The sequence below is a fragment of the Psammomys obesus genome, unplaced genomic scaffold (genome assembly GCF_907164565.1).
Source record: "Psammomys obesus unplaced genomic scaffold, mPsaObe1.curated_primary_1811, whole genome shotgun sequence".
Lineage (NCBI taxonomy): Eukaryota > Metazoa > Chordata > Mammalia > Rodentia > Muridae > Psammomys > Psammomys obesus.
The window spans coordinates 5834043-5978221 of NW_026591711.1; the positions used below are offsets into that span (position 1 = coordinate 5834043).

The 144179-nt window shown below is 43.8% G+C and overlaps 3 protein-coding genes and 1 pseudogene across 5 annotated transcripts in view; 2 read left to right on the forward strand and 2 right to left on the reverse strand.

Moving 5' to 3' along the window:
• Positions 1-27109, forward strand: part of Znrf2 (zinc and ring finger 2) — a 72432-nt gene extending 45323 nt beyond the window's left edge. The window contains exons 4-6 of the mRNA XM_055611820.1: positions 11303-11408; positions 17734-17815; positions 21560-27109. Of these exons, the coding sequence (XP_055467795.1) occupies positions 11303-11408; positions 17734-17791 (164 nt within the window). The 3' untranslated portion in view covers positions 17792-17815; positions 21560-27109. The remainder of the gene's footprint in view (positions 1-11302; positions 11409-17733; positions 17816-21559) is intronic.
• Positions 27110-52640: 25531 nt separating this feature from the next.
• Nod1 (nucleotide binding oligomerization domain containing 1) lies at positions 52641-103493 on the reverse strand. Of its 2 annotated transcripts, XM_055611871.1 has the most exons (13): positions 103128-103493; positions 89369-89439; positions 80424-80743; positions 79158-79332; positions 74356-76180; positions 69889-69972; positions 68741-68824; positions 67943-68026; positions 64979-65062; positions 63574-63657; positions 60664-60747; positions 56325-56408; positions 52641-53741 (listed from the first exon to the last, which is right to left on the reverse strand). In XM_055611871.1, exons 3-13 carry the CDS (start codon positions 80622-80624, stop codon positions 53669-53671), a joined length of 2862 nt encoding a protein of 953 aa, XP_055467846.1. In that variant the 5' UTR covers positions 80625-80743; positions 89369-89439; positions 103128-103493; the 3' UTR covers positions 52641-53668. The 2 variants fall into 2 exon arrangements, with proteins under 2 accessions (XP_055467846.1, XP_055467847.1); XM_055611872.1 differs by lacking the exon at positions 89369-89439.
• Positions 103494-105544: 2051 nt separating this feature from the next.
• On the forward strand, positions 105545-105660 carry LOC129680299 (small nucleolar RNA SNORA17; annotated as a pseudogene).
• Positions 105661-113678: 8018 nt separating this feature from the next.
• Ggct (gamma-glutamylcyclotransferase) lies at positions 113679-119707 on the reverse strand. Of its 2 annotated transcripts, XM_055611860.1 has the most exons (4): positions 119473-119707; positions 116260-116405; positions 114751-114886; positions 113679-114041 (listed from the first exon to the last, which is right to left on the reverse strand). In XM_055611860.1, the coding sequence occupies exons 1-4, from the start codon at positions 119611-119613 to the stop codon at positions 113892-113894; spliced, it is 573 nt and encodes a 190-aa protein (XP_055467835.1). In that variant the 5' UTR covers positions 119614-119707; the 3' UTR covers positions 113679-113891. The 2 variants fall into 2 exon arrangements, with proteins under 2 accessions (XP_055467835.1, XP_055467836.1); XM_055611861.1 differs by lacking the exon at positions 114751-114886 and having other exon boundaries at positions 113912-114041.
• Between the last annotated feature and the right edge of the window lie 24472 nt (positions 119708-144179).

A 144179-nucleotide genomic window follows, 5' to 3' on the forward strand; every position in this document is an offset into this window, starting at 1 on the left:
CTACTGAGGTTACACACAGGCAAATGTTATGATTTGGAAACTCTTCCTTTGCTTTAAAGTCATCTGTATAATTTAGAAAGTTCTGCTCTCTTTGTCAGCTACAACATGGCTATGAATCCATCTACTCTTTTAAGGCAGACTAGCAGCAGTTTAATCAGTGCAGTCCTTTTCATTTCCTCAATGTATTCTGGGAATTTTGTTTGAAAGTAATTCTTTTCTATACCTGAGTGTGGTGGAGCAGTTACGTAATGATGGCACCCAGGAGGTAGAGGCCGGAGAAGCAGGATTTCAGGCCAATCTGGGCTACATGAAAGCCTATTTTAACCACTCAAAATAATAAGAAATAATATCTTCCTCTAAATTTTATATTTAATCAGTGTAACCTTTCACATGGTATTTTCTCACATTTTTTTTTACTCTTTACAATATCTTTGGGTTTTTTTTTTTATTATCATCTGTGCTTTAGTCAAGCTAAAATATTTAATTGATATATTCAAAGAAGATAATAGTTTTAAATGAGTCGAAAAATTTATTAATGCCAAGTATCAAATAGCCTATTTTTTTACTCTATATTTTAATAAAACATACATTTTCAATAGCCCTTACCAATTTAATATGCATTATTCCTTTTTCTAATTTCAAAGGTAATTTTGGTAGGGAGATATATTAGAAAGTCATTTGGATTATGATGTTACAGAGTATTGGCCATCTGTTTTTGAAATTCATTGGTTTATTTTTGATTTAAGTGTATTTTTGATTTTTGTAAATAATGATTATAAGCTGTCATAGTTTTAGCTGTCAACATGACACACACCTAGAGCCACTTGGGAAGAATGACCCTCAGCTAAAGAATTACTTTGATCAGTGTGATCCTGATCGGGGCTTTGTCTCTGGGGGTATCTTCGCAATTGCTAATCGATAACACTAAGCCCTGTGAGTAGTGCTATTTTTTTAATTCTTTATTAATTATACTTTATTCACTTTGTATCCCCCCCTGTGGTTCCCTTCTTTCCTCCAACCTCTGCATGCATGCCCCTCCCCAAGTCCACTAATAGAGGAGGTCTTCTTTTCCTTCTGATCCTAGTCAATTAGATCTCATCAGAGGAGTGGCTGCATTGTCTACTTCTGTGGCCTGGTAATGCTGCTTCCCCCTCAGGGGGAGGTAATTAAAGAGCAGGCCAATCAGTTCATGTCAGAGACAGTCCCTGTTCCTATTACAATGGAACCCACTTGGATACTGAACTGCCATGGGCTACTTCTGTGCAGGGGTCTTAGGTTATCTCCATGCATGGTCCTTGGTTGGAGTATGAGTCTCAGGAAAGACCCCTGTGTTCAGATTTTTTGGTTCTGTTGCTCTCCTTGTAGAGTTCCTGTCCTCTCCAGATCTTACTGTTTCTCACTTTTTTCCTAAGATTCCCTGCACTCTGCCCAAAGGTTGCCCATAAGTCTCCGCGTCTGTATTGATAGTCTGCAGGGCAGAGCCTTTCAGAGGTCTTCTATGTCAGGCTCCTACTTGTTCCCTCTTTTCTCCTTCTTGTGATGTCCATCCTCTTTGCCTTTTTGGATAGGAATTGAACATTTTAGCAAGAATCCTCCCTCTTGATTAGTTTATTTAGGTGTACAGATTTTAGTAGGTTTATCCTATATTATATATCTATATGAGTGAGTATATACCATGTGCGTCTTTCTGCTTCTGGGATAGCTCACTCAGGATGATCTTTTCCAGATCCCACCATTTACCTGAAAATTTCATGATTTCCTTGTTTTTTATTGCTGAGTAATATTCCATTGTGTAGATACACCACAATTTGTGCATCCATTCCTCCACTGATGGGCATCTGGGCTGTAAAGTACCTTGGTGTGAACCTAACCAAGCAAGTCAAAGACTTGTATGAAAAAAATTTCCAGTCTCTGAAGAAAGAATTAGAGGAAGATATCAAAAGATGGAAAGATCTCCCATGCTCATGGCTTGGCAGGATTAGTATAGTAAAAATGGCCATCTTACCAAAAGCAATCTACAGATTCAATGCAATTCCCATCAGATTACCAACACAATTCTTTACAGACCTTGAAAGAAAATTCTCACCTTCATATGGAACAACAAGAAACCCAGAATTGCCAAAACAATTTTCTACAGTAAAAGAGTAGTGCTATTATTGCTATGCAGCCTAAGGTAGCTCAGGGATTAGAGAGACAATGAGCAATTAAGAGCACTTAACTGCTCTTGCAGAGAACCCAGCTTTGTTTCTCAGCACCCACTTGACAGCTTACAGCCCTTTGTAACTCCAGTTCCTTGGACACTAGGCACACACATGACACAGACACACATGCAGGCAAAACACTCACCCATAAAACAAAATTCTCAAAAAGTAATTGAGCATGAGCCTGTGAACAAGCCAGTAAGCACCCTCCATGGCTGGACTTTGGTTCCTGCTTGATTTTTGAACTCCTTCCTTGACATGCCTCAGTGACGGTTTATGACTTACACGTATAATTCAAATAAACACTTTTATCCCAAGTTCCTCTTGGTCAAAGTCTTGATCATAGCAACAGAAGCAAACTAGAACATAAGTGAAGTATGTTTTCTACAAAGTGAAAAAAATCTTCAGTTTTGTTTATTGTTTGTTTGTTTGTTTGTTTGAGATAGGTTCTCTCTGTATAGCGATATCCAAAACCGGTTTGGTGCTCCCTATGCAGACCCTGTGGGGCTCAGACTCAGATCTGCCTGTCTCTTCTCAGCAGAGGTTAAAGACATGTGCTATCACACCTGGCTACGTCAACAGCTTATTAATACGTAAATCAAGTTAGTTGTATCATGGAAGTAGTCAATATATTTGCTAAGAGGGAGTCTTAGCAAACCAAACATGGTCTACATAAGTCTGACAGATTGAGAAATTTTAATAAAATCCCCCACTGTAACTGGTTTTACAAATTTTCCTCAGGTTTAAAGTTTAAGTTGAATTGGTGACATTAGCTTTAAAGAAAATTTTCTGGCTTTATGTATTTTTATGTGTGTACATGTCTGTGCAAGTGTTTGTGTGTGTATGTATGTATATATATATATATATATATATGCAAGTGTATGTATGTGCATATATATATGCACATGTATAGAGACCAAAGATTGATGTAATCTTCTATTACTCACTGTCCATCTTGGTTTTTGGAGACAGGATCTTACTGAACCTGTAACTTATCAATTCTGCTGGACTAGCTGACCAGAGAGCTCCAGGGAGTTCAGGGATCTGTCCCCATCTGCCCCCCACCTCACCAACTGTGGAGTTACAGAAGCATGCCAGCAGGCTCTGCTTTTTCATGGGTGCTAGGACTCCAAACTCAGGGCCTAACGCTTACGCTTGAAGTACTTTACCCGCTGAGCCACCTCATAGTGTTTGGCTTTAAATATTTCATAGCTATGTTATTTGCACTTTTTAAGGACAGGTCTTCAGTAGCCGAAGCTATACTTGCATTCACTGTGTAGCCAGACCTGTACTTGAATGCCAGTTTCCCCTGCATCCACCTCCTGAACTGGTCAGATTGCCAGTTAGCCACAGTTGTGTTTGGCTCTTTCATGTTACATTTCTGGTTTATTGTGTGTAAATGTCTTACCTGCATATTTATGTGTTCCACATTGCACGCCTGGTGCTTGTGGAGTCAGAAGATGGCATTGTATTCTCTGGGATGGAATTGCCGATGGTTGTGAGTCACCGTGTGGGCACTGGGGGCTGAGTCCAGGTTGTCTGCAAGAAGAAATGCTCTCAACTGCTGAGCTATCTCTCCGGTCCCTAATGTTATATTTTTACTCTGTCTCGTATAAGGTGTTAGCCTGTTTAATGTCATCATTTGATGGTGAGGATGACTTTGCAGTACAGGGATCACAACCCAGTTTGTGCATCACAAACCCAATTGTTTGGTGCATACCAAACAATTGCTCTACCCTAGTCATTTGATACTATTTTAATTTTCATTTGTTGACCTGTAAGTGCTTTGTTTACCTTGCCAATAACCAGTTACCTGCCATAGTTTTGTGAACTCTCGTAAAACATGAAAACCTCTGCTTTGGGGTCTGAATCAGAGGATTTATTATTTGTGAAATAACAGCCAGAAAAGTCATTTGTTGGTCCAGAAGCCCTGGTTCCCAAATCAGAGAGCAGCTGCCATGAAGAGGAGCCCAAGGAACCTGTGCTTTTTGCTTGGGACACATCTTCCTGTAGCTCTGAAACTGACATTGTACAAAATGTCCTTGAAAAGATCCCCAGAGGCGCAGAAACATGACCAGGGGAGAATGGCCTTCCAAATATGGTTTCTTTGAGTGTTCTGCCTGCCATCTTTGCTCTAACTCCATTTTCAAATTAACTCTTCTTTTTGACTAGGTATGTTTGCATGGTTACAATGCAGAGGCAGAAATACCCAGTGAACAGTCCCCACTCACCTTAGGTAGCTTGAATCTCTTGTGATCTTAACAATAGAAAAAGAGTGTGTGTGTGTGTGTGTGTGTGTGTGTGTGTGTGTGTGTGTGTTGCTTTTGCAGTGTTGAGTGTGAAATTCAGGGTCTCATGAGTACTTTCTACTGTTATTCTATGTCCCTGTTCATGTTTATGCAAACATGTAGTATACATTCATTCTACATATAAATGATCATTTTGTATATAATTTGAACCTTGAGCTTCTAAAAATATGTGTTATTCTAAATGAATCGTTCTTTTTTACTATTGTTTTATATTTTGCAGATGGATTTACCATAGTTTATTAACTAGTTTTTTTATACATGAATTTTTACGTTGCTCTTGGTGTTTTGAACAACTGAGTATGTCCTTGAGACATGTATCTAAAGTCATGCTCAGCCAAGGTTATATGTATACTTTGTGTTCCTGATAATGATCATACATTGTACTCTAGTGATATTAGAGTTCATTTCTGGATTTGGTTTCTCTTCCATTGTTGCTTTTGCTAGTAATGGTGTAGACCACTAATCACCTCAGCATGACCTGCCCATATAGATAGTAAGGTATTAGCCATCTCTCCACTGCTTTGTGAGGTAGCTGCCACTCCCAAGTGTTCCTAAGTAACATGCAAGTTTAGCATCAAGCCCGAAGCTGTCTAAGCTATTAACAGGCGGTAGGTTTTGTTTTGTTTTTTAATGGGCTTGGAGTTGGGTTTTTTGTTTGTTTGTTTCTGCATTCAAATTGTTGGCTCTTTTATTGCTGTTGTGAATCTTGCCTGCATTCTAATTTTAAAAGTACATAGTAATGAATTAAGCTTGAAAATTATGTAGAAATAATAGCTTTTGGGGGTTTTTAGTAACTGATTTTCCCCCTCTGTAGAGATCAAAACAAAGAGCCTGAATCTTGTTTACAAGCTTGTTATATTTTTTTAAAGTATTTGACAGTTTAAGGGCTTGGTAGCGGATAGAGTGCCATTTAGGGCAGTATTTCATTAGGTATAACACATAATTGTGATTTTTGTTTGTTTTCTTTTTGTGAGTGTGAGAGAAAGGGGTCATAAATTGGAAGATTAGAAAGGATTCTATAGTATACTCATTTCTCAGGTGGCTTATATGGCTATTTGCTGCCTATAAGGAACTCAACTCTTTTTGGTACAGGCTTTGAGTCTGCTTTTAGGTCACCTTGGGAATGAAAATGTGATTTGAAAGACGTCTTTTCATCCCTTCTGTTCCAGTTTTCCCAATCCAGGTTCTAGTCCATTTCACTTTGGTCACATTTTCTTCGAGGAGATGCTACGTGAATTTCCAAAATAGTTCCAGGCACATCATTTTTTAATGATTAAAAACATTAAAAACTCTTCCTAAATAATATTTTTGTTTGCTTTTGAAACATATGGACTCCATTACTGTGTAGTCCAAGCTGGCTTCCAACTTAGCAATCCTTCTACATGCTTGGGATTTTAGACATGAGCCATCCCTCACGGCTAAAGCGGTCATCGTATTTTTATATTGCTTGTGACAGTACAGGTGTAGTGTAGTTGTGTGGTTACTATAGTAAGTTCTTAGTTGCATTTACACAGAAAGCGTATGCAGAGGCAGAGAAGCCAGTAACTCTAAGGTGAGCCAGAACATGATTCTGAAAGAGATAAAAACCAACAAAAATCAGCGTCATTCTATTAAACATCATTTATAAGCTGTGTTATAGTATTTGAGTAAAATAATAGCTCATGGATCTGAAATGACAAATATTAGCATTAACTCCTTTTAAACCAGTTGGGATAATATCTAACATTAGTAAGAGAGACCCCACTTTTCATTATTTGAGTAATTGCTTTTTACTAATATTGTGATTTTTTTTTTTTTTTTTTAATTCTTGATTTTTCTAGGGATTATTTCACATTTCAACTGCTTTTGTTTTCTTCTGCTATCATTGAGGGTTCAAGAGAAAGTAAATCTTCAGGTAAAACGCCTGATCTGTGATAGTGCTTGGCATCGGATTGGCTGGGAAGATGAACCCACTGTTTGGATGCTTGTCTGAAAGTGACTGTGGTGATTTAGACTTGTGCATGGAGTCCTGGCTGCCTCTGACACTTGGCCTTTGTTTTGTTTTGGCTTTTGGAGACTTGGCTGTCTGCTTTTCTTCATGTTGTCTTGATCCACAATAACTCTATGGGTATGTGCTTGGACCTGCTAAATCTTTTAATTTTGCATAGTTGGCTGCTTGAATTGTAAGTAATCTCTTTGGACAATGCAAACTTTAAAGAGCTTGAGAAGCTGTAAGTGAAATATCAATTTACAGAAGTTTATAATTAGCTCATAATTGTGTTTGTTAGCTACTGTCTATTCTGAGGTTTGATAATTTACCTCTGCTAATATTGAAAATTCAAGAGCTGATTCCAGTTGGTATGTGGCCGCTGTAGATAGCACAGATGATACTGTTTCTTTTTGGACAGAACATGTTGTTGGCCAAGATTGCTTAAAGCTGGTCAAGCAGTGGAGGGTGAGCTGATTTCTACTCTCAACTTTGTAACATATTATTAACTCCTATCCATCAGCTGTGACCAGTCTGAAGACTTTGCCCAAGGGCTGGAGAGAGACGGTTCAGTAAGACTGCACTGCTCTTACAGAAGACGGCAGTTAATGTCTAGCACCCATACCGGGCAGTTCACACTGCCTGTGGCTACAGGCAAGTCACAAGGCCCAGCACCTCTGCCTGAGGGCCCTAGCATCCACAGAGTTTTAAAGAACTAAAGTTATAAAAAAAAAATACTTTCTCTAATATATTCTCTAGCTTGAGAGTTTCACACACTTAAGGTTGTCTAAAACTGTTCATTTGCATCAGTATTTACGCTATTTTAATTTTAAAAAGTTTTAAAATGGAGTGAAATTACAAATAGCAAAATTCATGAAGTAAGCAAAATGCTACTTAATTAATCAACCTAAATCCAAGTTGCGGTCCCAAAACACAACTAATTTAAGTGCTTCTGATAAGTTACTTAACTTCCTCAAGCCTTTTTCCTCACATGTAAATGTAGATAAGTTGTTATTGTGTAAGACTAACATAAAATACAAGTGTGTGCAAAAGAAAGTAATAAAGTACCTGTTTGTGTTGCCTTTGTGGATGAAGCCACAGTGTATACAGTGTTAGGCGCAGTTACCTGCATGTTACTGTTCTAGAGACCATAGTCATGGGTATATATATATATATGTATGTGTGTGTGTGTGTGTGTAATATATATATATATATATATATATTACACACACACACATGTCAGAAGTATTTCAGCAGTTCCAGTCAACATGAGTTTCTTTGAACACTGGAATATCAAGGGCAGGAGAAAAAGAAATAGGGTGGTAACTGACTTTTATTTTTTTAAAAAAGTCCTTAAAATACTTCCTAATAACAAAGCAAAGTTCATGTAGTATTTTTTTAACTTAAAAAAATATTTTATATAAGTCTTTAAAATCTTATATTTTGAGTATATTCCCTATGTTAATATTGAAGACAAGTAGTAGGATGTTTCAAAAGTTGACTCACTTAGTCAAACTACTAGCAAAATGGAAATCTGTATTAACTTTTCAATTTTCTACTTTTTAATTTAGTTTTATGGGGTTCTTGTTTGTTTTTTGAGAGGACCACCCTATGTAGCCTAGGCTGTCCTTACTGTGTAACCAGGTTGGCCTTGAACTCACAGAGGGATACTCCTGCCTCTGCCTCCCAAATGCTGAGAATAGAGGTGTGTGCCACATGCCTAGCGCATAAATTTTTACATTTTTTATGGGTGGTCTTTCCACCCCGACCTATTTCTCACTGTGTACCCTAGCTTCCTTGAATAGCTTTCCCCTGTTTCAGTCTTCTGGGTATGGTTATAGGGCTATGCCACTATGCTCAGCTCAACTAGAAATCTCATGCACTTTGTAATCTTCATCTGCTGTTTCTGCCCCCCCCCCCCCCTTTCTGAGGCAACTGTATATGGTAGGATGCCGAGAAACTCAGGTACCTGTTTCTGTGTTGAGCTAGAATGCATCCCCAAAGTGATTCTGGCATCCACCTGTTGTTAAAAGTCATTGTTTTAACTTTACCCCTTTTCCATATCAGTATGTCAGAATTAATACATAGATAATAAGGCACCAGAGAGGTAGGGTGATATATGGTATACCAATTTTACTCCAACTACTCCCTAATGAACACTTTGAAAAAACACAGTTGAGTTTTCACATTACATAATGATTTTTTTTTTTTAACTGTAAAAACATTTTCAGGTAGATCGTATTGGAAAGACTTTAAATTTTGAAAAACTGAGTATTTTTATTTGAAAGTTTATTTTAAGAACAAACTGCATTCTAACTTGGTTGCTTCCCAGATAGCATTTGAGCATGGAGTACTTCTAATTGTCTGATCAGATAGGGTTTTACAGGAAGCTGTTACCAGCAGAACTTGAGCTCTGGTTTAAGCTGCTGTTTGGGTTGTTGGTGTGTGAGAGCTTGCCTTGATGCTGAAAATACAGGTGTCGTTGTCCTGGAGCTGAAAGGAATTAAAAATCAAAGTAACTGCTTTTAACACAACATTCTGAATTGAGGTAGTACATCCAAAGTATCTTAGGCTCATACTTGCTGTGTCAAGTTTAAAGCAGCATTATGTAGAATTCTTAAAATACAATGTTACAGATTGGATTTGCCTTTGGTGTATGAATTTTATGGGTAGGATAAAATTTAGAAATACTACATTCAATACAAATTTTAACTAAATATTTTAGTTTTAATGATTATTTAAATTGTCATTGCAAAGTCTAAAAAGACTTTTGTAAAAAGAAATGAGACCTGACTACAGGTCAACATAGATGTGTTAGAAGTCATGTATTTTTCTTACAACAATATATCCAGAGTGTGTTAAAGTTCTTCATACTTGTAGTTCATGTTGAATCTGTGATATGGACCTTATGAGAAAATGGTAATGGCATTTGTATTCAAATGCTCATTTCATTTATCTTTTTATTTGCAATGAGTGAGATTTGAGAGTTGATGTCTACTGAAACCTGAGGCATTATCAGTCAGATAAAAGAAACCAATGTGTTTTAAGATTGGTATGTGCTGCAGTTTTGTTTGCTTTTGCTTCTTTTGAGACAGAGTCTCTCTTTATGACCCAGGGCAACCTTGAGCGTGGTCCTCCTACCTTAAGCTTTCCCTGTGCTGGGATTATGAGTCATAACTAATGGAGGTGGGTTTTTTTTGTTTTTTTTTTTCCCCCCTCACAGCCGTGTATGGGCTGCAAAAAGTAGAGCTTCATTCTTGAAGTTATTAGAAAACTCATTCATAGCTTTATTAGGTTTTATGGTGTGGTTTTTTTTGTTTGTTTGTTTGTTTTGGGTTTTTTTTTTGCGGGTTACATGGCGGGAATATACTGTATGTTTTAGAATTACAAACTTTTACAAAGCGTTTTTTTCCTCTGTTTGATAGTGCTGGGATGAAACCCATTATCTTTTGCTCTCTCTTTGCTATCTGTCTATTTAGTGCTTTAACTGTTAACTGGTCCTTAAGTGATAGGCTTCAGTGGAGTTAAAGAAGAGGGGAGGAGGGAGATAGAAGAGGACTCTAACAGAAAAAGCAAAGGCTTGTATCTAGTAATGACAATGACAGCAGCGCTCCAGGGTCCACAGAAAACAGTAAAGTATGGGAACTTGAGGGAAAGGGTGTAACACTTTGCTCTTATCTCTGTCTTAGTTGCTGATTGTGATACATTGGGGTATGAGTGCTGATAGCTTTTTATTCATGGAAGTTGTTCATTACCAGGCTTCTCTGTGAACCAAGAATAGGCTGTTTTCTCTCAATCTGTTGTCTCTGAATGAATCATTGAGAGGAGCCACACTATTCTCGGAAAGTGTTTTATTCATACTCTGTAGTAATAGCATGCTTTAGTTTTCTGAGCTAACACACTAATTCAGGCAGGATCTCTTTAAACATTAATATAGAACACTAGGCAGGGTGTAGTGGTGTGTACCTTTGTTTGCTGCACTCAGGGCAGAAGCAGAGGCAGATGAGGATCTCTGTAAATTTGAGGCCAGTCTTTTGTACATAGTGAATCTGGGCCACCCAGGACTGCATAATAAGACCCTGTTTCAAAATAAATTAAAATAACATTAAAACCATTTAAATTACAATTTTAGAATTTTTTAAAGGAATATCTGCTTTGTATAAGGGGTTTTCCCTTGTGTTTTCAGACATCACAGAGTGTTTATAGTACTTTCAGTGCTGTCTGGAAGCCTTAAATCACTGTCTGGGGTTGGTATGGCATTGCTGATGGGAAAAGTTATGAAGAATGTCTCCCTGTACCAGGTCTTCAAAACTCCGAACTTTCTGAAGTCACTTTGAGAATGTAAACAAGAGCATTGATACCCTTCTGCATCTTTTTTTAGATAAGCAGCTTTTTACCCTGTTGGGTGATTTTTTTGTTTGTTTCCTTTAGTTAAAAAAAAAAACTTAAAATGGTGTTTTATATTCGTGTCCTTTCAACCACACAATTAAACTGTCTTGGACACTAAATTAATATTGATACACGGGAAAGAATATGAGTTACAAATTACAAATAAGTTAAGTTGTTAGCTTATTGTGGATCAGGATCTCGTGCAAGCTGAGAACCATGGTAGTGTGACCTTGCTTACTCTCATGCCTCAGTGAAATGGGAATGCCAGACACTGTCTAGAAGCAGGTGTGAGGGGCAGTTCACTCCTTGTGCATAGTACTTCAAGTATCTGTGCTGAGTTTTCTGTAATTGTATAAGAAGGCTAAGTCATTGGTTGGTGGTTTTTGTGTTTTAGTTTGGTGGCTAGTTTCACTGTACTGAATTGTTTTTCTTCACAGAGGATGTGCTGAGTAAAGACGCAGGTGAATGTGCAATATGCCTTGAAGAACTGCAGCAGGGAGACACCATAGCACGGCTACCTTGCCTGTGTATATATCATAAAGGGTAAGTTTAGTGTTACTTTAAGTTGATATTAAAGCAAAGTGATTATTCTTTTAGTCAAACATTGCAGTTAGGGCTTAAAAGGCTTCTTCTTCATTCAAACTCTTCTGCTCAACTTAGGATCTTAATAACACCCCATCTCCCTTTCTCCCACTTGCTCAGAGAAAATGTGAACAGGCATCTGTTGTATCTTGAAGGCTGCCATTTTTAAAGCGCTCAGTGCTGTGCAGGTGTTTTCAGCTTGGCCAGTAGGTGTCTGTTTAAGCATAGCAACCACTTCACTTTACAGCTGACAAAGAAGACAGTAGGACTGTTCCCAGGCATTTATTTCTAGCAGATGGCAAGCCGAGATTCCAACAGATTGGGAATTCGAGCAGATTGACCTCAAAGCCCACTTGTTTTTTTTTTTTTTTTTTGTGCATTCTTTTTGCTTTTAGAATAACACAGGACCATTTTTAGTTTAAAAAACAAAGCTAGGCATGGTAGGAAACTGTTGGTTTCTGAATTCTAGGCTGGCCTGGTCTACATAGTGAGTTCCAGGCCTGGTAGAGAGACCCTGTTGCCAAATAAAACAAAACAAAACACTGTTGAAGGTAAACACAAAAAGAATAGGGATTGGAGAGTTGGCTCAGGAGTTAAAAGCACATACTGGCCAGTTTAATTCCCAGCACCCATGTCAAGCAGCTCACAACTACCTTCAACTCTAGCTTTGGGGGAGGGTATAGGCAGAGGGTTCCAACACCTCTGGCCTCAGAGGGCACTGGCACTTGCATGCACATACCTACATATATACACACAATTAAAAGAAATAACAAAGTATATTTTAATTTTAAAAAAGAATAGAAAGTTACAGCTTTTGAACAAAGGAAAGGAATAAGGTGGAATTTTACTTAATGGGAGCTGTAGGAACAGCATGGAGAAAGCACAGTAAACAATGCAAAATGAGGACACAAAAATAAATCCAAACATATCAGTAATTGTATCTATAAGAATAAATCGAAAGTAGGTGAAATGTTGGAATACGATGTTGTTAAGCAACATGCTTTAAAGGTAGACAAATACAGAATTAAAAGGATATTAACTAAACTAACAGTGTATACCAATGTCACACAAATAGACATCACAGGTAGCATTACTTAGAACAGAGTTAGTATGTAAAGGTAAATACAGAAAACTTCTTGATTATCTGTTTATCTTGATATAAACTATTTTGATTATTTAAAAAATTTCCTGACTAAAATAGTAAATAAGTCAAGAAAAGAAAATTGAACAGTTTTAGCTTGCCAAGTTTTGACTTTATTTTCACAGACAGAATCTTAACTATATTGCCCAGCATAGCTTCAAATTTTCCTTGTAGTTTAGGCTTCCCTCATACCTGTGTCCTCCCTCAGCCTCCTGAGAGCAAGTGACTTGGGGGGTGTGTCGCTGTGCCTGGCTTCCATTTTTCCACGTCTGTTTTCATTTTTTGGTACTGGAGATAGAACTTGGGATTCTGCATGTCTGAGCCTTTCTTACCATGGAGCTGAATCCCCAACCCTGGGTTCAGTGTAATGAGTACATATGTACGTATATGTACCTAATGGTTATAGAAACATAAGGTATCTAAGATTAATATGCATGTAAAGCATGGTGGGTATGAAAAAAAAGCAGTATTATAAAATAAGATTCATACCCAAATTAATCTATATAGTTAATGCTATCCCAATCAAATCTGGACATAATATTTCCAAATATATATATGGACTAATGAGAAGGGCTAAAGAGCAGCAACCACACTCTTGAAGAAGAATCCTGCTGGCACATGTCCTAAGAGATGCAGAAATGAAACAAGTTAGGACAGAACTGAGTCCATAAACATGTGAGCCTGCGAGGGAAGACCACAGCATGGGACCTAAGGACACAGAGGCTGCAATTAGGACTCTTAATCCTTCCACTAATTAATTCTTTATGTGATCTTAGGCTGGTTTTGATTTTCTTATCTTTGAATGCTAAAGGACAATAGTACAAGCTTCACTTAGTTGTGAGGATTTAAATGTGTAAATATTTGGAAAATGTTGGCATAAGAAATTTAAAAAAAAATGAAAAAAAAGTTTGACTAGAGGTGGTGTAGACAGAGTAAGCTGTTGGTAAATGGTGCTGGTATTGATTACTTACTGATACAGAAAGACAGTTGAGTCCCTTCTTTAAGTTTGAAAGAAAAATTCTAGGCTGTCTCTGCAATACTAGTGAAATTCAAAATCTAAGAAAGTAAGAAAAAATAAGGAATTGTTTTTGACCTTTTGGTAAGGAACTTTATTTCTTTTTGCTTAAGATATATGCCTCTTCTCTCTGTGTCCCCAAAATAAGCGTGAGGATGCTCAGAGCTAGCTCAGCAGCTAAGAGTGCTTTTCTGCTCTTGTGGAGAGGACCTGGGCTTTTTTTCAGCACTCAGATGGTGTCTCACAGCCTCCTGTAACTCCAGTTGCAGAGGCTGTGACATCTCCTGACATCCAAGAGCTCATGTGCACACACATGGTACACCTACATACATACACTCACACAGATACAGTTAGAAGACTGATAAAATTGACTGTTAAAAAATCATAGCATATTTACATGTGAGGCAGAAAATAGACTTTGTAGTGGAAATGGCTCTTAACCTGACGACAAAAGTTTTATGTTTGAAATAACACATTGTCCTTTGGTCAGTTGCTGTAGCAGATGACTTTTGTAGGCTGTAGCTTTTACTGTGTAAAAGCTGCAGATGAGAACACACTTAAATACAACAAGCCATGCAGTAATGCAGTGTTGAAGGGCTTTCATCCCCCATGACCCTGCTCAAGATTCCATCAGGCTGTGTTGTCACAGTTCTCAGTTCTATATGCATTGGCTTTTGTCTTCATGACCTACCAGTCTGATTTCTTTCTTAATTATATATGACACTAACCTCATTAACATTCCAAGCATACAATACTTTTAAAAATGAACATGTCTTCTGGTAAAAAAAAAAAAAAATATGTTGTGTGGTCTGCCTTTAATCTGATATTTACCGTCAAACCTTGCTACATTGAGTTTATAAATTTGTGGAAAAGTTTATTAAAAAGCATGCGTAGTTGTTGATGGTTAAAGTTTAGTATTGATTTATCTTTTAGTTAAGCAGAGGTTATTCCTAAACCAGCTGTATACCCAAATCACCACACAGAGACTAGGATTTTCTTAATTAACCTAGAGCACAATGCTGGGCAATAATTACTCCATCCTAAACCCCCAAGCCTGTATAGTTTCCTCCCATTCAGATTTCCCACATTATACTTACTTTTAGTCATATGTTCATCTCTCCTCATGGTTCCAAGTCCTCTCCTGCCAGCCTCTCCTCTCTACTCCTCCCACTCGCTTCCTTTCCCCTCCCCTCCAGACCAGGATGTCCCACCCTCTTCTCTCCATTGCTCAGGACTGGCTGGTTGTTTTATTGACAATACAGAGAACAAATGATGGCATGTTTATACAAACTTAAGACAGGCACTGCTTAGAATAAGCATAACAATGCAATGTCTGGATTGAAACCAGATACTGAGGTAGAGAAATAAGCATTTGAATGAACAAGGGTAAATTGTATACATTCCACAAGAACATTATACCAACACATAGTGCCAGGCATGGTAGTATTTTACTGTAAGTCTAGTATTTAGGAGGCTGAAGCAGAAAGATCTCCAGTTTATGATCAGCATAGAGTGTATAGCAAAGCCTTGTTTCAGAATCACTGACCCCACCCCAAATATATATATTTGTAACAGAGTACCTGAAAATAGTAATGAGATACTGGAATAATAGTAGGCTCTTGAAAATCTGTAAGAAAGACTATAGAACATTAAAAGGCAGAAAAAAAATTGCGGCCAATGAAATAGTTCATTGGGGAAAGGATTTAGCCCCAGGCCTGACAACCTGAGTTTGATCCCCAGGACCCTCAGGTGGAACTTGGTCTTGTAGGCTCTGACCACCACATGGTCACCAAAGCACACGAGCTGCCCCCATAAATAAATGAATTACAATAAAATATTTTTGAAAATGAAAATTTTTTAGCAATTCCATAAAAAGGAGTGATGCCGTTGCTAGGCAGCTATAATTGCAGAGTGTATGTTACAGGTCAGTTATTCCACTATTGAGTCTGTGCTGCAGAAAAATTCTAGAGAGTGCAGTGGTTCTTCCCAGAACTATGGGGAGTGGGTAGGGAAATAAGACATGTAAACCAGGATATGAACTAGCACTGAGAAAGCCTTACTATGACTTTAAGGAGCCAACTCAAACTGTAATTAGTGAAGACATTAATATATATATTGGTGTGACCTTTTAGAGACTGTTCATAGATAATTGAAAATGTCTATAGTAAAAAAAATAGATAAATCAATTGTGATATACTCTTTGTCATTATTTTGAAACAAGATCTCACCCAAGTCTTCTAGGCTGGCCTTAAACCTACCATCCTCCTGCCTCCAAGTAGCTGGGATTATGTGGTATCAAGTCCATGTGCTATACTTATATAATGGAATACAAATTGAAAAGCATTCATGAAGAAGGCAAATGAGGCATGATATTTATGGTAGCACTAACTAATTTAAGTTCTGAAACATGAGGTAATACTATGTTTTAAGAAAACATACCTTTAGAGTTATCAAGAAAATGCCTGAGAATAAAAACGTACAATTCAGAGTACTGATTTCCTGCTTGGGCATCTAGGAGAAAGGGGTATCCCTGTCTAAACAAACAGTGAGGTAGTTTACAATAGACACTGGGTTGATATTAGTTTACATGAAATGGGATCTGAAGTTACTTATTGACTTCTCATGGCGAGCACAGGTCACATGGCTGGCCAGGAAGAACCCGTTTTAGACCACATGAGTATATTCAGGTGCACAGTGGGTTGTAACCACAGCTGGAGCATTTTGCTTTCAGATATAGATGGAGGTTTTTAGGGTTGAGTGGTTTAGACCAGATTGAAAGTATGTCATAACCACATTGGGGTAGGATAATTAACGCAAAGGTTATAGTGGTCTGAGTTGCTGCTTTAGTCACTTGGAAGACATGAGTATTGGTTGAGGTACTTGAACTTTTTTTTCCATTATTTGCACTGGAGAGCCTTCCTGTTGGGGTATGAGCATGGTATTTCTTCATTTACCCCGTTAGCATAGTAGCTAACCTGGCTTTATGAGCATCCAGAAATTAACATATCCCACCAGTGAGAATGCTGAGCAGTTCTAATCCGCTTTAGTAACCTCCAAGCTGCTGACCAAATGACTTGTCCTTTGAGGACATTGATTTTCTCATTTGCCACAGTTTTGTGAATTTGAACTTTGTATATTGAAGGGAATGTGTTACACCTGTGCTGACTGGAGCAGCCACTGCACATAACACTACAGAGAGCGCTTGAAGTGGGACTGAGAAACTGGATTTTGGTGGTAATTACTCTAACGAATTTACTGCAAAGATAGCTCAGCAAAGTGCTTGTCTTGCAAGAATGAGGTCTTGGGTTCAAGCCTCGGAACCCACAAAAACAGCTGGTGTGGTGACAGGCGCTTACAGTCTCGGTGCTAGGCAGGTGGAAGTGGCTGGGTCCCTGGGACTCCCCGCCCAGCTAGCCTCACTAACCCACCTAGGAATTCCAAGCTAGTGAGAGGCCCTGCTGGGAGGGGGAGGGGCAGCACTTGAGGAATGACCTCCAAGGCTGTATCTGACTGGCTTCTACATGTGTGCATACATACATAAACATGCATGTACATACACAAACATGCATGTACATACACAAACATACACAAACCCAAAGAAAGAGGTTAATTGTATATACCCTATATATAATTTCCAGTAAGATCATGAATACTCAACAGATGATATCTTTTTCTGTGTATTATATGTATTACAGAGCAGGGTAGAATTAAAGGTTCCATTATTACATTTAAATGTGAAATTTTTAAATGTTATGCAATGTTGTTAAGAATTAAAAATTAATGCTACTTTTATTGATAGGTAACCTGAATAGGTCTGTATGTAACTCTTTTGTAAAGGAAATATTTTTCTAACCATTAATTGATTTTGAATATTAATGAAATGATAGTTGTTTAAGGGAAAAGTTACCCTTTTTAAAATGGAAAGTAATTCATAGCATAATAATAATATAGGATAATTGAAGTATAATTAATGTCTTTCTTTTACTGTATTTGTCAGGTGTGATCGTTAAAAATACTGATTTTTTTTTTTTTCCTCCAAAGACACTGAAGTCCAGTGTCTTTGGCTTTATGATTGTTCGGATATATAATTATACACAGGATTTACCTTTTCTAATTTTGCTCTTTTCTAGCTGCATAGATGAATGGTTTGAAGTAAATAGATCTTGTCCAGAGCACCCTTCAGATTAAGCGCATCAGATTCCTGTGTTATGGGTAATTGTCCCCCCTCCTTTTTAAATTGATTTGTAAACTGTTATTTTTGGATTACTATTTTCATCTTCAGCTTTTTCTACTTAACTACATTTCTGAGTGCATGCGTGTGTCTGTTTTCTAGGTATTTTGTAAGACTGCTATATAAAAACACACATTTAAAGATATACTAAGGAGGCTAAGAGTCTTGATCAGTGTTAGAATGCGCATTTAACCGTCACAGCCCTGGGCTTAATTCCCAGCACCAAAAACCACTCCCCGCAAAAAATACATTAGAAGTGACTGTTGTTGACTCTTGAATAGAGGTAGGTATTGAGTAACTAGAATACTCTTGGTACTTTAAAACACATTTGTTTGTTTAATTAAAGCTTAATACCGGGAGGAAACACACAAACAATGAAGTACACATTATGACCACATTTTCCAGGAAGAATCCTTTAAGGTTCAGAGTAGTTAGGGCCCATGGTTTCAAAAAGCACGTTGTACCACACTCATCAAAATACATGGCATATGCATAATCTGAATCAAGTGGTTAAGGAAGATAGGCTAAGGAGAGGCCATGGAAGGATGAAGACTTGAGTTCTGAACCCATGTAAAAAAGCACTGGGCAGGTAGCACACACTGAAGCCTAATGTTGGGAAGGCAGAGGTGGACAGGTACTGGAGCTTATTGCCAGGTAGTCTAGCGTAGTTGGCAACCGCCAGGTTTAATGAGAGACGCTGTATCAAAAATAAGGTGGAAAGTGACTGAAGATGATCCAGGATGTCAACTTCTGGCTTGCACACATTCTCTCACACACAAAGATAAAAAGAAGCAAGGCACTCTTCAAGTCCCAGGTTGCAAAGACAGTTTAATCTACACACTTGAGCTTTGCCCCATGTGTTTTCCTAGAGACTATAATTGTGGTCATTGAAAAGTATTATGTGCTCATGGTATGAGCATAATTTTCTGTCTGTTACTCGGCAGATGTGAAAGTAACACTGAGTACTGTTGGCCCTGTTACACAGCTCAGCAGTTGACTTGGTGAGGACACAGTCCCAGGTGTTCTGACACTGATGACTAGTTGAGCCATTTTGAGATGATTAACTAGGTAGCATTTCCTTCAGAAAGTTGCAGCCTGTGACTAGGCACTCTTCTTCCCATCCTTAATATATTGTGAAATGTTTGTATCTCTAATAAGCCAATATATTATAGTACCAAACGGAGAACAGTTTTGTTCTGCTGACTTAGTTTATTTGAAAAGTGCTTAGTGAATTAAAGATGAACCCATGAGTATCATTGTTCGTTCCCGTAAGTTAAAGAAGGTATCATTTAGCTTTGAAAAATAAGGTTAATTTAACTGCTATTTTAAGTATGGAGCCTTTAGCTGATTTTGGAATGCTTCAGAAGACTGAGAAGACTCAGTGTAAGAGCGCTAGAGCCAACAGTAGAGTTGCCAAACAGCTGTGATTAGAGGTTGGAAATGTTCTGAGGTCTTGTTCTCTGCCATCCTCACACTTCCTGTTATTTTGATAATTTCGTGGTCTTTACGCTAGCAAGGTGCTCAGTGTGTGTACTGGCTAGTTTTTTTGTCAACTTGACACAAGCTAGAGAAGAGGGAACCTCAACTGAAAAAAAATGCTTTCAGAAGATCAGTCTGTACACAAGCCTGCAGGACATTCTCTTAATAGTGATTGATGTGAGAGGGTCCAGCTCACTATAGTGGTGCCAGCCCTCTGCTGGTAGTCCTGGGTCTATAGGAAGGCAGGCTGAGCAAGCCAGTAAGCTGCACCCCTCTGTGGCCTCTGCCATATCAGCTCCTCCTTCTAGGTTCCTGTCATGTTTGAGTTCTTGTTCTGAATTCCTTTGATGAACAGTGCTGTGGAAGGGTAAGCCAAATAAACTATTTCTTCCCCCAAATTGCTTTTGGTCATGGTGCTTTGTCACAGTAATGATAATCCAAACTAAGACGATGGTAAAAGTGCCAGTTGCCAAGCCTGATACCAGGGACCTGCATAGTAGGAGAGAACCACGTCCCCCATGTTCTCTGACCTCTACACCTGCCCTGCCTCCACAGACAATAGATAGACGTTATTGTTAGTAGCTCTTGCTCCTTAGCTTAGAAGTCTTAGGCTTTTGGAGGTGATGCATTCAGGAAATTTTGTTGCAGTATTGATGAGGATAATTTAAGGTTAACAGATTCAAAAGTGAGAACTACAGCTGGTTTACATGTGAAAGCAGAGGCACGGGGAGGCTGGGGCACTGAAAGACCACCATCTGGGAACTTGGTAGGACCCTATGTACAAATGATATAGTAAGATTTCTTTTGGTGCAGAGCAGTGGGATGTGATGTTGTATTGGGCCACATTTACGTCTGTGTTTTTATTTAACTATTAGAAAGGTGGAGGTTTTATTGTTTCTTGATGTTGGAAATCAAACCATGATCTTGTGCATGCCAGCAGTTATACTGAGGTACATCTGCAGCCCTGATAAGCCCTGTTGTTGTCTCAAAGCTTGAACCTAAAGTTTTATGTGTGCTGGCCAGGTGGCTTTAAGCTACTGAGATGAGTTCCCAACCTGAAAAATGCTTTCTGGATGAGGGGATGCTTTAAAGTGCTGGTAAGTGTTGCCCTGTGTCTGGATCAGCACAGTGATGAAAAAAAATCCTGAAGCATTTTAAGAGAAATGCCAAAAACCAGTGCTAATAAAATGAAAGTTTTACTGGGCATGGTAACAGAAATTCCAGGTCAACCTGAGCTACATTAAAATGGTGGTATTTTTAATTTATTGTTTAACATACCAAAGCATATCCCAAAATCTTTAACCTGTAGGTAAATATGCTTCTAGTATGTGCTAGTATCAGTCAGACTGATGATGAACAGAATCACAGCTCTGCACATTGCACAGTCCTAGACCAAAGTGCCAGAAGACGGGATCTTAGATGATCATTCCTCTGGCGTCCTTGGATGGCAGAAGAGTGGCCAATGTACCTGAAAGGCTCTGATATGCTCTGTTGAAGATGAGCAAACACTAAGACCAGAGCAGACCTAAGCTTTTTTTTCATGGTCTCATCTCTAGAGTTTTTTTCATTGATGTCACAGTGAGCTTATGGAATTTTGGAACACAGCCCATCTCAAGAGTTACCAGCATATCTCTGTTAACCTCGGACAACATCTATTTTTTTTTTTTAAACATCTTAGTGTTTCCTTCTTAGGGGTCTTTCTGTACATGTACCTGAGATTTGAAATGAACTTACATGAGATAAGTTGATCTTTATACTTAGCTGTCTGCAGAAATTCAAACCAATGGAGTCTGGTTCCAAAAACTTGAAGGATTTTTTTTTTTTTTTAATAGCAAGGCCCCACATTGTATCTACAGTATAAGAATTTAATTACCAACTCTATAAAAAAAGAGACATGAATATGTATCTTCTTGATTAAATATGAAGTTGCTTACTGTTTGTAATTTGGGGAGATGATTTTAAGTTTGAGAGGGTGTGTGTGCCTGTGTGTACTCAGTTCTCAGCATTTATTGTGGAAAAGGAATGACTTAAGTTTTGCTTTTTTTTTTTTAAGACTATGTTAAGCTTTAACTGATTATTTTGTTTCTTGATTTATTCTACAAAGGAATATATTTCTGAAGTGGTAAAAAGGGGAGGTATGAAAGGCTGCAGTAATAAAAGCGCACTGTTCATGAGGAAGTGGGTATTGAATTTCTATTTGCATTACTATTATTGACCATGACTTAGAATAATTTGTTTTTATGCAGGTTTTCTTGTCTTTTCAAGATGCTTGAGAAATCTAGAAGATTTGAAGATCGAACTCTGGAAAAAATGAGAACTGCAGGCTTATTCAGCCAGGATCTGAGTTCTGTGACACATGGTTGTCCAGAAAGGGACAAGAAGCACAGAACTCAGTGTACCAAACTTGCATATAAGGGACACACAGGGATTTTGAAAATGCTGCACATCCTGGACTAGTCACTGCATAGATGACACTGATAAACATTTTGTATTCAGACGCCAAAGTTAACTAATTGCAAAGTTGATTTACTTTTTATTAAGTTCTGTAGAGCTGCTGTTTTAATGTATTTGGGTTTTTTTGGTGTGTGTGTGTTTTTTTTTTAAGTTTGGGGAGTTTTCATTTTCCCCAACATAATGTTTCTACATTTACCTATTCTTACCTTGAAAACCACACAATTTAGTTCTTACAAACTCTTCAGTGTGAAACCAAGAAATGTAATCAAAGCAGTGTAATATTCTGTGAATGGAGAGTATAATCTCAAGTTCTTCCATTCCCCCCCCCCCCCCGGGCCATGTATGAAAAATAGGTTTCTGGGTAGGAGAGCTAAAATATGTTAGTAGTTTGAATTAAAGGTTTAATATTATAAAAATGCCATCCAAAGAGTAAATCAAGTTACATAATTACATTTGGTTAATTAAATGTCGAACAGTCTACTGAACTGCAGTTTCTGAAATACATTGTTTCTTCTGAAATAAAACTGTGCAATAGCTTGTTAGCAGTGACCATCTTGCAGCTATGCAACTTTGAAAAGTCCAGATTTGCAGGTCTCAGTGCTGGGGCCGAAGTGACTCTGTCCTAACAGGTATTTTGTTCCTTTCATGTAATTACTTCATTGTGCTTTGCATTTCCAGGCAGTTTTCCCATGTTTGGGTAAAATGTTTAGCAAGTTGTAAACTTAATACCTTATGAAAAGGGTGAAATAAACACTTCTGCAGTGGGACTTGGAGTAATTTGAGGGACATTTTATATACTTTTAAAAATCAGAATTTAATTGGGATGCCAGATTTCTAGCAACTTGTATCTTTAGTTTTCCAGATAATCTGGAAGTTAGCATTTGATAAATGATTTTTTAAGCAAATATAAAAATTTTGTTAATTTATAATTTATTAATGTGTTGTTACTGTAATTGAAAATGTTGTGGATACTTTTAAATTCAGTCTTTGTAGAAAGAACTGTAATAAGCAAAATTATGTGAATAAATACTCCCCCAAAATACATCTGATGGTTAAGAATACTGGAAGAGAACTGTCAGGGCTCCAACAGTGAATGTCTTCTTAAATAAGTATGAAAATACCAATAAGTAGATTTCACATTTGGTTTCCTAGGGAGGGTGTTGCTTCTCTGGTCTAGTCAGCTGCATAGTCCTGTGTCCTGAGCTGCTGCACTGAGGTGTTGAAGTGTGTGCTTCTCTGATGCTGCTACTCTCACACTCTGATTTGTTCCCTGGCCCTGTGGCCTCTGCTCCCTCCTGTACAGAAGGGCGGGTGCAGGAGCACTGCTGCTGTGGTGGGGTGGGCTGGGGGTTGTCCTGCGATGAAAAGAGCTTGCACTGCTTCCCTATGGTCGTAAGCTAGGTACTGCTTCCCTTCAGAGACTGCTGCGGATTACCTGTTCTGGTCCGTGGCCAGACAGCATGTAACAGTTTGCAGCACAGCTCTGTAGGGCTTCTTTTCAGCCAGTTGTAGGAAGTTCTCTTCCTTCAAGAGAAATATTTTTCCTTAATTTCTTTTCTGTTAATACACAATCTGAATCCACTTTTGTAAGCTTTTGTCTCCCCCCCCCCCTCAGTTTTTCTCCCAGGAAGAGCTCTTAGAATGTGAACAATCACTTTGCTTTCTACTGTTGGTGTGTTGCATGGTAAGAATTACTTCTGCTGTCTTCCCTTCTTGGAGAGCAGCTGTGGTAGCTAATGTGTAGACTCCACTGGACGGTGACCTGCTTTTTGCCAAGCTCAACTTCTTGGAGTCTCAGCCTAAGTTTGCCCTTTGCACACACTGTCCTCCAGCAGTCTTCACGGCCTCTGTGGGGATGGGCGCAGACTGTGCTTGTCTGGACAGGATTTACTGAAGCCTACTCAAACAGCTTGTTGGGGTTTTTGTTGTTGTTGTTTTGGTCAAATTTTATAAAGTTGGTGTTTTTACTTTAAATTCTGTCTGCAATAATTTCCTAAAAAGAATAATTAGAAGAAAAGAGAGGAGCGCAGATGTTCGATCAGTGATACTTTCTGTAGCACTGCTTATAATATTAGTCTGTATGCAGACATGAATAGCATCAGCCATAAAATGATAGACTATTCAGCTGAAACTACTGACAAATATTACGGAGGTGGACTAAAAATTGAAAGCCTCCGTTATCCAGCTGGTCATAACCTTCTAGAATCTTTGTAAATACTCTTCAAATAAGGTCACACATGTGTAGAGAATGAAATACATGCTTGGATTTCTCTAGTGCCACTCTGTCCATAGTAAATTTATTGCCAATTTTTAATTCTACTTTAATCTGTTTTTTTTAATTCCCTCTCTGCCAGTATATTTAAGAGAAGCACTATTCTCTTTATAAAATTATTCTCTTTCTTAGGCTCCTCTTTAGAGAAACAGATGTAATGTATTTCCAACCTAGTTATAAATCAGACTGTAAGATTCTTATATAAGCAGTGGTTTTACCTGACTTTTGTGTATGTGATAGCAGAAACCACAGTGGAAAAGTCCTATTGACTGTTGGAGAATATAGGTTTGGGCTTTCCAGTACAAGTCTTCTGTATCTTAAATGTTACATGATTATTTCAGTTTCCATTTAGATACTAGAATGCAGCCCAGAGCAACCAACGACCATCCTTAGCATATCTGCAGTGTGCACAGCAAAGTTTTTTTTTTTCCCCCACTTCAGTGAGTTGCCAGAAATGGTGGACTCCTTTCCAGAGCACATTCTTCTACACTGTGTTTTTAAGTCTGGGTATGGTGAGGTTTCAGAGTACTCATTTCCCACCGGACATGGTGACTCATACCAACGCTCAGGAAACTGAAGCAGGAGGATTGCCACAGGTCCAGGCTAGCCTAGGCTACAAAGTGAGTTCTAGGCTAGACTATCTTAAAAAAAAAAAAGAATACTTTTAATATGTTACAGCAAGACATAGGCATATTCCTTTTAGTGAAAATGATTATGGATTCAGTGTAAATAGTACCTGCTTTTCTGTATTGACTTGAGTGAAGTAAGGGGATTTTCCCAACAGTAAGCTAAAGGTGAACAAAGTGTGGAACTTAAAATTCAGGGATGGTTGCGTTCATTTGCCACTGACGACAGCCTCGCTGTGTGTTAACCATGTGATCCAGACAACCTTCCTCTTCACAGAGGAGGTTCCCCTCTAAACCAGATCATCAGGAACATAGAGTGACTTAGAGGCAAGTGGTGCTGTTGTCACAAGCGCCATTTGCTGGTTGTGGGGCTCTGGTGCATTCAGCCATTTTTCTGTGGGTTTGGGGTAAAGGAATATTGAGAAATAAAACATGAAATGCCCCTTTGTTACTCACTATACAGATATTTTAACTTGACTTTAGAAATTGTAGCATGTCAGTACTTTGAAGTCCATTCTCCTATTTTTTTCTAAAGTGTGTAACTTGTAATATTTTTGTAGCCATGTGATACAGCTTAATTACCTTACCTGTTTCACTCTCTGCTCTTTCTCCTTTCCACATCTCCTCTGAGTCTGAGTGGCTGCTTCTTGGTGTTCTGATAGTGATTCACATTCTGAAATCATCCACAAAACATTTCTGGTGATAATACTTTATAGTATTATCTGGTGCCCAACTAATACTTTATGCCGTGTTCTGTAAATGCTGTGCTTAAGCTAGGAAACAGACTTTTTTTTTTTAAAATCAGAGTTCTGTCTTGGATGGAAAATTCCTGATATTCTAAGTCTGTTGACTTTCTGTGGGAAAAAAAAAAACTACCTTGAACACCAGAAATCTTACTAGTAGTTTCAGTTTAACATGCACTGTCACCGTCCTCACAGGATATTCAAACTATTCACAAGTTTTGACCAGTGGCTGATAATAAGGAAGATTTTTTTTTCTGGTCTTTTTGTTTATAGAAAAGCAAAGAACAGTGTGGCATAATTAATTAAAAAATGTGATACTGTAGCATTTATTAATAATGTATGTGTTTCTTAGCTCTGCCCCTGGGCCATAAGGATCTCAAGATTGGACATGAGAAGTAACAGTTCTCTTAGGACTGATTGCCCATGCCTGCCATTTCTGATGTTGGAGTTGACATGTACTGACTGATTGCCCATGCCTGCCATTTCTGATGTTGGAGTTGACATGTACTGATGAAACTGAACAACTACACCTGTGTTTGTTAGCAGTAACTGTGGTACCAGAAATGTTTCCTCTGTTAGCCAAGCTTGTGCATATATGATATCCCAGCACCCGAGATGTTGAGGCAGAGCAGAAGATCACAAGTTTGAAGCCAGCCTGGGCTACACCGTGAGTTTGAGACCAGTCTGAACTACAAAGTGAGAGCTTGTCTCAAAGTTTGACTGAGGTCATGTTAGTGTTTGGGTATATATAGTATGGTTAAGACATTCTGGTCTAGGAAGAAACAACATGAACACTGGACTTGATAGCACTGATTAACAGTTTGTTGCATTTCTTTGCAGATGACTTGTTATGTGGATTTCTTTGCTTGAAAATCACAATATTTACCTCTTGATTTATTTGTGGTTTCCACAACTCTTCTATAATACCTCTCAGTTTCCTCTATTAGAAAGTATTTTGTTCTTGTTAAACAAGGCCCTGAAGGCATTGATCATAAGAAATAAGAGAAAATGTATTAGGAACAACCTGTATTAGTATGTTCTAAACAGAAACCGAACAATTCATTGCTATTTTAATAAATAAAATTTCCAAATGATCTCATTAAATTCTCCTGTTCTTTAGAAGTAGAAAATAAGAGTGCTCTCAAGGGAAGTTGTCATATCTCCTACCTTATGTCTTTTAGTGGACAGTGTATTACAATAAAACAAATATTTGGATAATGAAAAGTTGCCATGCTACAATTGATATTGACCTCTTTATTTTTTTATACCCATGATGACAAAGATAGATATAAAATTGTGAAAATTTCTTAATAGCTTATGGTAATGGACAACGGGGTTTTGTATTTCTTTGACTGTAAGTGAAGATATACTCTGAAATACCTGATGTAAACCTGCTAGTGTTATCATTGAAATATAGCTGGAGCACTAAGCGTTGGGAAGGATGTTGAACGGTTACGCACTCACACTTTCTGGCTTCATTTGTTTCACAACTTGCCTTTACTTTTGGAAGCAGTTTTCAAGATGTAAGCATGATTGGGTTCTGTAGTATGATTAAGAAGCTAGGCTTTTGGGATAGGTCTCCTCTCTCTGGCCCTGGGTTTTATTCTCTGTGCCTTGTCTTAGTCTTGTATTAAGCAAGAAGGTATGTATATGCAAAGCCAGATAATGTGGTATACATAAATGTTGATATGAAAAACAATATTTGTGCCCATTTATATGATTTTTATTAATATGTTTACCATAAAGTGTATTGATAACATCTGAGCTCTTAACTGATGTGTTTAAGGAACCCATGGAATAACAGAGCATCGTAGGTTCTGACTTCCATCCTTACATTTAGGGGAAGTGCTGTTTGAGCACTTTTACATTACGCAGCATTTGATTCCATGCTGTATTGGAACCAAGAACACCGTAATGAAAGACAGCTGTCTTCTGGGAACCTAATTTTTAATGAGCAAAGCTACTAAGCAACCGTTGCACACCCAGAGTAATCTGCTGTAGCAGGCATTCTATTCTACCTGGCGTAGACGCGGAAGAGATGAGAGCACAATCAGGTCTTTATGAGTAGGTGATTCATAGCTATAGAGAAAGTGGGCAAAGGGATTTGTACAGTAGACAAAGTGAGAAAGCTTCAGTGTCTAGAGAGGCAAGCAAGCAACAGATCCATGCAGTGTGTGTATGTCTGTGATTAGAGGACTTTAAGCAAGAGAGACAATCACGATGACATTTCCAAGTGGGGAGGATGAGATGAGGCAGAAAGGCCTATTAAGAAATCTATGCTAACTCAAGAGAAGGTGAGGGCAGGGGGACCTGGAAACATAGGAGGGAAAGTGGATTCATTTCAGCAGCCATCTTTATAGAAAGGGAAGGAGGGACCAGGACACCTGATTATACTTGTTATCTATCTTCAAAGGTTGGTTCTACCTGGGAAGGTCTGATTATACCTGGAGTATCCTAAAGAGCCAGAAATAAGGCACTTTGTTTGAAAGTGAGTTGAATGGGGTCAGGGGAGGTGCAGACAGGACAGAATAGAATGTTGAGAACAAAGCCAGACATGAATAAGGGGCAATATTGCTTCAGGGTCACAGTTCCTTAGGGCTGCAGACACTGTCAGCACTAACTGCTAGTTGGAGAGTGAGGGCCACGGAATTACTTTAACTCTCGAGCTTGGCTGAATTGGACCTCTCTTGAAGCCTCATTGTCTTAGCTCCTGTTGCTTTGGCCCTTGCTTAATAAGTGCCAACATGCACCCTGAAACCTTCTTCAGGGATTTGTCTTGGGTTCATTTCCCATACTCTTTCCATTGTGCCTGACTTCAAATCTTGACAACAAAAAATTAAAGGTACTACTGGACTTGGGTCCTCATACACATACTTGGGAGCCTGCTGTTCTGATGATGATTGCTTTTAAAGATGGGTTGGGTTCTGCTCTGTAGAAGGACCAGAAGGTTGCTGCTTCGTGATCTTTGCTGTTGAGCAAAGGGCATGAAGGACTGATGAAAGCATTTTTGGAGGAGCAGCAACCTCAGGGTAGTTGCATGAGTCAAGGAGGGGCCACTGATGATCTGGTGTACAATGTCTCCATGACAACACAACAGCAGGCTTCTCCAGAGTGACTTGGGTTCTTTTCACAGGACAGGAGGCATCGCATCGCAGACCTGTGAAAGCAGTAGAAATTTAACACAAGTCCCTAAGTTCATACAGTCCACATAAAATGCTTTAAAATTTTTTCTCAGTACATAATGTTACAATTAAAATTCTGTCAAATAGTGCTTCAGTAATGTCTGTGAGCTCCTAAATTCACTATTTTATGAGATTCAAATAGAATGCAGCCAAAAAAAATACCTTCCCAAGAAAGTAAATTTGAGTTTTTACTATTTCTGATTTATTTGGTCCTTTAGGAGCTGAGTCACCAGGATATTAACTGAACAATGGCTGTGTAGTGTTGGTCATAGTGTAAAACCACTTCAGGAAAATAGCAGAGAACTGCATATCGTGAGCCTTTGGTAATTCATTAATGCTGTGGCACACACTTTCAATCTCAGCACTCAGGGGCCAGAGGCAGATCTCTGAGTTTAAGACGAGCCTAGTCTACAAAGCCAGGGATACGTAGTGAAACTCGCCTGCCACCGCCCCCCTTCCACACCTAAAATAGTCTTAATGCTAAGGCTACTCAACACCCAGACCAAAGGTGGCAAATGGCATATGGTTCATCTGTTAGAACATAAAGGCTACAGACCATCCTAGACTGTTCAAATATGCAGATCCAGCTAATCAATTTGACCCAAAGCTTTTTCTCATCTTTGGAATCTCTTGGAAACTACCCCTGCTTTCAGTGCTCAGCAGTTGAATGACGAGCAGCTGCTGTCCTGAAAAGCACAGGTTCAGATAACTTTACCTCAGGGATCTTTTCTGTTTGATCCTTTTGTGCCTGGAGATTTCTGAAGGCTTACGAAGACTCCGAATTCATTTGGAGTGGTTTTGGGTCAACATCTGCACATGAGCAGCTCTTGCCCTGTGTTGGGACTAGATGGAAACTCAAGTTTTTCAGCAAAAGGAATTGGAAAAACCTTTGCAAAATTAGGGTCTTCGTGTGCGTTCTCTGGCCTTAATTGTGGCTGTAGCTTTTGGTGATGATATGCAGGCTTTGATTAGCTGGTCTCCTGCACAGGAGCTGAATGGTCTGTGAGGTCTGATCAACTGTAGTTGTTTGTGAGCCCCTTTTAGATACATCACCTGTCTCAAGTTCCACCTGGGTATTTTCCTGATCATCTAGCTGTAGTTGACTTTCAACCTTGTTCATGCTTGGTGTTGCTAAAGCTTATCCGCAAAAACACATGTAAATGCAAAGCAGACTTAAGGTCTTGCGTGGGAGCATTCCAGAGGTGATGAGGTGTAACCACTGTCCAGCTTGTCTGGGGGTCTTGTGCTCCAGTGTCATGATGAATGGAGCTGTGTCAAGTTGAATTCTTTCATATGATTTTTGATTGCTGTGAGTCAGTATTCTCAGTATTTGATAAAGCATTAGATTAACTCAAGAGGCATGGGAAATGCAGAGGAAGCTCTTTAAACCTGTCAAGGGCTCAACTAAGAGTCCTGATGGACTCTTAGCTAATCATAGCAGTGTGGTCTGTTGGGTATCGATCCATACTTGGGAATGGGTCCAAGAGACCTCAGACCTGTACAGCCAGGCTTTTCACATCTCCTCTGCTGCTCTTCCTGTTTGGACAAACTTCTCTCATTGAGTGAGGAGAAAACTGCTCTTGGTGATTTTACAAATTCTTACCATCTTTGAGGACTAAACTGTGATTCGCCAGGGCTCCAACCTTGTTTTTGCACAGCCAAGTTTAGTAGAATCCTCAGAGCCTTTGTCTCCTTCACATTTAATAAACTCAGCTTTGACCCTCAGGACTGAACAGTGGCATCTGTTCCTTTGTCATTCGGGACTCCAGTGGCTGTTCCCAAAAGCAACCAGAACACAACAGTTAACAGGAATGAGGACCAGGAGTCAAAACCAGTATCCATAGCTGACTCAATAGCACACACCTATAATCCCAGCACTTCAGAGTGGAGGCAGGAGGATCAGTAGTTTAATGTAATCAATCTTTTCTATAAACCCATAGGCCAGTTTGGGCTACACAAGACCCTTTGTCCCCAAAAGTTTCATTGCAGCATGACAGCATTGCTGCCCCAGTTTACCTCATTCACAGATAATCCTCCAGTGATCATCCTGCGGAGGAGTGTGTGAAGCTGTGTTGATAGGAGACAGATACTGTGTTAACAAAAAGATTGGGAATAATACAACAAGCATAAGAATAAACTGGGCATAGTGGCACATGCTTATAATTCCAACACTCAAATCTAAGACAGAGTGGTTACTGTGAGTTTGAGGTTAGCCTGGCCTCCATACTAAATGCCAGGCCAACTGAAGACATGACAGGACTGTCTCAGAAAGCAACAGAGGTCTGCAACACTTATTGAATAGCCATGTGCCCTCAGGTCTTGGAGAGGTTGAGGGAGGAGGATTGTTGCACAGGACAGTGGCCTCACATTCTACTGAACTGATAGGCTAGTGGAAACCAGTACAAGCACCGCGGATACAGGTGCAGGAAAGCCAAGCAGGCTTGTTGGTTCTGCTTCCTCAGCAAGAGCAATGGTGTGTCCTAATCAAGCTATTTCTTTTTCAGAACAGCGTTGCTGAGTTAACATTTGCGTATAACAGAAACACCCATGGCAAACAGCACCTAAGGAATTGGACAGAAATGGCACCTGTGTGGCTTATCTCCACAACCAAAACAGAAATTTCCATCATTCCTCCTAGTCATCTCAGGTCCCTTGAGTTGGTTTCCATCCATCCACCATTAGCCCTAAGCCACTGCTGTCTGCTTTTTTTTTTTGTTGTTGTATATTATATGAAATCAGTTAGGATAGCTTTTCTTTGTGTGTGATTTCACTCAGCATGATTCTATGGAAAATATCCATATTGCTTCTTGAGTCAGTTTTCTTCAGAGTAGTGTTCTGTTACATGAAGATGCTGTTATCCTATTGGTGTGAACCTCAGCTGTTTTTAGTTTGGGATAGTATTAATAAAATGATTGTGGACATTTATATATACAATGTGTGTGAATATATAACTTCATTTCAATAAATACTGGTGGTAAAAATTGCAGCGTTGTGTTGTCATGCTGCCAAATTAGAGCAAAGTGACTACTGTGTTTCATGTCCCACCAACACCACACCTCATTAATACACTCCGGCATTCAAGCTGTGGAGGCAGGAAGATCAGGAGTTCAGGGGCAGCCTCAGATACATACAAGATTTGAGGCCTGTACTTCATGAGATCTTTTCTCAAAACAAAACCAACCAAACAAAAGCTTTAATTATCAGTCATTCCCCATCCAGAGGACCCTCTCACCATCATGGTCTCTGTAGATCTGCCATTCTGATTAGCCCCTGTCAGTGGACTCCAATATGGTCTTATATTTGACATCTTACACCTTAACCATCGTGCGTATTTAGTGCATGCTAGTTATTTTAATGTTTGTTTATGCCACAGTTTATCTGTGCACTAGTTGGCAGGAATTTTTATTGTCTGCTTCCGTGGATGGTGTTTTTGAAGACTACTGCTTTGAACATCTGTGTGTGGACATTGAGGTTCCAGCAGGTACTGAAGAGAAGAGTTTATGGGTCAAGAGCACAGAGCAGCCTTCCTCTCTGTTGAGCTCGTCCCCCAGACCTCTAGATTCCTGGCTCCACTGTTCCCTCTTCCAACCAGTCAGTCTCTTGTCCTTGTGCTGATGACCGCATTAGTTTGTCCTGATTTTGTGTTCCCTGCATCAACCCTGTTTCCAGTACTTTACTCCCAGTTTATTGGGTCCTCCCTGCTGTATCCACCTTGGCAGAACTACTTTGCTCAGAACCTGCTCTGTTGTGTGCTTTTCATAAGTTTCCAGGACTCGTCATTGCTCTTGGAGGCGGGGGGGAATATCCTTGCTAAACCTTCTGTGTGGCCAGCAGCATGTTCAGTTTTAATTGGCTCGTCATTACTAAGTTGTGCAAGGGGGTGGGGTGCTCAAATCTTTAATTAGGTGATTTGTAAAATGGCTAGTCTGTGGCTAGTGTTGTGAGGAATTCACCACAGGAGACTTCTCAGACAATAGAAAGTCTTCATTAGCCCGGCCAGTGACTACACTGGATATTTGGGATCCCGGTGTAGCCCTGAGCCTTTCTCAGGTTGAGCTTTTAAGCACAGCAACCATGTTCTGGTTTGACATAGTTAACAAGAACAGTTAGAAGTACAGGTACTTTTAAAAAGCAAGGTTAGTACATTTTGAGACTTTCCCAGAACTGTATAGACTTTGATGGATTAGGTCTTTCTTTTCATTATGTTCTGTGGTGCTGTCTACGTGCTGAGTTTTACAGCCTAGATCAGCTGTGCTAAGGACTGGGGCCCTATTACAGCTAATATAAATGGAAATATATAGATATTGGCTTTGTTTTGTTTTTCTTTTTTGTTAATTGGTTTTATTTGGTTTTGTTTTGTTTTTTGAGACAGGGTTTCTCTGTATAATGCCTGGACTCTGTAGACCAGGCTGGCCTTGAACTCAGAGAACTGCCAGCCCCTGCCTCCCAAATGCTGGGATTAAAGGTTTATACCACTACACCCATCACCACATGGTTTTGATAACTATACATTTGTGGTATGAAACTCAACCCTGTTTTTAGCCGTGTATGAAAAGTTAGTTTGTTCTTGACCTATGTAATGGTCGTTTGTAGGTATTAATACACACTTTTTAGTTAGTAAAGGACAGTAGCAACACAGGTAGGAGAAATGTCATTTGAACATCATTCACCGTTACTGAATTGTTGACAGCTATCTTGGGTCTCTAACGTCTTAGATACTATACAGTCTTTTGGTTGTGTAAGTACCTTCACATACTAAACAAGTAGCCTACGGCTGAGCTCCATGCCGGAAGTGTACAGTTCTTCAAATCTGTTCCATGGATGCCCTTGTGAATGTTAATGCTGTGTTCTCAAGTTATTAACCCGTCTCAGTGGGAGTCACTCTGCCAGGCCAGGTCAGAAAGCTGCTTTTAATGTTTTTGGCCTTTGTGACTGTGTTTAAAAAATATTTTATCCTCAACTTAACAGAATTTTTCACTTTTGTTTTCTCCTAGTACTTCTATGTTTAGTTCATTTTTTAAAAGCCATCTAAATATTTAATCCACTGTTAACTTTCAAAAACTGCAGAGCTTTTTCTGGGCAATATATTTGAGAAATAAGTTTAATAAGTAGATTTTTGTCTTTGAGGAAATGAACCACTTAAGCTTTTTGATTACTATTGAGTCAAGAAACAACCCAAAATATCTGAAGTGATAAAATAAAAGGGTGATAGGAACTGGGTCTAGTTGGTAAAATACTTAGTTCAGTTCCCCAGCACCCACATAAAACGCCGGCCATGGCAACGTATGTCCACGGCCTCGGTCCTGTGGAGGTGGAGACAAGCAGATCCTGGGAGCTCTCGGCTGTCCGGACATCCTGGAAGAATTGATGAGCTCCGAGTTCAGTGAGCAGCTTCATCTCTAGGAGTAAGATGGAGTGTGGTTGAGTCACCTTCTGACCTCCATCCACCTGCACATAAATGCCTGTACACACGTGTGAGCGTGCAACATCACAGCACTCAGAGCCACTTCAGTAGAAGCAATTCAGTGTAAAACTTTGCAGTCATCTGATATCTGATACGTAGGTTGACCACAGAGTGATAAAAATAAGACCATGTGTGCATGCATGGGGGTGGGTTACATGTAAACAGTGCTGAAAGGGAATACTCCTCAGGCTGTAGTTCTTTTCGGAGCGGAAACAGGACCGGGTCCTAAGATGAGGACAAGGGTTAGAAAAGCTGAGCAAAATTGAAGTAGGACTCAGCCTTCTTTGATAGCAGTGTGTGTCTCCAAGCTCCTCCCCGCAGAAAGCTTCCCAGTTTTTGCTGTAAATGTGAAAGGCAATTCAGCAGGCAGAAAACCAGGAACTGTTCCCACAGAACAAAAGAGAGCCCGGGTGGGCTCCAGAGTTGTGGCTGCTGGTTGCCTCCCCTTGGCAGTTCAGATAGTGGGGGAGGGGAGGATGGCTCAGTGGTTGAGAGCACTTTCTGCTCTTACAGAGTACTTGAGTTCACCACATTGGGCAGCTCACAACTGCTTTTGTATCAGTTACTTTTAATAACTGATTTTGATAAGTGTTTCATTACTGTAATAAGACACCATGACCAAAAGCAACCTATGGAAGAAAGGGCTTCTGGCTTACAGACGCAGAGGGGCAAGAGTCCATTGTGGTGGACCTAATGACAGCAAACAGTGAGTCAGGAACAGGAAGCTGAGAGATCGTATCTCCACATGCAGAAGTGGAATGAAACCAGTCCCCAAAGACACCCTTCCTCCATCTTGCCTGAACCGCCTCCCCAAACTCCCACTAATTGGGGACTAGCCATCCTAATATCTGAGCTTGGAGAGGACATAGTCATTCAAACCGCTTCAGCCTGCACTCTCTACGTATGAAACAGCCCAGTCACAGCCCTTTGGATAGTGAAAACCTTTTCCAAGGAGCTGCCTCTATCCTTGAGGCCAAGGCACACAGCGGGCCAGTCCTGCAGCACTGGCCTGAGCCCGTAGGCATCAAATGGAGTTACCTCTGGGAGAGGTAACAGTGCTGTATGATGGAGGGCATGTAAGGGAGTGGGCTGTTGGCCCTGAATCACGTCCACAGACCCTTTGCATTTCCTCCATGCAGAGCCTCAGTTTTGATCCTTTTGACTATAGCCTGGTCCTGGCGCCTTGGACCTAACTCGTTAGAGTTAGTGTGCATGTGCTGCATAAGCCTTCAACACTAGTTTAGGAAAGCCTTTCACTTCTCTGTGGAATCTCCATGGTCCCCAGCTTCGTGCCTGAGAAAAGCTGGTCACTAGGTAAGTGATGGAGGAAGCTTCTGGATGACTCTCCCCATCTGCCATCATACTGCAGCCAACCAGATAAGAGCCTGAGGGAGGAGGCCTCGCTGGGTCCAGCCCATCTCAGAACTGGCTATCCCACTAGTGATAGGATGGTTGGACACACTAAAAGAAACTAGAGCAGCCCTGTTCTAGGAATGAGAGCACCTGCCAGAAGGCCCTACGGCACCTCAAGGTTTAGCCACTTGCTTCTCCACTCATGGCCACCAAGTAGGTTTCCTCGTATCCCCTATTCCTATCCACACAAAGTGTTTTCTTATCTTGAGATGTATGCGAATCCTAAAGAAAAGAGAAATGTCTAAACTCAGAGTGAGCCAGGTTACACCAGAGCCAGGGAGGCAGACAAGTGGATCCCCGGAGCTCACTCTACCAGCCCAGTCCAATAGAAAAGCCAGGCTGATGAAAGCCCCTGACTCTAAAAACAAAGTAGATTGCTTTTGAACAATGTCTTGTCCTCCACACACCCATGTGTACTCATATAGATGTCTAACACACATACACACACACACACACACACACACACACAGTGGGGAAAGGGAGGGAGAGAAGGAGGAAAGGCAAATGAGAGGCAGGGAGAGAATGTTGGTTGAAACGGTAGTTCAGAATAGTTAAACCTGCTCACTTTAACACTGTAGGACATTACTGGTGGCTCTTTCTAGGAAGGGGGCTACCTACACATTGTTCACTTAGTATTGGTTTGGTAATTATCACAGAAAGGAAATGGAGCACACAAGATAAAGCTTGTTTAGGCAAAGATATGGAGTTATTTTGGTGTATGGACATCTTAATTTGGGCTTCCATTACTGTGATAAAACACCATGACCAAAATCAACTTGTGGAATAAAGGGCTTATTTCATTTCATGCTTCCACAGCCAAGTGGAGGGTATTCAAGGGAAAAAACCAATGCAGAGGAATGGAGGAGTGCTGCTTACTGGATTGCTCCTCATCTCTTGCCCAGCCTGCCTCCTTATACATCCCAGAACCATCTGCTCAGGGGTGGCAACCACCCACAGAAAGCTGGCCCTCTCAGATTCATCATTAATCAAGAAAATGCCCCACAGACTTGCCTACAAGACACTCCGCTAGGGCTATTTTCTCAGTTGAGGTACCTCTTCCCAGATGACACCCACTTGTGTCAAGTTGATGAAAAACCAACCAGGACAAAGGCTTTAATAATTCATTCTTTGTTTCCAAATAAAATTTCCTACTGCAAACGTGGATATTTGTTATAGGGACTTTTGTAAATGCAAGGAAAGGTGGTATAGCTGGATCTTGAGGAAGCACTATTCCTACTTGTCTGAGAAAGCGCCAGATTGATTTCCAGAATGGTTGTACCAGTTTACAGTCCCACCAGCAGTGGAGGAGGGTTCCCCTTTCTCCACATCCTCTACAGCATGTGTTGTCACTTGAGTTTTTGATCTTGGCCATTCTGATGGGTGTAAGGTGAAATCTCAGTGTCACTTTGATTTGCATTTCCCTGATGACTAATGACATTGAGCATTTCTTTTAGTGTTTCTCTGCCATTCGATATTCCGCTATCAAGAATTCTCTGTTTAGCTTTGTTCCCCATTTTTTAATTGGATTACTTGATTTGTTGCTTTTCAACTTCTTTAATTCTTTATATATACTGGATATTATCCCGGCATATATCCAAAAGAGGCTCAAGTACACAATAAGGACATTTGCTCAACCATGTTTGTAGCTGCTTTATTTATAATAACCAGAAGCTGGAAACAGCCCAGATGCCCCTCAACTGAAGAATGAATACAGAAATTGTGGTACATGTACACAATGGAGTATTACTCAGCAATGAAAAACAAGGAAATCATGAAATTTGCAGGTAAATGGTGGGAACTGGAAAGGATCATCCTGAGTGAGCTATACCAGAAGCAGAAAGACACACACAGCATATACTCACTCATATAGACATATAATATAGGATAAACCTACTAAAATCTGTACACCTAAAGAAACTAATCAAGAGAGAGGAGCCTGACTAAAATGCTCAATCCCCATCCTGAAAGACAAAGAGAATGGACATCAGAAGAAGAAAACAGGAAACAACCTAGGAACCTGCCACAGAGGGCCTCTGAAAGCCTCTGCCCTGCAGACTATCAAAGCAGACACTGAGACTTATGGCCATCTGTTGGGCAGAGTGCATGGAATCTTATGTAAGAAGTGGGAAATAGTAAGAGCTAGAGAGGATGGGAACCCCACAAGGAGAGCAACAGAACCAGAAAACTTGAACACAGGGAACTTCCCAGAGACTCATACTCCAACCAAGGACTATTCATGGAGATAACCTAGAACCCCTGCACAGAAGTAGCACATGCAGTTCAGTGTCCAAGTGGGTTCTATAGTAATGGGAACAGGGACTGTCTCTGACATGAACTGATTGGCCTGCTCTTTAATTATGTCCCCCAGAGGGGGAAGCAGCCTAACCAGGCCACAGAGGAAGACAATGCAGCCACTCCTGATGAGACCTAACAGACTAGGATCAGAAGGAAGAAAAAGAAACCCTCCCCTATCAGTGGACTTGGGGAGGGGCATGCATGAAGAAGGGAAAGGAAGGGAGGGGTTGGGAGGGGAGGAGGGAGGAAACTAGAGGGGGGATACAAAGTAAATAAAATGTAATTAAAAATTAAATTTAATTTAATTTAAAAAAAAAGAAAAGGCAAGGAAGGCACAAAGAAAAGAATATCCATTATGTTTCCCCGTTTCTCATCTGGCCAGAAATTTGTTTCCTGTTAAATCCTGAGTAAATATTTTTTCAGGCTCTTTTCTGTGTATATGTATTCTTGGAACTATAGATAGTGTTTTATAATCATTTTATCTCATCATCTTTTGCAAAGTATTCCATTTCACAATTGTGCCATAATGTTAGATATTATTAATATTTTATACTATATTTAATAATAAATATTTAACAGTGCCATGGTTGAGTGACTCCTCCATAATTTGTAAATGTCTTATATAAGACTAAAGTGAACATTCTTATCTAAAGTTGATGAGTCAAGCTATCGAACACAACGTGCGATTATGTTATTTTTTTCACTGAGCCCAACCCTGTGTGAAAGAGGTGACTATGATGTAAGAGAAATCACTGTTTCTGATGCTGAATCAACTTTTCATATAGTTTTATTCAACTAAAATTTGATCCAGGGTTTTTTACACCATCCATATGGGACATGATCTTATCTGTAGTTTTCTATTGCAGTTTGTTTGTTTGTTTGTTTTGAGGACTCAGTAAGAGCGTGGGGAACTGCTTACCAGTTTATGTTAAAAGCTTGTACAGAATGCTAGAAATGTCATTTAATACTGCTTAGCCTATATGTCACAAATTGTGTCTTGGTTGAAAAGAGGCCATGCTGAGATGTGAAGCAGACAGTAATTCTAGAAGTATAGGCAAGATTTGCCCCAGCAGGTATAGGCCAAGTTCCTCTCCCAGGAAGCAGGGAGAGCACCTAGGGGAAGGTAGCTGGTATCTGCAAACAGGGGTGGAAAGTCTCAGAAGAAAGCCTATGGTACTCAAAGCAAGGGCAGCACTGTGTAGCAAGTTGTGGTAGTGATTTCAAAAGAAGGAGTTTGTGAATTTGAGGTGAGGCTCCGTTCTAGTTTCCTTCCCGTTGCTCTGATAAGATACTCACCGAAAGTGTCTTAGGAAAGAAGGGGTTTATTTCAACTTACTATGTCAGTTACAGCCAGCCACTGTGGGGAAGTCAAGACGAGAACTTCAAACAGCTGGTTACATTACAGCTGTGATCAAGAGCCACCCCATGCAGGGTTACAGGGATGAGCAGCTATGCCCTCATTTTGTGTGGGTGCTAGGGATCCCTTCTGATTGATTTATAGAGTTGATAGTTGATTAGATTTTATAAATATTTGAAAAACATGTAGGATTTTTAATGTTTATTATCTGTGTGTCATTCTTTATTTATTATGTTTTTAAAATTTATGTTTTTGTAATCTATCGACTTGTTTCATATAAATATCATTCATCACTTTTTGCTTTTTAAAACTGTTCCATTACATGCCAGTAATTCCAGCTTTGGAAGCTAAGGCAGGAAGACTGAGAGTATGGACCCTGTCTGGAAAAATCAAACAAACAAACAAATAAATAAATAAATAAATAAAAATTTAAAAAAATAAAAAACAAAAAAACTTACTACTTTTATTTATGTCCAATATATGTTGCTACCCTCTGTGTCAAGTCGATACCTTTACTAATGTAACAATATCTCATGGTCTTCTGATTATTTCTGCTGTGTAATGGAGCACCGCAAACCTAGTAGTTTCAATAACAGTGGTCCAGGACTGCTCACTCATTTTTGCTCCGGGCACTTTAACTGAAGCTGGTGGTGATTCACAGGTTGGAGTTGCCTGAACCTTCACTCTTGTCTGCTGGCTGTCAGTGTGGACCTCACCCAGCTGGAGATCTTGGCCAGAACACCCGCTGTGAAGATTAACGTTGTGAACTTGATAGACTCTAGAATCACCGCTGGGCAGATCTCTGGGGAAATATCTTGACTGTGTTGATTGATAGGGGAAGGCCCATCCACTGTGGGCAGCACTATTCCCTGGCTGGGATCTTGGACTCCACAGTGGAGAAAGGAAGCCGAGACGCAGCAAGCACTTAGTGCTCTCTGATCCTGACTCTGGCTTTGTGGTCAGCTGCTTAAGTCCTGCTGTCTTGATTTCTTAGTCATGAGGAACTGTAACCTAGATCTGTCAGCCAAAATAAACCCTTTCTCCCTTAATTTCTTTGTTAGAGCAAAGGGGGAAAAAAACGAAAAAACTAAGACGTTTTAGTAGCATCTCTGAGTGGCAGCGTGGCTTCCTAACTGCAGGGTCTGGGCTCTCAGTGTGGTTTTCCCAAGAGGACAAGGCAAAAGTGCTTGCATTTTATGATCTCAGCTCACAAGTCACACACAGTCACTTCCACTCTATCACATTAGTGGCAAGGACACAAAGGTCTTCCTAGGTTTGCAGGAAGAAGACAGCCTACTACACAGGAAGGAGAGTACAAAGTTAACCTGTTAACAAAGCATGTAAGGTGGGGTAGATCAGTGTCCCTCTTTAAAAAGTGAGGTAGAGTGAATCATTGCCCTTTTTTACACCTATAGGGTAGGTAGACCAGTAGACCCTCTTTGGGAAAGAGTTGCGCATGCCTAAACATTGAAAATGAGTTAGGTACAACAGCATGATTTATGTATTATGGTTGATTGGCAAGTATATAAAGAAGTCTATTTGAAATGGTTAAATTATAAACACGTGCAAATACACACACACACACACACACACACACACACACACACTAAGTCAAGTACTAAGTACTATGTCATGGCCAAGAAATGCTTACTTCTCACATCCCTGACCTGTTCTTTCTAAAGTTATCTGTCTTTCCCCTGGCCTTTACTTCCTTTGATGCTGCTCATTCATACAGCAGGTTACAAACCTGGCACACCTGGAGTGCCGAAGTGAAGCTTCGTCCCTAGAGGAAAGATTTCTTATGAGAAATAAATAATAACTGGTTCTCAGCCCCTGTGCCCTCATTCTGCACAGTGGGGCAGAGCTTAAGTGCTAGCCATCTGGTTAGGTACCTTTTATCCGTAATGACCATCCTGAAGGCTTCTTGTCTCCATCCTAAGCAAGTGAGCCCATTGTTTTTGCAGCTCTTTCTGGGGTCAGTTTTCTCTGGACTCTGCTGAATCTGTGGTGCTTAAAGAAAACACTGCTATGTAGCTCTGCCTTTTTTGGATGGTAGGCACAAGGAGAGACATGTTTCCCGGCAATCAGTACACAGGGAGCAGACGTAGCGGGCTCCTCAGCCCTGTCAAGGTCCTGAGGATTATGCCTCCAGCACGAAGCCTCCCTGGACTGCATGTATAAACAGAGGGAAGCTTCTGCTCTCTGTAAGTGTTTATCCCCGAGAGTCTGTTCCTTTCAGGGTTTATTCATCCTGAATGTGTGTGGACTGCTTCAGTTACACTTTCCAGGGGTAACAGAGTACTCTGAATTTTCAGTGCCTTCAAACCACAGTCTTAATTAACTCCTGATTACACAGGTCGCAAACCTGGGCTCTCACAAATGTCTGTTTGTGCAGCTAAAACCAGCAAGTGGGTCCCATGGAGTCTTGCTGGTCTGTAGCTCCTTGGCAGGTACTGGCTGTGAGCTGGACCATGTGCTTCCAGCTCGATTGCCTGAGCTCGTTCATGTGACAGTGGAAGCGTTCCCAGGAGCAAGAGAGGACAAGCCCCAGTCTGCAAACACCTTCTGTGCTGCTCTGGCTTAGTGCACGCCACTGCTCCAAAGTCCTGATACATTATGCAGGCTAGAAGGACACTGGATTTATGGGGCCATTTCTGGTGACAGTCAGTTGTATATGTGGCAGGTATGCAAACTAGGCACTTGGTTAATTTTTGTGTAGCAGTTTAAGTCCATATTTGATCATACAGTCCAGCTGTGAAGCTGTTTTCATAACTTCCGGAGTCAATTAAAACTGGGAGGGTGGGAGTGGGTAAGGAAGGAGCCTCACTGGGTAGCCCCGGTCTGGTTTTGATTTTATGATCTTGCTTCGGCCTCCTGAGTAGTTGGGGTTGTAGATGTATACCTCAGTATCTCATTTCTGAACCAACTGAATCAGTATTGGGCATAATAAAATTCCAATTACTTTTTAATCACTTTTCAGTTCTGGATATGAGATTAAGATATTCATCAATCATCATGGTTGGGTTGTGGCTTTTCTCCCAGGAGCTCATGTGTAGAAGATGGTGCTGTTGTCAGGTCATGTGGGAACATTAAGGGGTGAGGTCCATAGGAGAGCCATAGGTCATTGGGACACACCCTTGAAAGGAATCAGGATAGGCCTCATTGGGTGCCTCAGCTATTTCTCAAAAGAAGGTTATAAAATTGGGTGTGAAGGTGCATGCTTGAGATTCAAAAGTAGAGGCAGGAAAATCTGGAGTTCAAGGTCATTCTCAACTACAAAGTGAGCTTGAAGCTAGCCCGGGATACTTGAGAGCCAATTTCAAATAAGCTAGCAAGCAAAACTTGGCTAGGAAAGAAGTCTGGTGCCTCGAAGCCCCCCTGTGCCTCGTCCTTAGACATCCCTGCCTCTTCTTCTCATTCCTGTTCCCACAGCTGTGACACCATCTTCTACGAGCTTCCCTCAGGAGTCATGATCGCACCAGTGCTACCACTAAACCTCAGAAGGATTTACTGCATACATCTTTTTATAAAATTATCCAGGCTTAGGGTTTTGGGTGTTTTGTTTTGTTTTGCTTTGCTTTGCTTTTGTATGTTTGTTTTTGTATAACAGCGAAAACTGTGTATTCATTTTTCACTGCATAGCAATGGAAACTGATAATTTAAAAGTACCATTAGTCACAGGGGAGGTGACACATACATTTAATCCCAGCATTCTGGGAGGCAGAGCACAGGTGGGTCTCTCTGAGTTTGAGGCCAGCCTCATCTGCAGAGTTAGTACCAGGACAGCCAGGGCTACACAGAGAAATCCTGTCTCAAAACACCAAAAACAAACAGTGAAAACTGGGGTAAAACAAGGCTTCACTTTGGTCCATCATATGTGAATATGAGGAGTATCAAGTTTATTCTTGCATGTATGTTGACAAATACACCTGAGTCATGTTTTAGAAGGCTTTTGTCCCCTCAGGCTAGAGGGTGTTGAAGCGGTATGAGGGCCAGATGAGGGGGCTGGTCCTGATAATCACCCTTACCAAATACCATGCTTAAGTCAGCTTGAATTTTCTATCAGAAAATGGGCATCTGCTACACTGTGGTGGCTCAGAGCCCAGTGCCCTTTTCTTTCAGGAGGACCTCCAGAGTCTTCTGGGTGGAAGAGAAGAGGAAGTGTCATCCCTTTATCTCCTGGCAACTTGCACTGCCTTGACCTTCACTTGCCCTGGTGAAGGACTGTAGTACTGATGAGTGAAAGGTTTCACTAGAAATCATTCATAACTGAGAGAGTGGCCCTGGTCACACTGCCGCTGCATCTTCTTGCTTAGCCTTTCAGAACTGTCTTAGTTCCTGCCATATTAGGTACTAGTCATCTTCAGCCTCCTGTGGACTCATGTGATGCATCTTCCATTTGCTTAAGGTACCCAGAGAAGGATTGTTCTGATTGCCAACAGAGAAATGAAAAGCACTAAAGACATTGATGCTCGGGAAGGGTTTGTGGATTAAAGGTTCATGCACAGAACCCACAAAACAGCTCTGCAGCCATCCGTGGTCAGTGTCAGCCTCTGTGGGCCCAGTCCTGTGTCCATCCACTTCCTTCTCTGCCTCAACTTCTTTCTGACTACTATGAATAAAGCAGCAATGAACATGGTTGAGCAAGTTTCTCTGTGGTAGGATGAAGCACCCTTGGGGTATATGCCCAAAATTGGTACATAGAAGTAACTTTTATTCTCCTGTTTTAGTTGCTGTCTAGGAGGCTTACAGCCTCTGTCTGCTAAACTAGACCTAGTCCCGGAAGCTTCTGGCCTCCGTACAAGTACAATCTAATCTAGGCCTAGAATGTTTTCAGTCTCTGAGACTTACTGTTTAATAAGCTTACTCTTTCTTGTTCTTACTGAGCTCTGATCTGGCTGGTTGAACTCAGCAGTTCTGGCTCAAACTCCTCTCCCAGCTGACTTATTCAATCTGGCTTCTCTCAGTTTCTCACTGAATTGCTCTGCTTGACCTCAAACTAGCTCTAGCAATCTGTTCTAATCTTCTGGATTCTTCTCATTGTCTGGCTCGTTCTGTCTTCACCTGTGTCTAGTTTGTTGTCTCTTCAAACTTTCTCTGTAAAACACTCCGAGTAAAAACTGCCTCTGAATTCCACGAACTGAACTGCCATGAATTCATCTCCATTGCACTGCCTCTCAACTCACTGACTCAACTGAATTGACTGAGCAGAAGTGACTAGAAAACAGATCTGCTTGCCTCTACCTCCTGGGATTAAAGACGTGTCTGTATTCAGCCGGATCACACAGACCTAGAAGGTCTTTGGATGTGAGCTCTCTCCAGAGCAGCCATGTTCTGAATTAAAACTCCTCTACAGGATCCATTCATTTCCTCATTAAGGACCTCTGACATATTCATAAAGGCTATTTTGGAGCCATTGTCTCATGCTTTAGCTATGTTGCATTTTTCAGGGCTTATAGTATCCGGTTGCTGGACTCTAGTGGAAATATATTGTTCTGTTATTGATGGTGTTTTGGGGTTGGCATCCGGGCATCCGGGTGTGCAATGATTGTGATTCTAGGTTCTTGTCTTTGTTGGGGGGGCGGGGCATACTGCTCCTTGGTTTCTGTTGCCCTCCGTTGGTCTTAGAGTATGGTTGCTGTGGGTTGCCTGGTAGGAGACGTTTCTGGGATCCTTCTAAATGTGGCCACTTGGTGTTCTGGGCACAAAGAAGGTATTTATTTGTATTGGGAGCTGAAATTGACAGAAGAGTGTGTGAGGGGGTCCACAGACGGAGGAAAGCAAGTTGTGCCACCAGGATCTTTATAGGCCCTTAAGTGAGGGCAGAGGAGAAGCTATAGTTGGCAGTCTGCCAAGGAACTGAGGATGAGATTGGGATGTAGGACTTCAGGAGAGGAAGGAGAATGAAGACCTGAAGATCTCCTATCTGCTTCCCTGGCAGGCAAGTTCCCAGGGGATGCCTGCATGGAGTTGGTAGCTGAGACAAAAGGATGGGATGCCGAGGGAGTGGTAGGAGATCTGTGTGATCTTCTGTAGATGAGGGCAGAGAAGAAAGGCAGGCCACAGCAGGTGGCTTGCTACCCAGCTGGGGACGAGACTGGGGAATTGGATTGGAAAAGATGAGGGACAGTGAAGGTCTGAAGGTCACCCACCTGTTTCTCTGGCTAGTGTGGCCCTGTCCCAGGGAGCCGGTGGGAACTGGCAGCTGAGACAAAGGTGGTGAGGGAGGCTGTAGAAGGTCTGCATGTTCTGCTAGAGATGGGGGCCAGAGTAAACAGCACTTGTGTTTCGTTCTGAACCTCCATGTGAAGGCTTAATCCTTAGCCAGCTTAGTGGTATGGTGACATGGTATATGTGGGCATACTAATGTGGCAAGGAGGCTGACTTGGGTGCCCGCAGAGGAGGCCCCTAGTCTCTTAGTGGACAGGATGGTTGGAACCCAAGAAACAAGAGGAAGTACAACAGTAGATCCTCAGTAGATCTGCACTTGTGAGCAGCTCTGGCTTCTCACTCTGCCCATGGGCTGATTTCAGGAATCAGGGACTGTGATGGAAATGCTTGGGGGTGAAGTAGGGAGGAGAGGCTCATATGCTTTAGAAGGAAGCTGTTCCTATGGCAACCTTTTCCCCTTTCATAGGGGTGTCAAAAAACGACAAAGGAAAAGTGGTTGTATGGGTCAAAATGATCTTTGGGACAGGTGAGTGAAAAGAAAGCATACTGTTAGATATTCGACCATGCTTTGCTGAATTGAAAACTGAGAAGTGTACAGAAGGACCAGCGTTAGGTCAGAGGCGTTCTGGATGTGACAGGAAGGGAGCTACCCCGTGTGAGAAAACAGTACTCACTAGGTCAGCAGCACCAGGGAGACAAAGACAGGTACTACCAAAGAGGTGAAGAAGTAGAGTGGTAGGAAGCTTAGATCTTGAGTGTGATCCTTTGGAACGTAACCAGAAATGCAGCAGACTGAGTGACTAAAATGTGCCGACGGGAGCAATCAAAGAAAATGCACGGGAAGTCAGTGTTGGGGGTTATGAGGAAGATACGGGGAAACCCTGAACTATCCGGGGCCACTAGTGAGTCCTGCTGGGAAATTAGTTGCAGACAGGAATTCTCTTGGCTTGTTGTGTTGGCCCCTGCCTGCATCCCCAGCACTCAGGAGGCTAAGACTGGGTCATAAAATCGAGGCCAGCCTGAACTGTAGAGTGAGACCTTAGGCCCCCTTCCAAATGAAAAACCAAGCACATCTGAATAGCAGGAACCAGAGTCTTACCAGTCACCTAGTGACCACCTGATTGAACATCTAAACACTCCAGAAAGCAGCTGGCCACCCTGGGGGCTCAGCAGCTTGTGCACTTGCTAACTATATAACTTTTTTCCTGTGCCCAGGCTGCGGAGTGTCGACCTCACACATGAGGCCCGCCAGGCACCTGTGGAGTGGAAGAAAGTCAAGGTTCCAGGAATTAGCCCACCCAGTTCCTCCTGTTTGTTCCTGTCTCGTCTTCCTCCTGTGGCCTCTCCTTTCTTTGTGGTATAGGCAGGAGCCTGAGCTACAGTGTTAGTGAGTGGAAGAAAGGAGTGCTGGAAACAGAACCGCTCAATGATAAAACAGAAGCAAACTTCAGCCGTGGATTCTGATGTGGAAAAGCTCTTGTCTGTCCAACCCCTGCCCTGCTCACTTGGATGCAAGGCACCTTTAGAGAATGAAAAAGATTGTTGCAGACCTGGATGCTGATTGGTCTCCACCCCTCAGCATCCAGCATTTCACGTGGCCTCCTGTGTCTAGGCCTAAAAACCTCATCTTAGCTGGTCGTGTTGTCTTGGCTGCAGGCTTAAGGTTGGGAAGAGGAGCCCAGTACATCTCTGCTTCTGCCTACTCTAACTCCTGGTTCCACTGAGGTAGAGCCAGAGGGAAATAGATTGGCAAGGTAATGGGAGTCACTGTTTCTGGGGCCCTGGCTGTGTTAGGTAAGAGCTTTATATTAGTTTATGTATCTTGCTTGCTCAGATAACCCTGCAGGAGGAGCACTGTTTGCTCATCCCCGCTAATGGATGGGAAACTCAACAACAGAAAAGCTGAGTCACTTGTCCAAGGTCCCACAAATTGGAAGTAGCACTGGGATTTGAACCCAGACCCTCAGCACTACAGTGACTCACCAGGTACTCTTTCAATGTGTCCTTAGCCTGTTCTCTGCAGTCGCTGACCTGACGGATGAGTGGAACTAAGATATGTCTTTTATTTAGAACAGTATCCTTTGGTTTGTATTCCGTGACTCAGTAGGTAAAAGTGCTTACTGGCGAGTTTGATGCTGGGAACCCACGTACAAAGCCAGATACAGTTGTGCTCACCTGTAGTCCCAGCACCCTAAAATGAGATGCAAAGGGGAGGTAGGAGAATCATCTAGAAGCTTGTCAGCTGCCTGGCCTGAAGAGGGCAGCACAGCAGCAGAAACAAACGAAACACTGTCTCAACAAGGCGGCTGGAGACAGCTGAGTTTGACTGCCATATACAACCCACGGCATGTGCGCACCACACTCACACGGAAAAGTGCATGTGAGCGTGTGCACGCACATACGCACACCAACTAAATAAATCATTTAAATTTGTATTTAAAAAAAATGAGTGAGTGGTAGAGTATGCCAGTCACCAGGGTCCCTGTCCAGCTGTCTGTCTCTTTTGGGTCTCCTTGTGATGAAAGTCACCCACCCCCATGCCTGGAATGTACTGCATCCTGGCTGGAGGATGGAGGCTGCAGTTGTCGGCTGTCACGCTCTCCCTGCCATTCTCTCTGACGGCCCCTGGGCGCAAGCCTCAGCAATGCCCATCAGCCTTACTCCACAGGCCTTGGAATGCAAGCACCTTAATTGAAGGCGTAAACATGAGGCTTCCTGAAGTACCTTTGTACCAAACAGATGCCCTGAGCCCATGGGGAAGTCCCTTTCTGCTTAGCCTGGCTGTGTTTAGTAGGCATGCCTGACAGGCTAGTTGCGAAGTAAACTGGAGACTTTGAACTCCGCTAGAACAGAGAGAACATTAAAGAGGCCTGTGTTCCCGCCCCAGCTTCACCAGTGATAAATTGTGTGTCATTGGCTTGTCACTCATGCCATCGGATACCAGTTTACACTCTGGTGGAGGGAGGCGTTGAATCATGTGAGCCTGAAGCACCAAACAGGACAAGTGTGGTCTTCCCCATCTGCCCAGATCCTATCCTGACTCTTTGCTTTGCTCCATTGTAGGTCTGCCTTGGCAAACAAGACAATGCGAACAATTGCATCCCTAATTCTCGCTGCTCATGTCCACGAAAGCACTCCCACTTCAAAAGGCTGTGCAGGGAAGCAGTTCCCACAGGCCTCAGTGTTGGGCTTAGACTGGGTTTGTTCGGGTCGAGTGAACCTACCCAGAGATATGTTTCAATCAAGGAAGAGTCCAACCCCTGTTTCATATATCCACCCCCCCCCCTTACAACAGGAGCCACTCCTGGGCCTACTAACTCCTCTGTGGCAGTTGTTGCCACCACCAACGGTCTCCAGACATGGATATCTGGGGTATGGACACTGTTTGGACAGTGTCTAGGCTGAGGGGCAGAGGCACAGAGCTTTACTCTTTCATGAAAACACCACTGGCACTACATTATATTGCTCTCTGGCATCCTGTCCTTCCAAACCACTTTCACACCCCTAATATGGCTGACAAAGAAATGAAAATCTCAGAGCAAGAGGTCTGCCTTGACCATCCTGCTCCAAAGAAACATCTGTCAAGAAATTTCAATTCTACCAAAACATTGCCATAATCACCAGCACTACAGTCAGCCTGGAATCATGAGCAATCTAATTACTAGAATGTAATGAAGTAAATTCTCCAATTTGTGGAACACAAATAGTAGTGGTTAAGAGCATAAAAACTGGTGAGAAATGTTTTATTAAGAGGACTTCAGACATAGGATGTGATTATACAGGCCTTTAATACCAGTACCGGGAAGGCAGAGGCAGGCAGATTTCGGTGCGGTCAAGGCCAGCCTATTCTACATAATCAGGCCAGCCAGAGTTCCATAAAAGTATCTGTAGACATGCATCATGGTTACAATAGTAAAAAGGGTGTTTGGGGGTCAGTGAGACGGTTCAGTGGTAAAGACACCTGCCGACAAACCTGGTGACCTGAGTTCAGCTCTTGGGGCACACGTGGTGGAAGGGGAGAACTAACTTCTGAAGCTGTTTTCTGACCTCCAGATACAGGCTGTGACGTTCGTGTAGCCCACTTTCTGCCCCCCTCAGATAGATGAAATTTTAAAGTTTAAAACTGTTATGCAAAGTATAGAAGATCATTGCAAAAGTTAAAATAGCTGTGCTATTATTGCCTTGGTTTGGGTATGAAGTATAGTCCCGAAGGTTTATGTGTTGAAGATTTAGTTCCCAGCTGGTAGATCCATTCCCTGAGAGGTGATTAGGGTGATGAGGGTTGTAGAGGACTTGGGGCTCAATGGACTGTTGGAATGGTGAAAACTGTGGGACATGGGCCTATTAGGGGAAGAAGATCACTGAAACATGCCTTCAAAAGGTATGTTGATGCCTCATTTCCTACCTTCCGGCTCTTTCTGCTCCATGGCTATGAGGTAAACAACCTTCCTTCCCAATATGCCTGCCACCAGGACCCTATAAGGCACTGATCTAGTCTACCTTGGTCTGAAACCTCCAAAAGACCAAAAACCAAACCACAAGCTTATTTAGCATCCCCATTTCCTCAGTTACAGCCTCCTTCTGTGCTGTCTAAATTACCATAGGAAGCCGTTTGAGTGCTCTGTGCCTCTGGAAACGTTACACTGGTTAAGGATGAGGTTTCTTCCATCTCAGTTGATGAGCTCAGTGTTGGGATGCCCCCAACACAGCTTTGTTACAGGACATGTTTTCACCCATCTGTGTGAACGTGTCCTGGCCTCTAGAGCCAATCACGTGCAACTGGAATTCTCTGTGGAGATGAATGATTGGCGAGGCTTTACCTCTCAGCACCACAGCAACTTCTTGTTTGCTTCTGTGAACTAGGTAATTAGTTACCAGAAACAGGTATGTGCCATATCTGGGAATGAACTAAAAGTGTTGGTGAGCCCACTGCTCCTTCCCCGTTCAGTAGTGTCAGCTTCCCATCACTGTGACAAAATACTAGAGAGCAAGTAACGTAAAGAAGAAAAGTTTAACTTGCTTCACTGTTTCAGTTCATGGTCCCTTGGCTCAGTCTGTGGTCCTGGGTGAAGCAGGACATCATGGCAGAAGGGTGGGGTGGAGGAAGGTTGCTTTCTTCTGGCGGCCAGGAAGCAGTGAGAACAAGGAAGCAAGCAAGGGACCAGTTGAGGCTAGAAAACAACTCTCTCAAACATGTGTCTCCACTGACCTAATTTGTTGACCCCAACTAAGCTTTACACCCTCTTCCAATAACTCATCAATAGATTAACTCTTTGAGGAGGCCAGAATATCCAATATACAATCACTTTCCCAAAGCACCAGTTCGGGACTTTGCTATATTGAGGAACAAATCTTCACCACATGAACAACGAGGGGACTGTTTCAAGATGAGGCCACAGCAGAACCAGAATGGAAGTGGGTCTGCACCAGAGTGCTAGCCCCTGCCCCGCTCTTTCTCATGCAGTGGAGATGTGGTCCCACAGCTTGCTCAGCAAGTCCACACTTCCACTGGAGTGGAAGTGCCCTTCAGTAACACCATCGAGAACTAAGCACTGCTTTTCATCAACGGAGCTAGGAAGTGTGATGCCTGGTATTCTGGGGGAGGGGATGAGAACATCCACAATCCTGTTTGATGTTGCTGGGCCCTCTCAGCCTGAGGGCGAAGAGACAAGGGGAGAATCCACTGGGCTGGGAATGAGGAAGTCAGGTTTGAGGTCATTGGCACCTGTAGAGTGGGCTACAGCACGGCTCAGTGCCCTCCGTGACACCTCACTTCTTTCTCTCAATGGCCTTCTGAGTTAGAACTCTTCCAAAGTCTCACTTTTCAAGGAGGAAGTAAGATTCCAACAGTCTCACACACCTGGCCCGTAACCACCGGGTAGGCTGTGGGAGAGCCGGGGTGGGGGGGAGCTAAGTCTACTCAGGTACATAGTGACTTTATGTGGCTTTTGAAAGTAAGGCAGGGAGACAGCTCCATCAGTGAAAAACTTACGTTTAAGCTTAAGGACCTGAGTTTGATCCCTGAACTTACATTTAAAAAAAAAGAAAAGGCCAGGCATGGTGGCAGACAGTTGTAATATCGGCGATGAGGAGCCCTAGAGCTCCTTGGCTAACCTCCTAGTCTATTCAGTGAGTGAGATATGGCACACATGGACGTGCACATACATACAGTAGGTAAGAAAATACTTTTAAAAAGAGAACGCTTCAGCTTGGTTATGTCAGGTTTTTTTTTTTTTCTCCTAAATCAGCCAGAACCTCCTATGAAAATAAATTATATTTAAAGTTCATATAGAAATTTTCCATTGTCATTTAGGTTTGGGAGAGAAATGCTGGGGGTAGAACCCAGAGCTTTGCACTTCTTAGGCATGTAGCCCAGGTTGGCCTTGAACTTGTGGTCCTTCCTGCTTTAGCCTCTTCAGTGATAGCATGACAGGTGTGGGCCACCAGAAGACCCATTTTCTTTCCCTTGGGTATGTGGAGCTTCTACTCTGTCTGCCCAGAGCCCGTGCTGTAAAGCAGGAAGTCTACCTTTCATCACCAGGAGCACTGAACTTCGACAGATTTAAAACCCAAACCCGTCCTGATTCCCAGCCCCTTGAGGTCACAGTTCTGGTAGCTGCAAGGGCAATGATGAGCAGACTTTAACCTCTCGTGGGTTCCACTTGGGCTGTTAACAAATCTGTGCTTTGTCCCAGGGAACTCCGTGCAAGACGTGGTGAGTCTGAGGCCTGCTGCAAGCGTCACTGGCCTTCAGCATGCAGCTGTTTCACTTCTGGTAGATTGCCCTGAGGGTGATTATTAGGTGAATCTTGGGGTCTACAGGGGGGAGAGTGGGGATTCCCACAGTAGTGATTTTAAGGGAACTGCCCTGGTGGGGTTGTCAGCCCGTACACTTCCTCACCCGCACCCTTTCAAGCTGCCACACAAAACCATATGTGAACTCTGGGACCAAAAAGATGCAGTTGGAGGGTCCCCTGAACTGCCTCTTGCTCCCCGTGTTGTCTCAGTGCCTCTTGTCACAGGCTCACCTGGTCTTCCAGCCGGCAGTGAACAGCTGAGGACAGGAGCACTGGGCATCAGTGATGGAGCAAATGGGGCCTGCTCCAGCCCGATGTGCCCATGTGTCCTGACTCAGGAGCAGCCCGTTTGGATTCACAGGCCTGGCGGGCTGGCCTTGGATGCCACTCCTCCCTTCCTTGTCCCTTGGGGACGCCCCTGGCTTCTGTTTATCTAGCTTCCGTAGAGCGTGGCACCCCAGATGCCCTGTAGCAGTGAGGCAGGCTGAGGCTCAAAGTATGCTTTCCAGGCAGAGTCCCTTCTGAAAGCCCCAGACCTAGCCATTAGAAACAGTAAGCTTTTTCAATATTTTATTAACAAATGAGGTGGCAAAGGAACATGTTATCTGACAACGTCCCCAAACATCCCACACTGCTGGGCATTCCCGTATGCCCACCCTGGTGGCGGGTGTCTGCCACGCCTTGCTGGCTGAGCTACCAACGGGCTCCCGAATCATAGCTGTGTTCGGTCGCACTCCCACTGCTGAGGACACGAAGGCACTTCCTGCTCACAGGCAAGGGACAGCATTTTGCTCAGGACACTGAGGCGAGCCATGCTTGCTGCTGTGGGGGATGGGAACAGATTTTCCCTCCCGGGGGCAGGCATAGTAGAAATATCCATCCAAAATTTTGTGTGGGACCTTGGCACTCTTAAGGCATAGAGTTCCTCTAAGACCGACCTAGAGGCCTTCCTCTGACTTGTGCTTGCAGCCTGGGAGAAGCCAGAACTGAAACCAAAGTCTATGATGAGCCCTTGACAACCAGCTCGCTGTGGGCTTTTAGACAAGCCCTCTCCACAGTGGCCTACTTCAGCAGCCACGGCTGTGAGGAAGAAACAGGTCTGTACGGTGGGAGGTGCTGAGCAGAGAAAGGAGGTTGCAGGATAATCACGTGGCCTCGGTGTGCCTCCTTTCTGAGAAGTTGCCATTGGCTCTGCCTAAATTCCTTCCTGTAGGTGACATCAGTCCCATGGATCCTTCAGGCAGGCATCCGTGGGAGCTGGGGTTGGCCTCTTCTGCTGGTTCATTCCTTCAACTTCAGACTCGTGGATAGGCAGGACAATCTTATATAGGAAATACCTTGCTGGCTTTGAGTGATGATAATGACTCGGACGACACTCTGCTTCTGTGGAATCCCGGCCACGACTCGGGTGCCGCCGGTCCCAGCATCTGCAGGGGAGGTCGGTTTGCTCCGTGGAGGTGTGGGTTCCGGACAGGCCCCTTGCGGCAGGCCCTTCACAGCACACTGTGTCCCTGCTGACTGCACAGTGCTTTCTGTGGCTGAGGAGCAACCTGGGACAACGATCCCGCACAGGAATGTCCATCAGAAACAGATGATCCGCTTCTCGTTTTCAAAGGCTTTGGCCTCCTCAGGCTTAATTAGGTTTCCGTTGAGACTATTGAAAAAGAAAAGAAAGAAAATTTTACACAAAATGTCATGGAATGTTATCCATCTTTTCTGAATAAGTGACCCCACACACACTGAGTACGATACAACCCTGAAGTCAAGGAGCACACCCTATCCAAATTATGCTTTGATGTTAAAACCAGTATTTTCCAGTTGCCCTTGCTCTGTTTTCTGGGTCTCACTGTGTTCACTAGCCACCTCTATAAGCCAAGTTTAATGACATTTTCAGGTCTTATCTTTCTTTCAAGTGTTCATAGGCATTAGGCTATATATCATCTCTGAAGCACTATGTCGTCTCTCAGGAGGACATCTTGGCTCTAGGTTTTCTCCTGTCTCTGGGCATGTGTTCTTGGCCTGCCTTTTCATGCCCTCATCCTCAGTACTGGCTTCTTCTGAGGCTGGAGTCTGACTGGGCTCTTTGCTCTTGGCCTCTTGTCTTGCCACAGCCATGTCAGTTAGGCAAGCTTCCTGTTGCCATCTTCCTCCAGGTGTTTCCATACACTTTAAGGTTGCCACAAGCAGCCTGGAGTCCCCAGCTCAGGGAACAGTCCCTCCCTTCATCCAGCCATGTCAGCTGGAGTCCCCGAGGCCTGCTTCCATCCTGCTAGTTCTTCTATCTTGGAGTTTTGTATTCTTTCCTAAGCAGTCCTAGCCTGATACTCTGACCCTGTGTAGCCCCAGTCCCACCATACAACTCCAAGAGCCCCAGGGCCCTTTTTGGACACAGCAGGGCGTTTCTGGCTGTTCCATTAGATGTGCTCTGGCCTGACCACATCCCCTTTCAGCTTCACACTCTGCATTACCTCTCCCTGCTTTTAGTATAAGGTCAAAACGGCCTGACTGCGAGACCTTTCATGCCTGTCTCCTCCGCTCCCTCTTCCACACCACCTGAGTCTATGGACAACGACCTTCTGTGGATCTTTGAGACAAGGTATATTAGTTACTTCTCTTGTTGCTGTGACAAAGGCAACTTATGAAGGAAGTGTTTATTTTAATGTGCAGTTTGAGAGTAGAGTGACAGGACAGGCGTGGTGACAGGACCATGAGGCAACTTGTCACATTGTGCCCACAGTCAAGGAGCAGTGAGAGATGAATACTGATGTTTGTGTTCTCTCTCTTCTTTTTTTTTTTTTTCAGTCTGAGGCCCCAGCATGTGGGATGGGAGCACCCACATTTAGGGTTGATCTTTACAGATAAGTTCATTCAACTGAAACTTCCTCATAGACATGCCCGGTGATTTCACTCATAAGTGATTCTAGATCCTTGCAAATTGACAGTCAACATTAACCATCACACTGGACCCCATTATGTAGCCCAGGCTGGCCATGATGCTTCTGCCTCAGGGCTCCCTGTAGATCAGGCTCACCTCAAACTCCAAAAGAGTGCTAGAATTAAATGTGCATGCCACCATTCCTGGCTGCTTGCAGTTCTTGTTGGACATGCTATCTCAAACTCTGAGCCTCATCTGTGTCCTTCTCCAACACGTAGCACTTGCAGAACTCCTCCAGCCTTCTAACTCCCTTCATCCTTGGTGGCTTAGTCTAAAGTGTCTTCCTTAGGAGGCCTGCCCTGTGGTCAGACTTGACTATTTCCTCCACTGTGCTCCTCCCTCGCCCCAGGGAGAGCCCTTGAGGGCAGTTCACACGTGTTCACTGCTGGATTCTTAGCACCAGCCCAAGCCTGGCATTCAAGCCCATGTTACTCCATGACAGATGGCAACATAGCACCTGTGTCTGGCAGGAGGCAGGCCTAACTGACTCACAGTCAGGTCCTCCCCACAGAAGGCATGCCCTGAGCACAAGTGCCACGGTATCCTCTTATTGAAGCTGGACTTGGACTCTAGTCTCTGTGACAGCCTTTTTCACAAATGTCTTTGCTGTGATGGCAAGAACCCCAGATTCTACATGAGGGTCAGTTAGTCGTCAACCTGAAAGGATCTAGAATTATGTTTTAGAATCAGCATCTAAACATGCTCATCAGTATGCACACCTCAGGCAAGGTAGGTGTGACAGTCCTTACTCTGCTGGTGCCCTATCCTACTTGGCTTCACTTCAAAATAATGCTGGATGCAGCCCTTGGCCTACTGTGTGGCTAGTGACATTTCCAAGGCAAAGCCAGTGACACCTTGTGGGAACCAGGACTGGGTCTGTCTCAGTAGGCCCGGTCTTGTAATTCCTCTCCCCACTCACACAGGAGAAAGTGCTAACAGTATCCACTCTCTGAACCTGGGACTTGGGTTCCTGGTGAGGCTCCTCCATAAGGCTTAGAGAACCCATAGTTGACTCTGTGTCCTCAACAGTAATTGGCTCTGACCCCTGCCAATTTCTATGCATTGACACTGGGAGGAAACACCCCAGGCCCGGGTTCCAGGACACATTTCCAGAGCAGTCGTGAGTACTCGGGGCCACTGCTCTCAGACCAGACAAGAGTTTTAAAGAGCTGAGGTCCCTCCTGCCCTATAACTACCAGTCCTTTCCCACATTGTCTTCCCAGGCAAGAATGAAGTGGGATGGGATTCCATGACATCTAAAGTGGTCAGTGGCACCCAGTGAGAAACCAGGGAGGCCCTTACCAAATCTCTGTGATGGTGGTATTCTTCTGCAGTGCCCTGGCCAGCTGGGCTGTCCCCTTGGCTGTGATATGATTCTGGATAAGCCTGAAAGAAGGGTACACAAGAAGTGTGTCAACAGACAAGGCTGGGTCCAATCTGGCATCTGTGGTGTCAGGGCTAGGAGGTGACAGGAAACCCCCTAATTCATCGCTGGACTGACAGTGGCTCAGACACATGAGAACAATGGACAGCCCAGAAAACCTTCAGTTTTTTGTTTTTTTTTTTACACAATGTGATATATCCAGACTTGTATATAGCATAATTGTAAAGAGATCTTCCCCCTTCCCAACTTGAGTGTGTGTGTGTTCTTCATTACAGGGATCCCCAGCCCCAAAGAATTGGAGGCCATCAATCTAAACAAGAACAACATCAGTTTGTCTGCCATCTCCTCCCAGGTAGTTTAGGCAAAGGCGGGGCAGAATTTAAGGTTCTGGGTATTTGAATTCAGAATGTAAAGAGCTACCAACTAGTCTTCTTTGGGAACCAAAGGCTTGTAAGATGGTGCTGGGTCCTCCCAACCTAAGAGAGGGCAGGGAAAGGATTCTGCTGCCCTCACTCTTGGTACCAGCATTGATCAAAAGGGCTTCATAGAAGATGTGTACTGCATGAACCAAGTCAAGCAAAGTATAGCAACGGTGGGAAAGCAGGTAGTACCTGGGGCCCTAGCATGTAGCTGGGGGCCCTGGCCTGCAGCCTGGAGCCCTAGCCTTCAGGCTAGAACAAGCCTGGCCTTCAGGCTGGACTGGAACCTGAAACCCTGGCTCAGGCTGGAGCACTGGCCTACAGCTGGGAACCTTGACCTGCAGCCTGGAACCCTGGCCTGCAGCCTGGACTCTGTCCTCCGGCCTAGAACCTGTCTGTAGCAATGCTTTTGCCCAACCAGAACGTAAATTCAGAAGGAGGCTAGGATGTGTCTGCATTTTATCATAGACTTTCTTCTTCACCAGGCTGTGGGTACACAAGGCAACTGCTAATCCCAAGTCTTAGAAATCCTGGATACTGATCTGTGAAGGAGCCCTTCCAGGAAGACAAGGGCTCTGCTAGCAGGATGGATGAGGGCATAGAGTCCGCATAAGCAGGCCTCGGCCTTAAAAGGCAGTATAGCAAGCTAGTTGGGAGCTTTTCTTACCACACTACTTTTCAGCTGCAGAGCTCTGATGCAGCTCCTGTCTCGCCTGTAAGAGGGGATAACTTATACAACATTGTCCTGTGAGCTGATGTGTAACAGGAGAAGAATGAACATGGTGACCAAAGGGACAAAGCTCTCCTTATCATGGTACCTTGAGATACATAGAAAGCTCTAGGTCAGACTGAGCTATGGAATAAGATCCTGTCAACAACAACAACAAACAAGCAAACAAAAATGGAAAAAACAAATAAAATAACAAAAGACAGGAGACAGGTGACAAGAGAACAGGAAGAAGAGGCAGAACAAGAATAAGGGTGTTCACTGACTGTACCAGAGCTGGGCACATCTGGCTGCCACAGCCCCACCTTCAGTGAGAGCAGCACAGCTGTGCATGCCCTCTCTAGGCCTCCTGGGTTCTGTGACCTGAGGACCTTGCACCCAAAGGTGGGAACAGAAGAAATCTGAAAACTAAAGAGAAAAGAAAGAAAGAAGCAGAACCTGGCTTTTTCCCAGAAATTGATGAAGTAGTTCCAAATTCAAACGCAAGGGACTCGGAAGAGCCACAATTGCCTTGAGAAAGAACAAAACTGATCACAAAAGGACAGTGCAGCTGACATGGTGGTACATGCCTGTAATTTCAACACTTGGGAAGTTGATACAAGAGGATCCTGGGTTTGAGAGCAGACTGGTCTACATAAGAAAATTCTGATAGAATAGACATGTAGAATGACAGGCGAGGATCATATCTGGACATAAAACCAACTGTTTGACAAGCATGTCATGGCCACTGGATAGTCTGCTCAGCAAATGCTCCCACACACCGAGATAGCCACACGGGAAGGAGGAAATCGGATGCCCACCTTATGCCATATTCTAAAATTAACTCAAAATGGGGGCCTAGCAAGATTGCTCAGTGGGCAAGGTGCTTGATGCTCAAGTGTGAGGACACGAGTTTATTTAGATCCCCCGCATGTATATAAAAAAGCTCCTGTCTAGCTGAATCAATGGGCTCTAGGTTAGATGGGATATTTTGTCTTAAAAATAAGGTGAAGAGTAATTGAGAAAGACACTTGACTTTGATCTCTGACCTACACACACACACACACACACACACACACACACGCACACATGACGTGCACAAGCACACATATACACAAGTCAAAATGGTCTGTCCACTTAATTTGGGGGAAAAAACCTAAAGGAAATAACAAAAACTTACACATAAATCTTTGTGACCTTAGATTAGGCAATATTCCATCAAGTAAAATTCCTCAGATACAAACAGCTTCAGAAAAAGTACACAAGTTGGACTTCATCCAAACCAAAACTGTCTCTACCTCAGAGATCACTATCAGGAAGCAAAAAGCCCAGAGGAAAAAGAAAATGCTTTTAACACCTATGTACAAAAAGGTCAAGTCTTCAGAATAAGGTACTTTGACAAGTTCAACACTAAGTAGACAAATGGCCCAGTTTTAAAATGGGCTAAGGGTATGGAGAGAATTCTTCAAAGATAGGTGGCCAGGAATAGAGCTGTGTGAAAAAAAATGCTGCCAATGAGGAAAATAAAAAGCACAGTGTGCTTCCATAACCACTGTGTGGCTCTCTTCCAAGAGAGGGACAGTAGAGCCTCCGAGAAACCTACTGATGTCTTACTAAATGGACGTGCTGTCAAACTGCCTCTAAATATGTATGTTTCTACCCATAGAACAGTGCTGACTCAGTGCTGTTTGCAGTGAGTGACCCTCGGCGCAGGCGCAGAGTCTCACGATTGGTCAGCATGCTGAGAGCAAGTGACTGTGGAGTGCTCTGCCCTAAATGCGACAGACATAGCGTCCCTCCCAGGCACGCCTTTCACATCCCTCTCTTCCTGGCCACCTATCTTTAAAGAAATATCTCCACACCCTTAGCTCACTTAACGACTGGATCATTCGTCTGCTTGTTGTAGAGGACTCCGTATTTTGAGGACGTATTTTTGTACAGAGGTTCGCAGGCATCTCCTCCTTCCTCTGGACTTTTCACTCCCTGATCATGTTCTCTGTGTTCCCTTGGGCAACACTGTAATCAGAGAGAACAAAAGAGCTGGAACACAGAGAGGAGTGTTGTCTTCTGGACAGGAAGTGGCTCTTGCGCCCATTAACCCACAGGGGCAGTGGCAATCTGCACAAGACTAAGCCATCAACATTCACCATGGTAGGGAAGGGGCTGACAAGATCCCCCCTCTCCCAGGACGGTTTATAGGCGGCCAGGGGTTGCAGGGGAATGGGGAGTTATATTCCTCAGTGATGCAGCCACTGGCACTCAACTCAAGTAAGAAACCCTGCAGTCATACTCTTGCCAGCAACCATAATTAAATACACACACACACACACACACACACACACACACACACACACACCATGAAAGTAGGAAGACTTGGATGGGAAGAAGAGATTCACTGGAAGGGAGAAGGAGGGAGAAGGAACAAGAGAGGGTAATTGGTACTTTGCTCAAAGAACATTTTATATGTACATGAAATTAAATATAAATTACATTTAAAAAAGAAAGCAAAAAAAAAAAAACAATAAATGATCCATTTCAATAAAGGGAGGAGCAGCTTTTGGTGGGGATGGGGTGAAATTTTCCCCTAAAATGCTGGCTTCAATTTTGGAAAGTTGTGTGAAGTTTCATCAGAAAGTTAAACACACTCCCTGTGCTACCAGCAATTCCATGCTTAAGTTCATATACAAACAAGAGGAAAATGTGCTCATGCAAAAACATGTTGCATGAATGCTCATGGAAGCACTAGTGAGAATACTTAGAACAAATTACCCAATATTTATCAAACCATAATGAGCAAAATGCTCTTAAGTCTACATGTCTACCATACATGGGTTAACCTTGAGAACTGTGCTAATGAATGCAGATAAAAGGTCAGGTTTATATTAAAACCTCCATTTATATTAAATGCCTACCACTGAGACAAAAATCAGAGTTGTGTCACCAGCGCAGAGCCAGCATGACAGGGCTTGGGGGAAGGCCAGCACACATGGTCTAGAACTAGACAGTCACAGACGTAGAGCTTGGTGGTGCTAGAAATCTCTGAACTTTCAAAGGTTAAATGCTGCAGGATGTAGATTTTATCACAGACTGTGTACAGAGAGCAGAGTCTGGGTCCCAGGCCCCACGAGTTACCATAAATGCTTCAGTGTCTGGTTGACCCTCAGCATCTCGGCGAAGCATTCTGCCGCCTCATCATTAAGTTCGTTTTTGGTCAGCCTAAAAGACAGGAGATGTTGAGTCAGGAGTACTGACGGACAGATGCTGTGAGTTCACAGAAGCCATTCAGGGCCCTCCCTCCAGCCCTGCATCACATGCTGAGGACCAGACTCCCAGTCTACACTGAAACACTGCATTATGACGCGTTAACACAAGCAAGGGCTCTAGCTTCCAGCCAATCCTTGCCCAATCCTGTTTCCTGCCCTCCTGCCTACAGCAAACTTCCCCACCTTGGATTTTATAGAAGCCAAGGCCACACAACACAGCAGGCCAGTGCCTGAGGGTCAGCCTCCAGATCGGCTTCCAGCCCCTAGACCTCTGAAGGCCACTGGTGGCACCCCGACAGCCATGCATGCATCATGAACCATGCTCAGTTGTGTTCCGGGACTACTGTGAAGGACAAGAACTCAGTGGCACAGCTCAGGTTGCCTCTCAATTGCTCTAAATCGAGCAGCAGGCAGGACCCTCTTGTTCCAGTGGTTGAAAGAACAAGACATCTGTAGGAACTAGCGCTGTTGAAAAGATCATTCTTTGCAGGGCAGTTCGGCCACATCTCTCCAAATCTTAAATTAAGATAAATCAGGATAGAATTCACCCTGACATGTGTAGGACCTTCATCACAGCTAAGAGGAGTGGCAGCTGGAACCCCAGCTACTCAGGAGGAACGTGAGTTTGAGGCCAGCCTTTACACTTAATGAGGTTCTATTTCAAAATTTAAAAAAAAAAAAAATTAGAGGCTGGGAATACAGCACAGTGTCAGAGCTCTTACCCAGCATGCTTAAAGCCCCAAGCTTGAACCTCAGCACTGAAAAGGAAAAAGATGTGCAATAAAGATTTAGATCTCGCAATACACAGTGGGGTATTATGCTCATGATGCAAAATGTGAGCCATTTTAGGTATCTGACAACAGACAGAACTGATAAAATAGCAAGCATTCATTCAAAGGTGTACGGTGCCTTTGAGACAGTAAGAAAAAGAAAGAGGGCACGGTTAGATGCTCTGGACTCCAGCTTGCTGGCTTCACATCACTGTCTAGCAAAGGGAACTCAGGCAAGTGGACTGAGGTCTCTGGTCTCCACAGTCTCATGGGCGAGTGTGAGGAGGACACAGAGTGGCTGTGGGATGAGTCCACACGTGTGAAAGGTGCAGAAGGACCCATGGCCTGCACTGAGAAACTTGCATTCCTGTTCATACAGAGCAGCGTGGTTTTGCTTGCCATAGATGCTTAGCAGTGTCTGAAGGGAAACCTTTTTGATCATCATAATTGGAGGTGCTCCTAGCCTCTAACAGGTAGAGGCCAGGGATGCTCCTGTACACCCTTCAGTACTAGCCAGGCCCAAGCAGCAGCCAAAACATGAGCAGTATGGAGACTACAGGAATGGACATGCTCAATATTCAATGCATAGTGAACAGCTATGTTAACACATAGCCAATAGCCAAGTGCTACACTATTTTGTATACATTTGAATACACAAAAAGACTGGAAGAGAACAATAAACACTCTGGAAACCATGAGAAGTGCTTTCTATTTCTACCTTTCAGACTTTCATCTGCACATTTTTTTTCCTACAAAGCATATGTTATTTACTAACTTTTTGGAAAGAATAAAGAATATATATATATATTGGTTTTTGGTTTTTTGAGACACGGTTTCTCTATGTAGCCCTGCCTGTCCTAGAACTCACTCTGTAGCTCAGGCTGGCCTTGAACTCAGAGATTCACCTGCCTCTGCCTCCTGAGTGCTGGGATTAAAGAGGTGTGGCACTTTTTAAAAAATATGCATTGACTGACCAGCAGATCTGGTGTCAGAGCTCTCAACAAACAAACAAACAACCACACCACTTTATGTTATTGTTTGAGTCAGGTTTTCACCATGAAGGGCAGGTGTTAAACTTGCAATCCTCCAACCTCAGCCTTTTGAGTGCTGGAGCTACAGGTGTTCTCCACTCCACTGGGCATACTATGAGATTTTCAATAGCTGCGTAATGGTTTATACTGATGGTCAACTTGCCAGGATCTAGAATCAGCCGGGAGACAGACTTTGGGGAACGTTATGGGGAGTTTCTAGACTGGGTTACCTGGGAGAGGAAGCCCTGTCATAAACGTGAATGGCCCTGTCCCATGGGCTGGAGTACTATACCGAACAAAACAAGAAAGCGAACTGAGTATCCGCGTCCATCTCTCTGCTCCCCAGCAGCTCAAACTGCTGTTTCATGCTGCTGTCGCCATGCCTTCCCTATCAGGATGGACGGTAGCTTCAAACCGTGAGCCAAAACTAATACTGTTCTCCTTAAGTTACTTTTGACGGGCTCGTCATGGAACAAGAGGCTAGCACTGCACCAGCAAGGTCTGATGAGTGCTGGGCGGCAGGAGGATGACACAGCGGGGTGATGCAGTTTGCTCACAATGAAAATAAGGAAAAATGAAGGATTAAGTAAAAAGCCCCATGGGGATTAACAGCCACTTAATAAATATGAGGATTCCAGGTTTCTAGTGACAGGCCATCTGGCGCACGAAAGCTGAATCCTGATGTGTATACATGATAAGAGGCAGTTGAAGGGGTGAATGGCAGGTGCAAGAAGTGGGTCTTTTGGGCCAGGCGCATGAAAGCTGGGCCTGAGTGAGACGGTGTCAAGGGGACTTCTGGCACATTCATCTAAGCTGAGGGTGACAGTTTGCTTTGTACTTATGTTAGTCCCAGGTGTGTGGCAAGAGCTGGGAAAAATCTAATCCACCTTTTTAATGAAGAAGCACTTTTCAGTTTAGATTCTACAACCTTGTGAATAATGACCAGACTCAACCCTTGGAAATGGCTCAAATTGTTACCAGAATATTGTCAAAGTTGTATTCTGCTTCAGGGCCTGTGCAAGGCTCTTCCCTCCCTCTGGGGTGATGCCGTTGAATGCAAGACTAGGGAGAAAAACACAGGGGGATGGATTATTACAAACACATCCTCAGTTGGCCTGCCTTCAACATTCAGTCACCTGGAAAGTTTCTGTCTAGAGGAAGCACGAGGCAGGAAGCATGGTGCTTGGCCCATCATCAGGTGCTTGAGAGTGTGAGGGCAGGCTTATGGCTGTTTCTGAAAAGATCAGTGTTGGCAGATGATGGTTTTCTGCACTGTGTATTCAGATACTGACGTCTGTGCCCCAAGACCAGGTTGCAGTCCAGAAGTGGAAATTGTAATGATTATTAAAAAAATCTCCTAGACCGATGTTGCATAAAAATTACTTTCCAGTTTTCTCTGATTGGTTAATAACAAAGCTGATTAGCCAATAACTGGGCAGAAGAGATAGAAGGCAGGACTTCAGTGCCCAGTCTGGAAGTATCAGGGAGGGAACCAGAGAGGAGACAGGAAGGAAGTGGAGGAGAGAGAGAAATCACCATGAGGAGGACCAGGAGGAGTTCACCATGAGGACAGAGAGTTGCAGCAGAAATTCAAGGCAAGACTGAGAAGGTAAGTAAAGAGGAACATGGCTGGGAGGTAGCCAGACTAGCATAATTGGGTTAGCAGAGAAATATCTGCCCAGTTTTAGACCTTAAAGCTTTCTGAGTAAATCTTATAGGTTTCTCTGTTGGTTATTTGGGACCAAGGGCAGGTATTAGAAAAGGTCCCCACTAGTATGTTATTTCTCAGATCAGCTGGGAAACAAAGGCAGAGCTCGGGGCTTGCATATGAGGTCAAGTGATCCTGGTGTTCTGAAAGTGGATTGTGCCAGGCTTGTATGTATGAGGGCATTCACAGGGCAGCTCGAATTGTCCAGGAGTTTCAGAGATCCATGGAAAGACTTGGGAAAATCTCTTCGGCTAGCCTTGGAATCCCTTTCCATGGTAGAGCCTGGGAGGCTCCAAGACCCCAAGGTGCTGGGATCAGGCCAGGGTGCTAATGGAAGGCCGTTCACAGAAAAGAAGGGCTCCCTCTATCCTCTAATCATCTGAGAAAGAGGAAGGGTCAGCAACCTGTTGGTCAGTGTCCCTTCAATTTTATATGGGCTTGAAAATCACTTCCAGACACCCCCATACACACCTACAGGGGTACCCACGGAGACAGCTGAGGGGCTGCAGGTGTCTCAGGTCACTGAGCATTTGAGAATAATGTGCTTGACTGCATTGCTTCACACCCACCGAGGAAAATCTTTAGCAACAGAGGCCACCTGTCAATCCATATTGCCCCAGTAGAAAACCCAGTCACTTCCTCCCAACACCTCCCACACCTCAGTAGGCATGTTACCTGAGGGTGGTCAGGCTGGGGTGGTCCCTCAATGCCTCTGCGAAGGCCTTTGCCCCTTCGTCACCAATCCGATTGCCCCACATCCTGAAAGCAGAGGCCAGCAAAGGACTGTTACGCAGCCACACCTCCATCTGATGTCAACTGCTGCCCTCTTGGTTCATTCTCAACAGGCAACTCCCAGAGGGATTGCCGCTGCAGAAAAAGCTCCTGCCCTGGGCTCCCAGTTACAGAGAGCCGTGAAAGCACTGGCAGAGAGGCAGATCAGCCGGTTCTGAGGTTTGAAACCAGTCCCTCTGAACTTTGAAAAGGCTCCAGTCTGAGACCTTCAGCCACCAACTGCCCGAGAAAGAAGCTCCCAGGCCACTCTGCCTGAAAGGAGGGATGTTCACAGGAGCTAGACTCCCACCATGGATCAACTGCAGCAAAAGGACTGCCACTGTAGATGATTTGGGCCTCCCAGGAAGCCAAGGCCCGGAATCGCAGCTGAAACCATGCCAGCAACCTTCCTTGTATGTGGCAAGGACGTTGCCAACCAGGCCCTGCGTGCCACTTTGGTCTTGGCAGAGAGTTAGAGTGATGAAGCTGACTTCCTATCCCAGGCCAGCCTCTCAGGGACCAACTAAACAGTCCACCTGATAAACATCTCACCTCAAGCCCCTGGGAAGAGGAATCTCGATGGAGACACTGCTTCCATCAGACCCCCATCAACTCTGTAGGATGATTGATGTGAGAGGGCCCAGTGTATTGTGGGCGGTGTCACCCTTGAGCAGGTATTCCTGGGGTGTAAAAGGCAGGCTGAGTGGGCCTTGGGGAGCAAGCCAGTAAGCAGCATTCTTCTGTGGTTTCCTCTCCAGGAACCTGCTTGGGTTCCTGTCCTGTCTTTCCTCAGTGATAGTCTGTGATGGGAAAAATGTGAGCTAAACAAACCCTTCCCTCTCCAAGCTGATTCCAGCCATGTGTTTATCATAGCAATAGGAAGCAAACTAAGACAGACACCCATACTGTCTGTGTAACTTTATGTAAACATTAAAATGTCTTAGGCCTCATTTCTGAAATCCTCTGTCAAATGAGGGCATCCTTTTCAGAGTAGTGAGGAATATTTTGTGATTTCATAAATGTGAACACTTAGAATAGCATTTGGCCTACAGGAACAGCTGTCCCCATCAGGAAGAGGGTCTCTCTCAAGGGAGCAGGAAAATCCGAAATCTTCCTACTCACAAGAAGTCCTGACCTTCACAGCAAGGACCAGCAGGCTTCTTTCAGTATGACCTGAGAGGCCCCAGTTTTCAGCAACTTGCTGAGAAAATGTGTGCACAATACAATTGAGTGGCATCATTTTTTTTTTAAGTAAAAGTGGCAGACTATTTATGACATGAAACCAAGTGAAAAATAAAGATAAAATTTTGTCCATGTGGGTTGGTTTTGGCTATATAAAAACAGGAGGAGAGAAAAGAAAGATGAAAAGAGTTTACATGATCTCAAATGCCAGTGACAATCACCCTCACCTCTCTGAGCCCAGGCTAGCCTTGACCTTGATATATAGCTAAGGCTGTTACTGAACTGTAATCCTCTTGCCTTCACCCTCCAAAATCTGAAATTATAGGCCTGTACTACCATATCCAGGTTAAAGCAATTCTGGGAAGATAATTTTATTATTGATCATACTTCCAATAAGTTTCTCAAGAAAATCACCTATGTTCTTTTCATAATCCACGAAAAATTAAAATGTCACAAAGAGCTTTTTAACCAAAGCAAAATACCACTCCTACCAGTAGGATGTCTGCTATTAACAAGATGAAAAAAACAAGTGCTGGCAAAGATGTGGAGAAAATAGAATCCATGTACAGTTCTGATGGAAGTGTAAAATGATGTATTGCCAGGAGGCACACTCCGTGGGGCCTCCACGAAATCAGACATAGGAGATAAAGAGCTGTCTCTGAGGATAAGAGGACCTGGGATTGATTCCCAGCACTCATCTCGCAGCTCACAATCACCTATAACTTGAGTTCCAGGGTCTCAGATGCCCTCTTTGGCCTCAGTGGCCCTGGGCACCTAAGTGATGCACAAACATACATGCAAGCAGAAGACCCATATCCACAAAAAAATATATATTTTTTTTTAATTAAAAATATAGTGAAAAAAAAGGAATCCAAAGTAGAGTTACTATTCCACTGCAACCCCAGCAGGAGGCCAGTTAACCACAGGAAGTGCCAGCAGGACTGTAGCAGGGATGCCTGTGCTCCTAAGATCATCAGTGTTCACAACCCATGTGTCCTGTGACAGAGACACCAATGAGCAAAATGAAGTGCCGGCACTCAGAGGACAGGATATCTGACTGTCTGAAAGGAAGGGAACTGCACATATTACGGCAGGACGGACCCTTGAGGCAGAATGACCTTTCGGGGTGTCACGTTAAGTGAAATAAGCCATCATACATACACACAAAAAAATCTCTGTGATATACTCTGGATTTGGATAGCTAGAAAAGGACATCATGGTGGCTTCTGAGCCAAGAAGCACCTTGGAGAGGATGGCTATCTTACATGAATAAATTTATATCACTGAACTGTATAATTAAACATGCTGAAGGTGGTTGACTTTACATTGCATGCATTTTTCCACAATTTTGAATATGGAAAAGAAAAGCTACTCAGAGAAGAGTAAACTCTTAAAACCAAGACCAGCCATTGGCAGTGGTGAACATGCAGAGCTAGAATGGCTTCCTCCAGTCCCAGCCACAAAGACACTGATTTTAAATAAGTAAATCAAAAGTTCGTGCAGTCCCACCTGTCACTGCCTCTGGGACTTCCCACCCATTTTTCATACAGAAGCCACCAGCGCGCTGGTGCTGCTGGCCCCGGGGTCCTTCTGGCCCACTGACATCCAGACGAGCAGCCAGTGCCCGCACAGACAACAGGCTGTGTATACTCATGTGTGTGTGGCGGGGAGGTCCCTTCTACTCACCCAACGTCAACGATGGAGGTGCTGTTTTTCACAGCCAGAGCTACACACTTGCCACCTTCACTTGTTATTCTGTTTTTCCCCAGTCTGCAGAGAGAAGCCTGTGTGGTTAGCCTCTGAATAAGGACTCCGCAATAAGCCACCCTTCTTCCCAGTGCCAGGTCCTCCCAGGCCTTCTTGCTGGTGTGATCTTGCTCCTGGCACACATATATCCATTCCTAGGGCCTTCTCTTGGGGGAGGGAGCCATAGCCTGGGACCAGGGAGTCAGCTATCTCTCTAGGAAATAGCCGATGATTTCTCCTGGTGGTCAACCACTGGTGCCTTTCCTGGGTTTCTCTAAGTGACCCCAGGACCATCACTCACTTCTGAATGCTGGAGGATGCCCATACTCATTGTTGATGATCAAGGTGTTCCCATTACGGGAGAACTGAATGATGGTCAGCCTGAAAGGGTATAGCTACCATGCTGCCAAGGATCAAGCTTTCTGCGAGAGGAGGATTTTTCTCTGGCATCTGTAAGGGGCAATAGATAAACCTCTTCTCTCCAGCCAGTGGTTGTTATTAATTCTCTGCTACCACCAACAGGTAGCCCTTCCACAATCCAGGCCCTACACTGAGTCATAATTCTTCCACAGGGTGAGCACACCTGGCCAGTTGGGCTAGTATGGCCATGGGGCTGGCACAGGCTTTTGGGTGAGACCTCTTTAAGATGACACTGGCTCTTCTAGTAATAGAAAAGGTGATCCAGGTCTTTGTAGAGAAAAGCAACTCCTAAGGAGTCCATGCCCCTTCCCCACTTACTTGAGGTGCGTGAGGCCTCTGCATTCATCCAGGATTTGGGCCACATACCTGGCTCCAATATCAGTGATCTGGTTGTTGTACAAACTTGGAGAGAAAGCACAGACAGGGGCCTTTGTAAGTGCTGGTGTCACTTACTGCCTCCTTCTAGAGCGAGGACATGCTGCCTACTGATTTCCACTGTCTGGGTTGAGCTTCCACCTGGCTCCAAAACTAGCTCGTTCCTTCCCCTCTGTGCTGAATCCATTCACCTCTCCACCCCATGGTCACAGGGAGAACATGCCATCATGCAGAGCCCTGTCGCACAATGCAGTAAGTGCAGGCAACAGGGATTTAGGTTTTCTGGAGAGTAAAGTCCTGTGTCTTTTTTTTTTAAACCATTTTTCCCATTCCATTCTGATTGAAAAATAAGACCAGAAAAGCAGCAAGGCTCCTCCCCACTGTCACCCATCATATATAACAGAGGGGAGCATGGGGCCTTTGGAATATGTGTCCTCACACTCCAGTGGGCACAACTGAGATCCAGCGGTCTTCTGCAACTGCTCCAGTGACAGGAACAGCAGCAGCCATGGGCTCATAGGCCCTCACCTCAAACTCCAAAACTCAAAGCTCTTTGTAACTGATTCAGCAACTGACTTGGACCTATGAGTGTCTTTACTTAACCGTACTTGGTTTGAGTATTCACTTATTTTTCTGCAGCACTCTTGAGGCATTTGAAGGGGGTACTACCTAGGACCCCTCTGATTGTGCCACTACTGTTCAACATATATGCTCCCGACTTGGACCTAGGAATAGACCCAAAGTAGTCAAGTCTAATGCATAAACAGGTATTTTAACATCTACAGAACTTATCCCCACATGTTTTCCCTTCATAGCCTCCAAAATAGCTTGCCTGCATTGGGTCTTAACTTTTCAGGTAAGGTAGCTGGGGCTCCACAAGTGTTTGTGTTTAGTTCGGATACTGCTGAGATACTGGTTGAGCCTAGAGCAGAACCCAGAGCCATGGGAGGTGTTTCATGCCTGTAACCCCAGCCCAGGCCAGGCTAAGGTTGGAGGATGCAAGCACTGGCTATAGACCACATGGCTGTTAATTTTCTCCTGCTCAGAACTAGGACAAGGTAGCAGGCCCGGCATCCTCAAGCAAGACTTACCCCAGGAATGTTATGATTTTGTACTTGGTCAGTTCCTCACACAGCACCTTCACCCCTGTGTCAGTGATCTGGTTAACGCTGAGTCTAAAACACAACAGCAAAGATAACTGTGGGTCATGAAGGTGGAACTTCCAAGGGAGTACTCAGCCCAAGCATGTCAATAGTCCAGGGCCAGCACCAAGGCAGCAGCCCAGGCTGTAAGCAGAAGGATCACTGAGACTACGAAGGGCATTTGGCCAGCAACCTCCAACATCCTGCATTTGGGTGTGGCTTCTCCATTCCTCTGTGGACCATGAGGGTCATGAAGTCAGAAATGGGAGGGCTACTTTTAGGATCACTGCCACTGGGGGTACCCTTGTATTTTAGGAGTGGAGTCAGGACATGAGATAACATGCAAAACACAAGACAGAAGAGTCCCCACTAGAACTGACCCACTCCGAGGCTGGAGGAGGCCTGGCATTCTGCTGCCCTGGGGAAATGGCTAATTTGAAGCAGCTCTGGATGGGAAATCTCATAGCTATGGGAAACCCATAGCTTTCTCGGAAAGGGTGTGTCTTGGCAGCAATTCTCCCCAGCTCCCTCTCAAGCAAATGCTGCCTGTGCAGACCAGGCTGGGCACAGGGCCACAGGAAAAAGGAAAACAGGGCCCCTGAGACTGGTTCCTTATATGTCAAAGGCCAGCCACAGGCTGCAATTTCTCTAGAAAAAAATCTCTGAACCCACAGAATAGTTTCTCATGACTAAAATATGCACATGTGTACGTATTTATTGGTCATTATTCATTAAAGGAGTAGAACTCAGGGTTTGCAGCATGCTAGGCAAGTGTGCCTCTGTGCTACCAATGGCCTTCTCTCCCCCCTTTCCCCTACTTCTCTTTCTCTCCCCACTCCCACCCACTCACACATTCTCTGTATTGAGCTACCCTGACCTTGAAGAAAGAAAGCAGCTAGGAGACAAGGTGAGAGCAGGAGTCCCTCCCCATGAGGGGACAGGATAAAGGGCAGCAGAATTTCTACATGAAGACCAACTGGCAAATGCTGAATACTTGGGCTCTGCCAGCCCAAGCATAACTGCTCAACCCCACAGTGTGAAACAACTGAGAAGTTAACAAAAATCCATGGCTGCACTCCAATAAATCTTTATTCACTAGCCCAAGCCACGGCTGAGTTTGACCCCAAAGCTGACAACTACGACAAATAAAAAGTGAACAGGAAAAGCTTTATTATTAAGCCACATCAAAAAGGTAAGGGCAGCCTCCCAAGACCCATCCCACCCCTTCCTTCTCCAGTATTGGTCTCAACGAAAGTACAAGGCACTCACTGAACAAGCAGCCCCTGCTAGGTCAAGATGGCCTCCAGGTTCTCCCAGAATCCCTCAGTCCCTACCTGATACAGGGTCCTCCTTGCCTACCCTGCCCCTGCCCTGAACTCTCCAGTCCAGGGGTTGGGCTGCCCTTTCACTAGCTGCTCTTCTGTATATAACCCAGCCATTGGCCACACTTTCCTCTCTCTTTCTTTCTTTCTTTCTTTCTTTCTTTCTTTCTTTCTTTCTCTCTCTCTCTCTTTCTTCTCTCTCTCTCTCTCTCTCTCTCTCTCTCTCTTTAATGCTTTTTGCCCTTTTAGCCTCTTGGTCTCCTAGATCTCTCTACCCCCTTTCCTCACATGGCCCCACTCAGTCTGGTCATGTCTACTCTGGACCCTCTCAGATGTCTCTGCCTCTGGCTATGCTCTTCCTTTTATCTACAATAAACCTCCTCCACCATACCTAGGAGCAACCATGTCTTCCTTTTTTTTTTTTTTCATTTGATCCCAACATAGCAGGTGCTTCCAGTATCTATGTGTTCTTAGCAATACAATCCCTGTGTGCCTTCCTCTCCTTTTCTCAGCTTGGCACATACAATTATGTCCCACCCAAAGAACTCTATGAAGTTGTGTCTGTAAGGAACGGTATCAGCTCAGGACCCCCAAGACCAAGTTCTCAGCACAAAAGAGATCTATTTGCCCTAGAGGGACAGGGGGCAGGGAATAAGAGACAAAGACAGGAGACAGGACAAGGGAGAAGGGGAAGGGAACAAGGGAGAGGGGGCAGGATTATGTGTCCTGGTGGGGACAAAGAACTGCTTCCGGATAGAAAAACAGACATAGCACACAGGAAAACTGAGGTTTATAAAGGTAAACGGGGAAACCCTGTGCTAGGATGAGATGTTTAATTGTAATTGAGCTTGTTAATTAAGTGAGCCAAGGGGGGCTTTTCATTGCTGAGGTTCAATACTTTGATAGCTGGACCTTGGCAGTCAGCCTCAGAGGGATAAAGTGGCCAAAGAAGGGAATTGACCTTGGTAGCTAACTTTAACAATGTAATCTAAGAAGGGCAAGGCCTGCCAGAGCCGTGCTAGCTGGCCATGCATGGGCTGGCTAGAGTCTCTTCAGTATCACTGGCAATTGCTTTTTTAAACTGTTAGGGGTGTGGCTCAATGGTAGAGTACTTGTGTGGCATGTATGATGCCTCCAATTCAAACCCCAATATTAAAGAAAAAAATTAAAATAGGACATGCCCTTCTTGTGATTCCTTCTGACTACAATACTAAGTAGTTGGCTGGAGCTACCATCTTGGGCATCCATCTTGGGTGAGGATGTAGAAGCCAGGTGGTAAGACAAAAGAGAGTCTGGGTTCTGGTCAGACAGACAACATGTCAGCCTTTAATTGCATACTCCTAGACTTTGCTCCAGAGAGAGATAACATTTGTAAGCCACCAAGATTTGATGCTTTCTCAAACTCTTTACTGCAGTTACTCCTAGCTGATGTCCTCAGGGAACTCAAATTTCTTCCGTATGGTGGACCGTAAGCCCTACTTTCCTATAACATTTTTTCTTTTGCTGGTGTGGAGAACTTTGTGGGTTCTTTTTCCTACTCTTCATACCGTTCCCTATTCCACCCCATTAGATAGGAGAGAAAGAAGGATAGAGAAGAGAGATATAGAGATCTCTGAATCTAATTTCCTTCTTCTTGTTTCTTCTTTGGGCACGACTACTAACAAAATGCAACCAACTCCCCCGAACCACCAGCAAGCACCAACTCCGCCTCTTTCTTGCTGAGCTCTTTCTTACATAATGGGCACTGAGCAGTGCCAAGTAGAGATGGCCAAGGGGAGTGGCTGACTTACAGCACAGAGGGCAGCCGCTGCTTTTGGTTCTAGCTGCTGTCTTCAGCTCTGTATACCCCAGGTCCCCAAACAATTTTCACTCTGGTTCCCAGGTCTGAGAATGAGCTCCAAATTCCCACTGTTCTGCAGAACTTGCTTGAGCCAAGCTGAGGCAGACTTAAGTCCCTGCAGAAACTGACAAGGTTTGTTTCACACAGGAAATTTGAACAGGAGAAGCTGCGTGCCTCTCCTTTCTGCTCTCAAACAGGAAAACCACCTCAAGGCAATAGCATGCTGCTGCCCTTTTCTTGAGAAGCAAGGCTGATGAGTTCAGTCTGCTTTCCCCAGAGCAACACCAGACACTAGAGGGCTGAGAGTCTCTTCTATTTCTGAGCCTCAGGTTAGTCTTCAAGGGCAGGTCTTCCCCTTCTGGACATCTGAGCTGTGGGGCCTGGAGGAATTCATTAACTTCTCTGTGTCTCTGCTTCCTATTTGCAATAGTGTTCTAAATAGCTAGCAACCCTGCCCTACAGAGAATGTCGCTGGTCTTTGCCACTTCGTGGGTTCTTCTTTTTCCTACTCTTTATACCCTTCCCCATTCCACCCCCTATCACCAGATAGGAGAGAAAGAAGGATAGAGAGGAGAGATATAAAGAGCTCTGACTCTAATTTCTTTCTTCTTGTTTCTTCTTTGGGCACGACTAACAAACTGGGAACAACTCCCCTGAACCACCCACAAGCACCAACTCCTCCGCCTCTTGGGCCCGAGCATTTAGATACCCTCTGAAAAGTATCTTGAACCCCAAATGTTACACAATCACAGAAACTATCTGCAGCTGGAAGCACCATACCTCTCCTAGTACAAGAGGCAAATCATGGGCAGGTGCTGCAGATAGTCTGAAGCAGCCCTGTATCCCCATACCTGGGATTAAAACGAAAACATATTCTTATAATTTATATTTCTGTGTTTTCTTTATTTAAAGAAACCAAAATTCCAGAATTTTCCCTTCAGGGGAAAGAGCATTAAGCCGGTTACAAGAATAATGCACTCCACCCACTTTCACTATATGCATAGGCTTAGCCATGCTAGGACAATAGCAACTTTCTGTCTTGAGGCTTCCTGCCATTACAGTTAGTTGTAGGATGCCCAGCTAGAACTGAACTGGTCACCTGACTCACTGGCCTCTTTGCCCGACCCCCATCCCCAGACAGGAGGGTTGAGTCCCTGTGTCATGGAAAGACCAAGAATCCTGAGCCATGTTACTAGGCCTGGGGCCCCAAGGCTGTCTGTTCTCCTCACCCATCACCCATGCCTTCATCCTCACCTGATGACCGTGAGGCGGCTGAAGCAAGGCTGCAGCTCCTGCACTCCGTAGTCGTTGAGGTTGTTGTTGTCCAGGTCTAGGGCCAGCTGCCTGTGGAAGTGATGCAGGACGAAGGACAGGGCGCTGCAGTCCGCGGAGCAAGCGTTGCAGAAGGCCAGCTTCAGGTAGTCAGCGCTGATGCCCCGGGCGGCCAGGCGCCCCACCTTCTGGCTCTGTGTCTCATAGATGCAGCGCAGCATCCACAGGAATGTGGGCATGGCATGCACCTGGCTAAAGCCTCCAGACTGGACCCGGGGTAGGCTCTTCAAGTAGGAGCGCAGGCTGGCGAACAGGTGAGCCCACAGGGCCTTGCGCTTCCTCTTTAGGGTAGCCTTGGGCACCAACTGCCCAAGGAGTTTCTGCCGGGCCTTGGCCAGCAGCCCACACAGAAAGAGGTTGGTGAACTGGAAGTGGTCTTTGTTCCTGAAAGGATCGGGGCCCAACCGGCTACCGCCTCCTAGGCACTGAAGGGAGAAGAAGGAAGGATAGCAGGACCTGCTTGTTGTCTCCCCAGGAGCTGTCCACTCTCGAAAGAACCTTAGCAACTCCCTGGTCCCCACTTTGTCATCCGCCACCAAAAAGAAGGCGGTGAAGAAGGCCTGGAGCGTGAGGTGGAAAAATTCATAGGACTGCTGAGTCTGCTCAGGGCCCACGTCGGGCAAAGCCCGCAGGAAGCCCAGCTGCAGATCTCCTTCCTCCAACTTTGACGCCTGCACCTCCTCCTGGTCAAACACAAAGAGGCTCCTGTCTGTGCCTCGGTACGCCACCTCGCCCAGCGCCTGCAGCGTGCGCCAGCCTGCACGCAGGGTCTCCGCCGGGCTGCGCGTGTTGCGCTGCATTAGGCTGATGGGCTGCGTTCTGTTCAGATGCACCTCTGTGACGAGCAGGAAGACGTCGGTCAGGGTCACCGCGCAGTCCGGCAGCTGCGAGGAGCCCTCGAAGGCCGTGTGGAAGTGCTGGAAGCAGCGGAAGATGATCCAGCAAAAGAGCGGCACGCCGCACAGGCTGCAGAGGTTGGGGTTGGCATCCAGCTGCTGCAGCAGGTGATCCTGCGCCGTGCGCTCGGGGAACATCCGGCGGGCATAGGCACGCAGATGGCCCGGGGAGAAGCCCCTGAGCAGCACCTTTTTGCGAAGGAGCTGGCGGGGGACCTCCACACCCGTGCGAGCGGTGAGCAGCTTGCCGGCACCCTTGAGCAGCCTGCCACTTAGGAGGTTGGCCAGCAGGACCAGAGGGTGCGCTGGCTCCCAGGGGCAGCAGGTGTCCGGCACGCGGCTCAGGTCGAAGTCCGAGTGCAGCTCATCCAGGCCGTCGAAAGTGAAGAGAGCCGTGTCGGGAAAGCGCAGCAGGAAGGAGAACACCTCCTCGGGGTCCTGCTCCGGGTAGCAGAAGTGTTTGAAGAGCAGGTCCTGCAGACACAGCGTGTCGCTCTCCTTGAAGCAGCTGAACATGCGGCAGCGGAAGTGGAAGAAGAACTTGGCTGCCGAGGCCAGCCTCCCGGACGCCCAGAGGCTCTGCAGCCGCTGCAGCAGCATTGACTTGCCCACTCCGGCGTCCCCAAACACGAAGACAGTCTCGCCATGCTCGTTGAGGACACCGGTGCTATGATCCAGCAGGCAGTCCAGGCCTCCCAAGCTGCCCAGGTTTTCATTGTTGAAGCCTACCAGCTCCATGAGCGTGTCCATGTAGGTCTCCTCCAGCAGCAGGTCCTCCTTCTGGGCGTAGCACAGCATGAACTTGGAGTCTCGGCCCAGCTGGTGTCGAAGCTGCTGGGTATACCGGCTTACTGGAGCAGGAAGAAGTGTTTCCCAGCAGCCAGGTGAGGGGTCGGGGGAGATATGCGTTAAACAGGGTGTCTCAGCACGGAGAGCAAACACAAGCAAACAAACCCACAGTGGACTCTGAGCCAAGTCATTTACTCCTTTAACAGGAGCCCACAGGGCCTCAAAACAGACAGTGTCCCAGAACTGGGGGATCCAGCCTTCCCTCCCTCTGCTAGCCTGCAGGTTTAGCCAGCTGGAGGGCTACAGATCAAGTGCCTGAGACAATCCTCCCTTGATCCTCTGCACAATGCTGTCATTGAACTCTAGAGACAGAAGCCACTCACAATTGAGGGCCAGGCCAGCCGGCTCTGCGGGTCCACCCCAGTCCCCAGTCCTGTTTTAATAGCAGAGTCAGTCCCCACTGAAAGTCTTCTATGGGGGGGAAATTACTCCAGCCTTTCTTCGATTGTAATACTATTCTTGAATAAGGGTGTGAGGTAACTATGCCAAACCTTTTGGTTATAAAATACAAGGCTGGACATTAATCTGATTTACAAAGCTGTGCCTAGCCTCAAACATCACAACCAAGTATGCTGAGCTAAAGCAGTGTCACAGGGTCACAGACGCTCAGTGTAAGCTCCAAGGGTGAGCCCCAAGCTGCCCCAAGGAGTAAAGACACAAAGACACTGTAACCTGCTCTCAGGAGCTCCACTTTCCATTAAACCTGAATGACAAAGGAGGGGACTTACACCAAACATGAGAGTGTTCTACGTGCTTGTTTGAAATGCTTTTTTAAATTTAAATTATTCAGTTAGCAAAAATCAGGTACCCATAGGTACGGTCCTGAATTCATCCCATGAACTGAGTCCAATGGAGTGTTCACAGTTTGTAGAGGGACAGATACAGTGGCATATACCTTTGTAGTCTCTGTACTTGGGAGGCTGAGGCAGGAGAATCAGGAGTTCAAGGCCAGCCTGGGCTTATATAGGTAGGTTCTGCCCCAAAACACAGACCCCCACTAAAAAAGAAGTTTAAAGTTAATTGTACATTTATTTATAGTTTACTTGGGCCTAACTCATAATAACTTATATTGCTAAATTTTACTAACTGCATTATATACTAGTCAATTAATTTTTAGTAAATTTATAAAAGCCAACAATGCTATAGTATGTAGAATACTATAATTCATTGTAGAAACCTCCATTATCCTCCCAAATTTTTGGGGGCTGATTTGTGGCCACCCTCTCTTCTGGACACTGACAACTGCTGGTGGCCTTCCTTTTTTTATAAATACATTTTTTCTGGACATTTCATAGACGTGAAACCCTACGGCATGGATCTGTCATGTATGTGTGGTGTCTTGTAGAGTGAATTACTCTCTAAACAAGTCATGGCTGAAAGAATCAACTAAGAAGTCTTTTGAAAGACTACTGACCACGGGAATATATATATCCCCCAGCACCCCCTCCCCAACACACACACAGAGGAAGGAAATGAGCACAGGCAGGAAGAAATAGTATCAGCAAGAGGTTGGCTAAGGACAGCTGACAGCTCAGGCTACAGGAGCAAACAGCCTTGGCACTGCCGGCTCGCGCCTTACTTCTTTCCAAACATTCACTCCCTGGGAAGGTTCTTTCTGTTCGCAAGTGTAATGTCTTAAGTCTGGTATGTCCCATGAAGGCCAATAACAGGGCTAGTCAGCAGGGTTTGGGTAGATGATGGGATCTTGCTGGCTCTGACCTTACCAAGATGGATCCACTGATAGTTTCATAATCAGATGGAATTGATTATGAAGTGGCAGAAACTAGGAGATGGGGGGGGGGACGTAGCGGGAAGAGGCAGGTCACAGTGGCATGCCCTTTAACACTGTAACTCGACCCTGGCTCTTTGCTGTCTGTCACTGTTGGTGGCTAAAAGCAGCTCTCTTCCACCAGAATGTTTCAGCCCCACTCAGGCACATAGCAAAGGGGCCAACCAACCATGGACTGAGACACAAGAACAAAGCTTTTCTTCTTTAAGTTGCTTCTCTGAGACATTTTGTCCCAGAGTTCTAACGTGACTACAATACCAGGTTCAACGGGAGTCTAAAACTTGGAGTGTGGGGCCCTTGTTGTGGGTATGCTATCAATGGCTGTCACAAAGTAGAGCAAGTGAGAACAGCCAACTCTCCCCTGGAGCAGACTCGGCCCTCATCAGTTACACCTTGTGCTGCCCTGCTCACCTTGCCACAGACCCTGAACTCCTACAAGACAGCACATTCTATGCCCAGTCATTACTGCATTCTCAATATCCAGCAAAGTGCCCCAGTGCTGGGCGTGGTGACATAGAAAGTACAGAGCGAAGCAGTTGACGAATGAAGGCTGCAGCACTTTGGAAATAAGGACTAGCTGCTGACTGACCAAAGAACTTTACCTAGCATCAAACCTGGCAGTTTTGTTTTCTGGAAAGGTATTTTTCTTTGTTATTTGTGTATTGGAGGTTGAGCTCAGAGCCTATGCATGCTAGGTGAATACATTCCTACCAAGTGGCATCTTAGCCCTCCTAGAACAAGATTTAAAAAGAAAAAGAAATTTAGAAAAGTGTCAAAACTGTGCTATCTTCATGCCAGAGAAGACAGTGAGCAAGCATGCCAAACAAAGGCCATTTCTAGTTCCTGGGGTGCCTAAATAAAGCAGAGGAAAGGGCTGAGGGTGTAAAGCTGGCCTAACATGCCCAAGGCCCAGGGTTCCATTCCCAGAGCCAAAGCAAGCAAAAGGACAAGCTCCATGTGCTCAGTTCAGTTGTAACCATGGAGGCTGCACCCTGGTGCCAGGAACCATCCCTTCCTTCCAAAATGGAGGAACCGTGGGGTTTACTCAGTGAGGTAGATTCTATCCTCACCAGGTTTGGCCTTTCCGGCTACACTTGTATGTCCACTGAGGCCACAGTATTACAGCATTTTCAGATCCCAGTGTCTTGCCTTATACTTATGCCTACAGTCCCGCTGGGGTGAACTCCTACCTGGGTCAGTATTGATGATAGTTTTGCTCCGGATGAGCTGGGAAGGAGAGAAGCCGATCTCTGACAGCCACAGCCTGAGGTCCACATAAGCGTCCTCGAGTTGCTGTAGCACGTAGAGGAAGAACTCAGATACCTCCTCGCCTTTGCTCTGCACCAGGTCAAGGATTTTTCGGACCTACAGATGGCAAAAATGTTAAGAGCATGCTGTTGTGAAGGACACCTTCCTGTCAAAAGGATACAGGGTGCACCCAGCTGCTAGTACAGTAGCAGTAGCCTAGCCATCAGTATACCCAGTAAGAGTTAACACAGAATCTGCAAAATGGGACCTCTAGCAAAAAGTCATCCCCATGGTGATAAGAAACCAGGAAGCATCTGTAAGCCTAAAAACAGATAGGACAAGTGTGCTAAGGATTTAGTCACCCCAGCAACACAAGGAAGTAGTGTAGTTGGATTACCCTGCAAAAGGGTAATAGACTCCCATCCAATCACATGTTCAAAATGGCCTTTTTATTTAAAACACAGGCAAAACCAGTTAAGAGCTGTCCATAGTGGCACACACCTTTAATCCTAGCAGTTGGGAGACTGAGACAGGAGGATCAGAATCTCAACTCAACCCAGACGATAGAGGGGAACTCTATCTCAAGAAAAAAAAAAGTGGGGGATCAAGAGGGGAGCCCACAGCATAATGGTAGCTCTTTGGGTATCTCTTAGCCCCTTCATGCCTCATCTCAAATAAGTTCTTCATTTCTCTATCCAGAGACTTCCAGTCCTCTGTTTTATTTTTCAAATGATACCCCCAAGTTTGGGGAACTAAGAGTTGTTCTACTTCCTACTTCCTAGCGTGGGAAAGTATTCAATGGGGCCCCACGCTGAGAGACAATCACTTCTAAATCTGGCTTTGTGGGTGGCTACCCTGAGCCTTTGCCTCTGTGTCCTTGGGGTGTTGAGGCACTTTCTCACCTACTCATCTAAAGCCCAAGCAAAGTTGCCGAGGGATCGAGATACACAGCAAGGAGAGCTAGAGTAGAAGGGCTTGCTCCAGCCTCCCACAGAAGGAAACTGTTTGGGCAGGAAGCTCAAATCTGGGCATTTATGTTCTCCCAAGACCCCAACATGAGTACACATCTGTAACAAATACTCCCTGTGCCACAGAAGCTGCGGTGAGACCAAAACAACAAAAGACCCCAGTACTTTGCCTGGATCAGGAGTGGGGAACGGGTGCCTGAAACCCAGGTCAGCAACTGTCAGCACTGTCCCTCCCCACACCTTGTCAGGCTGGGTAGGACAAGCACACACGATCTCTGCATCTTCAGCCGAGAAGTAGCCATTCTTCAGCAAGTTGTCCAGCAGACACTGAGTGTTACGGATGTTGGTGACCAGGTGTTCCCTGTTGATCTTCAACAGCTTAATGTGGGAGTGACGACCCGATGGGGTGGCTTCCATCTCATGGTGACGCTGCTTTTCCATAGTTCAAGTAGGCAGCAGCTACTTTTCTCAGATTCATCTTTGACCACATGTGTCTCGCTAGCAGAGAGGCAATCAGGATTCAGGGCCGCCGGCCTGGATCCTGCCTTTCATTGTTGACCCTGAAGAGATAAAGGCCATTGTCAGCAAAGCACACTTTAATGAAGGATTCTCCCTCTCCCGCCTCCCGTTGTTCTTTGTATTTTTCTACCTCCAATGGGAGGGAATCATGCCTAAGAATCTGATCAGGGAGGGGCTGAACATCAGCAATCATAATTCACTGCTGTGGTGATATTCTGCGCCTCTCAATGCGTTCGTCGGCCTTACTGTCACTGCGGCAAGAGAACAGCATCAGGGAGGAAAGATTTATTCTGCCTCCGTGTTTCAGTCCTCCACAATAGGGAAGGCATGGCACAGCAGAGCAGCCCAGTCTCCTCATGGAGACCAGGGAAGAGAGAGTGGGAGAGAGGGAAGAAGAGTGGTCACTGGGACCCATGACTTTGGTGACTCCCAAAAGGCATCAAGGTGATAACACCAAATTTAAATGGCTAATCAAACTGAATCTGTGGCATCATCCTTTGGAGGAAGATAAAATACTCTATCACAGACTTTTCCCCTTTGACCTTCACTCTCTTTTTGGAATCTGCAAAGCCAACAAGGATGTAGAGGGCAAAAAGTGGTTGTGCAAACAGGCACGATAGAAACCAAAAGTTAAACTCATAGGCATTCTTCAAAGGAAAGAGGTAGCTGGCTGGTGGTGGTGCACACCTTTGATACCAGCACTTAAGAGGCAGGGGAAGGGGCAGGGGTAGGGGCGGGGGCGGGGGCAGGGGCAAGGGCAGGTGGATATCTGTGAGTTTAGGCTAGCCTGGTCTACAGAGCGAGTTCCAGGACAGAAAAACCCTGTCTCAAAAAATGAATTAATTAATTTAAAAAAGCAACCAAAACACAAACAAAAAAGGGGGGCACGAAATAAAAAGAAAAGAAAGAAAGAGGTGTTGAACTGTCCTCCTCTAGGAATGCTGGGAATGAATGTAGTTTACAGCCTGGTGATCCGTTGCTGTCTGATGAGCCAGGTTTCACCCATATCTCCCAGAATTTGTTTTATTTATCCTCAAAAATTAAAAAAAGAGACTAAAATTATATATTGTGACAGCAAAAAATAAATAAATAAAATTTAAAATTTCTAACCATAACTGACTAGCTAAATAAATAAATCAAAGGAAAGGAAGTAGGAGACAAGAGCTGCAGCAGCAGCTTGTCAGCTTTAAGGGTATGAGGCTGGGCTCTCTGGGAACCTGTGAGAGCTTGAGGCTGGGCTCTCCGGGAACCTGTAAGAGAGGGTGAAGCTGAAGCCCAGAATGGAAACTTTCTCTTCAAAATAATCACAAGCCTGAGAGAACAGGGAAAAACCATTCTTTCTCTCTTGGTGAGTCAGCATGTTTTAAAAGGCTGCGAAAGGAGGTTAAGCAACTTCTTTCATTCCTAGCGACCTTGCTCTTATCACTGAGGTGGAGGTGGGGACTGTTAACTCCCTGCCTCTCTTTCCTGTGCCTGGGATTCCCACAAAAATCGTCTCCTGGCTTCCCAGACTGTTCCTATAGTATCCACCGTAGACACTTCACTGTTTACGAGCAAAGGGGGAAGCTTCCTGCTGATTTTGGACAACCTGAGGAAAGTCATCTGTCACAGCTAGGTGGTAAAGAGGCTGCTTTTTTGTAATTTCCAGAGGGCAGTTAGTTCACATTGGCAGGGATTTAAGGAGGGATGGATGGCAAAGAGGAAACAAAGAAACAAAACTGCCTGGTAAACAGAAGCCAGCGATGGCCAACCTGCCATGAGATACCTCAGAGAGAGTTCATACTGTGCCACCAGAGCGTCAGAGAGCCAGGTGTCTCCTGATTCAGAAACATACTTGATGTCTTACCTGGCAAAGGGTAGGTCCTGTGGTGCAAATTAAAAGCATGGGGGGGGGGAGAAAGTGATGGGCAAAGGAGAGGAGTAAGGGAAGAGAAGGGTTGAAGAAGAGGAGAGGAGGGGAAGGAAGAGGGGTGGAGCAGAGATAAGGAGGAATGGCAAAGGTTGCATAGCATGGGCTTCAGGGAGCCAGGCCACTCTGTAGGCGGAGGTTTTTCCAGCTCCAGATATGGAGCCTTAAGGATGGGTGCTGAAGGGAGATGCTGTCCAGAGAGCCCAAGGCAACAACCAAAGAAACAATTCAAGGCCGTAGAGGAGGCCGGAAAACAAGTCCCCAGGCTGCAGAATGCAAGGTAGAACAGCACACAGAAAAATGAAGATTAAAACATGCAGGCGGTAAGCCCAGTGCCAGGAACCTTATTTTGAAGCAAAGGCTGGTAGAATATGTTAATATGTTGGTGGGAGGACACGTGTGTGTGTGTGTGTGTGTGTGTGTGTGTGTGTGTGTGTGTGTGTGCCTTTTTAATTTTTTTTTACAATGTGACTCTGGCTGTCCTGGGACTCCCCTGTAACCCAGGCTGACCTAAACTCACAAGCCTCCTTCCTCAGCTTCCTGAGCCCTGGGACTTAACAGTCCTGTGCCACCATGCATGGCTCTTTCTGGCTTTCTGATCTTCAGAGGAACAGGTTTTGTCTCCAGGTTAGGAGAATCCCCAGTCCTTGTGGAAACAGGTCTTTACATTCCAGCTTGCAACTTGGACTTCTGAACTAAGATACTAAGTAGATGTTGGGGAAGTAACTCAGACAAAGAAAGAGCAGAGAACAGGGTCATTTTTTTAAAAGACTACCTCTGTTTCTTAGGCTAGTCATGAACCCCTGAACTCAAGGACCCACAAATAACACAGTGTTTACAATGTTTCTAAAAGATGATAGAACAGGGTTATTTATATAAAATAGAATCCTCCTAATGGTTCTACTTTACTAGTTTTTACAATTGTTCACATTTATTTACTCAATGTGTGTGTGCATGCACATTCCTGTGTACAAGCATCTATGGGGGGCAGAAGACAACTTTCCAGAGTCACTCACTGCTCTTCTTCTACCATATGGGGTTGGGTATTGAAATCCAGTCATCAGAATTGCTGGCAAGCACCTTCAGCCCTTGAGCCATCTCACCAACCCTGGTAGTTTAAATTCTTCTAGTAGTCACATTAATGAACATAAAACTAAGCAGGTGACTTCATGAGATATTACAATTAATTAAGTAAATGCAAATCATTGCTCTAATACATCATCAGTATAACATTGTTATTTCCTCTGAGATTAAAACCTTCCATCTTGGTGAGACACTTTTTAAGACACAGGATGATAGAAGGAGGTAAACAACAAGATGTTCCAAGGAGAGGTGAAACATTCCATCCCACAGGGAAGCTCATTAAACTCAACAGGCAAAGCAATTCAGCACTTCAGGAAGTCCCTGAAACTGACAAGATACACGAGGTCTCTCTCTCCCCAAACGTGTATAATCTTAAGGACTGCGGAGTGACACTATCAGACAAGCTGAGCTGCCCAGAAGACACTGGGACCAACTGGGCCCTCCGCAAGAAGCAGACCAGCTGAGTTGTTTGGATGGGACACTCTCCAACCTACTAAGCTGCCTGCCGGCTGTACAGTGGGCTCTGAGTCATTACTGCTCCTGTAAGTAATCTCTCACCATATTCCTCTAAGTAGCCCTAATAAAACGCATTTGTTCATCAAGCTGGATTTTGACGGTATCCATACTTTGATTTGTCATTGGTTTCTTTTCTTGGGTAAATAAACGTTTGTTCATGTCTCCTCAAAAACAGTGTCACACAGCACATGCATATGAAGGAATATCTGTGTTTTTCACAGGTATCTTTCACGTTCAGGCTTTGAAGTCTGGTGTGTCTCACACATAGAGATCATCTAGATTCTGACTATCAAATGCTGGAAGTGAATGTGAGTTTTCAACTGTGTACACTTGAAATGGAAACCTACTGTCCTTTGTCATTGGGCAGCCTGATCACAACTTTGATCCCTGTCAGCTCCTTCTGTTCATGAAGCAGTCCTAATAAAGGAGCCTTTCTGGCCTTGTATGTAACATGTGGCTTGGTCCAGTGTCTACAGTGCCCATCCCATAAGATCCCACCATTGGGCCTCATTGTCACTATGATGGCTTTCTTCAGCACATTCCCAAGTGCCCCTGGTAAGATGTATTATAAAGAGAGTGTTCCCATTTTTCCAGACTTTGCAAGCCAAGTTGAGTCAGTGCTGGAGCCTTCAACTCTTGGCAAAATTATTAGACAATGTTACCGTCATAATCCACACCTGAGAGGTGTCATCGCAGTTAGTGGGAACCTAGTAATGGATTCCTGCAATGTGGCTTCCAGTACTGGTGGGCTTTGAGTCAACCGAAAGCAGGTGCTCTGATGCTGCTTTAACAGAATCCTGGGAGCTTTCTAAGGACATTTTATAGGACCAGGTTTTATCTTAGTAACAGCGAATTTTGAGGGCTTTGGGATCTATTAGAGAACATTTGTGTGGCCATATCGCACTGCTCTAGTTTTAGCTGATGGGGAGAAAGAAGCTCTCAGGCGCTCTGGACTTGTGGTCTGATCTGATGACTTAACAAAGCTGTTGAGAGTCCACAGACAAGTAACAGGCCAAGGGCCCAGAGTTTGCTTTTCCCCCCTTCCTTCTGCTGAGGCCGAACCATCTCAACACTAGGCATCAATGGCCTTTAGAAGTCTCTTTAGCAACTTCCCTTTCTAGAAATCTGCCCTTTGAGGAGAATCCGAAATTCTGACAGGGTTTTGGTTTTGTTTCATTCCAACGAGGCTGTGGATTGTGAGAAAGTAGTTGGCAGTTCCCAGAGGAACTGAGTGACTGAGTCAGTCTGCAGCTGCATAATGCAGCACCAGGAGCAGCACACATAAGTGTATTAAAATACAACATGAGTGTCACAGATACAAAGGCTGAGAAAAGTCAGGTTTAGAACAAGAGAATATATGGTATGGCTCTGTGCAGAAACGAGGAGATGGCAGCTGGGGAGACACTGATTGCAAACAAGAGCTGAGCAGACTCCTAGCAACATAGAAACTGTATATCTTGAGTGTATCCTAAGTGTGCATGTGTCTGGGTGCTTATATAGTATGTATACATTCGTGGATTTTACATCCTTAGATTCAACCAACCATGGATCAAGAATATTCATAAAAATATTGCACCTCACTAAATATGGAATAATTTGTAGATGTTTCCATTGTTGAAAACCAACTTTTATAGCACTTACTATGCATTAGGCATCGTAATAGCCTCAGATGGTTGACATGTTCAGTGTGTGTGTGTAGGTATATGAAGATGATCACTCTGCCTTGTATCAGGGATTTGAACACTGGTGGACAAGTAAAACACTTTGTTTTACTTGGAGTATCCTGACACAGATCTATGCAGACAATGAGGGAAGAGTATACACCCACACACCCACACACACAGGATTTGCTAAATACTATCAACCTATATTTTAAAAATATGTTCTGTGAAATTGTCCTGAAGCGTTCTGTTTGTTTTATTTTCATTTTGAGAGAGAGCCTTCCTATGTGCCCAAACCTGACCTTGAGCTCAAGATCCTTCTGCCTCAGCCTCCCATATGCCAGGATGAAAACGTGCATCGCCATGCCTAACTAGAAGCACAGCTTTGTATTATATAGCAAAAACTCACAGATTGACATTAAAAGCAGAAAAGAATACTAGACAGTTGAGGGAGGAAATGGACAACAGATGTCCTTACTGACAAAAACAAAAACAAAAAGGCAGAGAAACAAGAAATATGTAAGATCTAGACCTGGGTTGTAGAGATGACTGGCCTTCCTAGGCACTGTGCTCGGGTATACATACCCACACTTACCTATAGTTAATCAGAAATAAAAATAAATTTTTAAGCTGGGTGGTGGTGGCACATGATTTTAATCCCAGCACTCAAGAGGCAAAGGCAGGCAGATCTCCGAGTTCTAGGGCAGCCAAGATTACACAGATTACCCTGTCTCAAAAAACCAATAATGATAATAATAATAACAAAAACAAACAGATAAGCTGAGTATCGTGGCTTTTATCACAGCACTCAGGAAGCAGAGGCAGGTGGATATCTGTGAGTTTGAGGCCAACCTGGCCTACAAAGAGAGTTCTAGGACAGGGCTGTTACACACACACACACACACACACACACACACACACACAAAAAAAAAAACCCTGTCTCAAACCAAACAAATAAACATCTTTTTTAAAAAGAGGTAAAGAAACAAAATTAACTACTATATATATCCCCAAATGATGCTAGTATCAAATCAAGTATGAGTAGTCTAAATACACTGACTATAAGACATAATTTGGCAGATTCAATAGGAAAAACAAACTACCTGCTACTCAAAGAGGTGTATCTTAAAGAAAATGGCAGTTTAGTCAACCAAGGAGAAAGGATGCACTGTGGCCGACACGGCTATGTTAGAATTAAGTTAGAATTTAAGAATTTCCTAACAGTGTGATGAACAACAGTACTTCAGCATGGTAGGAGAGTTTTCACTTGTATTCATCTAGTGTTATAGTTTGAAAATACATTAAAGGAAAAATTTACAAAAAGGCAACACATCCGGATGCACAGGAACTATGCCATGCTTCATACAATAGCTGAAAAGACAGACCATGAAACCAGTAAGAATTTCCGGAGATGGGAACAATCAATAACTGTATCTTATTGTGTGTCATCACGCTGTACCTAACAACAGCACAGGACCTGGCATTGCAATGAACACGGAGTGTTTAAAAGTGGGCCATAAGCCAGGCATGGTGGTGCACATCTGTAATCCCAGCACTCTGGGAGGCAGAGGCAGGTGGACCTTGGTGAGTTCCAGATAAGTGTCATCTACAAAGCAAGTCCAGGATAGCCAAGGCTACACAGAGAAACTGTATCTCAAAAAAAAAAAAAAAAAAAAAAAAAGGCTGGCCATATTCTGGACCTCATTGTAAACTCTTAACCTATGGCAAGGGATTGGAGTCATTCATTCTACATTTTGTGACTACAGTGGAATTAAGTTGGAAGTCAACAATAAAAAGAAACCTGGAAAATCTCCAAATTCACAGGTCAAAGGAAAAATCCAAAATTAGAAAGATGTTGAACTATGTGATAATAAAATTATAGCATATCAAATTTGTAGAAGACAAAGGATACATAGTGTCACGCTTATACACAATCTTACGTTCATGTGTTAGATAAGAAAAACAAAAATAAAACTGTTCTGCCTTGGATGGTTCCAATTTATTATGCTGTAGGCATTTACCCTTGTTGTTGTTGTTGGTCAGTTGGTTGGCCTCTGAGACATGTTTGCATGTATCCCAGGCTGGCCTTTAAATGCTGACCTTGAACTCCTGATCTCCCTTCCTCTACCTGAGATTACAGGTGTGTGCCTCTACAAAGAGCTTAAAAAGTTTCTCAAAGACGGGAGGTTTCATCATGTGGGTGGCATTCGTGTGCATGAACATTGTCATAAAAATACAGTACAAAAGAGACTCAAAAAAAGAAAGTCCTCTCTCGCTGCAGTTACTTTTGAGTGAGGGGATTATGAATGATTTCTATTTCAAATTATCTAAAAGAAAACTTTGGTAAAGGAGGTGAACCCTAGGATGGAGAGAGGTGTGGGGTAGTAGGCAGGCAGGTAGTTCTTGGGGCCTCATGAAGCTTTGCTTATGACTAACCCATAGCCATAAGATCGTCTCTAGTCTAGGTACTAGACCAGTGGTTCTCCACCTGTGGATCCAACCCCCTTTGTGGGTCTCATTTCAGAGATCCTGCCTATTAGATACTTACGTTACAGTTCATAACAGTAACAAAAGCACAGTTATAAAGTAGCATTGAAAGAATGTTATGAGCGGACACGGGGTAAGATGATCAATCCTCATTTAGAAAGACAAATGGGATGTGCATTGAATGTATGACAGGAGTCTACCCCAGAAGGCATCTGAAAGACTCTATCTAGCAGTGTTTCAAAACAGATACTAAGACTCATAACCAAACCTTCGGCAGAGTGCAGGGAATCATATGAAAGAAGGGGAGTTAGTATGATGTGGAAAGGACAGGAGCTCCACAAGGACCAAATATATCTGGGCACAGGGTCTTTTCTGAGACTGACACTCCACCAAGGACCATGTATGGATATAACCTAGAACCTCTGCTCAGATGTAGCCCGTGATAGCTCAGTAACCAATTGGTTTCCCATAGTGAGGGGAACAAGGACTATTTCTGACAGGAACTCAATGGCAGGCTCTTTGACCTCTTCACCCCCCCCAGGGGAGGAGCAGTCCTGCTAGGCCACAGAGGAGGACTTTGAAGCCAATCCTGAAGATACCTGATAAAATAGGGTCAGATGAAAGGGGAGGAGGTCCCCCCCATCAGTGGACTTGGAAAGGGGCAGGAAGGAGATGAGGGAGGGAGGGTGGGATTGGGAGGGAATGAAGGAGTGGGATACAGCTGGGATACAGAGTTAATAAAATGTAACTAATAAAAAAATAAAAATAAAAAAAAGAAATAATATTATGGTTACACAACATGGGGAGACTGCATTAAAGGGCCGCAGCGTTAGGAAGGTTGAGATGCACTGCTCAGGATAGTCAGAGAGCCATGATCCTAACATGGAAAGCAAGCCACGGGAGAGGACTGGTGTCCTGTCTTCATCAGAGGGCAGCTTGCAGAAGCTGTTTCATCACGTGGGCCCTAGAGACTGAACTCAGGCTTGGCAGCAAGACCCTTGCTCACTTACCTGTCTCATGGGCCCATTCTTTCCATGATTTTATAACTCGTCCACTAGGCATAAACACATAAGCCTGGTCGCTGTGGAAAGAAAATTGTGAAAGGAAATGAAGAACAACAAAAAGCTTAGAGAAAGAAACAAAGCCATCTACCAGCTCCCAGGACAACATGTCGGAGCATTTCCTGCAGCCTCCACCCTCAACCTCTGTGGTCTTTTGCCTGGTTGGTACCACATTGTTTCCTCTGCCCTCATGTTTATCCCATATTTCTCTGTGACTGTCAGCTCCCTGCCTTTGAGCTTCAGAAACTGCTTTCTAAACAGCCTGGCTTCCCAGCAGCGGAGAGCTTTGTCTGTCATGCCTTTCCCTTTATGGACAGCATAAGAACTGGAGGGCCAGGGCTGCAGCTCCAGCGCTCTGTGCCTGCACAATCCCCACACCCAAGAGGCTCAATGATGATGCCAAATGGAATGTCTTTCTCGGCCTGGCCCTGAAGAGCTGCAACAAGTCTAGATGCCAGTGTCATCATGAACAGGGTTCCACTTTCACCCTGAGGAGCAATGGCTGCCAGGGGTGGCCAGAGGTGGAGGACAGCAGGAGGGTCTGTTGCTGTTACTGCCTTACTGGTTTCCTCCTTAAATATGCTGTTTGGAGGCCCAGCCGGGCAATGATAATAACAGTAACACAGTCAGACCTTTACTAGGACCCCAGCTTCACCAACTACTTTCCAAATGCTGAGAGGCAAGACAACTTGGGTGGGTCAAATGCATGACTTCTCGAGACCTCCTCCTCCAGCCTCACCCCACTCACCCACATTCACACCTTTTGCAGGCTGTAGGGAGATCAGTTACCTGGACCTCAGCTGAATAGGCTGCTGGGCAGAGCTTTTCAGGCCGCAGGGGACAAGGCACATTGAGGTGTGTTCCCGGGGCTTTGTAGAGGGATCCCCCACAGTAAGGACCATCACTCTTAGCAAGTTTCTTCTCTGTACCTCGATTACCCCAAAGTTATACTCCCCGTCTTAGGGTGTTGCTGGAAATTTTGAGTTAATGTGCTGGAATAGCCTGCACAGGGCAGATGCCCTCCAGGGTGACATGGAGCAGGTCCCCAGTAATTCCTCTTCAGCCCACCTTTCCTATTATCCCCGTCCCTAAGCCAGCTTCAGGTGACAGTCGCTGTTAGGAACACTTTACTGAGGCACAGTGAGGCTAAGCAGATCGCTACCCTCAGTGTTTCTAACCAGGCAGTTCAGAAAGATTCAGAATGAGGTATTACAAGTGCAGTGAATGTGAATAAGAAATGCCTGCAGAATAAAGAAAAATGAAACTATAACATTTGCCAAGAAAATATGTAAAAATGGAGGTTACTGCATTAAGTAAAATACGCCAGACACAGAGACAAATACCCTATTATCTCTCACATGCAGAGCCTAGATTTAAATTGCTCGCCCTCCCTCCGTTCCTCCCTCCATGTGTGTGCATGTGCGAGTGCGTGCATGTGTGTGTGAGAGAGTCATAAAACTAGAAAGGGCACCATGAAAGATCTCTATCTTTAAACTGGAAACAGGTGATGGAATGCAAGGAAACTGTTTGAGGAGAGGAAGGGAATCAGCAAGTAGAGAACAGAGAGGCGAAAGGGGACACACAAGGACTCATGACACATATGTATGAAACACTGTGATATCACCCATTACTTTGTATGCCAACTTAACAGCAACAACAAAAAGGCATGAGGGGGTGGATCTAGCAAGTCTGACACTCTCCTGAGGAGATCCTTGGATTTGTCACCATGACCACAAAGGTGCAGGACCCATGAGTGCCTCTGTAGCGGAAGGTTGCAGGGAGATGAATGTAGGTAGAACCCTCCTCAGGGGAGCAGAACTGAGATGCCCAGAGCAACACGGAGCACTTTAGTAACTGCCGGACACTCCACACACACCCTGACCTGTCACCATTGGCTTACGTGTCCACGTACGGAAGCAGTATCCACCCAAGGAAGCAGTGTCTACTTAAAGAAGCAGAGTCCACCTAAGGAAACAGTGTTCATTAAAGCCTCAGACTTCCATGGCACGTAGACCCACCTGTGGCCCTGGGAACAGTGGAAACTGTGGTTTGGGGAAATATCCCTATAAACAAGATAGGTTTCTAGGTGGAACAGATTGATTTTATCTTCCATTGACCGGAGGCTATCAACTCATAGCCTAGTTGGAACCTAAAAAGGGGAAGCCATTTCCCACAGACACAGCTTTCTTGGCAAAAGCTCTTGTTTCCTTCATGTGTGTGGCTTTTGGGGGCTGAGGGGTGTGGGAGCTGGGGGAGTGTTTGTGTGGATGAGCATGTGCTACAGGGATCACACTCTTGAGATGTGCACCTTGGGTTCCTTTCCTTTCCTGGGAGGGGCACTCATTAGGCTGGGCTCATGGAGAGCTGCTCAGGTTAGGCTGGCTGGCCAGTGAGCTCCAGGGATCTGCTTGTCTCTTCTCACCAGTGTGGGGATTCCCCATGTACACCGACATGTCTGGCTTTTTAGTAACATTTAGTAAGTTTCTGGTCGTTGTAGTTACACAGCAAGCACATTACAGAATGAGCTCTCTTCCCAGACTCCTCTCTCCCAGCCCCACCCTGTCCCTCCTTCCCCTTCTTTTCAAGTATGTTGTAGAACACTGTCCATTACCACCTTCATCTGGGCAGCTGTGACATGAGTGAGCTTCAACTTGGGCTTATTTGTAAGTGACCTTCAAGATCGGGCTTATGAACATGCCTCACAGAAGAAACTAGGGGTTCATGATTGTCCCCTCAGTTGAGATTCCTTGCTTACCTCCTTCCCAGCTGAATGTAGTCCTGTCCACACATGGCTGTGTGGTGTCCAGAGGTGGAAGAGTATAAAGACTGTGGAAGGTTAACTGAACTTAAAAGAGACTCTGCCTAGGCAGCTCTGGAAGCCACCGTTTAGGAAGGAAGAGACTGATGCGGCTGCTTTGGAGTCATCCATGCTTCTCTAAGTAAACTCTTACCCACGTTTTATAAGTAAGCCCAATAAACTCCAAGTTAGACTATGGTGGAGCTCGCTCTTTGGCCTGTCTTTGGTATCCTACTGCCCCCTTTTCTCTGTATGTGTTTGTTTTTATTTTTTGTTTGGTTTGGTTTTGCTTTGTTTTCAATACTGGGATTAAACCAAGAGTCTTGTGCATGCTAGGTCAGTGCTTTATCACTGAGACACAGTTCTAGCCCTTAAACCCTTTGATTTGATTTCTCATTACTACCCATCCTAATAGCAATGAAACATTTCAGATTCTTTCACCCTTTTTGATAAAGGTACACCTTACAGTGGGGTGTTTGAAATCCTAGCACTTGGGGGATCATGAATTCTAAGGCACTCTGGGCTACACACACACACACACACACACACACACACACTAAAATGTAAGCAGCAAATAACATTTGCAGCAAGGTCAGAATTTACTGTGTACAATATGAGCTTGCAAAAACACTGTCCATACAGTCTTGGGCAGTAGAAATATGAATAGAACTCACTTATTGAATTAAAATCAGTTAAAACCACCATTCCTTCCTACTTTAGGTAATTGCCTACTTCAAGTCATTTCAGACTTGAGATTATCTGGATAGAAAAATGTCATTCAAACACGTCAGGTCCAGACACCAGCATGACCAAAACCCCAGACATAACTTGTAACATGTATCCATGAATGCTGGGAGTCAAATCTGCAATCTCCCTTATGGAATGGTGTAGTGGAAAGTTTTGGTGTCTTTAAAAACTAAGTTATGTTACCGTAAACATGTTTTTGTTTTGACCCCAAGTGCAGGATATGGGGCTGATTCAGATTGTCCATAGAAGCAAACTATTTACCTCATGCAGGCTCTGAGAGGGGCATGTTGCTAGCTGCAGACAGTTTAATTCTGATAACTCTGGAGAGGGAATAAATGCCAGAGCCCAGAAAGAGAAAGGGGCCTCCAAGGAAGAAGAATCCTGATGGTGCCCCGCTACCCATGCTGCTCCTGGTTGCTGTTGATGCAGTGTGATGAAAAATTGGAGATATCCTGAAAAGAGGATTGGACTTGCCCCAAGGAACCCGACAGCCCTAACAATCAGGAAGTAGCTAAGGAAAACTACGCCTCTTCTCCCCACTGACCTTCTTTCTCTCCTACCTGGTGTTCAGGTATTGGAAAGGACTGGGATGGAGAAGGGGGGAAGAGGCTTTAAGAAAAATAAATTAAATAATTATAAAAAGTAAGACCAACAGAATGGCTTCTGTCTTATGCAAGAGTTGTTCTGGGAACTTAATCCACAGCCTCCTCTCTGAGACATTTCCAGTGATGAGGATTATTACACTGTATTTGCACATGAGCCTTTTGGATGGATTTTCAGAATTAAAGTGATGAGAAGTTGAGCACAGTGGCTCTCCATTCCTCCAGATGCCAAGCAGTGGCTGGGTGGGCTAACTCATCCTCAGATCTGGCTAACGGATACCAGTGCCAGGTCTGTTTTGATGCAGCACTCATACAACAATGTAGAGCACACATGCCCAGCCACTCAAGTTGGCCCTGCCCTCTCTGCTGCACGACACACCAAAAGCTCTACTTCTTATTTTGTTGTCAATCCCTTAATGATCTTAACCTGGAAAAACAACCGGTCTGATATTGTTTCTGAAATGACTGACAGGACACGTATCTGAAGAGCTCTGAGCATGCAGATGAAGCTGTCATAGTTACTGAATGCTTTTAAGCTCTGCTAGCTCTCATTTAGTTTTAAGCATCTAAAAGCATCCAATCCCTCAGCATTTCAAAGCAGAGAGAGAAATTAGACCCGATCCAAATCTTCTCGCGCTTGCTCTTTCTGTTTCTCTTTCTCTCTGTGTCCACATAACTTGAACCCCAGGCACTGCCATCCTGCCCACAGATTAAGGAATGCAGACACAACTGATATAAGCATTCCTTAGAATTCAGTGGTGACACACATCCTTTCACAACTGCTCAGCTTCTGGGAAGCCCAGTGGATGCCTCCACATCTTCAGAGCCAAGTCTCCTTCCTCTGGCTCCAAAGCCCCACACAGTGTGTCCAAGATCCAGTCACTCTGCTGAGATCCTGGGCTTCTAGAGTAGAGAATACCATCCTACACGCCCATTTAATCACGGAAAGTGAGGCTCTTAGCAGGGCAAAGACTTTTATAGTTCTACTAAAACTGGAACCCAGGGCTTCAGGCCATGAAACAAATATTGTCTCTGTTTGCTTCTGGCTAGAGTAGCCTCCTTAACCAATGGCTCACCCCATCTTTCAGTAGGGACTGAATGAGAGAAGGGCCAGACCCCAACTCAATCTGTTCTTCCCCTGAGCTCATCTCGCTCCACTGGGAGTTCCCACAGTACTTTATCCTTACCAATTTTATGGGAGGTGGCGATTTCTTTTGTAAATTATTTATCCTCTTCTAGGCCAAGAGATACTGGCAATGAGCACGTCAGCACATTTGCATAGTCTACAGAGTCACTTCAGAAACAGCACCTACTGAGTTTATCAGTGAAATTTTGCATCTGGGCATTCCAATATCGCTCTATGCCCTTCACACATCTTCCACCTTTAAAAAGATCACTAATGGTGGCACAGACCTGTAAACCCAGTGCTTTTCAGTCAGGAAGATTGCCAGCCTGCACTACTCAATGAAAGAAAGTAAGACAAATAAAAGGGAAGAACATAACTCGAGTCCAGGTCTCAGTTTCCAAAGCATTATGAGCGCAATGGCTTGAAAGTGAATGAATCACTTGCAGCTTAGTGGCCATGCCCCTCATTAAGACTGATGCTCTCCTGTTAACAGACACTGTTCCTGTTTGAATCTAGGCTTTGAAGAAGAAATACCTGGAGCTCATCGCTTAGGGGCCAGTGAGTAAAACATCCTAATAAGAAGAGGACACAGAGGAAAGCAGACCCTTGGCTTGACCCAGTCCTGGAAGTCCTCAAAGGAGTAAAGAACTATTTACCATGAAGGCCAGCAAGATGGCTTGTTGAGTATTGGTACTTGCTGCCAAAGTGATGGCCTGAGTCCAATCCCTGGGTTGTGTGTAGGAGTAGAAGGAGAGAATTGATTGCCACAAAATGTCCTCTGCCCTCCAAAAATGCCCCCCTCAATAAATAAACACATGTAATTTTAATTGAGAGCAAGGTGGGGGGCAATATATACAGAGCAGGTCTGCAGCCCAGAAGATATCTGAAGGTGGCCTCTAGGACTTACATGGAAAGTGTCTGAGGCTTCACAGATGAAAAGCCTTTCTTAAGAGCATCATGTGTTACTCACTGCAGAAGCCAAGGTGGAACTTGGCTGTGAACAAATAGACACACTGCTGACTGCTGGCCAAAGGGCTCCACGAAATCTGTCTTTGCCCCACCTGAAAACAGGTGCACAGCCTGCAGAATCAGAATCAGAGCCGCAGATCTGTCATGGCTTCCAGGTGAAGGACCGTGGTGCATGGACCCTGAGGGCCAGTGAGACATTGAGTGGACAGATCCACCATCCCAGTGTCCTCCTCTGAGCCTGCAGCCTGGGCCAGCCTTGATGAGTGAGCTCCTATCTCATGGAGACCTGTTTAACCAGCCACAGTACATTCGATGGAGAAGGGCAGGGTAGTGCACCCACCTACTTGCAGGAGAGCAGGCTGAGGTGGGGCTTTCCCCCTCAGTGGAGCATTTCTCTGTGGCCTAAAAGTGTCAACCAAAAAAAAAAAAAAGTTTTAGGTTTTTTTAATTTTTATTTTTTCAAACCCTGGGTTCTGGGTATGTGGCTCAAGAGTGGAGCACACGCCTGGCACCTAAGAAGTCCTGGTTTCAAGCCCCGGTGCTAAAAAACAAAAAGGCATAACAAAGCCAACCTGGTGCCTCCCAACAATATACAAATCCCCTATCTGGATTTTCAAAGATAAAACGGGTGTGGAAAGCACCTCTTCCAGCCAGAGATGGCAGGATAGATGCGCGGAAGGCTGCCTTACAGCCATGGGGTGCCTGCGATTTTGTGCCTACAATCTCTAACCCCACCTCATTCCAGCCCCACTCTGCTTTGGGGAGCCTTTTGCCCTTGTTTCCAGGAGCTGGGATGGACTAGAATCTCTCATCCATCATCCATTGGGGCTCCTGAAGAAGGATGCTCAGTGCTTCGAAGAGCACCCCCCACTCATATTCATCTCTCAGGAAAATCCAGAGCAGGGACTAGGGTGCCAGGCATACCTAGCCCTGAGCCCACTTCCACTGCATTCTGAGCTGAAGACTCTTTAGCCTGATGTTGAGAACACTGTCTACATTCAGAACCATTTCACTCTCTAACACAGGCTTGCTCCCTCAACCCCTTTCAAGACTGTCTCACACTCTAACACAGGCTTGCTCCCCCACCCCTTCCTGTTTTTCTTCAGTATTGAGGATGGAATAGTACAAGTCTTCTAATTTGAATGTGCAATCGTTGATATCGCTTAACCATTTGCTCCCCCAAATGTTTGTGTTGGAAACTGATCTTCAAGGTCATATTTAGCAGCATGTGTAGGTGGGAATCTTGGAGGACACTGGGTCATGAGGCTCCCATCCTCACAATGGACCACACTAAATGTCTCTATGAAGCCCATATATTACAGTTCTAGTTGCCAACCTATGTGCTAGTGGGAAACGGCGGAATGTGTAGTAGGTAGAAGGGCATTACACACCATGGTATCAGGTCATTGAAAGGAATAGTAGGACCTTAGTTGCTCCTTTTCTGTTTTATTCCAGCCACCGTGACTTCACCACCTCCTCATGATATTCTGTCTTATCATAGGCACAAAGTCAACAGGGCCAATCAATCACAGCTGAAACTTCCGAAACCATGAGCCAAAACAAAACCTCTTTTCCTTTTAAGTTGATTATCTCTGGCGCTTTGTTACAGTGGTAGAAAAATGACTGTCACAATGGGGTTTTCAAGGGAGTGAATTGGTTATGATGAGCGTGGGTCTGTTATAGAGGGTTTTGGCTTGCTCACGTGAGGGCCCTCTCTGTTCTCTTTCTGTATTGACCTTCCCATGACCTTTCATTTATAGATTTATAATAAGGAAAAGATGGAGAGGATGGGGCGCCTCAGCTCTCCACTGCATGTTAGAATAAAGTCCTCTGTTCTTACTCAGCCCAGGAGTCTCTGCTCATTCTCTAGCTCCTCTCATTCCTTTCTGCCTCGTGCCTCACCAAGGGGGACACTCACACTCATATACCTGGTTCCTTCACCTCTGGCCTTCAGACATGCCCTTTCCTGACTCTCCAATGATCTCACTCCTCCTGTGTACATAGCCAACTAATTGCTGAATGTCCGTACAGAGGTACCTCCACACCACTAATACTAGGAATGTTCTAATTTATCTCAGGAGGAGTTGTTTCCCCTTACAGCACTCAGGGTATTTTATATTTTTTCATTTTCTTGTGTGTTTATACCCTGCCCAACTCAGGACTGAATGTCCATGCTTCCATTCATGAGTTTAACCCCCCGCATGATAGCCTTGGGGAAGCCCCTGGTTAGGCTTAAATGATACCCTGGGAATGAAGACTGCATGGTGAGATCTTGTTTTCTCCATGTGTCTCACAAGGACATAGATGACCTTCTGTAAACCAGGTAGAGAACTACCACCACCCCTGACGATGCTAGAGGCCCAATCTCATACTCCTTCCCTCCAGGGCTAAAAGAAATAAATAGCTGCTGTTTAGAACACACAATCTAAGATACTGTGCCATAAGATGGACACCACTAGCTTGTATACTCCATTAGCCCACTCCTCCCCCAGTGCTGGCATTACCAGCATGTACCACCAGACTCAGCTAAAACAATGCTGAGGCCTGTTGTATTCAGGTTTGGTTTTGTGGTGCTGGGGCTTGAACCCAGGACCTTGTGAATGCTGGACACACTCTACCACTGCGTGATACTCCTGCCACCCTTCCTCCCCAGCCTCTGATTAATATACGCCTGCTCCCAGTGAGACCTTCTGATAATAATTGTTGAGTTAACATGTTGAAGAACCCCAAAGAGCAAGGAAGAACCAGGAGTTAGAGTTTTATTCCAGTCTTCCTCCCAGGCTGAGGAGCCAGCAGATTGCCTCATACTCCTGGAAACGTCCACTTCATTATTAGACAAGATAAAGCACCTGCCACTAACTCTTGCCATTTGTTCTTCTGTCCCCCATCCCCACCCCACCCCACATAAACCTCTGGGAAGGTTGCAAGATCTCAGGAAGAGAAATGAACCATTGGGGGGCAAAGGATAGGGGAAGATGAGCAAAAATTCAAAATCTGGGCAGCAGTTGGAACAATTTAAACTCTGTTTACCTAAGTCCCACCCAAGTAGGGTTTCCGTGCTCCACATCCACCCATCCACACACCTGCTCACCATAAAAGCACATTTTACTGCATCCCGGAGACAGTGTTACAAGACAAACATTATAACCTGCCCTTTAAAGTTACCTTTACACCAGTAACAAGGCTTCTGGGCTTTCTGTGTTTGTTTGTTTTTTCCTTTCAGTTATGGCCTAAGCAATGATAGGAGTTCAAGTCATCTGAGGGGCATGGGAGGAAGCACCCACTTCCACTCCTTAAGCAGGAAGAAACACCGCTCTGCTGGAAACGTGCACACACCTGCCCTTAATTACAGGTAAGAGCCTGGAGAGGTGGGTGGGACTAGCAGAAAGGGCAGGTCCTGCCCAATATCCAGGCTGAGATTAGGAACTCAGGATTGTGGGGCTGGTTTCAAGCCCTGAGCAGAGCATGACTGTCTTGGGGTAAGTTCTTTAACCTCACGGGACTCCAGCTCTCTCACCTGGAAGATGAGAGACACAACTAAGGGTTATTGAGCTGTTGGGAAGACTAAGGGAGGTGGGGGTGGGGTGGTATGAACAAATCAAAAAAACAATCCATTATGAATCCCTCAGCCCAGTGTGGCACACAGCAAGTCTGTGGACAAATTCATCCTTAGTATCTGCAGTCTGCCATATCATTTCACCAAACCTAGTATTGCTATGAGTGTTGACCCTGTTTTACAGATGCCAGAGCCCAGTCCAAGGTCACATGAGGAGATGGCAAAACCAGCCTTGGAACCACAGCCGCCATCATTATTACTGTCACCACGGTAATCACCACTTACTGGAAGTTAGGCGAGGTGGAGAGTACTTCAAAGATTAGCTCATCACTGGCTCAAAGCACCCTGTTCAAAAAGAATGTCCTATTTTACAAATGAAGGCACCAGCTTTAGTTGAGGAAGGAAGTAATGGTGTGACCCCCCCCCACTCTGGGTGCAAAGCCTGAGGTTTCTTCCACATCCATATGCTATTTGCTTTACAGAGATCAGGAGCCTGCACCTGAAGCCTCGGGAATGAAGCCTGATTGTGTGTTTTTAAAATCACTGTTGTACCAAGCATGGTGATGCCTGCCTTCAATTCCAGCACTCTAGAGGCAGAGGCAAGAGGATCAATATGAGCCAGAGGTCAGCCTGGTCTACATATTGAAGTTCAAGCCAGCCAAGGCTACTAGTGAGAGCCTGTCTCAAAAATATAATAGCAGTAAAATAATATTTATAACTCCATTGTTAAGTGGAATGCCCTCTAAAGAAGGAATCTGTTGTCCTGTAGTATATACAGAGATGGCCTACCCCCAAGAGAAAGCCTCACTTTCTACCTAGTTTCTTGCTGAAATGTGTGTCATAGAAAAAAATTGTGATTGTGTTAAGATAAAGCATGGCACAGGAGTTCTTGGCCATTGCATTTTTAATCTTCTGGGAATTAGAATAACACATTTATTCTCCCACGTAAATTTTCACTTTCTCACAGCTCTCCGACCACTAAAGACATTTTTTTCAGTAATATGTAACTGTCTTAACTATTGGCCCATGGCTGTTAAAGCATCTACCGAGTCATTAATTACCACCCCCTACTTCTTTCAACCCTAACCTATGTGTGGGGACAATACAACAGAAAATCAAAGGTCATCTCCATTCTAAATATATAGCAATGCAGACAGACAGACACACACACACACATATACCCCCAGCTACTCAGGAGGTTAAAGTGCTAGGACCCATAAGCTCAGTTCAAAGTCTGTCTGAGCTACAGACAGAGATTAAGGACACAAGGACAGCTAGGTATTTTAGTGAGACTCAAGATTTTAAAAGTAAGAAGAGTGTAGAGTTATATATAGCACAATGGCAGAGCTCTTGCCTAGTATTTGTAAAGTCTTAGGTTCAGTCCCCAACACAGCAGTAGTAATGATGATGATGATGTACCAAGACCTGGTGCTAATCATGTGCTCACTGGATCACTCCCTGAGCTTTCATCTTTAACCATTTATTACTCCTTTAAAATACAGTTTCCTGTAGTTTAGAGGGAAATCGCTTGTCAGTAAAAACAAATTCTGAAGTGAGTTTCCTGCTGGTCTTAAGGAAGCATTTCACTTCACTGCCTTGTTAGCTATAAGAAGTGAAGTTCTTACTAGGGACTCTGTTCCATCAAAGGCCAGGGTATGGCCCCATCAGCTGACAGCCCCCACTCCATGGGTTGACAGTTGGGCAAACAGGGAGGGTGGTGGCAAGCCTGCTGAGGCTGACTCTGCATAGGAGCATTTGCCCAGTTTGGTGCCTGACAAGTCCAGATGAAATTCAAGTTCAAGTAAGCATCCAAACCAAGAAGTCTTGTGTTGGCCAGTAGTCCAGCACTGGCTGAAACCCGCCAGTTAACTGAAGAGACAGAAATACTCCCTCTTACTACAGAGTTTAGATGGAACACCTGCCCTCCCTGAGCCTCCCCAGATACAGTCACAACCTGTAGGTGGCTAAGAGCAGGCTGCTACAGGGCACACATGCAACCGGCTTTCTGCAGAACAACAAAGAAAACACGACTCTGGAAATTTGTGAAACACCTATAGCTCACCATGGCAACAACTCAGAGGAAGTACATTTTAGGTTTCCTAACTTCATCTCTCCTAAAACCCTCCAAAGGAAAAGTGTAGAAGTGGAGGATTATTAATATCCTAGGAATCAAATGCCTTTCATTTTCAGCAGTGAACCTTTCTTTTGGGTAAAAGACACAGCCTTAGTATTTTTGTTGAAGCAAACATCAGTGACCACACACTTGACAGCCATGCCTCCGTGGCTTCACGGTTTATATTCTGAGTGTCTCATCTAAACAGCGCTACTGCTGTTACTCTGGTAGTGACTGTCCCAACAGACTGGGCATCTGGGTGGCAGTTTCAGCTGGAAGGCAGGCATCAGTAAGGACAGGATTTGGAATTCTCTTCTACAGATTCCTGACTGTTCTTTGTCTTTGATAAAATAATCTCTGGCCATGAGTCAAGAGCAAAATGAGAACAGAACACTGGGAGCAACATATCAGGCTGTTGCTAGCAAGAGAGCTGTGTGTGTCGAATCATTCTGAGTCCTTCTGACAGCCCAGCTTTCTTAAAGATATATTTGGTGTAGAAAAGCATTAAGGAAAACAGTTTCTGAGTGCACACTCGATCATAGTAGCTATACTAAATAGATAATTGTGGCACATAAATTACCTCTACTGTGTCATCAAGTAACAGAGCCTTTGCCATGGACCATAATGTGTGTGATGGACTTTACTTCACCCAGTGTTAGCTCCATTCTGTCCAGACTTTATCAGCAAGAAAAGAGAGGCTCAGAGGGGTCGTTTTTAACTTGCTGCAGATCGCATCACTCCAGTGACAGAATCAAAGACTGGAACCAGGTTTACTGGGTGTCTATTCTCCAAAAACAAAAGCCTACTCTTGCAGCCTTTGAAAGGGCCCTCTTCTGCCTCTCTTCCCTGAGTTTTAAGTCTGTCTCTCCCCTGGCCAGCATATATGAGGATGCCTGCCTGTTTCCAGTGGCTCCTGGATCCCAACCACCACCCTGGCATCTACTCTCAGGTACCAGAAGGGGACCTCTCGTCTCCAACAGACTTCCTGAACACGCCTGGTATTCTTAAAATCTAAAGCAGGAAGGTTTGCTTTTAAGTAAGCAATCAGACTCCATCCTGCAAGTTATCTTTGGCTTCACTCGTAAAGGGTAGAGGGCAGTCGTCAAGGGTTCCCTGGCCTCCTGAGACAATTTCAAATACCAATAACTCAGGCACTACAGAACCAAAAGTGCTTGGCAGTCTGTCCATTTTTATGTTTTTAACAATCTATGAACGCACCGCACTTTTTGAGTTTGATATTCAGGCAACTCTGCCAAGCAAGCATTGTCTTGCTTCCTTCTTTTGTATCCCATGAAACTCAAGGGACGTCCTCCGTCGGCCTCGGGACCATAGGAGGTTCCTGGAAGCAACCAGCCTGTCTGCAGGCTGCACTCAGGAAGGTCCCAGGCTGCAGGCACCTTCTTTTGGTGGCTACCCTTTGGTCTTTGGCTTTTAACCTTCCGTGCACAATGAAATCACACGGGGAGCTCTGAAGCAATAGCCTAGAGATTCCCACAAAATGGTCCGTGGCATGGTCTGGGCATCAGGATTTGCTAAGTCAACACTTGATGATTTTAAGTTGCAGGCTGGCAGGCTGAGAACGTGGGGCCTTAGGTCACACTGCAATCTTCTGATTTCGGGGTTTCTGAAGCGCTCGCCTCCGAAATAGGGCTGCACCTGAAGCCTGGGATTGAAGGGCATGCGGCGGGTGTGTGTCTGTGTCGGGGGGGGGGGGGGGGGGCTCCGCTCCGATTTCAGCCAGACTTACATTTCCTCAGCTGGTCCACAGGGCCTGCCCGCACCAACCTCCATGACTTACCAAGTTAGCAGGACTTTGGCTCTCAGCGCGGTGGCCCTCAGCGCGGGGATCCGGGGACTAGGTTCGCGAATTCGGCGGGCCAGCAGCTGGCTAGCAGCGCGTGCGCTGCGGCTCAGGGTCCGTGAACGGGAACAGGCGGGGACCGCGGCAGAGCCTCCGGGCCACGCCCGGGTTCAAGTGGGCTCCTAGGGGAGAACAGGGCGGAGCGGGCGGATGAGGCGGGGCCGGGCCTGGCCGTAGCGCCGTTCCCTGTCCCCCTTCCTCCCCGGGAGTCGCCCGCCGCGAACTGCACCGGACGAGCAGCCACTGCGGAGCTGGAGTGGGCAAGCCTCGGAGTTCGCCCAAGGGTGACACACTGGGAACTCGTCGTGCCAGCTCTGCCACGGCCGCCGAGAGCCAAGGCCCTCCCCCTGAGAGTGCCACCCAGCGTCTGTAACCACAACCAATGCCGGGACCCGGGCGGGAAGGCTTGTGAAATGAAGTTTGTGCCTGTCAAGAAGCTGTCCACTAAGCAAACTTGAGTTTGCTCTACTTTCGGAGACTGAAGCTTTCTCCCGCCCGCCTGCCTGCCCGCCTGCCTGCCTGTCATTACGTCTCCTCTTGACCGTGAATATGCTAGAGCCTTTTCATTTACTGTAAGCACGCGAAGGAATTAACATGCTGATAAATTTCCAGAATAATTAGTTTAAAGCAGTATTGACAATTAAACAAAAGTGCTTTCAGACATGTGGCCCCGTATAGTCATGGATATGAAGTCTCGCATCAAGTCCCGCCCTCGGAGTAAAGCCAAACCAAAACTTTGCAAGCGCGGTGGACTTCAGTGCGTAAGGGTGTAAGTGTGTGAGTGAAGGCTGGGGCTCTCCTTCCCTGCAGGGTGCCGCAGTGCTCCACAGGGAAGGGACTCTTCTTCCAAGAGTCTGATCTGTTTTCAAGGGCTGGAGCTGGACCCAGGGCTGGTCTTCGTATTTTTGGCTTCTGCTTTTTTTTTTTTTTTTTTTTTTTAGTCTATCAATTACCTTTTTTGAGACAGTTGTTCCTTATTTCTATTTTGGACTTTTTATCTGGGGATAATTGTAAATTAATAAAGAACTGGAAGAAATAATGCTCAGATCCTTGTACTCCTATCCCAGGTTGCCTGGTCCTGTAGGGCTACGGCACAAAAGCTACACACAGTAAGCAGAGAACAGTCATTAACAGAGTCAAGATACAGAACAGATCCACCACAGGAGCCCTTTACATCACCCACCCTGTGCTCGGCCTCTGGCAACCACGACTGTTCCCATTTCTATAAATTCACCAAGACTTTTAAACACATGGAATCATGTATCAGGTTGCACCTTGGGATAACGCTGTAGAATTCCGTATTCCATTTCTTTGTGTGCATGTTTAAGTGTCTGAGTGCATACATACCATCGTGCACGCGTGTAGGTCACAGACCAGCTCACAGGAGTTGGTTTTCTCTTTCCACTATGTGGATTCGGGCATGAGTGAACTCGAATGGCAGCAGCCCCCTTCCCCCACTGAGCCATTTCAATGGCTCCAGATAGTGTTTTTCTGTTGTTTTCTTTTCATTTAGTATAATCCCCAAAGGATTCACCCCCTTCTATTGTTGTTGGGCAGTATCCCAAGGCAGGAGCTCCTGTTGTTTTTTAAAAACACTGTTCACCTCTTCAAAGACAACTGGACTTTTTCCAGCCTTTGGTTACTAGGAGTAAACTGTGTATTCCCGTACGAGCTTGTGTGAGAGCTGAAGTCTTCCTTCCTGCTGGTCTGTTTCTCAAAAGCCTGCTGAACTACTACCTTCTGTAATAGATAAAACAGTTAACATTTGCACTGGCAACCTGCCGAGTGGCTGCTTCGCAGCACATCACCGGCCCTTGCTGCTGGCCCCGTTCATCTCGGCTGTTTGCATGGTTGTCCTGGTGAGGCATCGCTGTGTTTTCGCTCACTGCTGATGCTGGGCTGAGGCATGTGCACACTTGCCGTGCATTTCTTCTCTTGAGGAAAACATGTCTCTGTGTCTCTTGTTCATTTCCTAAATGTTATACATTGAGAGTGTCTATGTGTGGCTTGTAAATATTTTCTCCCATTCTTTGCAGCTTTTTTTCCCTTCCTCTTCTTTCTCTGCTTCCTTCTCTCTCTGTCTCTCTGTCTCTTTCTCTCTGATAGGGTTTCAGCTGTCCTGGGACTGACTGTAGTGTCAAATATGACCTTGAACATGTAGTCCTCTTCTCTTTTGACTGTGACCACAAGTTTGACCATGTCACCATGTCAGACACCAGGGCATGCCAGGCTATGTGCCTCGGCCCCCTTTCATTTTATGAGGCCCAGCTCCCTTACTTTCCTTTTGATGGGTCATGCTTCTGGAGTCAAGTCTGAACTCTGACAATTCCTAGATCTTAAAAATTAGCAGTTACCCCACCCCTAGAGAAGCTGCAGTGCACTGTATCACATGTATCAGCAGGTGGCAGAGAGAGGCTGTCTGTGCTGTGTTCAGATCTGTGAACAGCTGAATGATTAGTAGCTTAATACTCCCTGAAGAAAGCAAGCCTGAGATAACCACCAATCCAGAGCCATGGGGCCCAGGCAGGGAGCTAGCCTGAGATGACCACTAGCCCAGCGTACTGCACAGCTGACAGACCATGCCTGAGATGACCCCTGCCTGGTGCCATAATGCACGGGTGGGGCATAGCACTCCTGAAACCACTCCTGAGATGACCCCAGATGCTCAAAGATCCCAAGTGCCACTAAAAGGAGCAAGTAAGTGGTGGAGAAATGGAAGAGAAAGAGAAACAGAAAAATGTAGGCATCATGAAGAGAGACAAACCTGGAAAATTGAAAGTAGCAAGGAACAGCCTGATGTGATACCATTTGGGACTGTGGTGGGTGGGGACGTGGCCTATACTTACCACTGTGTGGCAGGTCTGGGTTCGTGGTCCTGCAGGCAGGGTCTGTTACCACCAAAGGCCAGGTGGACAACCCTGGTCTGGGCTGTTTCCTGCGGACATGCTGATATCTGAGGGCTGGGCAGAACTAGCCCTGTTCCTAGCCTGTGCTTCATGGAAGAGCTGGCCTTGGGGATGTGGGAGCAGGAAAGCTGACTTTGCCCCTGGCCAGCTTGGGAGAGCAGGCCCAGTACATCACCCAGGAAGCACAATAGACCTGTCTCTGGATGGGGGAGTTGTGGGTGAGTTGGTCCCAAGGGCCTGAGTGGGGGAGAGCTGGCCCTGCCTCTTGTCTGCTTATGTGGTAGCATATGGCAATCTCCTCACCTCCCTTTTACCCTCACCACCTGCAGTGGGTGGAAGAGCTGGCCTTGCTGGGGTCATAAAAGCAGGAGAGCTGGCCCTGCTCCTTACCTAATAAAGCACCCAGGAGAGCTAGCCCTGATGGTGTGGGCATAGATAAGCCAGCCCAAGGGCATGTAGGAAAAAGAGAGTTGGCTTTGCCCCTTGCTGGCAGCAGCTGGGACAGGGCAGAAGAGCTTGCCCTAGTGGTGTGGGTGCAGGAGAACTGCAGGCTGACCCACTCAGACACCTCTCAGGCCCAGATCCAGGGCTTTGAGTTGGATCACCCCAACTTCTACCCCATGGATGAACTGCTGGAGTGCATGAAGAGGCTACATTGAATCCTACAGATTCAAAACTACAGGTTCTTATTGACACAGGGCAACAACAGGATATCCAAGAGGAGTTCCAGTGAGGTTCTAGTACTGATAGGGTAGCAGAAGCCTTGTACCAGACCAACAACTCACTGCAATGAACATACACAAGCAAAGAAATGTGGACGGAAGGGTATACTGTGGGACACACTGTGACACAATATAGCTTCCACAATGAGATCTTTTTCTCCTCTGTTGAGAGAGAGGTTGCAAAGGTAGAGAGTAGGTATGAGGGAAGGGGGAGATGAGTGAATTGGGATGCATGATGTGAAATTCACAAGGAACCAATAGAAAGTTTTTAGAAATTGGTAGTTACATCTTATTTCTAACAGTTTTGCAGGTTTGGAATTTTATTGTTTGTGTGTTTTCCTTAACAAGGTCCTGTTATATAGCCCAGGCTGGCCTCACACTTGTATGCTCCCCAAGTTCTGGGGTTATAGTCTCTGCTACCATGGCTGCTTAGTTCATAGCAGACATTTACTCTTAGACCCTAAAGTCCTCGCTCTCCTTATAAATTGTTCCATTGCTGAATCCAGATCATTTACTATAAAGATTCTCCCATTAAGTTATCTTGGGCAAAGGTCAGTTGGGTGTATTCTTGTGGGTCTTTCCCTGGATTCTCTGTTATGCTACAATGTTCTATGTATTTATCCCTTCGCTAACAATTACATCCCATTTTCCTTTTATTCTCATTTTTCAAAATTGCTTTACCTATTCCACTTTGACAGTTTTAGATAAATGTTTCATGTTACAGTTTTGACAGCAGTTTTGTTAATTCTGTTCTGGGTTTGAAGAGAGAAAAGAATTTTACTACGGGTCTTTTTCATGAATATTATCTTTGGTTCTTCTAACACATGACTATTACCATTTGTCTTTCTTTTACTTATGTCCACTTTGGTTTCTTTCACCAGTATTTTGTAGTTCTCACTACACACTCTGCTAAGAGTTTTCTAAGAGTTTCACTTGAGTATTTTCATGGTTGTTCAGGTTTTTGTTAGTTCAGTTTGTTTGTTTGTTTTTTGCTATTGTCCTGAGACAGTCTCATTCTGTGGTGGTCCATGCAGGTCTTGTACTCACAATCATTCCTTTTCAGCCTTCCAAGTGCAGTGATTACAGGTGCATAGCACTATACATAGCTAGTATTCTTTCTCTCTCTCTTAATTGTACACAAGAATGATCAGAATTATAATGTTCCAAGTGGAAATTTGTGATGGTTATTTAAGTTAACTATATAGTTACTATATGATCCATCTTCCTGCTCCTAAGTACAAATCTAAAATAATTGAAAAGTAGTCCTCAAAAATATGTGCACATAAATGCTCTTGGAAGAAATACTCATAATAGTTGGAAATGAGAACAGTCCAAGTGCCCATGATGGAATGAAGGCTAAACAAATTGTGGTGTAAGCTTACAACTTGCGCTATTCATCTATAAAACAGATAAGGTTCAGCTGCCTACAGCACTGTAGAGCTTGAGGAGACTGCACTGAAGGGACTATACACACGTGCACTTGTATGACCCCACTTATGTGAAATATACACAATAACTAAACTCATATACACCGCGAATAGACTGGAGGTTGACAAGGGTAGAAGAAGAAAGGGCAGTAACCTTTTGTACTTGGTTTCACTTGGGAGGTGACATATTTTAGAAAGGGAGATAGTTATAACACTTATAAAATGCCAACTGTCCACTTAAAATGGCTACTTAATAAAAATATAGCTAAAAATCTGTAAATGGCACTTTAAAAAAAAGATTTGTTTTTTTAGTGTAAGTGTATGAGTGTTTTGCCTGCATGTATGTCTGTATACTGCCTTCATACCTGGTACCTGTTGAGGCCAGAAGAGAACATTAGATCATGAGCTATCATGTAGGTGCTGGGAACAGAACCAGAGTCCCCTGGAAGAGCAGCCAGTGCTCTTAACAACTTGATTTCTCTCTTTCTCTCTCTGCCCCAAGAATTTTTGTACTTTGGCTATACTGGGAATGAAACACAGGGCCACACACTGCTCGGCAAGCTGTCTCCTCCTGAGCTACAGACCCAGGCAGTATTGTATCTCAAGCATACAAAAACATAACAGACTTTTTGTATATCATATTCTATTCCATGAGCCAGATGGACTTAAATTTTTTGATTATAGAGATTTAAAAAATCTCCCTTGGTATTTTCTATATGGACAATTCTGTCAACCATGTATAAATAGGGATGGTTCAATTTAGTTTTTTTTTTTAATTATTGTGTATATCAATGTGTCTACGCTTGCAAAAGAAATCAGAGAAAATGGTGGCATAGACGTTTAATCCATGTTTAATCCCAACACTCAGGAAGGCAGAGGCAGGCAAAGGCAGGCTGAGCTCCATGAGTTTGAGGCCAGCCTGGTCTACAAAGCCAATGCTTCACAGAGAAAATCTGTCTTGAAAAACAAAACAAAAGAGAAAAACCTGAAGGAGTCAGTTTTCTCCTTCCACCATGTGGGATCTAGGGACCCACTCAGGTCATGAGGCAGGAAGTGTCTTTTCCTGCAGAGCCATCTCATTGGCCCAATTTACTATTTGTACTTCTTTTCTTTCCTCTTCTGCTTTACTGTGCAGGCTGTGACTTCTAGCAGTGCAGAACGAGAGCGCTTTTCCCAACTTTAGGAGTAAGCATCTGGTGTTTTATGAAGCATATTACCAACTATGGTTTTTATCAACTGTCAAATTGGTGGTCCCCATTCCTAATTTTCTGAGTGTTTTAATTGTGAATGGGTGTGTGGCTTTTTCTTTTCTGTCACCAAAGTGACTTGACAGATTTGCAAATACCACACTATCCTGACATCTCTGGAATAACCACTTTGTCATACCTCTTAGGTATGAGTGAATCCTATTAGCTACTGTTTCCTTAAATGGTTTTTTTTTTAATCCACACTCATTAAGAATTCTCATCTGTACATTTATTTTTTTTAAATATTTTTGTACTGTCTTTCTCAGTTTGGGTACCAAGCTTATACTAGCTTCATTAGATTGAATTACGTAAGATTAGCAGCTGTTCTGTTTCCTTCACTCTGAAACTTATTACTGAAACTTTGCTTTGTCTCACGTCTGTATCCCAAATCTTTATCCACCATTTCCTTTCAAACTGCTTGTCATTACAGCCAAAGTTTCTTGTAGACAGCATGAGGCTGGGTTGTTTTAAATCTTTTTGCCAATTTCTGTTTTAATTATATTTAGATTGTTTACATGCGTAAGTGTTTACCTACATGTTTGTATGTGTACCACATGTATGTTTGTGCCTGACGCTGTGAGAGGGTGCTGGAAACTCTGGAACTGGAGTTATACATGGTTGTGAGCTGTCCTGTGGGTGCTGGGAACCAATATGTTTTGAGTAAATGCTGTCTGCGTTTGCTTTATTGATTGCCCACTGTTGTGTTACACATTCAAATACAAGACCCTTATCTTCTTTGCTTTCCTTTTAACCAGGCTGTTTTTAGGTGTTGGCAGTTAGCAATTCAACTTTTGCTCCATTGTCGAGAATAAATCAGGAAGTTGAGAAGGAAAGCCTGTTTCATTTATCCTAATTTTTCTCACCATGACCTTTTTATTTTTCTGAAGTTTAAAGTTCCCTTCTTTTCTATTTATTTTCTTCATTGTTTTGAGCAGGGTGTCTAATAGCTAAAACAAAACAAAACAAAAACAATTTCTTATTTTGCCCTCATCCTTAAGAGATTCTGGGGTGTTTTTCTTCTCCAGCTCTTCATAAAGCATGCCTCTTTCTTCTGGCTTCCACCGTTTCTGATGCAAAATGTGGTATCATCAAAACTGATTTTTTTTTTCTCTCAAAGTGTTAATTCTCACAATTTTCAAGAGTTTTTATTTCCAAACCTTTGACTGCAGCATGTTTTGGTGCATATTTCTTTGGGCTTTCTTGGGGCCCACTCAGTTTCTTTGTCCTTTGCAAAAATGTTTGGCCTCTCTGCAGCCTGCCCTCTTCCTGCTTCTTCCTACATCAGCCCTTCTGTTAGGAGTCATATGGACTCCAAAATCTCTTGGCTTTTTATTTTTCCTCCAACCTGTGGTTCTCCACTCCCTGCATTAGCAGCTATTGTTCCATCACCCAATTCATTTGTTGTTGTTGTTTTGTTTTGTTTTTTTCCTTTGTCCCCATCATTCTGCTGGTGAGCTGACTGAGTTTTCAGATTTCAGCTATACTTCAATACATCACCGTTTGGGTCTTCCTAGCCTCTGCTTTAGAGGCTCTCTACATTCTGACTGGCTTCTAGCAGGATCCTATTGCTTGCTGTGACATTTCAATGGTGGCCATTTACTCAGTCACTGTGCAAAGTGAAGGCATTCTGATGAATAAGGCACTTTGGCTTGGTGATGTACACTTTTGTTGTTGGGTGCTGGGAATGGTCTGCATTAACCCTAGCTTGTGGTGGTCAAACTCAGAACCTGGCCCTTGTGAGCACTTGTCAACTGAACTATCTCACCACCATGGCTGTTTGAAAATCTTTAACAGATCATCCTAACATGCATGTCACCTCACTTTGGCATCTATAGTTACCATTTATCATCTAGTCTTAGATTTTCCTGGCCCTTGGAATGTGATCATCAGCTGAAGTCTGAGTATACTGAAGCTTTATGGACTGAAGCTTTGTGGAGCTCTGGATCTATTTAAGGCCTCTTGCAGCTGGTTCACTCTGAAATTGTTCTAGCATAGAGGGAAAGCACGAACTATCTGTAATGGATGGGAGTTTAAGCCCCATGGTTTTAATGAGTCTCTGAGGGAAGGTGTTGCTACGTAGAGGTCCCTCCCAATCTTTTGATACTACACTGGTGGTGGGAAAGAGGTTACAGGATATCTTATGCCTAGCGTGTGTGAAAATCCAGGCTCTCTTCTGGACCTCTATGGCCTGACTGGAGTGTTGGATCTCAATGTTTTTTGTCATCAGGCTGTCCCTTTCCTGGTACTATCACTAGAGCAGGCTGTGTGTATTATATGCAAGCATTCAAGCAATATCCTATCCGTTGCCTGTGAGGTACTGTCTTTTTTTTTTTTTTTTTTTTTCTCTCCTTAAGTTATAAGCAAAAGAAAACTCAGGGACTTTAGCACTCTGGGGCCTTGGGTCTTGAGGCCCTACTGAAGTCTCTGCCACCTCCCTGAGCTTTCAGCCTTGCCCCAGTTTGTTCTGTAAATCATACAGAGATTTTAGTCATACTTACCCAGAGAAATAGAGAAAAATACACCTACCCCATCTTCCCAGAAATCAAGGTCTCCACACACCTCTCATTTTTGAGATGAGGCTTCACTATACAGACCAGGCAGTGCTCAAGTGATCCTCCCACCTCAGCTGGAGTGCTAGCATGACAGCATACAGTCCCATGCTGAATAAAGTTGTTGTTTTACAAATAACTGTAACATCTCCTAGGAAAGATGTTTTGTGTGTGTATGTTTTGGGGGAGGAGGGTGTGCACAGAGGCCAGAGGACAACCGAGGCTTCATTTCTTGGGAGCCATCTACTTGTCCTTGAGACAGGATCTCTCAGCATCCTGGGGATGCTCCAAGGAGGCTAGGCTGGCTAGCCAGGGAGCCCTAGACATCTGCCTGTTTCTGCTTTGTCGGCACTTGGATTGCAAGCTTGTGATACTGTGCCAAGGTTGTTTTGTTTTTGGACAGGGGTTCTAAGGATTTGGTCCTCATGCTTGTGTTTTAGGCACTGTACCAATTGAGCTATTTGTCCAGCTCTAAGATTCTATTTTTGCTCCTTTTATTCCCTGGAATGACTGCGGCCAGCAACTAGAAGCTGTGCTAGTGCCTCCTAAGGCTTGTTTTATCATATCCTGTATCCTGTACAGGAATGTTTCAGGGATACTCGTCTAATGCCAGGGATAATGCTGCTTTTGTACCCCAGGACTCTGAGGCCATTTCTTCCCAGTACTTGCTCTTTCAGCTCACAATTTACCTCTTTTTTATTTCTTTCCTTCTCTTCTCCTTCTTCTCCTTCTCCTTCTCCTTCTTCTTCTTCTTCTTCTTCTTCTTCTTCTTCTTCTTCTTCTTCTTCTTCTTCTTCTCTGGGAGTCGGGCTGGCACACTTTGAAGACCTCTCTTATTTTTCTGTAATCTAGGACCTAATTATATCTGTTTTGCATTTCAAGAATTGTACTATTTATTAAAGGGCCCAAAACACGGGTAAAAAAAAAAAAAAAAAAGGAAGCCCGTCACACATCTGTGACTAGATCTAGATCTAGGCAAGGCTGAGAGGCAAGACAATCCTGAATGCAAGGCCATCCTGGACTACAGACCAGGCTTACCTCTCAAAAGACTAAGGAAAACCAAAAACTTAACTTGATAATGATTGCTAATACTTACTAAGAGCCAGGCTTTACCCTAGCTTGCTACATGTTCACTCATGAAATATCCAAAGTAAGCTTCAGATTCAGGTGTTCGATTATTCCTCCTCACACAGGTGAGGCATCTAAGGTGCAGAGAAACAAAGGAGCTGAAGTCTTACAACTGGACAGTAGGAGACTCAGCCCCATAGGACTGCAATCTCAACTGCAAGAGAAGCTGAGCAAGATGGCCATTAACAGAGACTCCATGAGGTGAGGTTGCTCTGTGTGGTCTGAGCTGTGCATAGTGAGTTGGAGCACTTGCTGGGAAACCCCTTAGAGCCATGAATGAGTCACCCTTCAAAGGACAGCGTATCATCTTTCTACTTCTGAAAAATCTTATCACCTACTCGCTATAGTTTGCTTACTCTTAAAAGCTTATCATCAAAAACAAGCTGAAGCCAGACCACGTCAGCAATGCCCCACGGGCTGCAAACCTACCACAGAGCACACGGAAGTGCTTCCATGCGACTCGGAACTACAGCAGTGTCCGCAGAAGAACCCACAGCCATCACCACTCACACATGCCAGGGCCTCCTGGTCCCTTTTTAATTGTCTAATATCTATCCCCATTCCAGTTCTTTTATACAGTTGAAAATAAGGAATCACTTAAGAGTGAAGTCCCTGCCCAGCCCTGTTGAAAATCAACAGGTTGAAACCGGGGGGTCCCAGATGCCTGCTCATAAACACTAGAAACACTTCATCCTAGCACACAAAAATATCTTTAGGTTCTGTTACGTTGTATATAGTTTTGACTCTCCCTTTTTGATGATTTCTTCCATTTCATCTGAGATCTTTCCTTTATAGTCATTTGGTTCTATTGCTTTTAACTTCTCTTGATACTCCAGTGGCAAACCGTTTTCTTTTGCACCCATGCAAATAACCTAGAAATGGTTAAAACAAGAAAGTCCTTTTAGTTAGGAACACGATGTAGCATAGCTTTATCTGGACTGTCAAGGTCCACCATGCTGGCTTTAGATGACTAAAGAATTGATATATTTTAAAAACAAGACCAGGCAAAGCTGGCTGCTCCTTATTATGAATGTGACTACAGAAGGGATTTTCAAGGGAGCCTGAAGCATTGTCAGAGTATCAGTTCTACACAACAGCACGATTTAATAATAAGACAAATGCATTACTATAGTATAAAGCTTACATGTCTTAAGAAAAGTTACATTCTTAAAAAATTAAATTTAAATTTAAAAAACAAAACTTATAGGGAACAGGTCTGTCATTGTCACCATCTACTTCTGCTTGGGTAACACACAGAGGATGAGGGACAAGTGTTCAGTAGACTCCCAAGACCCTTACCAGAAAACACATCCCCCAACCCCGCCTCTCACCCCTGAGAGAAAATGAATCTGTTCTATGAGATACTGTTTATTGAGTAAAAAAGATTATAAAAGTGTATGTATAGACTACTATACATATATAAATAAAAGATATTATAAAATTATTAAAATACATTTATTATTTAAAACATTTTGATTAAAATGTTCATGTGGAATTGTAAGTTCTTAAAAGCTTTTGAAAACGAGACACTCTAATTCAGCTCAACGAAGTTAGAGATTCAGGACAGTCTGAGTAGCTTACCTTCTTGTACTGTGGAGAGGGGGGAGCACTCTCGTAATTCGTCATCAGGTAACTTCGGCAGGTTATTTCCTTCCCTTCTTGACTGGAAACTTTAATTTCTATTACAACATATACTCCACTTTTAACTCCTTCTTGCCTAAAACCAAACAAACCATACTTTAGCCATGTGGGGCTTAGGGAAATGGTCTGAGGTAAGATGAACTCAACTTTGCTTAAGTTGAAGTCTAAGGTTAAACCATTTATCTACATAAGCATGCTTGCTCACTGTGTGCTAGGGAATGCAGAATTATAAATGTCACCATGCCTATAGTACACTTAGCATTTTCTGAAACAGGGTTTCACTGTATAGTCCCATCTGACCTGGAACTCGGTAAAAAGAGATCTACCTGCTTCTGTCTCCTCGGTGCTGGGTTAAAGGTGTGCCCAGCTTTGTTTTTGTGTGCCACTGTGCTGGTATGCTTAGCATTTTAACATTACAGTTGGCTTCTGGACTCACAGATTCAAATAGCTTTGGATAAATATATATATTAATTTATGTCTGAATTAAATACAGAATTTTCCCCCTTCTCATTACTCCTTTAAAAGGAAAGCTGTTACAGTAAAATACACTGACGTTGTATTAGGCAGTGAAGTAATCTAGAGAAAATATAGTAGTACCACAGGTGGATATGGGTAAGGCTGTGTGCAAGTATCCTACCAACTTATCAACATCTGTAGATGTTGGTATGCTTAGAGGTCTAGGCAATACTAAATACAGAGGAACTGTATTTGGTACACTTCTAGCACACCCCTGTGTGGTCTGATTCTCTAGAAACATGCTTCAGTATGTTCATTTTTACCTTTGTGCCCTGGAAGCAGTTTTCTCTAGAATACCAAACAAGGGTTGATGATCTGACAGCAAGAGACTATCACAGAGAAGGCACAAGGATTGCTTTCTCTAGCTGGAGCCAATTACAGCATGCCAGACACGATGTTCTTTTCAAGGGCAGCTCTTCCCTGATAGGCTGCATTGTTTCAGGGCTCTGTCACACATCTCTGAGAGTTTTTGTCCTACTGTGTTGTTCAATAGCTTTATAAATTATTATTACTTATTCGACTGCAACCTCGAAGAATTTTAAAAAACAGAACTTACTCACTTTCAAAAATCAATAAAAAAAATATGTGACAATTAATTATAAAAAGCTCCATGACTTTTTGCAATATGAAACTAGAAAGGTAATTTTTAATAGGAGTCAAACAGAAATCAAGTATACATTATATTCAACAACAACAACAACAACAAAAGAAGTCAAACAGAACTAAAAAATTAAGGCTTCCATTTTTTACCTGAGAGATTACAAACATTACCTCAATCATGTGACCCTTCTAGATTTGTTAATAAACTTGCTGTTTCTAACTGTTCTGACTCTGAAGAATAAAGAACGTATCTACAGTATATCCACAAATGGACATCCATATAACCCACTTTAATTTACTTATTATTTTAACTTATAATTAGAAGCCACCTACTCATCCAGAGAACTTATATTGCTTTTGTTCATTTTCCATACTACTCCCCACACTTCATCGCCAGGACTTTGAAAAATGGTAGCTATACCTCCATGCCACCTCTCACTTGTTTTGCCTTGGAAATTGCCAAAGTCAAGCTTAAAGTCCTGCAAAGAAAACCAAAGTGATATGATCAGTATCTGTCTGAGCATGAATTTCCCTCAACATACAAATGATTTTCCGTGATCTCAATCCAGGTATAACATTCAATAAGCTTTTGTTTCTGTGTGTACAAACCTGTAGAAAATATAGATAAATAGACCAAGACCCAAACCTCAATTTTTTAAATTTTCCTTTAAAAATGACGCTTATTCTGAGCCTGTATGAATTTAAACATTAAAAAAAAACAAAACAAACAAACAAAAAAACCCAAAAACCTTAAGGAAAAAGATCCTTAAATTCTAATATACCACACAATAGCTTTAGCTTTCATTTTTGCAAATGACATCTCAGTCTACTTAAAGGCACATGTATTTTTACTTGGACATGCGGGATTACATGGGGGTTATAATACACCCTTACGTCTGTAGAGTATCTTACCTGAAAATCACTGTATTTTGCCCTAAGGGAGCTGGTATGTATATGAGCATTAATCTTCATGAACTGTACCAATTTATTTCCAGTAACCTAAGAGCAGCTAATACTTACAGAATATTTATTGTGTGCTGCTATATGCACTAGCTATTACTTTACACAGACCAATGTTTTACTCAATTTACAGCTCCTTAGAAGGACGAAGCCTCTTCCCTACGGTCTCATAATTAACAGGCAACTAGGACACCTTTCTAGTTTAGCTTCTATTCTCACTGATGGGCAATCACAGGTGAGGGAACTTGCCTTGTGTGACCTAGGAATATGCCCTTCCATCTCTCCAGGGATTAGTTTCTTTACCAGCAGAATACAAAAGGATGGACTAAATGACAGTGTTGTAGTCCTTTCCAGTTTATATTATCCCTGTCACCTATGTTTTCTCAAAAACACAAGGTTTTTGAGAAACCAGAGAAAATGCTGGTCCAAGTTACCAGGACCTTCATGCAGCATCATGGGTATTCCAGCATCAGTAGATCTGATCAAAGCTACAATCCACACCAGAGATTGGTAGCTGACTGCTAAATGCAGCAGGTAATTTCATTCCCTGTCTGGTTCCATGGCTCATTGCTTGTATGTGACCCAGGCAGCCACGTCTCCAGATCAGCCCTTCTTCTGATTTAGGGTTGACCTGATCCTCTCACTTCTTTGCCAACACCCCCCTACTTCCCATCTTGAAATGTCAAGGTTTCTTGGGGTTTAGTTTAGGCCCCTTTTTGAATTTAGCAACATGCCGAAGACAGCAGCCTCTAACACCATCAAACGTTCCAGCCACCTTTAAAATCAGCCCACATCTCTGAGACTCAGAACAGGGCCCAGCACACAGCAAGCGCCTAACAAATGTTCACTAATATTTTTCTGTTTATGTGGTTGCCTAGTAAGCATCTTAAACTCAATTATGCTCAAGGTTAGTTGATAATTTTTACTTCCCAAACCTGATTCTCCTCTGTAAACATTATCACCATCATCTAGCTGATTGTGCAAAAACTTGAGTCATATTTGGTACCTCTTCCATTCATATACAATCATCAAGGTTTAATGATGTTATCTTCTAGGTATTGCTCAGCGCCATCTACCTTCCTTGAAACCACCCTATTAGATCATGGTTGCTGTATCTTTGACATGAATGTGGCAAAATCTTAACTGGGTTTCCAATATCCACATTTGCCTTGTTTTGCAGAGTAACTACAATGAGCTTTCAAATATGTAAATCTGATCATTTGTTTTCATCCTGGTAAGAGGCTCCACTCTCAGCCTGCAAGAGACTGTTTATAGTTCTCTGTGGCCATGTGAAGATGTGATACTTTTATCTTCCCAGCCCACTGGACGCATCTCCTTTATAGACCCCAACCACTTTGGCTGGAGCAACCACTTCCTCCTTTCTCCACCTCTCCATTCAGGTCTCAATTTAAAAGTTTACATTCCGGAGGGCTTTCCGGGGCATTTTGGTTAGGGCCTCTGCTCATATATTTGGTTGCACCTTTTGTGTCTTCATTTAAGGTTAACCACCGCTTTCATTTTTCATTTATGTGATATTTCTTTCCTGTGCTCTAAGCATTTGAACTCTTTCTACACTCTTAGTAGTTTTAGTAACAGAACACAGAGCATGACTCCCATTTTTTTTTTTTTTTTTTTGAAACTTCCAAAGGCTAGAAATTGGTTATCAGATCATCTTGCAGGGAGGACATGAGCGCATGGTGAGACTTAGCATCAGGGCACCCAGCAGAGGTTCTCAATTACAGCTACTGTTCAAGATCATTAGGGACTCCACTCTGGGTTTCAGGAACTGCAGGGCTGTCTCACAGCAGCAGGCAGGAGCCAGTTCTATATCGTATTTCCTAGTTCAGGAGAGGTACTGCCTAAGCTTCCAGGGCTGTGCTGGTCTACTCCTGCGATGCTGGTGGAACACACACAGCCCCATATAGACACTCAATTCTGCGCTCCAGTCTTTCAGGTGATCCTCTGAGCGCTCTATAACAGCTTTCCAACTACCCCCCTCCCCTCCCCCCCCCCCCCCCTCCTCTCTTCCACCACCTGGTTTCCATTCTCTGAAACTAATGCTAAACAAGGTTAGCAAGTTGTCAAAGGTACAGCATACAATTGGATTCTACGCTATAAAATCCTCCAAGTAGCTAGGCTGCTCAGTCATCTTTGTAACCCCTGAGTGACCCTTGTAAGCACTGAGTGACAGAAGAATATTCATTAAATAAGCAAATGAACTATGGTCAAGAGGAAAAGTTCATCAGAATTAAAGTTCATCGGGCTACTGTCCTAACTGGGGGAGCACTGCCCTCACTAATGAAGACACGACTCCGGGTCTCAAGCGCAGGACCGTTCAGATCCGGAGGAAAAGACGGGCACGCAGAATCTCAGAGCTGTGGCACAAGTCCCGTGGCAAAGGTAAGCACAGGGCGGAAAGCAGCTAGTCCTCGCCTCAGAAGCACCCATTGAAAGCGTCCTACAGGATGCTCGAAGTCGGTGGAAAAGGTTCGCCGTGGAGGGCTGCGAACCCCGATGGTAGCCCGAGGTTCCGGGCAGGGGTCGCACCTAGCTCACTCTCCAATCGCGGGCACAACGGGCACTGACCTGCAGGCGAGCCACGCAGCAGAACACGGCGGAGGGGTTCCGCAGGTGGATCCTCTCGGTCAGCAGGTTGCTGCCGTAGGCGAAGTACAGGAACGTCTCCCCCTCCTGGCCCGCGTGGTCCTCACAGCCGGAGCTCGCCATGTCCGCTCGTCCACGCCAGCAGCGCCAAGCCCCGACCAGCGGGATCAGCCGGGCCGCAAAAGTAGCGCGCCGCCAACCCACGCGCCAGCGCAGAGCGGCGGGCGGAGCTGCGGAGAGAGCGCGCTGCGGATTGGCTGCTGGCTTGCTGGCGTGGGCCGACTACTGGGATTGGCCCGTCCGCTCCGCCTCCCGCCCCCTTAGGCCGTTTCCCTATTGGATGCACTCCTGGGACGTCCGGCCCCCTGCCTGAGGCTCCGCTGATTGGCTGATCTTACAGGCGACGGTGTTTTTCCCCGCTGGCGGCGAAGGCCCTGGCCAGCCCCTGGTTAATGCATCCGTTAGGCTCCGCGCCAGGCGCAGGTGAGATAAGGCCTGCTACCCTAGAACTCGCGGCAGTCCTCCTGCCTCAGCCTCCCTAGAGTGGGGACTTACTGACTAAACCGACAAGTTTCGTAAGTATCCTTCGCTACCTGAAGTTGCCTCTCTGGATGCCCGGGGCACCCTCCACCAGGTCCAAATCCCGACATGACATTTGCTCGCCACTAGACTCTGTTCATCATTGCTCTCCGTTTCGTCTTTTTACGAGCGAATGACGCAAAACCTCCATGTTGTTAATCTTAAATGGAAGATAGGAGTACAAACTCAAGGCCTAGAATAACTGCCGTTGGCCCTCAGATACTAATCTAAATAAATCTCCACACTGACAGGTGCCGGGATTCCTGGAGAAATGCCTGAATCCAGGTCAAAGCTGGGAGTGAACAACCCCTCTTGGAAGAATAAGCTCCAGAAAGGAAGAATCCCAAGACAAACCATGTCCTTCCTAAAAGACCACTTACTAGACAAAGTGAGAACAATTTGAGCGTAGGACAACTGGAAACTATAAAATGATCGCTAGCATTAAATATATGTGCTCCCCCTCAGGAATTAAACCAACTTAAAACAGAAAAGAGAACCATATGGCCACACTATCAGAGGTGAACATTTCATCACTTTTAAAAAGTGGTTAATTAAGAAAATGAGCCTTTATTTTGCCTTTCTAGTACCACCTGTAGTTTTTTTGAAAACCAAATACCATACTTGCTAAATGCAGGAAAGGGGGTAATGGGATTAGAACATCATTGTTCAACTCTGATAGTCAGGAACATCAGTGAAACTGCTTGTTGGGAAGGCCCAGGGATGTTCAGAGGGTATCAGCCAGAGACAGGTGGATCTCTGAGAGGCAAGCCTGGTCTACAGATGGCGTTCCAGGACAGCCAGAGATTGTTGTCCTGAAAAACCAAGATGATGATGATAATGATGATGATAAAATGAAGCAACATTAAACTCCAGCATTTGTGAAAATTCTTTAACCTCAGGATCAGCCCTTTATAGCATCATGTTTCAGAAATCATGTGGAAGAACAACTGGCAACAAGAGGAAACAACCAGGAACACCTAGAACATATCTCTTACATGATTGTGATTACAATCAATGGCAAGGCTGTGCCCAGCTAGGTGCATCATTGGTTAAAGGCACTTGTTGCCAAGCCTGGGGACAGTCATGCATCCAGTAGCCACACCGTAGGAAAGATCCAACTGCTCTGGATTTCCTCTGACCTCCGCATGCCCGTGCATACACACACACATTTTTTAAATGCATAAATGTCATAAAATACATTTTTCGAAAGAGACTGAGAGAGGGCTGTTTTAGCTTAAGAGAAACTCAAAACATGATGACTAACTGTGATGGTTTTTCTTTGATTCTGAATAACTCAAATAGAAACATATTTTAGGGACAACTGAAATTGAATCTGGATTGTAATATTTTATGATATTACACACTTGTTAAATGAATAGTGGTCTGTACTTGTGCAGAAATGGGTTTATTTTACCATGTATATGACATATTTAGGCTGACACAATTGTTATCTATATTAAAAATAATTCAGAAAAATAAAAAGACAGCTAAATGCTAATGGGAGTGATCGATATGTGGATGTTCATTATTCTGTTCTACTATTTATATTTGAACATATTCATCTTAAGAAGGGGAAAAGACAGAAAAAGAAAAGATACAAGGAAAGCACTTGGCACCAGTGTGCCTCAGCAGGCAGTTGCTGTAGTCTACAAATAGGAGATTGCTGTTTTCCCCACCCTAACCACCAAGGCAGAACTGGACACATACCTGGTCGTCTCAGACGGTGAAATCCTTGGCAGCACACCTTCTGTACCTTATCCCAATCTCTTCAGGTCTCTGCTTCAGAGTACTGCCAAAGGCTCTGTTTTAAAATTTGCTTTCAACTATGTAAAATGTATTATTTAGGGTTTCATTATAAAATGTATTTTTTAGGCTTTGGGTTATTTTTTTTTTTTGAGACAGAGTTTTGCAGTGTTGTCTAGTTTGACCTTGAACTCCTCATCCTGCCTTAATATCCTAAATACTGGGATTACAACCCAGCTGAAGCACATCCAGTAATTTATTTATCTTAAAAGTTATTTCTTTCTCTTCCTATACATCTTTCAGATGGCTTAATTTTATGGAAGTTTACTATTCTCCACATTATTTTTGTGTGTGTTTGAAAAAATAGTTTTAAAGTGAAGTATTAAAGTTTCCTTAAACTCTGAATGTCTTTCTTGTTCCAATGTTTATTTAGCTATCCCGTGGAGAATGCTGTGTGCAGAGCAATATTGGCCAGCAAGGGGCAGTAGGTAGCCAGATTAGTTCTGGGTTTTGTATTTGTTTTGCCAATTTTAATGAGACCATGTTAATACTAGTTAACACTGAACTCTTGTTAAGAGGCCATGGCAGAACTTCTTCTGTTCACTAATTTATTTATCTCCGAAAAAGCTCTGTACAGAGGTGTTGTTAGCCTGTCATGGGTGTAGCATGCAGGCTACAGTAGGCACTGACTGAAGCAGATTCCTGTATGGGCCCCTGCTCCTGAGTCACTTCTGGGTGCTGCCTCCCAGACGGCCCACTCTGCACCACCCTGGTGCTCTAGATAGTAATAGTTAACAATAACCTCTTCCAGATACAATCAAAGATATTATGAAACAACAATGTTAGCCTTCAGTCACTTGATCATAATGATAGCAAGGCAGATGTCTTTCAGATGTCATCTTTTAATCTAGTCGTCTTTCAGGTTTTTTTTTTTTTATTGTGTCATTAAAACTTTTTGAGCATGCACAAATACAATCGTCACTATGTGACGATACAGTAAAAACATATCACACTATAAGGATAGTATTACATGTTAACTTATTACTACTTTAATAAATAAAATACATTATATAATCACCATAAAATATACACTTAAAAATAAATGACCTATTTTAACTATCATGTAAATTGTGGTATTTACCCATTGGCCTATTTTGAGGCACTGAAGGTCAAGGTTGAATATATATATAGGGAATGGAGGTTCACATTGCATATTATCCTCATGAAAAAGCTCCATGGTTAGCTGTCTTTGTGATGTCTTACTTGGTCATCATTAGCTTTACACTAGAAGGTGCTACAGAAGCTTGTACTTGAAGCCTAAAAAATGTCTTTTTTTTTTTTTCTAACTTTTACTTAAATGTTAGAAAGAATTCTGATCCAGTTCTTTGTAAAAGTCTTTTGAATCATGTCTCCTTTGTATGATAGCTGGTTTATTCTCTGTAAATTTGATGCATGTCTTTGAGAGAGACAGGGCTTCCGTTGGCCCAGATGAGCTTAAGGTGCTAAAAGCCAACCTGAGACAGTTGCTCTGGAGTTCCTTGTCTCAAGCCAGTGAGGAATAAAGACACGGACAAAGGAAAGGTGAGCAAACCAAAGGCAGATTATTAAGAAAAACTGAGAAAACTCCCAAGTGGAAGGGGACCCACAGGAGGATAAAATGGATGAACTGCCTGCAAAGGGCCTTTTTACAGGATGTATGGGAGACACCAGAAAAAGACTGAGGTAATTTCTATTGAGATAGTTTAATTTGAGGCATATTGTGAGCCAGGCCAGTAGGGCACTACACACTGTGGGCACGACCTTTTGGCAGGTCCGGAGAGGTGACCACCTGCTGCTGGCCCAGTGGGGAGTCACAGATTAAAGCCCCACTCTGTCCATCTTTAATTTATTGGTTGGCTGGTGACCTTGGCTCACCTGCTCTCCATGCCAACCTTAGCAGGTGTGGCTGCTCTCTGATCGTGGCCAGAGTCATACTGCTCTTTGTTCTCAACATTTAGGTGGCTGGTGTGTAGTTTAACTGCAGGCCTCTTTTCCTTCCCTGCCTACGGAGAGCTATCTGCTGCCTAGAACACATTTAACCAAGCATGGGCAAATGACTTAAGTCCCCAGACAGAGAGTGAGAGCCAACATCACTGTCAACCTTCCCGAGGGCATCCCTTGTCTTAGGATACCTCAGCTGCGCAGCAGAGACCAGCTAACTGAGGACTGTTCAGTTACAGTAGAGCACAATTCCTATCTTACTATGTAAGTTTCTTTACGAATGGTAACAAAGACAAGTCATGGAGAAGCAAGAATATTTCTATTTTTAAATATTTTTGGTTTTTCAAGGCAGGGTTTCTCTGTATATCCCTGGCTGTCCTGGAGCTCACTCTGTAGACCAGGCTGGCCTCAGACTCCTAGAGATCCATCCACCTGCTTCTGCTACCCAAGTGCTGGAATTAAAAGCATGTCTCACTATTAAACAAGCTCTTTCTGCTATTTTAATTTAACTAAGTAAAAATCGAATTTTACTCATTTTCATAGTAGTAGTCAGTAGGCCAGGTTGCTATTCCACTTTGCATACTGCTACTATCATCAGGTTTCATTTTTTGTTTTGTTGTTTTGTTTTGTTTTCGTTTGTTCTATTTGGTTTTGCTTTTTCTTTTCTTTAATTTATTTTTATTTCTATTTTCGAGGCAGGGTTTCTCTGTGTAGCATGGACTTGTTTTGTAGATCAGGCTGGCCTCAAAGTTACAGAGATCTGCCTGCCTCTGCCTCCCAGCGTGCTACAATATAGGTGTGTGCCACTACACCCTTGTTTTTTTTGTTAAATAAATTTTTATTTTTTATATTAATTACAGTTTATTCAGTTTGTATCCCAGCTGTATCCTGCTCCCTCATTCCTTTCCAATTCCACGCTCCCTCCCTCATCTCCTCCCATGCCCCTCTCCAAGTCCACTGATAGGGGAGGTCCTCCTCCCCTTCCATCTGACCCTAGCCTACCAGGTCTCATCAGAACTGGCTGCATTGTCCTCCTCTGTGGCCTGGCAAAGCTACTCTCCCCTCAGGGGGAAGCTGTCAAAGAGCTAGACACTGAGTTCATGTCAGAGACAGCCCCTGTTCCCCTTACTAGGGTATCCACTTGGATACTGAGCTGCCATGGACTATATCTGTGCAAGAGTTCTAGGTTATATCCATGAATGTTCGATGGTTGGAGAAAAAGTCTCAGAAAAGATCCCTGAGCCCAGATATTTTGGATCTGTTGCTCTCCTTGTGGAGCTCCTGTCCACTCCAGGTCTTTCTGTCTTCTTCTTTCCTAAGATTCCCTGCACTTTGTCCAAAGTTTATTTGAGTCTCAGCATCTGCTTTGATACACTTCTGGGTAGAGTCTTTCAGAGGCCCTCTGTGGTAGACTCCTGTCCTGTTTCCTGTTTTCTCTTTCTTCCAATGTCCATCCCGTTTGTCTTTCTGAGTGAAGATTGATTGTCTGACCCAGGACCCTCCTTCTTGCTTAGCTTCTTTAGGTGTACAGATTTTTGTAGGTTTATCCTATATCATATGTCTAGTATCTACTTATAAGTGAGTATATACCGTGTGTGTCTTTCTGTTTCTGGGATACCTCACTCAGGATGATCTTTTCCAGTTCCCACCATTTGCCTGCAAATTTCGTGATTTCCTTGTTTTTAATTGCTGAGTAGTATTCCATTGTGTAAAAATACCACAATTTCTGTATCCATTCCTCCTTTGAGGGACAACTAGGTTGTTTCCAAATTCTGGCTATTACGAATAAAGCTTCTACAAACATGGTTGAGCAAATGTCCCTGTTGTGTACTTGAGCATATTTTGGATATATGCCTAGGAGTGGTATAGCTGGATCTTGAGGAAGTGCTATTCCTAATTGAGAAAGCACCAGATTGATTTCCAAAGTGATTTTACAAGTTTCCATTCTCACAAGCAATGGAGGAGGATTCCCTTTTCTCCATATCCTCTCCAGCATGTATTGTCACTTGAGTTTTTGATCTTAACCATTCTGATGGGTATAAGGTGAAATCTCAGGGTCATTTTGATTTGCATCTCCCTGTTGACTAAGGATGTTGAACATTTCTTTAAGTGTTTCGCTGCCACGCTATATTCCTCTACAGAGAATTCTCTGTTTATCTCTGTACCCCATTTTTAAAATTGGATTACTTGATTTGTTGCTTTTTTAACTTCTTGAGTTCTTTATATATTCTTGATATTAGCTCTCTGTCAGATATAGGGTTGGTAAAGATCCTTTCCCAGTCTGTAGGCTGTCGTTTTGTTCTGAAAACAGTGTCCTTTGCTTTACAGAAGCTTTTCAGTTTCATGAGGTCCCATTTGTTGATTGTTGATCTTAGAGCCAGTGCCGTTGGTGTTCTGTTCAGGAAGTTGTCTCCTGTGCCAATGAGTTCTAGGCTCTTCTCCAATTTTTCTTCTAACAGATTTAGTGTGTCTGGTTTTATGTTGAGGTCACTGATCCACTTGGACTTTACTTTTGTGTAGGGTGATAAATATGGGTCTATTTGCATTTTTCTGCATGTAGACATCATTAGACTAGCACCATTTGTTGAAGATGCTGTCTTTTCTCCATTGTATGGTTTTGGCTTCTTTGTCAAAAGTCAAGTATCCATAGCTTTGTGGGTTAACTTTTGGGACTTCTATTCGATTCTATTAATCCACCATTCTGTTTCTATGCCAGTATGATGGAGTTTTTATTACTATTGCTCTGTAGTACAGCTTGAGATCAGGGATGGAGATGCCTCCAGATGATCAGTTGTTGTACAGGATCGTTTTGGCAATTCTGTTTTGTTTTGTTTTTCCATATGAAGTTGATAATTTTTCTTTCAAGTTCTGTAAAGAATTGTGTTGGTATTTTGATGGAAATTGCATTGAATCTGTAGATTGCTTTTGGCAGGATGGCCATTTTCACTATGTTAATCCTGCCGATCTATGAGCACAAGAGATCTTTCCATTTTCTAATATCTTCAATTTCTTTCTTCAGAGACTTAAAGGTTTTTTGTTTGTTTGTTTGTTTGTTTGTTTGTTTTTCAAACAGGTCTTTCACTTGCTTGGTTAGAGTCACACCAAGGTACTTTGTTATTAGTGGCTATTGTGTAGGGTGTTGTTTCCCTAATTTCTTTCTCGGCCCTTTTGTCTTTGGTATACAGGAGGGCTTCTGATTATTTTTTTTTTTAGTTAATTTTGTATCCAGCCACTTTGCTGAAGGTGTTTATCAGCTGAAGGAGTTCTCTGATTGAATTTTTGGATTCGCTCATATATACTATCATATCATCTGCAAATAGTGATACTTTGACTTCTTCCTTTCAGATTTATATCCCCTTGATCTCCTTTAGTTGTCTTATTGCTCTAGCTAGGACTTCAAGTACTTTGCTGAAGAGATGTGGAGACAGTGGGCAGCCTTGTCTTGTCCCTGATTTCAGTGGGATTGATTTAAGTTTCTCTCCATTGAGTTTGATGTTGGACATAGGCTTGCTATATATTGTCTTTACTATGTTTAGGTATGTGCCTTGTATCCCTGATCTCTCCAAGACTTTAAACATGCATGGGTATTGGATTTTGTCAAATGCTTTTTCAGCATCTAAGGAGATGATCATGTGATTTTCCTCCTTCAGTTTGTTTTTATGGTGGATAATGTTGATGGATTTTTATATATTGAACCACCCCTGAATGCCTGGAATGAAGCCTACTTGGTCATGGTGGATGATATCTTTATATGTTCTTGAATTCGGTTTGGCAGTATTTTATTGAGAGATAGGTCTGAAGTTCTCTTTTTTTGGTTGGGTCTTTGTGTGGTTTAGGTGTCAAGGTGACTGTGGCTTCATAGAGTTTGGTAATGTTCCTTCTGTTTCTATTTTGTGGAATAGTTTGAAGAGAATTGGAGCACTTCTTTGAAGGTTTGGTAGAATTCTATGCTGAAACCATCTGGCTCTGGGCTTTTTTTGGAAGGGAGACTTTCAATGACTGCTTCAATTTTCTTGGGGGATATAGGACTATCCAATCTTTCTACCTGATCTTGATTTAATTTTGGTAAATGTAATCTATCAAGAAAATTTTCCATTTCCTTTAGATTTTCAAATTTTGTGGCATATGGGCTTTTGTAGTAAGATCTAATGGTTGTTTGGATTTCCTCAGTGTCTGTCATTATGTCCCCCTTTCCATTTCTGATTTTGTTGATTTGGATAGTTTCTCTCTGCCTTTTAATTAGTTTGTCTAAGGGCTTGTCTATCTTGTTGATTTTCTTGTTGACCAGCTCTTGGTTTCATTGATTCTTTGTTAGATTCTAATTTATTGATTTCAGCCCTCAATTTAATTATTTCCAGCCATCTACTCCTCTTGGGTGTATCTGCTTCTTTTTTTTCTAGGGCCTTCAGGTGGGCCATTAAGTTGCTTGTATGAGATGTTTCAAATTTCTTCTTGGAGGCACTTAGTGCTATGAATTTTCCTCTTAGCACTGCTTATATTGTGTCCCATAAGTTTAGGTGTGTTGTGCCTTCAATTTCATTGCTAGGAACTTTAATTTCTTTCTCTATTTCTTCCCTAACCCAGCTGTCATTGAGTAGGGAGTTGTTCAGTTTACATGTGTGTGTGTAGGCTTTTTTCTATTTTTGTTGTTGGTGAGATCCAGCTTTAGTCCATGGTCAGATAGAATACAAGGGATTGTTTCAATCTTCTTGTATCTGTTGAGTCTTGCCTTATGACCAACTATATGGTCTATTTTGGAGAAGGTTTCATGAGGTGCTGAAAAGAAAGTATACTCTTTTGAATTTGGATGAAAAGTTTTGTAGACATCTATTAGGTCCATTTGATTTAGGACCTCTGTAAGTGCCTTTATTTCCCTATTTAGCTTCTGTCTAGATGATTTGTCCCTTGGTAAGAGTGGAGTGTTGAAGTCTCCCACTATTAAGGTGTTGGGATCAATGTATGATTTAAGCTTTAGTAATGTTTCATTTATGAATGCAGGTGCTCTTTTATTTGGGGCATAGATGTTCAGGACTGTGATGTCCTCTTGGTGGATTTTTCCTTTGATGAGAATAAAGTGCCCTTCCTCATTTTTTTTGATTAATTTTGGTTGAAAGTCTATTTTATTAGATATTAGGATAGCTACCCCAGCTTGTTTTCTGGGTCCATTTGCTTGAAAAACATTTTTCCAGCCTTTTACTCTGAGGTAATGTTTATCTTTGTTGGAGCAGTATGTTTCTTGGATGTAGCAGAATGTTGGATCCTATTTCTGAAACCATTCTGTTAGTCTATGTCTTTTTATTGGAGAGTTGAGTCCATTGATGTTGACAGATAATAGTGACCAATGAATATTAGTTCCTTTTATTGTGGAGTTGGTGTTGTTACTGTGAGTCATTGCTTGTTTTAATTTTTGTTGTGAAAGTTATCTGTATCATATGTTTTCTTGGATATAGTTGTTTTCGTTAGATTGGGGTTTTCCTTCTAGTATCTTCTATGGGGCTGGGTTGCTGTGTAGATATTGTTTAAATTTAGTTTTTCCATGGAATATTTTGCTTTCTCCATCTATGTTGATTGAAAGCTTTACTGGGTATAGTAGTCTGGGTTGGCATCTGTGGTCTCTTAGAGTCTGCATGACATCTGCCAGGCCCTTTTGGCTTTCATAGTTTTTGTTGAGAAGTCCGCTGTGATTCTGATAGGTCTACCTTTATATGTTATTTGGCCTTTTTCCCTTGTTGCCTTTAATATTTTTTCTTTGTTCTGTAGGTTTAGTGTTTTGACTATGATGTGATATGAAGAGTTTCTTTTGTGGTCTAGTCTATTTGGTGTTCTGTAGGCTTCTTGTATATTTATGGACATCTCTTTCTTTAAGTAGGGAAAATTTTCTTCTATGATTTTCTTGAAAATATTTGCCAGACCTTGGAGCCTTGTATCTTCTTTTTCATCTATTTCTATTATTTTTAGATTTCGTCTTTTCATGGCCTCCTTGATTTCTTGGATGTTTTGTGTTTGGGACTTTTCCGATTTCTTTTTCTTTGAGAGAAGTATCAACTTCAGCAAGTGTGTCTTCAGCTCCAGAGATTCTCTCTTCCATCTCTTGTATTCTATTGGTGATGCTTACCTTTGTGGTTCCCGATCTTTTCTCTAAGTTCTCCAGCTCCAGGGTTTTCTCTGTTTGTGTTTTCTTTATTGATTCTAATTCTGTTTTCATGCCTCGCACCATTTCCTTCATTTGTTTGAATGTGGATTCCTGTCTTTCTATGATGGCTTCTATTTTTTTTTTTGTTTGTTTATTTCTTCTCTATATGCCACTAATTGTGACTCTACTTGTGCCTATATTTGTTTGCCTGTATTTGCCTGTATTTCTTCGAAAGCTTTGTTCATTTCCTCTTTATTTGCCTCCACTTGTGTGGCTATTTCTCTGAGAGATTTGTTCGTTTCCTCTTTATGTGCCTCTAATAACTGGATAACCATAGCTTTAAAGTCATTTTCCTGTGTTTCTGATGAATTGAAATAGCCATTGATTTTGGGAGTTACTGGTGGAACCATTATGTTCTGATTTTTGTTGGATCTGTTCTTACACAGACCTCTGGCCATCTGCTTATCCATAACCTCCACTGTTTGTTCCTGGAGTCTGTACTTCAGACTGGGTCCATCTTTCTCTGGTGTCTAGAGTATTCTTCAATTCTTCTTCTCTGGTTTGAGAGTGTGCATTGGTGTTTCTGCTGTACCTAATGGAGGAAGCTCTGCTGGTGGAGAATCGCAATTGCAGCTGAGCAAGCAAGTGTGCGCATGTGTGTGAAAGTGTGTCTTGAAGGACAGAGTGCTAGAGAGTATAGATGCTTGGAATGTGGGGGGTGCAGGTTCGGGGGGGGTGCAGACACTAATGCTGTTCATGGGCGCAGTTTGTGGGGACAATGCACCTGTGCAGATTTCCTGAATACCTCAGTGGTCTATAGTCCTGTCATACTGTTGTTCTGGTATTCAGATCTGTTTGGGCTCCAGGAGTTGTTTGCCTGGATTTCACTGGTAGACCCGCAACACAAGGACTTCAATGCTGTCCCAAGGATCCCTATGTTGTCACAGAACTTGGGGGCTGGTGTTGCAGTCCACTGGGAGCCCAGCCACTGCAGCAGAACTAGGAAGCCACTGAAACAGATGCCTTCTGGAAGGCCCTGGAGAGCTGTGGACCTGGTTGGCCTGGTAGAGCCGTGGGCATTACGCTCTGTGTTAGGAGCTGTGGGCACTGTGGGCTGGGTACTGTACTCTGGCAGACGCTGTGGGCCACCTCTACAGCCTCCACCTCCACCAAGGAGGGAGAAGGGAGGCCCGTCAAGGGGAAGTGCCAGGGGATTGAGTATTCTATGTCTCAAATCTCAAGCAGGGGGTTCTGTGCTAGGAGCAGCCAGCACTGTGCTCTGTGCTAGGAGCTGTGGGCACTGTGGTCTGCCTCTGCTGCCTCCTCCTCTGCCTCCACCGTAGAGTATGGAGGCTTGTCAAGTGGAAGTGCCTGGGAATTGGGTCCCTAGGAGAAGTCTGTGGAGAAAGCCACAGTTGACCTGAATCCTATTGGTCTCAGTTCAGGGTTTGTCCCCTTTCTCCCAGGAAGCCTCAGTGTTGATGTTCTGGGTTCAGCTGCCCCTCCACTCAACAATTTCGGAGTTTGAGATCCTCTGCCTCTCAGATACAGAGCCCGCTGGTCACCGCCATCTTGGATCTCCTTGGTTTTGTTTTTTAAGGACAGGTTTTTCTCTATATTCCTGGATGTCCTAGAATTCTGTAGACCAGGCTGGCCATGAACTCAGATTTATTTGTGTGTGAGTGTGCATGTGTGTGTAAAGTTACAGGTGGTTGTTAGCATTCTTCATGGTTGTTGGGAACTTCTGCAAGAGCAGTAAGTGCTCTTAACTGTTGCGCCATCTCTTCAGTCCCAAGACCCTGGGGACTGAACAACAACAACAAACAAAACAAACAAACAAAACAACCAAAAAAACCAGTCCAGTGTTTTAGGTAGGGCTATGACCTGAGTTCTATTTCAACTGAGTGATTCTGGATGCTGATGGGAGATTCAATAGTTTAGAGGCCAAGTAGCTATTGCAAAGCTTAGAGAACTTTGTTACCATTTTGTTGTGATGAGCATTGGGGGCTTCACCAATGATAAGAAAGTGCTCTGGCGCCAGCCAGCTCCCATGGCCCAACTTTGACAACTTGGCATGGTACTTGGACTAGGGTAGAGGAAGTGAAGCTGCAGAGAAAGGGCCTGATGTGGAACATCTTCACATGGCTGAGCAGAGAAGACCTGCCAGGCAACCTGCTGTGACTCTGTGAGTGGTCTACTCTCACTATAGTCACTCTTGGGTTTCCTTCTGGGGAGGAAGTGATGATCAGGGAACAAAGGGATCTGATTTTCCTCCAGTCATTTGAACCTGAGTCTAAGTGATTCAGCCTCAACTGGTGGAGGAGACATGTAGGTGAAGAGATAAAGATGATACTGCAACAGAAAATTGGGGAGCAGATGGCAATCAAAGCAGAGTAGGGAGATGCAGAAAATATTGTGACCACAATGCAGTGACACCTCAGCTATTGCCAAAGCCAGGGTTCCTCCCTCTCATTCACAGACACCCCAGGAAGTCTTCACCTCAACCCACACTGTTAATGAAAATGAGGCAGAATTATATTATTATTTGAAACAGGGTCTTGCTTTATAATTCAGCCTCAAACTTGATATGTAAGCCAGGCTAGCCTTGAATTTGCTGTCTTCCTGCCTCAGCTTCCCAGATGCTAGGATTACAGGTGTCTGTAACCACACCAGGCAGTTCTTACTACATGTATGTGGTTTGGAAAAGTAATACATTTAATCTCACATCAATAATCTAGGTTGTGCCTTAAAGAGCTCTACCTCCCACAGTATAGTGCACTGCTGGACCTGTAGCATCTACATTAATTACACATGTCATGCACCTGAAATCTCAGCCCTGGGCATTTGAAGCAAAGGATTCTGATTTCAAGGGCAGCCTGGGCTACAGTGAGACCCAGTCTCAAATAACAACGAAAACAAGAGGACTGCCCACCTTTGATCCCAGCACTTTGGAGCAGAGGCAGGCTGATGTCTCTGAGTTCAAGCCCTCACACACACACACACACACCCCAGGACAGCCTGGTCTACACGGAGAGAAAGAAAGTTCCAGGACAGACAAAGCTACACAGAGAAACCCTGTCTCTAAAAACAAACAAACAAATAAAACAAAACAAAAGGGCTGGAGGGATGGCTCAGCAGTTAAGAGCTCTTGCTACTCTTCCAGAACATTTCAGTTCCCAGCAGCCATGCAGGATAGGTCACAAGAACCTGCAACTTCAGCTCCCAGGAACCTGACACCCTCTTCTGGCCTCCCTGGGTCCCAAATGCATGAAGCATATAACCGCACAGACAGGTTAGGGCTAGGGCTAGGGGTTAGGGTTAGACATAAACATACAGATGCAGACAGACACATAACGTCTTTCAAAACACCCAGACATTAGCTTTGGGAGATCGCTCAGCTGGTGGAGTGCTTGTGCTCAAACATGAGGACTGGGTTTCATACCCCACATCCATGTTTTAAAAAAATCCAGACTAAGCAGCATGCACTTAAAAATCCCAGCACTGGGAAGGCAGAGAAAGGTAGATCCCTGGGGCTGGCTGACCAATCAGCACACACACATGAACCCACATACAGGCACCTGCACAGATATGGACACACATCCCTGGCCCCTCTCCACCCCACATACAAAAACCACTGTAAACATATATCTGGAGAATAGAAATATCGTCATCAGTTTATGAGGTACCCAATCACACCGTGTGAAATGAGCATGGACTTCCGATCACTACAAGGATGTGAAGTAAGAAGTATTGAAAGTGAACTCCACTTGCTGCATAAGAGCCAGAGTGAGCACCCTCTAAGCCAGCTTTCTCCCTCCCACCCATAAACAGCTGGTGTCCCACTCTGCTGTTCCCTGTCTCCTCTGTGGCACACTTCCCAGCCTCTCCCTGCCAGCCATTAACAACCTCCCTGCTGCTGCCTTCTCTGATTTGCTTGCTATGGGGAGGAAAATGGCCCAGGATGGTAGCATAGATAGGAATCATGCACGGGGTGGAGTATGAAAGTGGATTTGGAGAATGGTAAGTGGCTCCATTTCTACAAATCTCAAGACCTGGAAGGACATTAGCATTTATGGGAAGATCTTGGATTTCGCACTAGAAAATAAAGGGCACTTCCAGGATCACAGGAAAGTCATCGCTTCTTTTCAAGCAGATAGTGTCTCTTGTATGCCTTTGAAAAATTATTCTTGGTGCTATTCTATTCATGATGGCCTGGGAAAGGATGGGCTGTGGAGATGGAAAGGGTGCCCAGATACAGGTTCATTACAACAGCCAAGGTCAGGCAAGCCTGAGCCTGAGTGGTGATTTTAAAATGGGATGAGACAGAGGGAAGACATGTTACTCAAGATTGATTTTATCATATCCCACCTTTCTGTAAAAACCTGTGAAAGCATCTTTGGTTTTTATTACCTTACTAAACGTAGGCTCTTGTGCAAGCCCATTATTATCTGATTCTATTCTGTCTGCCCTGCTGCTTTCCCAGCAGATGGTAAACTCTTTAGAGTCAGGGACCACACCTTGGATGCCTTCAGCCCTTCTGACAGCATAGATGAATACTAAATAGTTGCTGCTTAATTGACCCAGAGTCAAAAATATCCAAGATCTTGCTCCCAAATTCTTTGTCTTTCTGGCTTTTTCCAATTATTTTAATTGCTACTTCATAACTGTAATTTTGCTGTTGTTATGTATCATAATGCAAATATTTTTGGAGATAGAAATTTGCCAAAGGGGTTGTGACCCACAGGTTGAAAAACACTGCAAGTATAAGTTGAGATTTAAAGCTTTATACTAATACCTTCATATATTCTGAGGGGACTTGATCAAACATATTGCTGCTACATTTTCTAGCTTGTGGTTTGTCACATGGCAGGAAGTGAAAGAGTATAGGTAATGTCAGCATGGGGTTGAGGGAGGAATATATTAAAATTATGGTGTGGAGGAAAGATCATTCTGTGTATGAGTTTGCTGAATAAGCCAGATGACTCAACTTTAATAGCCAGAACTCACAGAGAGAGAACAGACCCTGAAAATTGTCTTTGTGTCTCTACCACACACATGCCATGGTACACACATCTCTCTCTCTCTCTCTCTCTCTCTCTGTCTCTCTCCCGTCTCCCTCTCTCCCCTCATCAATAAAATACAAATTTCATCGTTAAAATTCTAGCAGGCAGCAGTTTCTCAGGATGTTTGATGGGTACTCTGCATGCTTGCTTTAGGAGTGATTCTGATAGGTAGTTCTAATACATACTTAGCAAGCATAACCTTTGGTGTCTCTATAACTATGCGCTTTGGCAAGTCAGGGACCAGGCTGTTCTCTGTGATTACCTGGAGGAAGGTAGATAGCACTGGGGTGTTGGGAAGGAGAGCTGGCTGAACAGAAGCATTTCTCACTGGTATTGGAGATTGAATGTGGGGCCCGGGTGATGCTGGGTGAGCACTCACTGCTAAGCTGCAGCTTTTTCACTTTTTCACTTTGGGACAGGGTCTTAGGTTATTCGGGCTCACCTTAAAGTCACTCTGTGGTTCAGGCAGCTTTGGAGTTGTGATCCTGATGTTGTGGCCTCCCAAGTGGCTGAGGCTACGGACTTGTGTCACCAGACTCAACTAAGCATTTTTTTTTAATCATTATTTTTTGTGGTTTGGGCACTTTTGAAGATTTTTGTCCACTTCATTACACACATACACACACAGAGAGACACACACACACACACACAGTGGGGAAAGGGATACAGCTCAGTAGGAGACTGTTTGCACAAGGTGCTATCTCCAGACAATAAATAAATAAGAACTATTAAAATATAGTATTAACGTCACAGAATTTCATGTCTCTATTTAGAGATCTAATCAAGTAGATAAAAGGAAGGCGATGACTGAACAGCCTGCTCTGAGAGAAATCCACCCAGTGAACACATTCCCAAGCTGTTGTGTCACTAAACATGCCAGTCAGGTAGTTCAGTCAATCTTGCTCTACAGAATGATGAGACTTCATCTGGAGACGCTGTGGGTGCTGTAATTACAAGAGCCAGACTTTTCCAGGCTTCTTTAGGAGAGGAGCACAAAACATCTGTTCTAGATCCTGCTGCCAACCGTCAAAGTCACTTCCAGAAGACTGAGAGAACTGTTCGGCGTTCTGTATGTCATTCCCTGTAGCATTTGTGCCAGTTAGCTTTTTATCAACATGATACATGCTAGAGTCATCTTGGAAGAGAGAGCCTCAGCTGAGAATCGCTGCCACCAGACTGGTGGGGAAATGTATGAAGAATTTTCTTGATTTATGGCTGATGGGGGAGGGCCCAGACCTCTGTGGTCCTGGGCTATATAGAAAACAAACTGAGCAGGCAGTGAGGAGCAAGCCAGCAAGCTGTGTTCCTCCACAGCTTCTCCGCCACTTCCTGCCTTGGGTTCCTCCCCTGGCTGACTTCCCTCAGTGATCAACTGGGACTGGGACATATGAGCCAAATAAGCCTTTTCTTCCTAAGTTGTTGATGGCCATATTGTTTATCACAAGGATACAAAACAAACTAGGATATGATTGCCTGACTGAGACAGACATACCAAGATTGATGACTGTTAGGGCAAGGTCCGGTATACTCCTCTCAGATCATAAAAAGTCAATATATCTGTTTCTTAGCTGTGTATTTATGGCCTTTGCAACACTTTAACTTCAGTTGAGCATAATGAGACCAATTACATTATTTGATAACTTCAAAAGTTAACAGAAAAATCACTTGAAATTAAAATATAAAGAAAAAGTTGTTGTCTATTATCTGTTGCTGACAATTGCAGCAGTGAAGTAGATTTACTTACGTGAAAATCCTCCCCCCCCTGTTTTTTTTCCTTGAGTGTTGACCTCATTTTTCTAGAAAGGAGCTTAAACTCAGTCAGTTGTTAACACCATGTATAACAATTAGCTAAGAACCTAGAGTTCTTAAAACTCCTCCATCAAAGGAATTTTGGAATGAGGTCTAGTTTAAGCCTTAGTAATGTTTTGTTTCTTTGTTTTTGAAATTAGGAATTATGCTTGAGTTCTCCATCTAATTAATATACTTGTAGTTCATGATGCCAGTCTATCTAACAACTTTTAATTAATAGTTAAATCCTCTAAGAGACATATGCACTACTCTAGTTGACTATTTAAAAAGCAAAACTAAAAACCTTTGGGTAAAAATCTTTCTAATTTAGCTGACCAAGTGTTAATGGCCATCTTTAAAAAATATTTCTTTGTTGCATTATTTTCTGCCTTTACATGAACACACCTTGTGAACCAAGAGCTAGCAAAAGACAGCTGTGCCTTTTTGTTTGTTAACACCTTACTAGTGGAGAAGCCAACAGACACCACGTTGAATAATTGAGTAGCAGAACAAATGGCTCCCAAAATGAACAGTGGCTGATGGGAGAAGCAGGTGGGTTCTATATGCTGAGAAGAAACTGGCTTAAATGCAGTATTCTAAAGCCTCCTGAAAGCAGCATCTTTATGCACACAAGCTGGGCCCAGATAAGTCTAGCCTTTGGGAATCAGAGGCAAGAAGACTGTGGCCTACTTTCCAGCCAGCCTGATATCCTGAGCTACATATGGAGGCCTTGTCTTCAAAATAAAACAAAAACAATGCAGATGTTTTATTTGCTTTGCAACACTTCACAGTGGTAGAGGCAAAACTTTGCTTGTGATTTAGCTATTCCACTTCTGAGTTATGTCTCCAAACAGACTAAAAATACAACTTGCCTGCAAATCTTAATAGCAGCTCTATTCACAGTAGTCAGAGGTCCAAATGACTACTGAGGGTTAATAAACCGTGCATTTTCATTTAGGAATATTATTTGATCAGAGGAAATAAAGTGCTGATACATGCTACAGTGTTGGTGAATGTGCTGTTATTTAAAAGAAGCAGAAACTGAAAGTCATGTATTAGATGATTCCAACTTTGAACTATTCCGATAGGCAAATCTGCAAAAACAGAAAGCTGTTTTGGAATCACCAAAAACTAGGAGAAGGAGGTACCCCATTAGCTACTTAGTGTGGCCATAAGCTATTCAATTTGGGGGCCATAAAACTATTTGGGACCTGGAAAGCAGCGATAATTTTACTGTGCAAGTGTGTTAATTGACACAGGGCTGTTATTTTAAAATTGTTCATGTCATGCTGTGTAAAATTCATTTTAATAAAGACAAACAAGAGAAATTTCCCTTAGAACTTATGCAACCAGGGGAGAATGCTTGTGGAAACTTGAACACTGAGACCTGTGATTTCAAGTGAGGTGGGGGATTTAAAAGACTGGACCTGATTCCTAGACAGGTCACTCTATTCTTACATGTACTGCACTCAGCAAATGAAAGGCTGTTCGTTTTGAAATGGATGGTTCTAGAAGCCTTACCTCAACCCTGGAAGTTCTTGGTGGACATTGTAGGAAGAGAGAAATGAGTCATTGCCAATATGTTTGACTCAAGGTTGGCTGAAGTCGAAAATGTGGAAGCCATAGACACAGAGGGCTGGCTACAGTTTGTATCCTCTGGAGATTCGTGTTGTTCACGGCACATGAAGGCGTGTGAGGGTGCATGCTTAGTAAGGAGGACTGTGGAATCCATTTAGTCCTGAGGGCCTCAAACATCCTAGTTCCAGAACCAGTCTGAATCGAGAAGCCAGTTACAAACAGGGTGTAAAATGCTTCGATAGGAGACATACCTGCCTTGATTCATTCAGGGTAAATATTTGGATCACAAAGAATCATTCATTAGAGTCCCAAATTATCCAGTAGATAACCTGCAGTAAAGTGTGTTAGGTAAAAAGGGAAGAGTTACAAATTTCTGCCCTGTTCTGGTCTGCCCTGCCTCTGCCGGTGGTGGGGAACATTTTGTTACAAGCCTCAGAAATGTTGATGGTTTTGCTAGTTACGAACTTTGTCATGCATTTGAAACTATAGCACTATGTATAAAAATTCCCATCAACTTCTGTTAGACACAATAACAGTTGCAGCCTGGCCAAAATAAGAATCTGATCACAAGGCCATAGAACAAGCAAATGGACTGTGTGGACTTGGGTTTTTGGTGGTCCTCACTTTTCTCTATTAATATTTTTTGTATTTCTTTTATGATTTTCAAATAGATGACAAGAGGAATAGAGCAGGTTGGAGAGATTTGTGGGATATCCCTAATTAGCATGGGACACTCCTAATTAGCATAGGACATGACTAATGAACACAGGCAACACAGGCTGGTCTTGTCAGACCAGTTGGATCTTGAAACATGCTAGGGCTCTTTCATTAAACCATTTCAGTGAGTGTCAATATTGATCTTCCCTTCTTGCTGCAAACAAGAGTTCCTTCTGAATTCCAGTCACCAGAGCCTGCTGCCTTAGCAAGCTTGGCTGCCTCATGTAAGGTAATTTTCTATGCTGTTGAGCAGCTAAGAATTTTCTCAGCCTACTTAATCACTAGGGAATTGATAGTGACAAATTAGATTATTGCTCTTCGATGTTCCAAGTCCTTATGCCATTTTGGATTAGTGTGCCCAGTGTCTGATGGTCCCCTGAGCCATTCCAAAGTAAGCCAAGAGCAGAGAACACTGGTCTGCTGTGGAACAGGGGATACGATGCAGTTTCTCAACTAAGAGAAGGGCAAGAAGCGTAAAGGTGGGAAAGACACTTTTAAAAAATGTGCTGAGAATAGAGGCCAGGCTTAACGTATTGATGGCAGATGAGTTACCACTAAGGTACATCCCCAGCCCTGAAGAGATTGTTATAATTAAGGAAGACTGTCCCCTAGTTTTAAAATGACCAAAAAAAAAAGATTCAGGAATATATTTTTTCTTGAATTTCATCAGTTCTATAAAAAATAATCTCTTGTGTACAGGTTGTTTCTTTGAGATAGACTAACTTTGTTAGTCCTAGACTAACTTTGTAGACCAGGCAGGCCTCGAACTCAGAGCAATCCACCTGCCTCTGCCTCCCAGAGTGCTGGGATTACAGGCATGAACTACTGTGTCCGTCGTTTGTAGAGTTATTTTGCATTTAATTTCGTTAAACTGTTACAATACAAACAAACTCAGAGCCTTAAAATCTAACAAAATATTGAGAAGTACTATACAAGCAAATCCTGAGGAGGCTGAAGCTGTGCATGTCCTGGCAGGAAGGAAGAAGACTAGGGAAGGGAACTCTGTCCTCCCATGCTAGCAGCTTGCTGGAACAATGGTCCCAAGAGAATTGGAGTTTGTCTTGAAATTCTGTGCTAGAAGACTGGAAAGCCAGGACCCTGCAAGTGGAAGAACCTACTTCTCTGCCAGGAAGAGATTTCACACAATTCTGACTACTTGTCAGACCACCATCCAGGAGAGACTTAGAGTAGAGACAGTGATGGGTGGGATCACACTGAAGTGAAAGTTTCTGGCTTCTTTGAAAATTCAGTTGTATCATCTCAATATGTTTTTTTGTCTTGGTCCAAAGTGTGGAGTGTGGGAATGCCTTCACATTCCACCTCGGAAAACAGCCCCTGGGGAAAACAGCCCCCACGGAAAACAGTGAAAAGCACATGATGGTTGTCAGCTGAAAACCACTTTGTTCGAGGGATGTTCGAGGTTTAAGTAAGCTGAAAAAGATCCTGGTGTGGACTCTGAGAAGAGGTAAATGGAAGCCCACAGACAGTGAGATAGCATTTTTTTTTTTTTTTATCTCTATGTTTTGCAATGGTTTGCGTCACTTTGCTGGTTTTCTTGCTACTTTGGTGGAGTTTTGCTGCTTTGTCAGACTTGTGCCATTTGGGCAGTCTAGCCGCTTTTGCTGAGTGGTACCACTACTGTTGCTTGCTGTTTGCTGCTGCTGTTGTGATTCGCTGCTTTGATGTTTGACTGGACTGATGGTATCCTGATGACTGAGATTAGTGTATCCCCAAAGAACCCGATGACCCTAATTCCCTAGGTAAAAAAAGATCTACAGCCCCTTTGCTTACTAATCTCCAACCTAAGGTCAGGCTCTGAAAAGGGAGGTAGAGGCATTTAAGAACCTTAAATAAAGTAGGTGTTTAAAAAAAAAAAAAAAAAAAACTAAGCCTACATCACACCTTGACCAGGGCTGCATAATTCTACACAGATACCTCTGCCCAATATTTAACTTAAACTTCATGCCAGGAACCCAGAGATGGACTTGGGCATATTATGCCTTGCTGCAATAACATACCCTTTTGATCCTATAGGAAAGGACAGTCAGAGGGTACAGTCTGTCATAGTGGGGAGTCGTGGTGGCAGGAGCCAGAGGTCACATCGCCTCCAGAATCAGGAAGTAGAGAGCAGTGGGTACTGATACTCAGCTCCTTCTCTCCTTGTTGTCTGTGGCCGTCAGGGTGGCCTTCCCACCTCAGTTAGCCTAGTCCAGATGAACTTTCACAGGCTTACCCAGCGGCTAATTTAATTTCTTGTTGTTCTGGGGTGTTTTTGTTTGTTTGTTTGTTTTGTTTTGTTTTGTTTTTTGAGACAAGGTTTCTCTGTATAGCCTTGACTGACCTGGACTCCTTTTGTAGACCAGGCTGGCCTCGAACTTGCAGAGATCCAAATTCACAGAGATCTGTGTGCCTCTGCCTCCCCGAGTGCTGGGATTACTGTGCACCACCAAGGCTTGGCTAAAATAATTGCAGTAGCATCTTACAGGCATGCCAGGGGCTGATGATCTTCTAGGCTAATCTTCTAGAGTCTGTCAAACTGACGCTCAGTATAGATCACCCCAGGAAGTGGCTGACCACACTGAAGCGATGTCTTCCTCGACTCCACCATTACTCATATTTTTAGTGAGAACAGACAGCTAAATCTATCTTGTTAGAGTTGCCAGAGTCTAGGCTCCATCCCACTTTGCCTGAAACAAAAGAAGGCCCATGGAACTGGGCACGGGAGTTCCCACTTGTAATGCCAACTCCAGGGAGGGAAAGGCAGAAGGATCAGGAGCCCTGGGTCAGCCTGGGCTACCTGGGCTACAACAGTAAGATCCTGTCTCAAAAAATGAGAAAAGAGAAAAATGGGGAGTGGGGGGAGGAGGGAGGGAGCAGGAGAACGAGGAGTGATTTTGAAACACCTACAAAGAACTTTACTTTTCTTATCTAAAGAACACCTATTTGCTCTTCAGGATCAAATATTACCTTCTGCCTCAAACCATCCTTAACTTCTAGTAGGCAGGATCCTCTCTACGCTGTATCGTACTCGATCCAGTCCTTTACTATTCTCTCAAAGAATTTGTTTCATTTACACACTTTCTTCTCCTATTTCATCAGAATGCCCAAGAGAACAAAATTATCATCCATTCAATACAGACAGTTTAACACAGTCGTACTGAGTGCTTCCCGTGTGTTACTCCTAAAGCTGAGTGCTTCCTACGTGCTACCCCTGAAGCACTCAGTGCCTGCTCACCTTCTATTTCTGGCCTTGGAAACATGCAGTGAGATTACCGAGCAGGCATTCAGTTAACTGGTTGCCAAGTAATCAAATAGCCGAGTGAGTGAAAAGCTCAATGGATGAATAGGCTCTATTGTGTGAGGTAAAAAAAGGCACCATTTTTTTTTACAGGGCAGTTTCAGTTCCCCGATATGCAAACAGAACAGTCAGCACAGAAAAGTCAAGTTGGGAAGAAGTGAGGAGTTGGCATTCTGCAGGGCAACACAGCCACGCAGTTTCCAGAAAGCCAGCAGGAAACAGAGGACCTGGGCTGTGTGGACATCTTTAAAGGAATTGTGGGAGAGGGCCAACCCAGTCTGGTTCCTTCTAGGTGTGTGTCTGAGCTCTGTTCCGATCTGAGAAGTCGGAAGGCAGATGGCTGAGTCAAGCTGATTCCCATGGCTCCGCTGCTAAGGGTGTGGTGTTGGGGACAATGCCTCGCCTTATTGTAGAATGATTGCTGAGGAAGACAGATAGCATGAACTTGCTGATTTCTCTCTCTTGGTGGTCTAGCCTACTGTGTGAGAATTGTGTCAGATTCTCCAGCTGCCGCAGATCACTTTTGCTAGTGGGGAGTACTTTTCCCAGGGGCACCCAGCCATCCTCAGCCTGAACTTGCTGTCAGCAGTTTGTTCCCAGAGGCTTTCCCGGTCTGCCTCAGACAATTCTCTGTCTCAGAATCTTATATGGCGGACCTAATCTCATTACATAGCCTCTGATGTGACTTCACTAGCAGCCGTGGTACCTGTGACTGGGCTTGGCACAAAGGTGAGGACAAAAAGCCATCAGTTTCCACCATGTTCCCTGCCGAGGCCCCTTCCCATTTTGCACAGCTATTTCGATCCCCTGCCTGCCTGGCCACACCACTTCACTGTCAGCAGGTGACAAACCTCACGTGCAATTTCACAGAGGTAACAGACAGCATTTAGCATTTTCCCTTCTTTCCCTTCCATATCATGTCTGCCGTTGCTTGCTCTCTCCTGTCCTTACACTTCAGAAAAAGAAGGGGTATTAGTTATCTATTGCTGGATAACAAATTAGTTGCCAATTTAACAGCTTAAAGTACTAAGCATTTTGGTGGTGTGGCTAGAGAGATTGCACAGTGTTTAAGAGCACTTACTGCTCTTCCTAAATACTGGAATTCGGCTCTCAGCGCTTTGTACATGCCATACCCACCTGTAGCTCTTTCTCTCTCTCTCTCTTTCTCTCTCTCTCTCTCTTTCTCTCTCTCTTTCTCTCTCACACACACACAAATAATAAATATTTTTAAAAAGACTAAGCAATCTTGACCTCACAACTCCACTGAGATGGCAATTTATAAGTCACTGGCTAGGCACCTCTGGTTCAGCCTTTCATATAATCACAGGCACAGTGTCACTGGGCCACTATCGTTTGTAGATTCTTTTCCAAAGTAGCACACTAACAGGGCTGTTGGCAAGCAGACCTCATTACCTGGACCTCTCCAGAGGGTTTGCTTGGATGTTCTCGTGTGTGAGTGCGCGTGAGCGTGTGCGTGCGTGCCTGTGTGCCTGTGTGTATGTGTGCTTCACCCAGGCTGGTGAGCTAAGAGAACAGCATGGAGTAAGCCGTAATGTCTTTTGTAATTCACTCTGAAGTTGCATATAAAAACTTTCTCTAAATTCTGTTAATTGAAGGGAGTGACTAAATACCACCACCTTTAAAGGAGGGAATTAGACTGTATTTCTGGAATAAAAGTGTACCAAAGAATTTGTAGATGGAGGGAGGGAACTGGGCAAGAGAGGAGGTGAGGAGAGTAATGGAGATGGGGATCAAATGGGGGAGGGAGGAGGACTGGGAGAGAGAATGGAAATTGAGGAGGGCATCTCTG

Bases quoted from the DNA above. Each gene is read 5' to 3' on its own strand.
- Ggct (XM_055611860.1), bottom strand. From the start codon at position 119,613: ATGGCGAGCTCCGGCTGTGAGGACCACGCGGGCCAGGAGGGGGAGACG. The intron at 116,406-119,472 runs GTCAGTGCCCGT...TTTTCTTTGCAG, and splicing joins GCTGCGTGGCTCGCCTGCAG to GACTTTAAGCTTGACTTTGG. The intron at 114,042-114,750 runs GTAAGCTACTCA...AACCATTTCTAG, and splicing joins CCTCTCCACAGTACAAGAAG to GTTATTTGCATGGGTGCAAA.
- Nod1 (XM_055611872.1), bottom strand. From the start codon at position 80,624: ATGGAAAAGCAGCGTCACCATGAGATGGAAGCCACCCCATCGGGTCGT. The intron at 68,825-69,888 runs GTAAGTCTTGCT...TTTCTCTCCAAG, and splicing joins AAAATCATAACATTCCTGGG to TTTGTACAACAACCAGATCA. The intron at 68,027-68,740 runs GTAAGTGGGGAA...TTCTCTCTGCAG, and splicing joins AGAGGCCTCACGCACCTCAA to ACTGGGGAAAAACAGAATAA.